Source organism: Adiantum capillus-veneris, chromosome 6 (genome assembly GCF_014529385.1).
Source record: "Adiantum capillus-veneris isolate H3 chromosome 6, ASM1452938v2, whole genome shotgun sequence".
Taxonomy (NCBI): Eukaryota; Viridiplantae; Streptophyta; class Polypodiopsida; order Polypodiales; family Pteridaceae; genus Adiantum; species Adiantum capillus-veneris.
This window is the reverse complement of record NC_140936.1, coordinates 35,099,168-35,230,512: the sequence shown is the minus strand read 5'-3', so window position 1 is coordinate 35,230,512 and position 131,345 is coordinate 35,099,168. Positions and strand designations below refer to the sequence as shown.

At 44.4% G+C, this 131,345-nt stretch overlaps 1 protein-coding gene across 1 annotated transcript; it reads right to left on the bottom strand.

The window, feature by feature from the left end:
• Positions 1–13,687: 13,687 nt before the first annotated feature.
• Positions 13,688–126,912, bottom strand: LOC147455343 (Peroxisomal membrane 22 kDa (Mpv17/PMP22) family protein). The gene is made up of 3 exons (XM_086514146.1): positions 126,583–126,912; positions 126,330–126,430; positions 13,688–14,233 (listed from the first exon to the last, which is right to left on the bottom strand). The coding sequence occupies exons 1-3, from the start codon at positions 126,736–126,738 to the stop codon at positions 13,831–13,833; spliced, it is 660 nt and encodes a 219-aa protein (XP_086370272.1). The 5' UTR covers positions 126,739–126,912; the 3' UTR covers positions 13,688–13,830.
• Positions 126,913–131,345: the final 4,433 nt, after the last annotated feature.

The following is a 131,345-nucleotide window of genomic DNA, read 5'->3' as shown; positions in this document are numbered from 1 at the left end:
CATTGAAATTTCCAACTACAATCTACAATGTCTTTAAGAAACTGTGATATCCATCACTTCTTCAAGATCTGCGTTCAATGCTTCCTCAAGCATATCCACCGTTTCTTGAATATCTGCCTCATGACTTGGTCTTGCCTCCTCAGGCAGAGGAGAGAGAGGACCATATCGCGCTTCGTATCTGGCAAGTTTTTTGGATAAAACAACTACTTTTTCTTCTTTGGCTGCCACTTTCTCTTGTAGCGAGAGAAAGCTCTCTCCTTCGCTGGCTAGTGTAGCCCCCTGAGACACGATATTAACATTTTTTTCATGCTCTTCTGGTAGGAACACCACTGGCCTCTTTTTTGCAAGTTGATCTGCCTCCCCACAATACGCTTGTGCCCTTTCTTTAGCTTTTCCAAGTCCGACACTAATGTTGAAAGGACGGTCTGTCCAAAAGACGCACTTCTTCATTATATCTTGCACGAAGACTTGATAGATGAAGTACATGGCAACTTGATTATTATTAGGTAGACTACGCTCCTTTTGGATGAAGCATAGAAGCAACACACGCATGAGCCTTTTGTGTTGAAAATTTGAGCTTTTCAATGGTGTCATTGCCTTGGCACGACCTAACCTCCTGAAAAGTACATCTTTCACAAAAAAGGAGGGATAGCACTTGCGTACGTCCTCCAATTTCATTGGTTCACCCTCCAATTTAATTCAAAAAACATGAAATTTCAAGACAATGGACATGAGACAAGACAAAATTGTTCCATTGCAAAGTATAGAAACATTTTCAAATGACAAGTTATGATTTCAATCATTGGATGGCCTCAAGCCTGCACTATCTAGGAGCATGCAACCAACACGCTTAATGCCTTGTAACATGCTGAGGAAATCATGTGAGGACTTGCGCTGGGTGGGATTGGGAGATACACAAGTGCGCAAGACTTCTTGAAAGCGTCTAAGGAAAGAGATATAGTTAGTGTCATCATCCTTAGGTAAATATTTAAGGAGTTCTTGAATGAAATTACAAAGGGAGTAGATATCTTGGCTGCGCATGTAGACTGGAGGATTTGTGGATATACAATTACTTCCATGAACATCATTGTGAGTGATGTTATTTGCGTGCAAAAAGATGAAGGTTTGGATCAATCCATGAATGATAGGCCATATATTCTACTTGACGGCTTCAACAGTCCCCTCGACGTCTTTAAAACCCTTGCTCATGGCCACATTTTTCCCCTCCTTTTGGAGTCTCTCTAGCCAGTGGTCGAGGTTTCCACCATTCCACATTGTGAAGATGAGGGTGGGAGCTTGCATGGCGTGTCTTGCCAATCCCAGAGTAGCAATGATTCCACTATGAGTGATATTCATAATTGTGGCCTCATGCAGTGCTATGTCATTGGCACTCTTCTGGCCATCACCCTTGACTAGCTTGCCAGTGTAAAATCCATCTGTGAAGGTCTCATGATTGACTTTCACCTTCGTGACCATGCCGTATCTACCTTCTCCAATTCTTGCAATTTGTGGAAATTCAATGCAAGCCATGCGCATGATGACAAGGTTGCATGGGTCTAAACTTCCCATGTTGGGCGGCATTGGGACATTGCTAGAGATTGGTACTTCCGAAGCGGAGGCACTTCGGGTACATTGTTGGGCTCTTCTACGCGCGGTCTCTTTCCCTGTTGCTTAGGACCTCTACTTCCTTCATGCGGTCCATGAAGCCAGACTTCCCTTTAATTTGCTTGTCAAGGGTTTCTGCAACTCTGCAAACTTGCCCTATGATTCGATTCACGTCGTGGGACAACTGACCACCTGTAAGGACTTCAATCCCACTGAAGCACTACGAAATTTTGCAACTAGTGCTGCATATGTAGCACTACATAACTCATCCAAAAATGATTTGTACGAGGACCCTTGCAAGACTTCCTAGAGGCGATCACTTTGTAATCCATAAAGATGAGTGCATAAAAAATCCTCGACATTTTTCCGCTCAACTTTTGTTATCTTTCCTATAGTACCCATGATGTGTGTAGAAGCTAAAACTAAGAAACAAAAAAACCATAACTTCTCATCAGTATAAGTAACATGTAATGCAACACATTCTAGTCATTCTTTGCAACCTATATACGCAACACAACCATGAAGCAATCACCCTAAACCCTAAACCACAGGTCCACATGAATGTAATTTATGCTCAACATACACAAGAATGTCCACATGATTATGCATGACGTAAATTATGATTTTTCATATCATAAAAAAATATGTTATGATTTTTCGAATCAAAAACCTCGCATGTATGAGGTGCTATCAATAGGAATGTGACGAAGTCATACAAATACACATTATTTTACAAATCACAAAGAACAACGTGAAACGTGGTGCCACGTGTGCATCCCTCTCATAGTAAGGATCTAAGCAAATCCTAAGCACCAAACGCAGGGATTTTATTCCCATTGTAAGAGCAAAGGATAAACATTCGATCCAGACGCCGAGAACGATCACACTTTACAAATCAGTAGCTCATCAGATAATGGTTTTTTCCCACAAATCTTGTCTGAGAGAAACTTCTCTCGTTGTAAGAACTGAAGATCGTGACGCGGGGAGTAGTTTAAAGATTATACTTTTCTCATTATACAGATCTACAATGAAGATCTACGAATCATGGGGTCCATGAATACGTATATTGGAAAGTGTATAGCTTAATGACTCACTAGATAAAAAATTTATTTGCACAGATAGTGTCTAGGAGTAAACTGTAACTTCTTCCATTGTAAGAACCAAGGCTGAGACGCGGGAAGAAGTATGTTTTTTTGTAAGCTGACATTTCATTGGAGCTTATTTTACCAAAAGCATCGTACAAAGTAAGAGTGTTGTGAGACATATCAAACAAATACACATGCTATCTAATGGTCTCCTAAAACACAGTACAAAGTATGAGTGCCGACAAGCATATCAAAACAATGTACGGTGTTATCTAAACTCCTAGAACATTGACTCAAGTAAGAGTGCTGCAAAGCATATCAAAACAAGAGTCAATGTTTTCTTTTTTTTTTCTAGATTTCTATGGGAGTAAGATATAAAATCAGACAACCCATAGTAATTTCTATACCCTAAATTTTAAATTGTTATGTGACTAAGAAGGCCCGAAGGCATATCAGAGACACATGCAATTATATAGTCATGTGAAAATACAATTTAAATTATTTTTTATAAAAATACAAACGTGAAGAGAAAAGATGCTCACCAATACGCAAGGCTGGCCTGCTTGAAAACCGGTTGCAAGGGAGAGAGAGAGAGAGAGAGAGAGAGAGAGAGAGAGAGAGAGAGAGAGAGAGAGAGAGCGAGAGAGAGAGAGAGAGATCTCGATAAAAAATGTATCGAAGAATGACGTTTTTCTTTTAATGGACTACCGTATCACTCGATAATCTTTCGATTGATATCGATATTGAACGATACAGTGTCGATCGATATTGTTTCGATCGAAAGGCTATAGATCGATATGCTATTGATCGAAATAATAAAAATTATTCAAAAATACCACGTATTATATGACAATACACGAATAATGACGATTTATTCGGTATAAATTGCATTATTTGATCGAATAAATGCAACCTTTCTGATTGGTTGAAATCCCTAAGAGTTGTCTTTGACCTCCTTGTTTTTTTCATTTTCCTTCTATAATTTACTAGCAAGTTTTAAGCAATCTTTAAGGAGATGACCTTGTTTTAGACAATGAAAACAGGCATTGGGTAGGTTCCTTTACACCACCTTTTGAGCATGCACAGTCTATCCTTGTTGGTCTTTGATGAGCATAGTATCTCTTAACAGATTATCAATATCAACTTCAATGAGAAGTTGTGGGTCCCATTTGGGATTGATTCCGTTTAGGGTCGGAACCTTTATGCCATTTGAAAACTTGTTTTTGAGTGTTTCTCAGTAGCCATTGACCTCTACTAATTACTTTGCAGAGCACTACCAAAGTCTTCAAAGAAAAATAAATAATAATTGTTAGGTAGGTAATGCACCTGAGAGGGGAGGATATTTATAGATTCCCACTCTTGAGCTATATACTACTTTAGAACTTCAATAGGTGGGCAGATACCATGACAAAGACCAATGAAAAATCTCTCTTGCAACTATTTGAACCATTGGGTCAATTTTGCAGTGTTCACCACTATTTCTCCATTTGTTGCTTCATGTTCATCACCATTGTGAGAGGAACCCTCTACATTAGTTGGTTCTTTTCATGCATAGTTTTGGTCATCTACTACTTCGGGAGATGTTGAGACATTATAAACATTGGGAGATTGGGCCTTATTGTTAATGGCCTCTTGGGCATTTTCACTTTTTAGCCAGACATTTGAGACAATAGAAAAAGAGCCATAATGAGGGACAGTACTGAGATTTACCTGTTGATGAGGGAGTTGGTGGCCCATTATGGGAGTTGGTGCTTCCCTTTCTATCACCATGTTAGGTCCACGTGAGTAGAAGAGTTTTTGCTAAAGATGTTGATGCATAAAGGCTATAGGGTTGGAAGAGGGGCATGCTTGAAGCACTTGACATACGATAGAGATGGTTGCCCTCCAGGTCTGATATGACGAGGATCTCCTCCAATGGGATGAAACTAATGGAACCCCTTTTAAGGGGAACTTGGGGAAGATAAAAAAAGTATTCATAGAGTTAGGATCCATGCCCATTGATAAGGGAATCTTGTAGTTCCATCCCTCAACAATACCACCCCCCCCCCCCCCCCCCCCCCCGCTCCCCCAGTGGGGAAGGGTAATAGAGGGGGCAGGATAGAGTAATCCTTGGGTGAATGACGTATGAGGGAGCATAGGGCACGATGTAGTATGCATGAAAAGTTAAAGCAGGTTTACAGTGCACAAGGAGTCCCCGGGCTACTCCATCTTCCTCCACACACAAATTTTTTGGCACACCTACTCCTTGTTTATAATTCCCTTCTTGATGAAATTAACTTAAGAAATTTTTAAGCCTTTTCACATCAAACCATGTGATGCACCCAATTAAACCATGCATAGTGCACACCTATGGCAGCCATTGATTGACAAGTGGTGCCAAACTATCTACATGTGCCCTCTATGAGAAAGAGAGAGAGAGAGAGAGAGAGAGAGAGAGAGAGAGAGAGAGAGAGAGAGAGTGAGAGGGTAAGAGTGAAATTGGAGAGTGTGTGTGTAAGAGAGGGGAAGAGTGAAATTGAGGATCAAGATGGATCTCTCTCTCTCTCTCTTGATCCTCAATTTCACTCTTCCCCTCTCTTACACACACACTCTCCAATTTCACTCTTACCCTCTCACACTCTCTCTCTCTCTCTCTCTCTCTCTCTCTCTCTCTCTCTCTCTCTCTCTCTCTCTCTCTCTCTCTCTCTCTCTCTCTCTCTCTCTCTCTCTCTCTCTCTCTCTCTCTCTCTCTCTCTCTCATAGATTGTCTCTTTCTCTCTAACCTCTCAAATGAATTGAGTTGATTCAAATGTGTCTCTAACTCTTTATCCTATCTCTCTCTTTTGTACTCACGTAGAGACTCCCTCTCCCTCTCAAACCTCTCGGATGAATTTAGTTCAATCTAAATAAATTCTAAAGCATACTAAAACCCACAGAGCTCAAATCTCTCATATGATTTGGATGAGTGCTCACTTTTTTCACATTTTTATGATATTTGGCCTATTATCTCATCATTTGTGAGATAAAATACTCTTGCAATGAAGGTATCCCCATCACCTGATTTTTGGCTCATGGGAGGTAAAATTGTTTTTGTGCTAGTGTTGGATTCGATCTCTTCTAGGCCTTGAAACCTAGATCAATTAAAGAACTTTAAAAACCTCCTTGTCTTGATATTGGGTTGATACCTCACTAGCCTTTTTGAAACAGTATCTTCTTTTCAAAACTCTATTTTGAGCTCTCTAGTGATTTGGTTTCTTGTTTGTTTATGATTATTTTGCCAAATAAGGGCATCGTTTTCTCCATTCTTTTAGAGACAAAAAATGGAGGGGTTCTCATTGATGTCATAGATTACCTATAGAATACATCATCCAAAAGGTTGTACATCAATTTATACAGCCTCCGACCTAACCAACTACAAAAGATGCACCTGTTTGCTTTTCTGGATGGCAAGAAGGTTTATGTTCACATTGGATTCGAGTTTCCTTGAATAAAAAAAAATGAAGTAGATAACAGACCCATATCATTATGATTTAACCAATGAATCATATTACATGAGACAATATGTTGTTTCAAGACTGCTCTAAGCCAAATGATCTAGAGCAAGAGACCTCACTTGGTAAGATACTTGATCAATTTGAAATTTTTCTATCTATTCCACTCAAAAGGGTTCAACAAAGAGAGAAAAAACAAGCAAATGTTTTTTCAATAAACAAACATAATTGATCAAAAAGGTGTCACGATTGTTTCATCAGCAAATTTCAAATCCAACATTAGTTGGGCATCTAATTTATATCAACCCTAGAAGGATCTCCAATATTATTATTATTTAATGCATTCTTTTGAGTCTCATGCATCCTCCTCGTGAGGTTTGGATGGCCATTGAAACCTCCACCCTAGTAACACCTCCGCATAAGATTTCCACGTCCATCTAGTCCTCAAGAGTAGGGTGCATTAGATTAGGATGGTTGTCCAAATATCAACCCTAACAACCTCTCCAATGCTACTATATGTGCAATGTTCTATCCATCCCCTTACAAAGGTGTGTTTTCTCAACCTTAGCATACTCTAAAATACTAGTAAATGTACACTCTTCTATGCAATGGTCTTGCAAATGTGCCCTTATTTTGGTTTCTTCTCTTGAAATTTGGATGAGCGTCCAAATCGCATGCCCCCCCATGGTAATCTCAACCCTAGCGACCTCGAAAATAATACTTTATGTGCACTCATATGTGCAATGATCTTGACAATGCACTTTTTTTCACACTTTCTCTTGAGATATGGACAGTCATCTCTCTATTGGATGAGATTTTGAGGATCATCCTCCCAAACTCCACCCCAAACTAGATCCATGCTTGAACATGAGATTGATACGGTTGTCCAAATCTCATAACTTGTTACTAGAAGATATAGGACTCTTAACATCTCTAACTAATACATAAACATAAGAGATGAGATTTGGAAAACGTTCCAAATTTCTTCAGCTCCAAACTAGGTTTGGACAATTTTCCAAATCTCAAAGCAAGCTTGCAAGCACTTTTCTCATGGGTTTGCTACAACTTGATATCAAAATCTACTTTTGTTAATTTTATCTATAGGTGTTGCACCAATTGTAGTCAATTGTCTAGTTCTCAAATCCAATTTTGAATATGGAAACATTGGTCAATGTTGTTGAAATCTTAATATCCCTAATAAATGTAGAGGCCTAGCGGATGATATCTAGACAATTGTCCAAATTTAAACCCCAAACTAGATACATACTTGAACATGGTTTTTAGATGGTTTGTCAAGATTGCATATGTTTTTCACTCATCGATTTAGGATTCTTTACATCCCTAGAAACTACAAAAGCCTACGGGATGAGATTTGTACAACCGTTCAAATCTCAATATCACTAAATACATTCTTGAAAATGAGATGTTGACGGTTTTCTGAGGGGCTTGTTACCCATAGATTGAGCACTTTGAACATCTCCAACACAAACGAAAACCTAGGAGGTGATTTTGGACAATGGTCCAAATCTCAAAGGCAAAGTAAATTTGGGTAACCATCCAAACCTCAAATGAAAGCTTCAAAGATCACCTTTCTCTTGGGTTTTTTGCAATCTATGGGTTTTGCACCAATTGTGGTCCATTGTCTATCTCTAAAATTCAATTTCAAAACCAAGACCCTTGATCATTGTTAATGACATCTTAATATCCATTACAATTACACAAACATAGGAGATGAGATTTGGAAAATCTTCCAAATATTAACGTCAAAATGAATCCATGTTTGAGTATAATTTGTCAATTCAAACAAACATCATAGAATTTTCATTCATATATTATGGATGCAAGGAAACCGGATATTAAAATGGATCCATGCTTGAACAAAAGATTTAGATGGTTGTTCAAATCTCATTGACTTTTCACTCAAAGATTTAGAACTCTTACCATCTCTAAACAAAATACAAAAACCTAGGGGATCATGAGATTTTGATCCCAAATTGGATTTGGACAATGGCCCAAATCTCAAACCTAGGTTTGAAAACCTTCTTTCCCATAGGGTTGTCGCAACTAAACTACTAGATTCCACTACATATGGAGAGAGGCTTGTCCTTTGTATCTGGTGAACTGTAGCATGTCAAAGTAGCCAAGCTAGGCATATCTTGCAATCAGCCTGTTGAGACGATATTAAAACAACCCAAAGTTTTCTTGCCATAGACCTGTTGGGTGAGTGAACGTGTTTCAAGAGACAAAATTTTGGACAAAAAGCACATGAAGAACTAGAACTTTATGTGATTTTGTAAGGGCACACATTTGACATCAACCCACTCCAAGAGAGGCGACATCCTAGAGATGATGTCCATCTAGAACTTTTCATGTTGGCATCTGTATTTGGAATCTGCCTGCTATTTTGTAAATCTTATAAGTAGCAGCACTCAAAGAGATAATCCAATGAGCTTGCTGATATGTGAAAGTATTTTATAAAGCCACATGCCTTCATGTTTCAAGGATAAGTGGTGATTTCATTTGCAATAAGGCTCTCTCTGCACATATGGTTAAAATAGTCCACAACCTCCTCGTCAAATCCATGTTGGGCATATCTTGCAATCAAGGTGCAAGCATAGGTGATTGCATTTGGAGAAAGGCCTTCCCTTTGGATCTGGCTAAAATAGCTAAGATCTTTCTTGTGACGGTCATGTTGGGCATATCCTACAATGAACATGTTGCAGGTGATGATATTCTAGAGAGGATGCCCATAAGTACTTTTTGTGCTTTCGTGATAGTCTCACATTTGGCATACATTTCAACCAATGCATCACCAAGCATGATATCTTAGCCAACATCCCCCAACCAACAATCACCGTGTTAATTTTCTCACCCACGTCAATGGCTTGCGTAAGATGGCTTGTGTAAGATGACTGGCCTTCAAGGTGCAAGCATAGGTGAATGTCATTGGCAAAAGGCATTCCGTTTGCATCTAGGGAAAATAGCGTAGATCTTCCTTGCCTCAACGATGTTGAGACAAATGGTGCAATCAATAACCTAGATCTTCCTTGCCTCAACGATGTTGAGACAAATGGTGCAATCAATAACCTAGATCTTCCTTGCCTCAACGATGTTGAGACAAATGGTGCAATCAATGTGTTTCAGCTGATAAAATTTGGAGAAGTGCCATCAAGAACTTTTCATGGTTTTGTGAGCAAAACATATTTGACATACATATTGACCAAAGCACCCCCAAGCACGATATCTATCTCCAAGAACCCCTGAATACACAAGAACATAGGCCCTACTCTTGATGGGAAACCACAACATGTGTCTCCAACAACCCTTGATGAGCAAAATCACCGTGAATTATGTCACGTGTGTGAAGGTTTACATAAGTCTAGATATCTTCAAGGTGTAAGAATAGGTAATTTCTTGTGGAGAAATGCCTTCCCTTCGCATCTGGCTAAAACAGCCAAGAGAAACCTTGGCTACAACTATGTTTGGGCATATCCTATTGACAACCCATTGTAGACAATGCACTGCAAGAAAAGACATCCTGAAGATGATGCCCATCAAGTACATTTTATGCTTTTGTAAGGGGACCACATTTGGCCTACAAAATAATTCATAGCAATGTCTAGCATAAAAGATATCTCCAAAAGCCCCCGAGTACGCAAGACCACAAGTCTACTCTTGATAGACATATCCTGCTCGCATGCATATACTCCAAACATGGATATCCTGAAAAGAAAGCTCATCAATGACATAATTAAATTATTGAACTATCTTAAAGTTAATGGACCTACCCTTGATGAACATATCTTGTGTTCATGCATACGAAGAGTCCATCTATAGAGATACATGACATCCAAAGCATTGCCAAGCACAATGTTTGTCACAACAGCCCTTGACTAGTAGTCTCATCGTGACTTTCTCACACCAACGTCATGCAAAATGCAAATTACCTTGAAAAAGGCAAGCATAAGCACCCACATGTTGATTGCTTCTCATCTGCATGCATTTGAAGAGTTTGTCTATCAACATACATGTTGATGGAAGCACTAAACAAGCTTAAACTTGTTGGGCCTACCCTTGATGAATGTATCTTGTAATCATGCATTCAAAGAGTCTGGCTATTGACATACATGATGTCCAAAGCATTGCGAAGCATGACATTTGTCTCAATAGCCCTTGATTAGTAGTCTCATGGTGACTTTCTCACACCAGCATCATGAAAAATGCCAATTACCTGAAAATCACAAGCATGAGTACACCACATGTCCATTGCTTTGCATTTGCATGCATTCGAAGAGTTTTCCTATCGACATACATGTTGTCCAAATCATTGCCAAGCATGACGTTTATCTCAACAACCCTTTACTAGTACTCTCATCATGACTTGCTCACAATAGCATCATGCAAAATGCCAATTACCTTGACAAACACAACCATGTCAATCGCTTCACATGTGATCTATATAACCAAGAACATCTTGGCCCTACCCTCGTTAGCTTGCATTATGACGAATATATCTTGCAAAGAGTACAAAGTAGTGCATTCCAAGCTCGGTCACATCTGATAAAAAAAATTTAGAGTTGCCTTGTGTCAAACCCATGTTGGGCATACGCTGCAATTAATGCACTCCAAGGGATGACATCCCCAAGAGGAAGCCAATAAAAAACTTCCGCATTCTTGTGATGGACATAGAGATTGATCAAAGCACCACCAAGCACAAATCCTTCTTCAACAACCCCGACTAGAAAGCTCATCATAAATTCTCACCCCATGTGAGATTGCTCTCTCTTAAGAAGTTGTTGCGCCTACATAAGCTACTCAAAGTCCACTATTCAGTATACAAGATTCACTAACTAACCTCAGAGAGAGAGAGAGAGAGAGAGAGAGAGAGAGAGAGAGAGAGAGAGAGAGAGAGAGAGAGAGATGCTAACCTACAAAACAATTTGTTGATGAGAGGAGGGTTGAGAGATAAAAAGTTGTTCGAAAACAAGCCAACGTTGCTGCTTAGAGAGTTGAGAAGCGATAATAAAGCTATGTGATGTTGAGAAGCTGATTCAAGGCGAGCGATAAATAAAGCTTCGTGATATTTCCATTTGAAAAGTTGTGCCACGTGAATGAATGCGCTACCAGATTTTCAAACACGATTAGCTAGGGTAAAGGAGCTAATTTAGAGATAGTTTGTAAACAAGATGATCATTTTTACTATTCTTGGGGGTGATTTTGCAAATCTAATCATTTTGAATATTTAGGCATTGCAACAAAACCCTCATGAAAAGGCGAATCAGATGATACCAAGATTGATATTTTTATATATTTTTTCGCTGCTCCATATGGGAAAATTCAATTTTTAGGTTTTTTGATGCATTAGAAACACTCAAGGCCTAGTTTTAGTACACTTTTCAACAAATCACAACAAGACACATAAGCAAGATTCTAAGAATATGCCAATTTTTTTGTCACTAAATTGGGAGTGGGTCCGTTCCTGACTTGGGGTTCAAATTTTTTTTTCTCTTGGGTTTCACTTTGGGGGGGCGGGAAATGTGTTCTCAAGAAGAGTTTTTTTACTTATTTTTGTTAAGGACGAAAAACAAGGGGTGTGCAATGTCAAGACAAGGGTCTTCTGGGAGACAAAAGGAGGAGAGGTGACAAGAAAAGGGTTATAGATAGGCTTAAAGCAATGTATTGGGCCATGGTGTGATGAGGGAGAGGAGCCCTTATCACTCACTACATATCACACACTAACAATCTGCTATGTGTGCCCAATTGGCAATTTATGTTGACGTTTTCTACTAGAAAATTGGTGATTACTATTTTGATTAGAAAATCAATCACCACGATTAGTTTAGGAATCCGAGAGTTACTGCTATCCCATTTTTTACTAGTGTTTCAACTGTTTGCATTTTGGATAGTTGGGGTGGTCTTGTAATTAGCCTAAAAACCTTTGAACTACCACTTTGAAATAGAGGCAGTGTCTCAAAATGCGTAGTAACACTTCTTTCACAATCGCTTACTATGAAGTTTTGTTGATTGCAATAGGCAAAACTATCTTAACATTTTCGAAGTGAGAAAACTGTGTTTATGAAATACATGCAAGATTTTGGGTTCTTTCTCTTGAATGTTTTTTCCTACAAGAATATCTAAGACCATCTTATAGAGCAGTCAACCTTAGTGAGGTCCTCTTAATACATGTAGAGTATGCATTTCTTCCATTGGAGAATTTACAACATTCAATATTGTCCCCAAAGAGTTGGTCTAACAGTAAGGCTTTGGCCACTCAACCTAGGGTTGTGGGTTCAAATCCCCCAATTGGTCACCTCTAGAGGGGAGACACTAGTGCCCACCTGATGTTCACGTTGCTAGGGCTCTTGCCCTTGGATGCTCGAGTGCATCCGCTCCTGGGTGGGTCACCCGACAAGGAGGTTCCTAGCTAGTTGCTACAAGTTCTCTTCGTCATTCCCAACACATGGTGCATCAATTAGGTGGCCATGGTGATGCCTATGCGTAGCTCTTGCCCATGGTACGTTGCCCTTGCCCGACCATGTTTCATGGCTAACATTTGGAAGAAATAAGCACCTCTCCCTGGGGGCCCTTTGGTGTGTCCAAAAGAAAAAAGCATTCAAAAGTTACTCTACAAGGTATAGATTTCTTACACGATGAATCGGTGTTAAAAGTATAAACTTCGATAATAAACAAGTTTTATGTTTTCTTTCGTAACATCGAAAACAAAGAGTTCCAGATTTAACTTTGACCATCCAATTTTGCCTCACTTCTACATAGCTACCTTCCCACCTAGGTTTATTATTGGGTAATCTTGTAGCAATCTTCAGGGTTAAATTTGTCCCGCCCTTGCTAAACGCTTCATCTAAGTTCTTTGATTAGCTCATCAACGAGGGTGAAAGATTAAGCTTGCCACTCATTGAGTTTATAACAATTTTAAGAACAATGATACGAGCCCATTATGAGCCTCATAGTTGAGCATCAATATCAAAAACTTGCAAATCCATGTTGTTAACCATAATATAGATTGGGTTGGGTTGGGTGACTAGGTTTGTATATACTGGTACTTTAGCACCGTCTTTACTCTGTTTGAACTCTAAATCGAGCATCAGTAGCCCTGAAGCTCAGGTTGTGCTTCCCTTGAAAGGATCTATAATCCAACTACCAAACGTGTGCCTTCTGTGGCACTCTAGATTTTTCACCAATTCAACAATTAACAATTGGTGGTACAGGCTTCAAACTACACCTCTTTCTCCATTTGATGATAAAAACAAAAGATGTCCATACATGTACAGAAGTGTCTACAAATGGCATAACTTGATGAACCATACTTCCAAACAATTCTTTCTTTTGGAAGGGCAAGTACTGCTTGTTGTTTCACATGGATTGTATTATCCTCAAGACCATCTGCACAAGGCGGCCTCTCTCTCTCTCTCTCTCTCTCTCTCTCTCTCTCTCTCTCTCTGCCCCACAAATGACTACTGCGTGTTGAAGATGCTCACAATCGAATGATACACAATGTTATACTCAAAATTAGAAGCGAAAACTCATTTGCCTTGCAAAAATAATTCCCTCACAAAATTTGCAAAGCTTCATAGATTTGTTGACATGTTTGAAGCAACTATTTTTTGTATGTTACCCAGACAGTAAGCGCTAGTCCAATAGAAGGAGATAAATTAACCTTTTCCATCTTTCCCTCCTATGATCAAAGATGACAACCAGGCTTTCCAAGGTGCATCATCTTGATGCTTGAACCAGGAAAGAAATGCACTGTCCAGAATGCAAAAAGCATTTACATAAAGCAATTGATGTTCGACAGGGATAAAGCGGAAATTGACAACTTGTACAATAGGCCACATTGATCCCTCCAGAATAAATGCGGGAAGAAAATCCCTCTTCAAGTCTTCCTTCAGTTTCTGGAGAGTGCCCCCAGATGCAAGGCTCATGTAGGAAAAAAACGAAAGCAAATGGATGGGCCCAAAAATCAATCCATCAGCCAATACCTTTGCGGCAATAAACTTCGCCGACTTGGGCTGCAATCTCAATCTGTGCTTCACCACGTGGTCAAGACCTTCGTACCTGTCAAAATTAAACTTCAAAATTTGAATGAAAGATGAGCTAAACACGCAAGCCTGGCGGCCCAACCATGAACATAGCAGTATATTTATACTTGTCAATATGTCTGATCTAATTCCTCCTTTTTAAAATGAATCCAAGAACAAGCCCAATTTCTTTCACTTTCAAAGAAGTTGTAAACACAAGGTGGTAGTCATCCACAAGGCACTAGCTCCGTCATGCAAAGATAAGACTAAATACTATGACATAGCAAAGCCTTAAGTCCTCAATATGAAATGTTTATTAATCCAATTTTGACACTCTCTTGCATAAATGGTTTGTACACGCGTTTTGACAGATGTTGTACACTGATGTGGGCATCTGGCATGACGTGCATGTGGTTCTAGGTTAGCGGAATCAACGAGCCATTTCCCGCGTTGATCCGATTCTCGGGTGGGCAAGTGTGTGACACTTTGCCCTATCTAGCCCTTAGTTGATTTATCATCCCAAATTCTGTCCTATAGAGGGAGCACTCAGCCTAGCATTTCATCATCACATTCCTAGCGCTAGAATCAGGAGCATCTCAGCCCACCGTTTTGCTCCCATCAGCCCTTGCATTTTTGGCAGTAATCAGCCAGCATTAGCAGATTTCAGCCCTAGCCCCATCGTTTCTGCAGATCAGCCTCAGGTTTTCAGATTTCAGCCCATCCCCCTCCCGGAACCAGCTCGGATCTGGCCTCGCGAGTCTTCCCCGTTGCAGTCTAGTACTTCGGCAGCCCATTGAGCCTCCCCTCGGTCATTCCCTCGCCGGCATCGAGTGCTCCGTTGTTGTCCATCACCAACATCATTGAGATCTGCATTTTCAGCCCTACTTTACGCGAGAGATCTGCTACGTTTCACGTTTCTCGTCTGTGTTTTTGCAGCCAGATTTGAGCCCTTCATTCCTCTCACATCTGGAGTGCAATTCAGCCCCAGATCTACCCCTTGGTGGCCATCCGCACTCCCACATCGAGAAGGATCCAAAGGTGCATCAAATCAGCCCCAAAGGTGCCTCGTCTTGAGGAATTACATTGGTGCCGTTTTTCACCCTTAGGTGGTCTTGAGACAAGAAGAGTACTGATCATAGTTATTATGGATAAGGCAGCGGAATAGGGTGAATTGGGTGATGAACTTGTCTGCAACCGCAAGGAAACCACTTCTCCATACCGGGCAGCGAATAGATCTCGTATCTATCGCAATAAATATGCTCGTCGTCAAGGTCCTAGCGTATACCGCCCATCGAACTAGTTATTCTTGTTTCAAAGCATCCAAAGCCTCGGGCTTCTTGTAGTAAGGAGTCTCGTTGTTGAGGCGTCAAACGAGGCCTTTGCGGTTGACTTTACCGGTCCCACCAAAGAGCAGGCAGAGCAAATCGGCCACTCCCACCCTTAGTTCATCACACATCGGGCGCTCTCCCGTCTTCACCGCTCTGTCTTACAAGGCATAAGCCATAAGAACCCAAGCCATGGCATTCATGGATTCAACAAAATACTTGCAGTTTCTCCTCGATGAGCTTCGCGACATTCTTTCGTGCCATCCTCAACAGAATCTTCCGATATTACAAAGTTTTCAATAGTTTTTAATTACATGTTACCCCTTCTGATGCCCCAGGTAATACCTCCTCCTTCGGCACTAGCAAGTATGAGAGCTTCCAACCGGCAACCTTCCCAGCCGTTTGTTCCGACCGGGGGAGTCTTCAGGAATATGGTGCAGCCATCTGACCCTAACCATGTGCAACTACCTTTGCCACCGTCGTTGCCTCTACCTCCCCCACCACCACTATCACCAGGCTACAATGGTTGGAGCTCATATGGATCCCCTTATTATCCGTACTTGGGATATGCGCCCAACCAGCCGAAAAATTTCAAGGATGGTGGCACGACAGTCAACTGTTTCACTCTTTCCGGGGTGAAAGATCGAAAGAAAGCATTGCAGTTCGTACAACAATTTGACTACATCTATGCTTTGGGAAACTATACAGAAGAATCCAAGATTTCTCAAGCAACATGATTTCTTAAAGATAATTTGATGCAACGGTGGAGTTTAATCGCAACACAACCGCATGCTCCAAGGACATGGCAAGCTTTCAAGACAGTCTTTGCATGCATTTATATGACTTCTCTCTTTGAAGTCCCGATTTTGGTAGTGGGGCAACTTGAAAATGCTTGCCACCGAAACCATGCACGATTATAACCAAAGATTTCTCGACGTGGAGCTTCCGGTGTCCTTCTTTAGGTTCTTCCTTTGGGGGCCCAATGAGAGCGATACACCATTGGACTACCATCACCATTGCAGGAATATTGTCTCTTCGAACAAGTCTCCACCATGCAAGAGCTTATGGACCATGCTGCGGTAGACTACAAACTGATGAAGGGAAAGCCAGAGTTTTGCACAAAAGAACCTCCGGCCACTAACCACAACTCTCGGCAACAACGAACAAATTCTCAAAAGCACACGCCTAAAGCTCTGATACCACTGTCAAAAGACGAGCACCACGTGCCAACCGAAAAGAACAGACTAAACAGACTTTTAGCACTTCAATAACAATTGAACTGAAAGACAGAGAGAGCACACATGACACGGAGTGGCGTTCAACCCCGGAGAGAGTACTCGCCCCAAACCTTGGCGCCCCTTTCGATATTTCGTTATATTACATGAACTTGGTACAATGCAAGTACTCACGCTCTGCACCCTCACCCAGAAGTGTGTCAGAGAACATCTCGTCCAAAAAGCATGAGCCCAAAAAGCTGCCAGCACGTTTTGTGGAAGTTCGTACAGCCTGCTACGTCATCAGCACAAAACACGAGTGCCACGTCATCAACAATTTCACAGGGAATTGAGTGTGTGAGTGGTCTTGCTTTAGTTTAATGTCTTTATGTCACTTGGGCCCCATCGAACGGGGTCCCATAAGTTGGTAGGAACTCTTGTTTAAAAATAGGCCACTCGGCAAGACTTTATAAGTTGATAAAACTACTTCTTCTGTTTCTTTTACTTCTCCACTTAAGAGTTGAGGCTCCTCCGCCAAGATCTGCACGTGGGCTTCGATCTTCAGTGGCTTGACACGTCAGCAGTTTGTGAACAACCCCCTTCTTGAAAGAAAGTAATCGCCACGATTACCATATACCTGCAAAACAACTCAAGTTAGCTCAAAAAAATTCAAACGTTATTCCAAGGGACGTTCCGTGGAACAATCACTTTTCTCAATCCAAATCGGAGCTCTTGATATCATGGGTCGTTGATTTCCCAGAAGTATCTCATCCAATAAGGAGTCTCATTCCAGATCGGAACTCTTGATATCTTGGGTCGTTGACTTCCGAGAAATATCTCATCCAATAAGAAATATTCAGTGGTTGATACATCACAATGCAACACAAAGGCTCGCGTATGCATGTTACAAGACATAGAAACATAAAGCCGCCGATGAACACTCCCCCTGCAAATAATCATCTTTGTCCGGGTCATGAGTTGTTCAACGACTCCCTCATCACTCCTCCTGCAAGTAACCTAAAAAGGTTCATGCCATGAGATATAGAGGCCTTTTACAACCAAATGGCCCCCCAACCGCAGCGTGCGTCGTTTGGAGGTGCTGAGAGTAACCACTGCTCAGACTTCTTAATACACCCCCGGTAAAGAACCATTCAAGTCAGGGCCATGACTAAAAACAACACTTTTCAAACATTCAATACTCTCCACGCAAATAACCACAAGGGTCCGGGCCATGAGTATGAGGAAGTATTCTCAAATATCATGTCTTATTACTCCACCCGGGAGTAAAATCACTAATCATTGAAACCAATATTAATACTAGAGTCCAACAATTTAGATCGGCACCAATACAGGTTTAAAATAGATACCATCCATTTCAAACAAATTTCAAATACTTTCTCAAATAGAGTTCAAAAGTATAACCAGACAATTCATTCAAGTTTTTCTTCAGACATTCGAACTTTGAGGACAACTGGCTTGTCATTCTGCATCACGGTAATTGTAGGTTCTGGATTTGGATTGTCACGTAATTCTTGTAATGCCAAGGCATGCACAAGAGAACGTCACAGTTGCCCAACTTCATAATGTGAAAATCGCCTCTTTCGCCATATCCTTGGATGGTTGTTACTGGAAGAGCACCAATGAGAGGTACCACCTTCTGGGTCTGACCAGTGGCTAACTCGGCTTCGATTTCACCACCCTGTGGATCATAATCAAAGTCCATCTGCTTCACGAATTCCTGATGGATGAAGTTTTCGGTAGCTCTTGGGTCAAAGAAACTTACGGCTTTCTATCCGTTGAATTTGCCATATGCTCGACACAATTAATTTGTACTTTCAAGCAGAGTAACTGGGAACGGGCGGAACGGAGCCCCTCGTTCCTGGAACGTGTTCCCACCCCCCTTTGGCAACCGAAACGGAAACGGAACTGGAACGGTGTTCCGCTCCAGGTCAAAACCGGAAGGCGAGGCGGAACGGGGTATGGAATGGGTGCGGAACGTGCATTCAAAAAAAAACAACCGTTTTCAGATTTTTGAAAACTCTCGCCGTTTGGGCCTTGGATGCCTTGTGAAATTTGAACATTTGAGGAGAGGGGGAGGGCTCTAGCCTCTCCTATTTAAAGCCTTATGGGCAAGCTCAATCTCACCCCTCCCTCAAGGCTTAAGCTCATCTCTCAAGCCTCATTGTCATCCCTCCGTCCGGTATCAAGCTCCCAACCTCAAGCTCTCTCCTTCTCCCTTGGGCCTCAAGGCTTTAAGCCTCAAGGCTCAAGCTTGAAAGTTGAAGCTCCATCTCTCTCTCTCCATCTCTCCCTCAAGGCTAACTCTTGTAATTTGAAGCTCCATCTCTCCCTCTTCCCTCAAGCCTCAAGGCTCTCTCCCTCTACCTTGGGCCTCAAGGCTTTAAGCCTCAACGCTCAAGGCTCAAGCTTCATTTCTTCCTTTCTCTCCCTCTTCCCCTCTTTCGCTCAAGGCTCGATTGACGGTTTGACCACCTCTCTCTCTCTCTCTCTCTCTCTCTCTCTCTCTCTCTCTCCCTCCTCGACTCTCATCACTTATGGCCCAAGCTTCCGCATCAAGTGAACGTGTGCCCTCGGGTGCAAAGAAGAAGAAGGATGAAGCTTCATGGTTGGACGAAGTGCATTCACGAGTGTTGGGAAAGTCCGACGGTGCACGTGCATGGAAGTGCAAACTATGTGGCTTTGAACGGCAATCCAGCACAACCAAAGTCCGTGCTCACCTCCTTAAGCTAGAGGGACAACAAGTAACAATATGCAAGGCGATCAATGAGCAATTTTTGAAGCATTTGAAGCCAAGGATGCCACCATCAAAGCCAACAAAGAAGAGAAAGAAGCGGCAAGGCCTAAGAGTCCCGCAATCGACCCCAATGACTTGATTTTTCCCTCTTCTACACCTTCTTCATCGGTTGGTAGTGATAGTAATGCGGCAACGACGAAGACAACGGCGACAACATTTCGATCGGCATTTTCAATGCCTAATACTAATCCGGTCTCCACTCCCAAATCTCATCAACGCACCCTACATACTACTTGGGATCCAAAAAGGAAGAAGGATGTGGATGCAAGTGTTGCCCGCATTTTCTATCATGATCACGTTCCCTTCATAAAGGCTCGGTAAGACTTACTATCATTTTCTCACAATTAATCATCTCGATTCTCATTCTCATTTGAATAGTAAATCCTAATACCTGTTGTGTGCAATGTGTAGGTTGGAGTACTTCAAGACCATGTGCGTGAGGATTGGAGAGTATGGGACACGCTATGTGCCACCCTCTTCGAGGCCCTCCGCACTACTCTACTCGACAGAGAGAAGGCCGTTGTGGAGATGGCAACCCTCAACATGAAGAGGCAATGGACGAAGTATGGCGTGACCCTCATTGCGGATGGATGGAGCGACACTAGAAGGAGGTCCATTCATGGCATTGTTGCCTATTCCAAAGGGGAAATTCATTTTTGCCCACTTCCATGGCGCCACAAAAACAGGAAAATCAACAGATGTCCTTGCAGGAGAGTGGGCCTCCGCCATAGAGACCATTAGGACAGATCTTGTGATAGGGCTAGTCATTGACGAGGAGGCATCAAACAGGGCAGCCGAAGCTATTTTGGAAGGCGCTTATCCTCAAATCACGGTGTCCGTTTGCATGGCACATTGCCTTAACAACCTCTTGAAGGATTTCAGCAAACTACCTTGGATAGAGCCTCTCATTGCATCCACGTCCAAAGTGGTTGCTTTCATCAACAACCACAACATACTTCGAGCCGAGTTCTTGAAGCGGTCGGGGAGCAAAGCGCTTCTAAAGTATTATGAGACCCACTTTGCCTACAACTATCTTATGGTAAGCCGCTTTGTAGAGTGTCAAAAGTGCAGTGCGGCACCTCTTCATCAGTACAAAGTTTGATGAGACTTCCCATGCGAGTACCGCAGGGATCATTTGTACAAGGAAGGTAGAGGATCCTGAGTTCTGGGAGTCCCTAAAGACTATTGACAAAATGTGAAACCGGTGATCCGCTTGCTTAGAGTGATGGATGGCATGCAACCTTGCATTGGCAAGGTCTATGAAGCAATGGATTGCATGGTCGAGGTGCTTGAAGATCTTGAGAAGGACCCAAATAGGCTTGAAGAAATCAAATACCTTTGCAGTAGCAGGTGAAATGCCTTTAGTTCACCTCTTCATGGTGCAGCTTTTGTGTTGGACCCAGAGTTCCGAGGTGTAGGACGAGCATGATTTGGAGGTGAACACACATTGGAACACCATCTTGAAGAAGCTTCACCCTGATCGGGACATGCAGCGCAAAATCAAGGATCAACTTGCATTTTACAAGGATATGTGAGAATCATTTGGGACAACCGATGCCCAAATTGATCGCACCAAGATCTCCTCCGTCTTGTGGTGGCAAGAAAATGGTTTAGAAGGTCCCGATCTTTAGCAACTTGTCGTCCGCATTCTCAGCCAAGCGGTTAGCTCCTCTTGCTTGGAGCAATTGTGGAGTGTATATAGCCACATTGCATCTAGAAAATGAAACCGACTTGGAGTGAAGAAAGCAAACGACCTTGGTTTTGTCTGTGCAAACTTAAGAATGCTTTGTAAGTCAACATCCAAAGTGACAAATCCTTTTCAACAATGGGAGATGGAGGTAGAGGCAGAGTTCTTAGAGAGGCAGGAGGATCTACGCATGAGGATGAGCCTATACAGGAGGATTGGGATGATATTCATGACGTCGAGGACACGAGTACAGATTGGGAGGTGGGATGCTCTTCTGTCCCTACCCAGAGGTGAACATCAGGCATGAGTCGTGACTCATTGCTCATTGGTTTTTTATATTTGTTTCCTTTGTGGCCGCTGGCTTTGCCCCCTTTTCGTATTGTACTACCACATGAGTGATTGAGTCTTCACATGTCACCTAGTGCCTCTTACAATTGTTATTTAGCACTCTATTCTCTACATGTCTTTTTGTAGCGCCTTGGCTGGCCTTGTAAGCCATCTTTATAATCTATCATCTTTTTGCTCCAAGCTTTTGTGTGGAGTCTGGACTCTATTCAACTTTGAGTTAATGTTCTTTCTATGAAGAATCGAGATGCTTTTGTAAAGGATATGTGTAGTGCATAATCGCATGTAAGCCTTAAGACTGAAGAATCATTGCAAAGCATGCCTAAATAGAATTCTACTTGGACTAATGGGTGTGTGTGGCTCTCTACTAACATAAAGGTTAAATCCAACCTAATTTAAGCATATTTTAAGCTTACCGTTCCGGCCCCTGTTTCCGTTCCGCTTCTAACTTTGCTTTCAAGGCGTATGCCATAGTTGTTATGTACTAGTCCAATGGTGGGTCTAGCTCTCTTAGCAGGAGGTGGTCCTGGAGTTTTGTCGACCGTCGGTATGGGCATCGGCTCTGCTGGTTTGTCAGTCGTTGGGGGCAACCAAAATAGTTATGTCCTGTTTGAAAGCATCCAAAGCATCGGCCTTCTTGTAGTAAGGGGTCTCGTTGTTGAGGTGTCAAACAAGGCCTTTGCGGTTGACTTTCACGAGACTCTCAAGAATTTGTTCATTGTTGCCGAGAGTTGTGGTTAGTGGCCGGAGGTTCTTCTGTGGTAAACTATAGCTTTCGCTTCATCAATTTGTAGCCGACCGCGGCATGGTCTATAAGCTCTTGCATGGTGGAGACTTGCTTGAAGAGACAATATTCCTGCGATGGTGATGGTAGTCCAATGGTGTATCGCTTGCATTGGGCCTCCAAGGGAACGAACTTAAAGGACACCGGAAGGTACACGTCGAGAAACCTGTGATTATAGTCGTCAATGGTTTTGGTGGCAAGCATTTTCAAGTTGCCCCACTCTACCAAATTCCGGACTTCAAAGAGAGAAGTCATATAACTGCGTGCAAAGACTGTCTTGAAACCTTGCCAAGTCCTTGGAGCATGCGCTTGTGTCCCGATTGAACTCCACCACTACATCGCATTATCTTTAAGAATTCTGGCTGCTCGAGAAATCAGAGGGGGCGATCAGCCCCCCCAGGACTACCAGAGCAAGAGACCCTCCAATACAACATAATCAGATGTGTGTCTGTGGGTGCCCTTCCTGGCCCCATACATAGATGACCAAAGGGAGGTAGTGCAATGCCAGGAAAAAAACTCCACGACCCAACAAGAAAAAATAGGAATATAGAGGGCGCCCGGACAAGGTGGGCGGCCGGCCCAAAAGTGGGCGGTCGGACAGTGGAGCCTATATGTATATGCAAGCATGGGTGGCCAGCCAGGAGGCACACTAGCCGTGCATGTATGCCCTAGACCTGACTGAAGCAGCACAGTGGTGTAAATCTAACACACCCTCTCAGCACCAGATGCTAAACGAACCACATAAAGCCGGAGATGTGAGGTAAATGATGAAGATGTCTGTTGCCATGTCCACTAAAGGACAATACTCCGTGAGTGTAGCAACAGTCTGGGGTGTACCAACCTCCCAGAGATCTCCATGGTAAAGTGTCGTCACGACTCACGAGCAATGTAGCAAACTGTCGTACTCTGCCCATGGAGTGTGAAGGTACTGCATGAAGGTCCCCAACTAAGTGTGAACTCCTTGTCGTAAAAGAAGTGTCAGTAGACTTTCAAGTGCCCTGATGGGGAAGCCCAAGAACCGTATGAGAATGACCGAAAGCCTTTCAATGCATGAACCTGTAACCCAAAGTGGCTAGGTGGCTATGCGGCCACAATCTGCGCCATAAACGTCCTCCGAAAGAAGGAAAGCTAGACTAAACAGTCTGCATTGTAGAAGCTACCGTAAGCTGCAGCACTCACCGGGAGACCGCACGGACCACCACTGCATGGTGTCCTATCAGTAGGTAGGGTAATACAAGATGAGGGGAAAGCCAGACTCAACAGTTTGCATTGTGAAGGGCCTTTGAGAAGAGGTGAGGTCGGACCAAGCTGTCTGCATCGTAATCATCCTGTAGTAGTAGGGAAGCCAGACTGAGCAGTCTGAGATGTGAAGTAAAATGGCCAGACCAAGATGTCTGCGTCGTCTTGCCTGTATCTCCTGCCTTCAATCTTGCGGAGTCACCCAAAACATAATCCACACCAACAACGCCACCAATCCGCAACTCGGTGTGGCTCTCGATGTGAATGAGCTGGGAGTGGCCTACTGCCCAGGTCGGGGGATAAGTCTTCCATAAAGTTACGGAGGGTGAGTGTAAGTAACTCTGAAGGTAACAATCCGAATGATTAAGAGTGTAGAAGAGCAATTGCACTACCATCCAAGCCAAGCTCCAGGTGACTCCGGATATAGTCGGGTAATGATATCTGGTCTCCCGCATCTCGCGGGTAAACTCTCCAAGAGAGTCCAAAGCACTTAAGTCCCACTCCAGTCTATAGATCCAAGCAATAAACCTGTCCAAGAAGAGGTCCTGATCCTCTCCCTAAGTCCATGTAGATGTCCTGTCTAAGCAAGTGATCTGACGTGTCGAGGTCAAGTGGTAAGTATCCGTCCACCCAAGATGGTGGTGTCTTCTCTAAGAATGTCCAAATCCCATATGCCATGAGCATGGTCATATCTCGTGTGAACTTCTCTGATGAGTGCATAGGTGTGTCCATAGCAAACCACAAGTCACCACCCCCTCTGGAGTGCGCAACCGCCGAATGATGGCTGGAATGAAAAGAATCGTATGCCCGTAGATGATCAAGCCAATGTAAAAGCAACGTCCTTCATGAAAAACACAGGCCAAGAGGCTGCTGTCCTCCCAAAAACGCAACTACAAATTGATGAAAATGCTGCTGTTCAGCGATTTTCAGCGTGCTCGTATGTTCTCGGCATGGTCTGGAGCGGTGCAGAGTGCACAGCTGTCAGAGGGCTGAAAACAGAGAGAAAACAGCAGGCATTTACAGCTGAAAACTGTAGCAGATGAGGAGGATTCTCGCCGGCAATGCACCGGATGCAAAACCAGGAAGAAAGGCAAGATCTAATGGGGTAAGGCTAGCGCTGCCCCCCTCTTGCAAAAAATCCTGCACCGCTGTCCAAAACGAAGGCATTTCAGCCCAAAACGTAGATTTGCCAAAAACGCAGATCTGGCTGTAAACGTAGGCAGATGGGAAGGGTTTTCCGGCGACGAAATTGCCCAAAAAGGCCAGTGCTGGCAGCCTGATGCAAAAACGCAAGCAGCCCAGCAAAAAACGCAGATCTTGCAAAAAACGCTTGCTGATGTGATCCCTTGGGAGGAGAACCTCTGCAGAAGCGCCTGGTCCATGTGGCATGGAGAGCCTGAAGCGGTGATAGCATGTGAGAGTGCGCGTGCGTAGAGAGAGAGAGAGAGAGAGAGAGAGAGAGAGAGAGAGAGAGACGCTGATGTAGGGAAGAGGGGTCGATCAGTCCCCCCATGACTACCAAAGCAAGAGACCCTGCAATACAACGTATCAGATGTGTGTCTGAGGATGCCCCCCTAGCCCCATATATAGGTGCCCAAAGGGAGGTAGGGCAATGCCAGGAAAAAACCCCAACGACCCAACAAGAAAAAATAGGAATATAGAGGGCGCCGGACAAGGTGGGCGGCCGCACAGTGGAACCTATATGCATATGCAAGCATGGATAGCCAGCCCGGAGGCACACTAGTCGTACACATGTATACCCTACACCTCGGTGAAGCAGCAGAGTGGTGTAAATCTAAGAGCCTGGTGACTAGTGGTGGCGGTGGGGGAGGTGGGGGCAACAACAATAGCAAAGGCGCTTGCACAGGGTCAAGGTCAAATGGCTGCACCATATTCCTGAAGACTCCCCCGATCAAAACAGACGGCTAGGAAGGTTGCCAGTTGGAAGCTCTCGTACTTTCTAGTGTCGGAGGAGGAGGTATTACCTGGGGCATCAGAGGGGGTAACATGTAATTCAAAAACCGTTGAAAACTTTGCAGCATCGGAAGATTTTGTTGACAAAAGAATGTCGCGAAGCTCGTCGAGGAGAAACTGCAAGTATTCTATTCAATCCATGAATGCCACGTCTTGGGTTTCGTTATGGCTTATGCCCTGTAAGACAAAGCGGTGAAGATGAGAGAGTGCCCGATGCGCGATGAAGCAAGGGTGGGAGTGGCCAATTTGCTCTATCTGCTCTTCGGTGGGACCGGTATGCACACGCCCGAAGCTCTAATACCACTGTCACAAGACGAGCACCACGTGCCAATGGAAAAAAAACAAACTAAACAAACTTTTAGCGCTTCAATAACAACTGAACTGAAAGAGAGAGAAAGCACACGCAACACGGAGTGGCGGAATTCCACCCCAGAGACTACTGGCCCCAAACCTTGGTGCCCCTTTCAGTATTTCTTTATATTTGAACTTGGCACAATGTCGGTACTCACCCTCTGCACCTTCACCCAAAGTGTGTTAGAGAATGAGCCCTCTACACATATTTAAAGGCCCTTGGCCTATGAAAAGCAGATACATGAAAAGCTTCAAACTCAAAAACATCTGGTCCAAAAAGCTTGAGCCCAAAAAGCTGCCAGCGTATTTTGCGAAAATCAGTACAACCTGCCACAACATTAGCGTAAAGCACGGGCATTAGTACAACTACCACATCATCAGCAATTTCCAAAGAAATTGAGAGTGTGAGTGGTCTTGCTTTATTTTAATTCCTTTACATCACTTGGGTCCCATCGAACGAGGTCCCATAAGTTGGTGGGAACTCTTCTTTAAAAATAGGCCACTGGACAAGACTTTGTAAGTTGGTAAAACTTCTTCTGCTACTTTTACTTCTCCACTTAGGCCAAGATTTGCAGGTTGGCTTCGTTCTTCAATGGCTTGACACGTCAACGTTCCCCCTTCTTGAAAAAAGTAATTGTCCGTGATTACTGTATATCTGCAAAACAACTCAAGTAAGCTCATAAATTTCCGAGGGTTATTTCGAGGGACATTCTGAGGGACAATCATTTTTCTCGATCCAAATTGGATCTCTTGATATCTTGGGTCATTGATTTCCCAAAAATATCTCACTCCAATAGGGAGTCTCATTCTAGATCAGAACTCTTGATATCCTGGGTCGTTGACTTCCCAGAAATATCTCATCCAATAAGGAATATTCAATGGTTGACACATCACAATGCAACACAAATGCTCACATATGCATGTTACAAGACATAAATACGTAAAGCCGCCGATGAACACTCCCCCCGCAAATAACCACCTTGGTCCGAGCCATCAGCTATTCAACGACTCCCTCATCACTTCTCCCGCAAATAACCTTAAAAGGTCCGGGCCATGGGATATAGAGGTGTTTTACAACCAAACGTCCCCTAGAGCGTCGCTTGGAGGTACTGAGAGTAACCACTACTCAGACTTCTGAATACTCCCCCCGTGAATAATCATCCAGATCCGGACCATGAGTAAAAACAACACTTTTTAAACATTCAATACTCCCCCGGCAAATAAACCATGAGTATGAGCAAGTATTCATGTCTCACTACTCCACCCAGGAGTAAAATCACCAATCATTGAAACCAGTATTAAAACTAGAGTCCAGTTCAAATCCGCACCAATACACGTCTCAAACATATATCATTCATTTCAAACAAATTTCAAATAGTACTTAATCAAACAGAGTTCAAAAGTATTAAAACAACCACATAATTCATTCACGTTTTTGTTCAGACAATTGAACTTTGAGGAGGCTGGCTTGTCATTCTGCATCACAGTAATTGTATGGTTCCGGATTTGGATTGTCACGTCATTCTTGTCATGCCAAGGCATGCCCAAGAGAACGTCACAGTTGCCCAACCTCATAATGTGAAAATCGGCTTTTCCGTGATATCCTTGGATGGTCACTGGAAGAGCACCAATGAGAGATACCACCTTCTGGGTCTGATCGGTGGCTAACTTGGCTTTGATTTCGTCACCTTGTGGATCATAATCAAAGTCTATGTACTTTAGGAATTCTAGATAGATAAAGTTTTCGGTAGCTCCTGGGTCAAAGAGAATTAGGGCTTCAAACCGTTGACTTTGCCATATGCTCGACACAATTAATTTGTACTTTCAAGGCGTATGCCATAGATGTCATGTACTAGTCCAACGGCGGGTCTAGCTCTCTTAGCTAGAGGTGGTTCTGGGGTTCTGTCGACCGTTCATGTCCTCTTTGAAAGCATCTAAAGTATCTGCCTTCTTGTAGTAAGGTGTCTCATTGTTGAGGAGTCAAACGAGGCCTTTGCGGTTGACTTTCACGAGACTCTCGAGAATTTGTTCGTTGTTGCCAAGAGTTGTGGTTAGTGGTTAGAGGTTCTTCTGTGGTAAACTCTAGCTTTCCCTTCATCAATTTGTAGCTTGGTCCATAAGCTCTTGCACGGTGGAGACTTGCTCGAAGAGACAATATTCCTACAATGGTGATGGTAGTCCAATGGTGTATCGCTCGCATTGGGCCTCCAAGGGAACGAACCTAAAGGACACCGAAAGGTACACGTCGAGAAACCTTTGGTTATAGTCGTCCATGGTTTCGGTGGCAAGCATTTTCAATTGCCTCACTCTACCAAAATCCGGACTTCAAAGAGAGAAGTCATATAACTGCGTACAAAGACTGTCTTGAAAGCTTGCCAGGTCCTTGGAGCATGCGGTTGTGACGTGATTGAGCTCCACCAATGCATCACATTATCTTTAAGAATCTTGTTGCTCGAGAAATCTTGGATTCTTCTGTACAATTTCCCAAAGCATAGATGTTGTCAAAGTGTTGTAGGATCTACAATGCTTTCCTTCGATATTTCACCCCGGAAAAAGTGAAAAATTTGATTTTCGCACCGCCATCCTTGAAATCTTTCGGTTGGTTAGGCATGTATCCCCGGTATGGATAATAAGGGGATCCATATGGGCTCCAATCATTGTAGCGTGGTGGCAGTGGTGGTGGGGGGTTTTTGCCCTATTTTCTTATCGTGGGGCTAGACGTGTGGGTCAGGCAGCTTTGTTGGAGACCTGCTTGAGAGAGGGTAGGAACACCTTGTGCGTTTTGTGCTTAGCACTTAGGGTGCTTCTCTTGGGGCAGCCCTAGCATGAGGGAGTGGGACCAGCGTTTTGAGCAACCTACCGTTTCCAACACCCTTGCGACCTCCCTCTGGCATGGGCTATCCAGCAGCACCAAGTCCACAACATCATCCAAGTGGCTGTCACATGTATATCTAACCCTATGTGCAAGTGGACAAGTTGTAACTCCTTCTAGGGTTTAAGACAGACTAGGAAGCATTCTGGCACCTTTGTGAGCCTGTTCGCAAGACGCGCATGTCCATGCACTTTAGTTAGTTGCATACCCTCTAATTGCATATGATCACCACCGGTGTTTGCTAGGTGTAGGCATTGGGCAGTGTTCTCATTATAGAACTTTAGCATTAGTATCTCGCCTAGGTGGTTATTAGCATATGAAGCACCTCTTATTAATGATGTCATTGTTATTAGTAAGTGACCCACGTATTAGAAGTCGTGGGGTCTTCCTCAACCTAGTGCTCGACCCCACTCTGCAAACCTATAAAGGAGGGCCTAGGGTTCTCCCTTCAATCATCAATCAGTTCCCCATAAGCGGTCAGCGCCCTCGACACCAACAGCACTGTCGTGGATTGATCTCAGTGGATGGTGTCAGTGAGGTGGTTATACGACACCGAAAGCTTTTTGTGGTAAAGAAGATATTTCATTATACTTTCTTTGGATTGAACGGATCTTTGAAGTGAAAGAAACTTTGGACTGAAGGGAACTCTTTCTCCTTGACAGGAGAGAACTACCCTAGGCTAGGAAGCCACCTCACCTTGAATTGAAGGAAGCTAAGCTATTTAGTATCCTTTGGACTTAAGGAAGCTGGAAAGAAAGCTCTCCTTGAGTCCTTTGGACTGAAGAAAGCTGGCAAGAAAGCTTTCCTTTGGACTAAAGGGAGATACTTTTCTTTGGACTGAAGGGAGATCCTGATGTCTTATCATGTTATTTTGGATTGAATGAAGCTCTTTCATTGATGTCTTATTATGCTTATTTGGACGGAAGGGAGCGTCTTTATTGATGTCGTCTTATCATGTTAATTTGGACGCAAGGGATTGATATCTTATCGTGTTAATTTAGACGGAAGGGAGCTGCTCTCTTCTCTCTTGTTAGACTAAAGGAAACGCTACTCTTTATCCCATACCACAGGAAGCATCCTGCCCTTCCTCTGTGGTCCTTCTCTCAAGAAGTTGCTACTTGCAGATAATGAATTGTCTGGGGCAATGCCCTCGGACGGTTTAACCTTGTCACATGAGATATCATAATTTTGTGAGCGGCAAAGCCACTGCCCGTCTTGCCTTACCTGCAGGAAGGAGTGGGCCAATTTCATTTCATTGAGGGAGATCTGCTCAGCGACAAGCCAACTGTGATTGCTGGTTCTCACCTTTTCAACAGCACGGCACAATTCTACCCACCTTGGCAAACTGCAGCTTAAAGTAGCTTCTTCGCATTACACGCAGCATTCCTTCAGTGGTCTCATGCTGGCGAATCAATTACTTGCATCTGGGCCCTTGTCCGGCACAATCCCGCACACATTGGATTGGGTGATTTGAAGTTTCTCATCTGGTTAGATGCTAGTGGCAATTAGCTAGAGGGCAGCATTTCGTTGGAGCCGGCCATGGTAGGAATACGGCTGGAGGTTATAGAGAGATTCATTAACCCTAAATTAGCATTTTTCTTCCCCATCAACATCTCCCAGAGCCATTGGCGTTTTCAGACAGCAGCCCATCAGCGCCAGCGCTTTCCCATTATAGATCAACCTTGGTGTTTCCACTGCATATCAGCCTTGGCGTTTTCCCTCAGCATCAAATGCATCCTAACGTTAGCAGATTTCAGCAATCAGAACCTCAGCCAGCCCAGCATTTTTCAGCCATAATCCTCAGCATCAAAGTTATTGGTTCTCAGCCTCTGCATACCCAGATCAGCCCCGGGGGATTGCCGATCTGAACCAGATCCCATAGGGTTTTCAGATTTCACCCCATAGCCTCATTGCAGTTGCAAATCCAAGTCAGGTCCCATAGCGTTTCAGATGTCAGCCCTTAGCCTCTCCGTACCATCAAGTCTAGGCATTCAATACATGATCCCGTCAACATCTCACCATCTAGATCCATTGTATCATCATTTCTGCAATCTAAAGCAAAAACCACTCTAGCAATAGAGTGGGGGGCCCTTGGAGGGGGGTTTGGACCCTATCTAGTGACACTCACTCTCTCTCTCTCTCTCTCTCTCTCTCTCTCTCTCTCTCACATAAAACCTTCACTCACAGTATCATTCTCTCTTCTCTCTCTCTCTGTCTATTGCACATCTCTCATTAAAGTAAAGAAACCTTGTGTACATACCAAGCACTCATCATGAGCTATCACCATCAACCAATTCCGCTGCACATAACAGTGGCATTCCCATAGTTATCCTTTCCCCACAGCAGCCCACACATGGGCAACCTGTTGCAGAGGCAGAGCACAAGTGCTGGCCTAGGAGAACAGAGAATCTATGAGGTCCCGTACCGAGTAGCCTTGAGGCATGTATGCTCTCTCTCCAGATCCATCTTTCTTCCAGGAGGAGCTGCAGTTTGCCTTGTTTCCAATTAGTCTTGAGTTGTTGCTGATGTTGAGGCCGAGTTAGAGGTCTCGTGTGCACAAGCAAATGGTAGTAGTAGTTGTGTGTACAAAGGGTCTCAATCGAGGACATGTCACATCTATGTTGCACTACCCTTGTACACTTGTATATGCAATTTGTCATCAACATCAAAAGCCTTTTCCAAATATCTCTCTCTCTCTCTCTCTCTCTCTCTCTCTCTCTCTCTCTCTCTCTCTCTCTCATGTCATCCCCAACCTCACCTATGGCAACAAGCAAACTCAAATATATGCTTCACTCCAAACGAATTTCCATCATTGAATTGGAAATGAAAGCATGGAGAAAAGAGATGGAAGATTGGAGGAACGCGAAGACCGTTTTCCTCCGAGAAAATGAAGAAAAGGAGAAGAGGTGGAAGGACGAGAAGGATCATCTTCTCAACAAGATCGCCACGTTGGAGAATAGCATTTTGGACCTCCACAAAGAAGTGTTGGAAACACGGTCAAAAAATGGGCTTGAAGAGGGGGAATTTCAGCCCTCTTTGAGGGAAGAAATTGACAACATCAATGAGGAGAAGAAGTCATGGGCCGCGGTCATATCCGAAACGCAAAAGAAAGTAGAGGAGGCCGAAAAATGGATTGAGGTTGCCAAGAAAGGGAAAGGTAAGGAAGCTCCTTGTACACCCACTCTTATCAACATGACCCTCGAAGAGGAACAAAGAAGGAGGGTGCGGGCTCTACATGTGAGGGTAACCGGCCTCAAGGACATAAACAATGTGGAAAAAGAGGTCACAAGCCTCACATCAATGATGGGGGTGGAGAAGCCTTCACACACAAAGGCATGGAGAGTGGGCAAGAAGAGTGAGGGCCCCGGAGAATCTTCAAAGGAAAGAGCTCTCATACTACGCTTCCCTTCATTGGAAGAGAAGAAGGAATTCTTGAGGAAGAGACCTACTCTCAAGAAGACAGGTATTTTCTTAGGCGATGACCTCACTCTCTCACAACTTGCGCATATGAGAGAAGTAATGCCCGAGATTCAAGCGGCAAGGGAGAAGGGGAAGATGGCCTTTTACAGAGATGGTCGGGTGGTGATTGTAGAGCGGCGCTCTACATGACGGTGCGAGACCTATGGGACCACATTGAGGATGGCGACTTGGAATTGTAATGGGTCTATGAGGTTGGATGTTGGTGCCTTTGAGGACAGTTTCAGAGACAAGGACATTGTTTTCTTTTCAGAGACTCACCAGGCCCCTGGCCAACTGTTGCCACATGTGGTGGGATACAAATGGGAGACAGCCCACAGAACAGTCACGAGATCTGAGCATGGGAGTAGAGGTTCAGGAGGAGTAGCGGTGTTGTTTAGGGAGGAGCTACAGCCACTACTACATATTGTACGGAGAGATGATCAGGCTAGATACATGTGGGTGAGGCTGAGAGCTGACACAGGTCGATTTCTATATATTGCTATATGTTACTTCCCCCCCCCAGTACGTCAGTATATGCTGTATCCAGAGGGCAGTCGCCTTTCTCAATTCTAGATGATGATATATGGGAGTTTTCTAGGGATGGTGATATCATCCTCCTAGGAGACTTCAATGCTCGAACGGGCAACTGTCAGACAGTCTTCTACGACACTTCAGATGAGATGCTTAGAGAGTTGGATGTGGGTGAGCTGGGGTTTGACAGATGCTCACATGACAGAGGGCAGACTGAGTATGGGAGATACCTCACGGAGATGACGACTACACATGGGCTAGCCATACTTAATGGCTTACAGCGGTTTCCTCGAGCAGCAGGCTTCACATGCTTTCCACACAGACATGGGGCCAGTACAGTGGACTATGTTATGACACAGCCGAGCTTTATTCCTTGTATTCAGGATTTCACAGTGGGAGCCAGACCAGTGGGCGTAGTAGTGGATCATGCTCTCTTGACACTGTCCGTATCTTTTCAGTTTAGTACAGCCCAGAAATCAGGAGGCAGGTCACACACCCGTTATACATTTACACCAGAGACTGACTCAGTTTATACAGAGGCGATCTGGGATCGTCTATGCACAGTTGCTCCAGGCCTCTCAGTAGAGGAGTGCACTACTTTACTGACTGAGACACTACATGATGCAGCATCAGAGGCATTTTACTGACTGAGACACTACATGATGCAGCATCAGAGGCATACCCACACACTCAACCGGATCGGAGGCGACATTCTGGGAGCATGCCCCAGAATAGTTGGTATGATGAGGAGTGCAGAGAGATGAGAGCCCAGCTTCAGAGGGATCTTCATTTAGGAGTCATCACCTACAAACAGTCGCGGATTGCTTTCCGGCGCCTTGTGCGAAAGAAGAAACGAGCTTACCTGGCCCAGATGGAGCGAGACTTGTATCAGTTGTTCTTGAGTAGAGACTCAGGCGAGGCATGGCGACTCTTCCATGAGCACTCCCCTCCCCCAGTGATTACTTCTCCTGATGTGTGGGGCCAGTATGCGACATCGTTATATACGGTTCCTGGGCAGGATCCCCTTCCAGATCCTACAGAGCCATGTCCACCTACGAGCACCTTCTTTACCACTGAGATGGTAAAGAGAGCCATTGACAGGATGAGGACCAGGAGGGCTTACGATCATGACGGTCTAGTAGCGGAGCACTTTATACATGCTAGGGATATGCTGATGGAGGTTCTTGCAGTGTTGTTCAATCGTGCCATGTGTGAGGGATTACCTGAGACTTGGAGGTTGTCTACTATTGTGCCTATATTCAAGGCAGGTGATCCTACAGAGCCTGGAAATTACCGCACTATTATGGTTGGACACACACTGGCACGATTGTATGCATCCATTATTGAGCAGCAGTTGAGTAACTGGGCAGAGGGTGAGGGTGTACGGGCAAAGGGACAGGCAGGTTTCAGGAGGGGTTTCTCCACTCTTGACCATATTCTGACACTCAGAGCTATCATTGAGGAGGGCAGGTCACATGGGAGACGGATTTATTGTAGCTTTGTGGATTTCCGCAAAGCATTTGACATGGTACCGAGAGCTCGACTGATGCGCAGACTGCAGGAGATGGGGGTGCCCACAGTGTTGATTTGGGGGATTATGGCTTTATACAGATCAGTGATGGGACATGTACGCACCCCAGAGGGGATATCTGACTTAGTTCACTCCACTATCGGGGTGAAACAGGGTTGCCCATTGTCTCCTACTCTATTTGGTATGTATGTTGATGAGGTGTCTGATTACATTGACAGAGAGGGTGATAGAGGTGCCCAGCTGGCAGGGACGTGGATCCCATTGTTGTTATATGCTGATGATATTGTCTTGATCTCTGACTCACCAGAGGGTATGCAGCGACAGTTGGATGCATTACACAGTTTTGCAGAGGATAGTGGATTGTCTGTAAACCTTGGTAAAACCAAGGTCATGGTGTTTAACACCACACCGCAGTGGATCAGGAGATCGGCACCGACCTTCACGTATGGTCAAGAGATTGTGGAGTATACAGATGCATACACTTACCTTGGGATAGTCTTCACTGGGCCGAGGTTTTCTTTGGGGAGAGCAGCAGAGACTAGACTGACCAGAGCTTATGCGGCCTTGGGAGACTTGGAGAGGATGTGTTCGAAGGTTCAGTTCCAGGAACCTCGGACAAAGTTATGGCTCTTTGATACTTTAGTAGCCTCAGCTATGATGTATGGGGTACAGGTATGGGGACCTTCTGTAGGCCAGGATGGTTGGAGACGTATGGAGAGGCCCTTGGTATCTATGATCTCCCGATTGATTAGAGCCAAGGCCTCCGTACCTCACGCGATCATTCGAGCAGAGCTAGCTGCCCCCCCCATGGAGATTGAGGCGCTTACCAGATCAGTGTCCTTTGTGCACAGCCTATGGGATACTACTAGAGACAGATATGCTAGACTGGCCCTTGAGTCTTCCAGACAGTTAGCTCTACAAGGGGACACTTCATGCTGGTATGCACAGATGACTTCATGGTTTCAGACGCATGGCTTCACCATGGACAGGTTGCCCCCTTTCCAGTATTCTCTTCAGGCACCCTCGCTGTCTCTTACACGGGTGGAGATCACTAGACTCATTCGTCAGGACCTGACCCAGCTCGACACCAGGAGGACATGGATAGAGCCGCCTCAGGAGTTGAGCACGAAGATGGCTTTCTATAGAGAGCATCTTCTCCACCTCACAGGAGATGGGTTTGTGATTCGACCCAGCTACATGGACACACATATGTCTCATGGTTTGCGTTGTGCCATTGGTCAGATACGCACATCCTCACATCAGCTCGAGATTGAGACTGGTAGATTCAGAGGGATACCAGCAGACAGCAGGATATGCCGATTATGCCAGAGAGAGCCAGAGACAGAGTTGCACTACATATGTCATTGCACAGTGTTCTATGAATACGGGGGCGTTTCCACTGCTTATTCAGAGAGGGTTTTGGTCCTCTATCTAGGGTCATGAGTTATGAGGATCAGAGATGTCTTGGACTATATCTACTTGAGTTACACAGGTATAGAGACACTTTACTGGGGAGAGCTAGAGAGAGGCAGTCCCAGAGACACATTACAGATTTCTTTTCACTAGATATGGGACAGCTAGAGGAGCAGCCACCACTGCAGAGCTCGTCCCACACTCATTCGACCACTACTGGCACTCTCATCGACCGAGCATTGGAGCTACAGAGATACAGACGACCGCGACTGAGGAGAGGAGCTACACAGCATCGACGGAGACTACAACAGAAGATTCGAGCCATACTCTCTCGACATCCAGAGTGCAGATGAGGATGGATCCTCACCATTTCTTCCATCTTTGTTTCACACACTGTTACATCCAGTTTACTGGGTACCTATTGTATCAGCTGCTACACCCACGTAGTTTTAGATTGTAGTAGTAGTAGTAGTATTTTGTTCCACTTCTAGTTCTTTTCTAGTTCTTTTGTACCCAGACATGGTATTAGATTCACTATTTTGTAACTGATTGGTCTCATAGGTCATTTTGGCCTTTTGAAGACGTTAATATAACATTTCATTTCATTTCATTTCATTTCTCTCTCTCTCTCTCTCTCTCTCTCTCTCTCTCTCTCTCTCTCTCTCTCTCTCTCTCTCTCAAATGTCCTGTCTCTTTCTACCTTGGTGATCCTCTTCTCCACAAGCGCCTTGTATATGTATGTGGCATTGCAAGTATTCTATAGTAGAGGATTCTATCGGAGACCAGGCAGATTGGAGTCAAGGTGTCCACTAGATCGGAGGCCAATCCATGTCTTCATTGCATCTTCCACTACCTATTCTATCACCAGCACCCTATTGAGCTTGTTCACATGTCTTGCATAGCTCTGTTTTCCTCTAGCATTTTTCAAAACAACCGATCGCCCCTCCGTTTTAGCAGCTTTCTCAATTCCAAATTGCAACCCAATCTCCAGTCTTTGACAGTGCTCTGGCAGCCCATCATCGGCCTCTACTCCCATGCCCTATCTCCCCAAGCTCGGCCTCCATCTACTACCCATTATCCGCTCCATCATCTGCTGCATTTTCAGCCTGGTTTGCCGCAACGGATTTGCTGAATTTTACATCTCAAAGCTACGTTTTGACAGGCAATATTTAGCCCTTGATTCCTCTCAGCTAATCAGCCCCAAATCTACCCCTTTGTGGCCATCGGCAACCCACATCAAGTATGATCTCGTTGGTGCATCAAATTAACCTTAAAGGAGCTTCATTTTGAAGAGTTACTGTGGCTACATCATGCATTCAAGTTACATTGAGTCTTGCATTGAGGTATTGCATCGTGTACATTCCATTTACACGATCTAAAATAAATAACACATCAATAACGGTGTACGGGACCATGGAGAGGGTTATGTCACGTTTGACCAAAAGGTGCTTCTGCCAGGGCTGTAGCTCTCAAGGGGTGCGACCCATCATCGCCAAGAGGTGCGAGGCAGGAAGCTCTAGCGCATGGAAGAGAGGAACGCAAGGGGTGCATCCCTTCAGAGAGGTGCATGCCAGGAGTGCAGCCGGTATGCCATAGCACCCATCTCTTTCTTCTGTCTTCTGCTTGACTTTATGTATACGTAGAAGAGAAGATTACCTCATGCAGGATTGTATATTGTCCATCGTTCTTTTGCTTCCATGCAACTCCGGGAAGCGAAGGGAGAGGGTAGCGGCGAGGGTGAGAGGCTCACAACCTTCCCGTCTCAAGAAAAAATTTGCTCTGATACCACTGTAAGGATTCTAGGTACTGATCCTTTATTAAGTACTTAAACTCATGATTAAGACTTAAGAAACTGAACTGAACTCAAAGAAATACTGAAAAGACTCTGTGTTTGATTGATTGATTGAAAGTGTAATACAAGGGCTCCTTATATAGGAGACGAAGAGACACAAATGAAAAGACACATCTCTTGGTGAAGAGACATGACTTTAGATATAAAGACATATCCTTTCAGCGAAGAGCTGCAACCATTGGGCGAAGAGTCGCACCCGTAGAGTGAAGGGGTGTGACCAGTCGTCGAAGGAGTGTGGCTTTTGGCCAAGAGGCATGTCTCTTGGGCGAAATGGTGTGACCCTCCAAGCGCAGGGGTCCTCCTTGGCATGGCACTTCGCGTATCTGCATCAATGAGTAAGTATTGGAATGTAGTTAAGTCACAAACGTTACATATCTCTCGTACACAGACGAGATTCCCGACGCAGTTTTGCCGACGTACCCGCTCCCGACACTCAAGGTAATCCTTATTTCCGATACTCCAGAGCCCGAACAATTGGCCGCACCAACACCAGAGGTGATTATTATTCCGGACTCTCCAAAACCCGTTCCAGAACCCACCTCTGCAGCTGTTCCCGCGCCACAGGCCGTGCCGGTCCAGCAGGAATATTTACTTTACGTCACCCACCGCCACGAGACACAGTTCCAGACTTGGGTGGTGTGCCATATTTCTCTCACCTACGAGTCTCAGCACCTTCAGCATTACGAGTTTATACTTGGGCGCTACCCCCATCTTGCCTACTCACTAGCAGAGTGCAGAGTGGACGTTGTCAACAATATTATATTCCTCCAGCCCTTGGTACGTGTTCATAGCGAGTTACGCATTCTGGAGTACACACCTCTGTCGCCCGCTCCTCTCGAGGATTCGGACTTCGATTCCGACTTCCTAGCAGAGCTTGGCGAATCGTCAGAAACAGCTTCTCCTGTCTACATGCCCCACACTTCTCCAGCTTCTCCTCGATACTCTCTCTGAGGTAGAACCATGTCAACGTCCCAAGCAGAAGAAGATGGCCAGCAAGCACCGATGCTTGCTCTCCTCAAGGAACAAATGGAAGCCTTACAACAGACTTTTACAACGACTTGCTTCCCTCAACACTCGTTTGGAGCAGATGCAGCAGACACACACTTCTTCTCGAGCAAACCCTTCTGCTGTTACACCCTCTTCTTCAGAAGCTTCAGTGGACGCACACGAAGACGAACCAGATCCTACAGCAGAGGTACACAATAATGAATTGCAGCTTCTTTATAAACATTTTAATGCCACACAAAAAAAGAAGCTCGATGTTAAGCTGCCAGAACCATACAATGGTCGCCGCGATAAGCGCTGCTAGACCAATGGATATGTAAGGTGGAGGTCTACCTGTCCAATACAGACTTGGTGGAAAGTAAGAAATTGCATTAGCTAGTTCATTATTGAAAGATACAGCATTCCTGTGGTGGCAACGTAGAGTTGCTGACGGTAAACGCACTCCTTCATAGGACAAATTCCGGCGCTCCATTCGCAAAGCATTTGAACCTGCGAATGCGGACTTTCATGTCCGGTCTGCTCTCTGCCGCCTAAACCAAACAGGTTCCTTGGCCGCTATATCACAGAGTTCCAAAGGCTAACTCTGGAGATAGAGACCCTCAGTTCCTCGGATAAACTACACAGTTTTATCGATAGACTAGAACCCAACCTGAAGGATGATGTGCAAAAGTTTAACCCAACTACACTGGATGCTGCCATTGCTTATGTCGAACGGCTTGGAGACAATCGCCGTCCAACACGGACCTCATTTATGGGCAATCGGTCTTCAACCAGTGGCCGCTTTTCTCAACGTGGTCACCTAAGCAACTCTAATCCTAATCAACGCTCACTACAGCAACCTCAGTCTTCTGGACAACAATTTTCTAGACAGCAGCCTTTCCGGCCTCGGTTCTCTAGACAAGCAACAACTTCATATAACAGTTTCTCTTCCAGCAATAACAATCGGAATCGAGGACAGTTTCGGTCCGACCGCTGACGTAATGCCGTCGTAATGGTTCAGTAGAGCAACAAGCCTCTTCATCGCTCCCTCTACCTCTCAGTCCAACAGCACAGGATTGTGCACAATTTGTGGTGGATCATACACGTGGTATGCGTGTCCGAAGCGTCCAAACCCTTCAAATATACGGCAAAATTCAAATATGGAGTCGTGTACAGATTCATAATACTGTCCACCTCCTATAAAGGACAAAGGCAAACAAGCAGTTCGATCGATTAGAGTATCCAAAGTGGTTAGCGCCTTAATGCTAAATGCCCACAATCGCACCTCAGTTCCTATTGATCTTTCTAACTAGGTGCTCAGTCTTCTTGGTTTCATTGGTCAACATCCAATCATTGTGCTCGTAGATAGTGGATGTTCCACAAATTTTGTCAGCACTTCTTAGTCAGCAAGCTTCACCTACCAACCCAACAAAGTTTGGAATTTGCAGATGGTTCATTTTTTAACTCCAACAGGAAACTTCAACAGTTACAATTTCAAATTCAGGATTACCAGGATCAGTAAAGCTTTGCAGTAATACCCTTATCGCACTACGACATAATTCTTGGTCAATCTTGGCTATATCAATATGATCCTGTCATCAGTTTCAGAGATCATTTCATTCAGCTTTATCATGATCATCGAGAAGTGGAACTTCGTGGTCTTTTTAATGCAAAGCCTATCACCTTGGTCTCGGCTTTACAAGTTAAGCGTTTGGTTCGCAAGCGTGATTGTGCAACAGCCTTGGTTATGTTGCGAGAAAAAGAAGCAAAAACGGAAGAAACCTCAAAATCCTCAACATCACCCACTACTTACTTGCACCAGCCCTTCTTTAAACCATTCGTGGACTTATTTCCTGATAAGCTCCCAACTACATTACCTCCTCGTCGTCCTGTGGATTATACAATCGATTTGATTCCCGAACAACCTCCTCCAGTTCGAGCTCCTTATCGCGTTTCATATTCAGAATCTCAAGAAATTCAGCGACAATTGAAAGATTTATTGGATAAAGGGCATATCCGTCCCAGCAAAAGTCCTTTTGGCGCTCCAGTCTTATTGGTAAAAAAGAAGGATGGCTCTATGCGTCGATGAACTCTTTGATCAACTATTGGGTTCAAGGGTCTATTCCGAGATCGAACTGAAGTCAGGTTATCATCAGATTCGCATTAGAATTGGCGATAAATACAAAACAACTTTTCGGACAAAGTATGGTCATTATGAATTTTTGGTCATTCCTTTTGGGTTAACCAATGTCCCAGCAACCTTCATGACCTTGATGAATGAAATTTTTGGCCCTTATTTGAATAAATTTGTGATCGTGTACCTCGACGACATCCTTGTCTTCAGTAAAACCATGGCAGATCACAAAGAACACTTGCAAATTGCCTTTGAGACATTACGTACAAATGTGTTGTACATCAACAAGAAGAAAAGCGAGTTTTTCAAGAATCACGTGGAATACCTTGGACATGTGATTTCTGCTACAGGGATTGCTGTGGATCCAAAGAAGATTAAAGTCATTGTTGACTGGCCTTTACTCTCACTATTACAGATGTGCGATCTTTCTTGGGTCTTGCTAATTTTTATCACACCAAAGTCCATAAGTTCTTAGATATTGCTTCTCCTTTAATGGAATTGACAAAGAAGGATAAGCTACATTGGACTCCTGAAGCAAAAAAGTCTTTCAATGAACTCAAGCATGCTTTGACAACAACACCTGTCTTAGCAATTGCAGATCCTACTCAACCATTTGACGTGATGACCGATGCTTCTGATCAAGCATCAGGTGGTGTTCTCATGCAAAATGATCATGTCATTGCTTTTGACAGTCGAAAATTTTCAGCAATACAAATGCGATGCCCATTATATAATAAGGAATTTTTGGCTATCGTACATGCTTACGGCACTTGGAAACATTACCTTCTTGGTGCACATTCAGTGGTTAAAACAGATCATCAATCTTTAACGTATATTTTTACTCAACCAGTGATGAATCCTCGTCAAGGAAGATGGGTTGAATTTTTGACAAATTTTCACACGGTGATTCAGTATATGCCTGGTCTACAAAATGTGGTAGCAGATGCTTTGAGCCGCATGCCTCAAGCAACCAATTTTGCCATAACAAATGTGCAGATGGAAATGCTTGCGTGTTTCAAGAATGAATATTTGACAGAGAAAGACTTTGGAGATGTTTTTCGAGCCCTCAAATCTCTAAGTCCCACTCCGTCAGAGATTAATATGTTTGCAGCATATACAATAGTGGATGAGTTACTCTACTACATGGATCGTATTTGTGTTCCACACAAAGGATCTTTGAGGAAGATTTTGATACAGGAACATGATGAAGTACCTTTTGTTGCACATCCTGGAATTAACAAAACATATCGGCTTTTGTCAGCAACATATTTTTGGCCGCAGATGCAAGCAGATGTTATCAAGTTTGTGAAAACTTGTCACTCATGTCAAATCATGAAAGCTTCTCGACATTTACCTCAAGGTTTACTTCAACCTTCACTCGTGCCTAACGAAAGATGGGAAAGTATCAACATGGATTTTATTACCACTTTGCCTCGATCCCCTAAAGGCAATGCTCAAATTCTTGTGGTAGTTGATCGATTTTCCAAAATGGCGCATTTTATACCTTGCAAGAAAACAGTTTCTGCTCCGGATGCTGCAACACTGTTCGTACAACATATTTTCAGATTGCATGAATTACCAAAATCCATCATATCCGATAGAGATCCAAAGTTTACAGGACATTTTTGGACATTACTATTCAAGTTTCTTGGCACCAATCTATTGTTCAGTTCAGCCTACCATCCTCAAACAGATGGTCAAACAGAACGAGTGAACCAAATTTTAGAGGAGATGCTTCGACATTACATTCAAACTCGATTAGCATCTTGGGAGGATTATTTGCCACTTGTGGAGTTTGCTTATAATAACTCTCCTCATTCGGTAACTAGAATGACACCATTTCAAGGAGCATATGGACATACTCCTCTTGTGCCTACGAACTTTGTTCTTCAACACAAAGTAGCGTTAGCAGAAAATCTCAACTGGTTGAACATTGATTGTCCATAAATGAGGTCTGTGTTGGACGGCGATTGTCTCCAAGCCGTTCGACATAAGCAATGGCAGTATTCAGTGTAGTTGGGTTAAACTTTTGCACATCATCCTTCAGGTTGGGTTCTAGTCCGTCGATAAAACTGTGTAGTTTATCCGAGGAACTGAGGGTCTCTATCTGCAGAGTTAGCCTTTGGAACTCTGTGATATAGGCGGCCAAGGAACCTGTTTGGTTCAGGCGACGGAGAGCACATCGGACATGAAAGTCCGCATTCGCAGGTTCAAGTGCTTTGCGAATGGAGCGCCGGAATTTGTCCCATGAAGGGGTGCGTTTACCGTCAGCAACTCTACGTTGCCACCACAGGAATGCTGTATTTTCAATAACAAACTGGCTAATGCAACTTTCTTACTTTCCACCAAGTCCGTATTGGACAGGTAGACCTCCATCTTAAATATCCATTGGTCTAGCACGCGCTTATCGCGGCGACCATTGTATGGTTCTGGCAGCTTAACATCGAGCTTCTTTTTCTGTGCGGAATTAAAATTTTTATAAAGAAGCTGTAATTCATTATTGTCTACCTCTGTTGTAGGATCTGGTTCGTCTTCGTGTGCGTCCACTAAAGCTTTTGAAGAAGAGGGTGTAGCAACAGAAGGGTTTGCTCGAGAAGAAGTGTGTGTCTGCTGCATCTGCTCCAAACGAGTGTTGAGGAAAGCAAGACTTGTTGTAAAAGTCTGTTGTAAGGCTTCCATTTGTTCCTTGAGGAGAGCAAGCATCGGTGCTTGCTAGCCATCTTCTTTTGCTTGGGACGTTGGCATGGTTCTACCTCAGAGAGAGTATCGAGGAGAAGTCGGAGAAGCATGGGGCATGTAAACAGGAGACGCTGTTTCTGACGATTCACCAAGCTCTGCTAGGAAGTCGGAATCGAAGTCCGAATCCTCGAGATCCTCGATCTCTTCCACTGGAGATGTATCTGTTGGAGCGGGCGACAGAGGTGTGTACTCCGAAATGCGTAACTCGCTATGAACACGTATCAGAGGCTGGAGGGATATAATATTGTTGACAACGTCCACTCAGCACTCTGTTAGTCAGTAGGCAAGATGGGGGTAGCGCCCAGGTATAAACTCGTAATGCTGAAGGTGCTGAGAGTCGCAGGTGAGAGAAATATGCCACACCACCCAAGTCTGGAACTGTGTCTCGTGGCGATGGGTGACGTAAAGTAAATATTCCTGCTCGATCGGCATGGCCTGTGGCGCGGGAACACGTGCAGGGACGGGTTCTGGAGAGTCCGGAATAATAATCACCTCTGGTGCTGGTGCGGGTGCGGCCAATTGTTCGGGCTCTGGAGTATCGGAAATAAGAATTACCTCGAGTATTTGGGGCGGGTACGCCAACAAAATTGCGTCGGGAATCTCGTCTATGTACGAGAGATAAGGCACTGGAATCCAGAATTGATCGCCATCCATCGCGTGCGTGAAGGCGATGCAAGAAAATTGCCAGGGAAACCACCACGCGGGAGAGAGAGTGGAGTCTGGAATCATTAATTGCGCCATCAAATGCATACGCTGTCTGGCCTTTGGTTTACTTTTTTAAATGTTAAGGCCTTTGCATACTAGGAGTTAAATTGGTCCTAGCCCAAATTTAAAGTGGCCAGCCAATTTATTAAAGGCTGTAAAATTGGACCATCAGCGTAAAAATGAAATAGTTGGCTGCGCAATAAGATGTCGAAACGCTCAAGAGAGGCATCGCCAGCGCATGTGACCAAGAGTGCTTCTGCTAGGGATGTAGCTCGCAAGGGGTGCGACCCATCATCGCCAAGGGGTGCGAGACAGCAAGCTCTAGCGCATGGAAGAGAGGAACGCAAGGGGTGCATCCCTTCAGAGAGGTGCATGCCAGAGTGCAACCGGTATGCCATAGCACACATCTCTTTCTTCTGTCTTCTGCTTGACTTTATGTCTACGTAGAAGAGAAGATTACCTCATGTTGGATTGTATATTGTCCATCGTTCTTTTGCTTCCATACAACTCCGGGAAGCGAAGGGAGAGGGTAGCGGCGAGGGTCAGAGGCTCACAACCTTGGGTCCTGGGAAAAAAATTGCTCTAATACCACTGTAAGGATTCTAGGTACTAATCCTTTATTAAGTACTTAAACTCATGATTAAGACTTAAGAAATTGAACTGAACTCAAAGAAATACTCAGAAGGCTCTGTTTGATTGATTGATTGAGAGTGTGATACAAGGGCTCCTTATGTAGGAGACGAAGAGACACAAATGAAAAGACACATCTCTTGGTGAAGAGACATGACTTTAGATATAAAGACACGTCCTTTCGACGAAGAGCTGCAACCATTGGGCGAAGAGTTGCACCCGTAGAGCGAAGGGGTGTGACCAGTGGTCGAAGGAGTGTGGCTTTTGGCGAAGAGGCACGTCTCTTAGGCAAAGGGGTGTGACCATCCAAGCGCAGGGGTCCTCCTTGGCATAGCACTTCACGTATCTGCATCAATGAGTAAGTATTGTAATGTAGTTAAGTCAGAAACATGCCACCATGGAGAGGGTTGGTTAAGTATTGTAATGTAATTAAGTCACAAACGTGACACCATGGAGAGGGTTGGTTGAGACCCCATCGGTGCGTCTCTCTCTCTCTCTCTCTCTCTCTCTCTCTCTCTCTCTCTCTCTCTCTCTCTCACATCTAAAGGAACCATCAATAAAGCAAAGTTACATCCATTAATGCAAGGAAAGAACAAAGGATTGTGGAAGTGTAAAAGCTCGATTCTACCTATTTTCTCAATTCTACTGCATGTGACATCGTCGCTTCGTTCCGGTCCAAATCAAGAAGTATGAAGTCTACCAGCATGTGCATGTATGACCCGGTGTGTCTTTGCAAGTACACTTTGTGTAAGATCGATCAACACACTTGGCACTAGAGGTTTCACTCAATTGAAACAGTTTGAAGTAGTTTTTAGATGAGTTATTAATCCCATCAGTCAAGGATTTCTCCAAATCTATAGAAATAGAGGTAGTGGCCTCTCATTTGTACAAGTCAAAGTGGTAGTATGTAAGGATTCTAGTTACTAATCCTTAATTAAGTACTTAAACTCATAATTAAGACTTCAGAAACTTGACCTTGACTCAGAGACAAGACTCAAAAGACTCTGTGTTTAATTCATTCATTCATTGAAATGTGTTACAAGGGACGTTTTTATATAGAAACTAAAGAGACACGATGAAGAGACATGACCATAGGTCAAGAGATATGACTCTAGGCCAATAGTCGTGTCCTTCTGTTGTAGAGTCATGACCCTTCGCGTAAAGATGCATCCATTCGTTGAATAGGCATGGCTATTCGTCCAACAGGTGCGACTCTTGGACGAAGGAACGCATCCTTTGGAGAATCGAGGGTCTCGGATCTGGTGCGTCTTCGTATTTGCAAAAGGATAAGCAAGAAGGTAATACCAAGACAAAGAATACATCACAATGGTGACATTCCCTCCCATTTTAAATTAACCTTGAATTCAAATGAAAGTCATCCGCTTGTCAAAGAACTCTTGAAGAAAGTTAGGGTACTGCTGCATGTCTTCATCCATTTGCCGAGTGGAACCTGACTCATCAAGATCCATCCACTTAACAAGAAATTCTCTTGTGATCTTTCGCCTTGTCTCTTTTTGACAAACATCAAGAATCTTCTCTAGAACAGGAATAATGTGTTCATCTTCAATTTCTGGCACATAAGAAGATAAGTCTGGAATAGGCGAATCTCCTTGTATGTATTGTTTGAGCCAAGAAATGTGAAATGTTGGATAAAGTTTTCTCCATGAGAGTGGAAGTTCCAACTTGTAACTGACAACTAAATACATCTTGCTTATCTTGAAAGGTCCATAGAAGCGAGGTCGCAACTTTGGAAAGACCGATTTCACAATTTTGTAGCGAAAAGGGACTACATATAACAAGATCAAATCTCCTTCTTGGAAATCTGCATGTCGTTGATGCTCATTGGCTTGCTTTTGGTATTTTTGTTGGACATGAACCAGCTTGTCACGTACTTGATAAAGTGCATTTTGAATTTCTTGAACCAACTGATTTGCTAGAGCTACTTTGTGTTGAAAAAAAAAATTGTAGGTACAAGAGGAGTATGCCCATAAGCTGCTTGGAATGGAGTCATGCTAGTCGCTGAATGGGTTGATTTATTGTATGCAAACTCTACAAGTGGCAAATATTCTTCCCATGACCCCAATTGAATTTGTATGTAATGTCGAAGCATTTGATTCACTCTTTCTGTCTCACCATCAGTTTGAGGATGCTACATTGAGCTAAATAACAAATTTCTTCCAAAATTTGATTCACTCTTTCTGTCTCACCATTAGTTTGAGGATGCTACATTGAGCTAAATAACAAATTTGTACCAAGAGATTTGAAGAGAGATGTCCAAAAATGTCCTATGAATTTTAGATCTCTATCTAAAACAATAGACTTTGGCAACCCGTGTATTCTGAAAATGCGTTGCACAAACAATGTCGCTACGTTTGGGGCAAAAGCAACCTTCTTGAAAGGAATGAAATGTGCCATCTTTGAAAACCGATCAACCACTACGAGAATCTGTGCATTGCCTTTTTGAGAACTAGACAAAGTAGTGACAAAATCCATGCTGATACCTCCCATCTTTCTTGAGGTGCAAGTAAAGGTTGAAGTAAACCTTGAGGAAGTTGTCGAGAAGCCTTCATTGTTTGACAGGAATAACAAGCTTTAACAAACTTGATAACATCTTGTTGCATCTGCGGCCAAAAATATGTTGCTTATGTCTTGTTGATGCCAGGGTGAGCAGCAAAAGCGACTTCATGATGCTCTTGGATCAAAAATCTTCCGCAATAGTAGAGTTCTTACCGACAGAACCCCGAATAGCATCGGGGTTTTAATTTTTCAGCATCAAGACTCCACAGTAGAAGTCCCGAACCTCGCAGATCTCACCTTCCTGTATAGCAGATCCTTGCCGCACGGTCAGATCAACGAGCGTTTACAGATTGAGCCCAGAAAACACAGATTTCAGCATCTGCGTTTTCAGCGTGTCATCGTCGCATCGTCGCCATCGACATCGTCATCAACATAGAGTCAGAATTCAGTAGATAAAGATTTGCAGATTTCAACCCGTCTCGTCATCGTCCTCATCATCGTCAACATCGTCGGCAAGTCCAAAGCATTGTAGAGTTTTGTGCAATCAATAGTAGACCACTCTCACCATAGAGAGTGGGGCCTTCGGAGGAGGGTTTTGACAACATTCTGGTGTCGTATTCTTCTCTCTCTCTCTCTCAGTCTCAGCACCTTCATTCACAGTATTCACCACTTTGTTTGTGTCCATTGCACTCTCTCACTAAAGGAACGGAAGGCTCTCCCTTCCGTAAGTAAAAGGAACCCTTAAGCACAGTTCGGAGCACTCATCTTGAGCAAAGTTCAACATTCACTTCCGTTGCACCTTACATTGGTATCAGAGCTTTGGCAATGTTCTGTATCACTCAAGGAAAGAACCACAAGAAAAAAATTTTGCTTGTTGTGGTCGCACGTAACCCAAGTCCTCTTGGGCGTGTCAATTCCTCATCGTGTTTTTGAAGAGTGACAGGAAATCCAAGAAAGGAGGGCTTGTCCAGCCTCCCCTTGATTCTCTTTTCACTCATTGACGGCCGGCCAATCGACGTGAGGTGGGAAAAAGCAACCTTGGTGTGAGCGCAAGGCCGCCAAGGGGTGCGCCCGCGGAAAAGAGAAGAGCTCCGGTGAAGAGAAGATCCTTCTCTGACACAGATTGCAAGCGAAAGAAGAACCTCAAGAACCCAAGAACCAAGAACCACAGGAACCCAAGTTTTTCTGACCCTCCCCCTTCCCCATCTACGCCAAGGATTACACCAAATCCTATGGAGGCTTTGGTCAAATCGATGATAGACATGATGTTACACCAAGAAGCGCGACGCGAGACCTTGGAGAGTGACCGCCTAGAAAGACAGGACTCCATGGAACGGGACCGCCACGAAAGACAGGCATCCTTGGATCGCGAGCATGAGCGAGCGAGCTTGGCGGCCGAGGAACAAAAAGAAAGACAGGCAGTTATTGAGCGTGAGCATGAGCAAGCGCGCTTGGCGTCCAAAGCAAGAAAACAAGCGGCCGAAGAAAGACAGGCAGCTATTGAGCGTGAGCGTGAGCAAGTGCGCTTGGCGGCTAAAGCAAGAAAGGAGGCGGCCGAAGAAAGACGAGCGGCCTTGGAGGCCGAGCGTGAGATACAAAGAGACCTACGTATGCAAGAGTTGGTTCGACAGGTTCTCACCTCGAAGTCCGAGCCGGCCAAAGATGTTGGTAGTTCATCAAGAGGCGCAAGCCGAGATTCGGACTCCAACAACCCCGTCACAGAGAAGATCACGTTTAGTAAGTATGATGGTAAGATGGATGCTACGCTTATTCATTCTTGGTTGCATCAATTTAATGCTTATTTTGCGACAACTAAGAAGACAGGAAATAGCAAGGTTTTGACGGTAGCTATGTACCTTGCCGGTGATGCCATTAATTGGTACCACGCATGGCAAGAAGCACAGTTGACCGCGCACCTAGAGGAAGCCGAGGAAGGCACGCCCCTTTCCTTCAATTGGGCCGACTTCCAAGACAAGCTCAAGGCGCGGTTTATGCCACCACAATACCTAGCGCAGTTGAGAGACGATTGGCGCAGTCTCAAGGAAATTGGTATGCCAATTATTGTTTTCTCTAATCGTGTTTTGCAGCTCGACACCCAATTACGCAAATCAGATGAAGAGTGCAAGGAGGCTTTCATTTTCGGGTCGGACGACTATATCAGGTTTGATGTCGAAGTCCTCGACCCAATCGATCTCAACAAGGCGGTAGCCATTGCTCTCGCACAAGAGATGAAGCACAACAAGGGAAAGCCTAAGAAAAACAAGACTTCCACAAGTACCTCTCAGACTTCTCAGAACCCTCGGAATGATAAGAACGGTAAGAATGGTAAGAACGGTCACTCTTCTGACCAATCTTCCAATAGTCTCTCATAAAAGAACTCTCTAAATGAACCTAAGGGTAAAGCTAACACAATTGCTAAACCTAAGCTCACTCCAAATGAAAAGACAGAACAAGGAATTTTAGGAGGATACATCACAACAGAAGAACAAAGCATTTATTCTAAGGAAGGTCGTTGTTTTCATTGTCACATCAAGGGTCGCATAAAAAGAACATGTCCTAAGCTTGAATCTAATGAAACTAAAGAACCCACAAGAACCCACTTCCTCTGTCAATGCAATAAATGAGAACACGAGTGTGGCCCAAGTCTCTCATGATCCTCCCATTGATGACTCTCTCATTGAGTGTTATGGTCATGTGAAGGGTCAAAGTGTTGTCATATTGTTTGACCCAGGCAATATGCATGATTTGATTAGTGACTCTCTTGTGGAAAGCTCGCTTGGAGGTTCGCAAGACATCTCCTTTCGATGTGTCAGGCTTCTCTCCCGGTATGGACTCTCTCATCCCGCAAGAGTGCCTTGATGTTTTGTTCACTGTTCAACAAGTGTCCTTCCGTAGAAAATTTGTAGTCTCTCCTCTTTCAGGATGTGATATGCTTTTGGGCATTCGATGGTTTCGTGAGCATAACCCTCTCATTGTTTGGGCGGAAAATACTTTCACTTCCAATGCCAAGAGTGACTCTCCCATTGTCATTCATGGGGAGCAAGTTGTTCATTCTCCATCTCTCATTTCTAATATGCAAGCAAAGATTGAAAAGAATCAGCAGAAGGGGACTCTCTCAATCTCTTTGTTTCCAAAGCACGACACACATGATTTGCATGATAATGATAAGCATGATGATTTGCATGATCAAGATGTGATTATTCACAAGCATAATGATTTGCATGATCAAGATGTGATTCTTCACGAGCATGATGATTTGTAGGATAAAGATGTGATTGTTCACAAGGATGATGGTTTAGTTGCTACTTTGTCTAGTGAAGCTAACCTCATTGCAGATTCGATCGATCACGAAGAACCGATCTTGGCTCCCAAGAACCCCCACAGGAAGTATTATGTGTGCGCATGATTAGTCAGCACGCATTGTTCAAGTGTTCATTCGTGATGCTTTCTTGTATCTTAGTCACCGTCCTTATGTAATCCGGCATGACATATTGCACGATGAACACGATTCACTCATGAATGAGCACGGATGTATACAGATGACTCATGAACAGATGAAATGTTTGCACTCAAGGAGTTCACATTCCATGTCTCTTCCTTGGCATGACACAATATCCGAAAGAGCCAAGGTTGCATCCGTACGTACGTACTATACGGATCTGTACGGTACAACCGTATGGTACGAATTTTTACGTATAGGTAGGTACTGTACAGAAAATTTTTACCTTGTTAAAAAAATCGACTGCCTGGCGAAAAATCGACTCACAGGTCAGACAGCGCTAAGAGTTTGTAGATAAGGGGACACTTACCTTAGGGGTCTCAAACATAAAAAATCAGCGATTGATAAAAATCTCTCAGTGAGTCAGCCTTGCGTGCGTTTTGCAGACATCTACGCATTGCGTTTCAAATTTATCAATTCAGAGCTCTCGAGTCTCAACTTCTGCAGACTCCAGAGTTTGTGCCCACTCTCTCCAAGGTATTCCTCTTCCCTCTCTCATGTTCTCTCGCGTGACTCTGCGTTCTTCTCGCGAGAGACTCCGTTCTACCAAGTTTCCAGTGCTCACGAGTCTTTCCGTCCTCGAGCGACGCGACTTTTTGAATCTCATGAGTTTATGTTTTATGTACATTGCACAAGCTTCATCATGCCGCGCCAGAGCAACGCTAACTGGTCACTCCACACAAACATTGTCCAAATTGTCAACACTCCTTCGCAGAAGAGACAGGCACGCGTCAATGGCAGTACAAGTATTGTGGATTGATACGCACAAGCACGATCACCCGCGTCATCAGGCATCTGACAGGCAAAGAATGCACCAACAATTGTGGTCCTTGCCCAAATATATCACAGCAATTGAGAGACGAATTGATTGCAGAGCATTATCCAGAAGGGGCTCCTTCAGGATCTTCTGTGAGAGGGAGTCAAAGTACACAGGATGTATTACATGATGCTTTAGTGGGGGAGTTGTCTGATACAGGTGCCGACGAAGGAGTGGATGCTGGTGGTTCTGGTTCAGGACAACCCTCAAGCTCTAGGAAGAGAGCACGTGTATCTGAGGATGCGGAGGATGTATTGCCTACTGCTACAAGTGAGGGACGCCCCCCAACAAGTCCAAGACAAACCACCATACCTTCTGCATCTCAGCCCAATCTTGGGTAAAGGAGCAACAGAGGGTTGCAGAGATGGAAATAGCTCGTACTCTCATTGAATGCAACATTTCATTCAATGTATTGAGGACAGATCAGTGGAAGAGGATGGTGCGAGCCATTTCACAGGTTGGTCCGACAGAAGGGTGGAGTGGTTTGCATTATACGAAGATGCGGACCACTATGCTAGTTGAGCAAAAAGCCTTGATAGACAAGGCATTGGTCCCAGTGAAAGCAGGGTGGCAGCAGTTTGGATGCACGATTATCTCTGATGGTTGGAGTGACATCCGTAGGCGTCACATAATCAACATCCTTGTGTCCTCTTGCTTGGGTACTTACTTCTTGCGTGCAGTAGATGCTGGAAAGGCTGGAGAAAAGATTACAGGGGAGTTCATATTCTAGCATATACGCCAAGCAATTCTTGATGTTGGAAAAGATAATGTTGTACAGGTTGTGACGGATAATGCTAGCAATTGCAAGGCTATGGGAGAGATGGTCGAGAGAGAGTTCAAGCGTATTGTGTGGACTCCATGTGCATCACACTGTCTTGATTTGTTGATGGAGGACATTGGCAAGTTGCCTTGGATGCAGCCCATTGTTGCAGATGCAACAAAGATCACCACATTCTTTCGAAAGAAGCACCAGGCGCTTGCCATCTTCAGGAGTCATAGCACATTAGACATGGTGAGTCCTTCGAAGACCAGATTTTCTTATATGTATCTAGTCTTGCAGCGGCTCTTCAAGCTTAGGGATCCACTGCTTCAGACAGTAGTTGATCCAAAGGGGAGAAATATGCACAATTCCCAGGACGAGCGTACAAAGTATTTACAGAGAAAGGTACTTGATGAGTCTTTTTGGGCAGAGGTGTCTCATAGTGGCTTTCCAGCCTGTATATGTTCTTCTACGTCTCACGGATATGGAGGGCTCTACCTTGGGGTTGGTCTTTCATCTTTTTCAGCAGATGAAGGACCACATCACCAAATGCACGAAGTTATCTGAGGAGCGGTGAGCGTACTTATCTTTTTGAGACTTGTTTTTTGCTTTTTCAAGTATACTCTTGCATTATTTAGATTTCAATCCTCTTCATCTGCGAATCGCATCACTTAATACTGAATTCTCTTGTTGCTTGCACAATCATCATTGCAGCCGAGCTGACATTTTAGGCATTGTAGAGACACGGTGGACGTTTATGTGTCGTCCTATTCATGGGATGGCAACATTGCTCCATCCTCTCTACAAGAAGCCTGAATTGTACACTGACATTGCCTTGTCCAAGCTACATTCAGATTATGTGGGCATTATGTTTGATGAGGAGGACCAGCTTCTTATTGATGCCGAGTTCTGTAGCTTCATGAATAACCTTGGGTCCTTCTCAAGAGCGGTTGCATTGAGAAAGGAGATTACAAAGGTTCCTCTCACATGGTGGCAGACTCATGGCAGGACAGGACTACCTAACCTTGCTCGTCTCGCTCTTCGAATTCTTGTGCGGAGTTTTCACGCTTTGGGGACCCCAAATCAGGTATGTCAAAAATTAGTCGTTTTTAATGCTAACTTTGTGGTGACTCATGACGTTTGTCAGTCTTGGGTCCAGACTCAAGTTATCTAACTTGCTCCTTTTTATCAAAAAATAGGTGGATCCTACGACCTTGAAGATGGTGGCAGATCCTACTACAGAGGAGATTAACACCCAGATTAGAGATGAGCAGGACATCCTTCGAGAGCTCCATAAAGAGCTCGAGAGTGTGGATCGACGTGTCACCAGGTCTCGTGCCCGAGCACTTACTATTCCACTACAGCCAGGTACTCAAGATCCTCCTACTACCCGGCGGGAGCTCATTCGCAAGGGGAAGCTCCCTATTCGCACTCATCGCAAGCGTGCAAATGAGGCCGTGCGTCTCATTGAGACTCAGAGTTCAGAGCAGGTTGCGGCAAATGATGAGGATGTGGAGCTACTTCAGCTTGATCCTCCAATGGTTACAGTTGCAGAGCCAAATTATGATGATGAGGGCAATGTCTTGACAGATGGAGACATGCCCGATTCAACATCATCGTCATCTGCATCTGATGATGACTTTTGAGCAGTGATTTAGGGTGGTTTTGATGGATTTTGACTCGTGACTTTTGACAGTAGATGCATTTTGCTGTGTTCCCATTTCTCTGTCTTTTTGATGGTAGAGTCTAGAACGTTCGCTCTCTATGATGTATCCATCTTTGTATGACTCTTGATGTTTTGAGTATTTTGATTTTGGAATCTAGAATCTGGTATCATGTATGTACTATGTTGAAGTTTCAAGTTTTAACTTCTCGCAATCGTGACTTATGTTTAGTGCTATTGAGATTAAACTAAGTGATGTATTCTAAGAGTTAAGTACGGATAATATTTGAAGCAGTATGATTTATCTAATGGACATTGAAGCAGTATCTAATGGATGTTTCTATGTCTAGACTCTATGTGGTTACTAGTATGTATAGGCTGAAAAAGACTGAAGCCACTATTCTTTTTGTTGTTACAAATGTTACGTATTGGTCCCGTACCTTAAAGGCCGATCCGTACAGAAGTACGTACCTTACGTATTGATTACGTACCGTACACTACGTACCTTTCCACCTTGGAAAGAGCACAAGAAGGATTGAGCATCAAGCATCGGCATTTCCATTGTGATTTGCCATAGTTGATAGATTTAGATCAGAAAAACAAGTTTCGATTCCATTGTTTGCATGTGTTTGATGAACGGTTTGGCACTCCGTCTATATGTTCATTTACATTGCATCCACGGTCTTTTAGGAAGACTAGAATTTTTCCAGTCACTTTACATGGAATGGGTATGTTCATGTTTTTGTGTTGAAAGTGGTTTTAGGAATTTTCATCCTCGGAGATTCTTCAAGAAGGTAGACGCATGACTATCAACGAAGTTGAAGCATTGAAGAAGCCACAGATGACTTTGTGTCGCTTTCGGTGCGGCCCAAAGAAGCAAGCATTGCAGACCTTTATGAAGTTCAAGTATCACATGACCCACGCATCAGAGTGGGCCGGCGAAGAGTCCTTTCCAGGATTCCAGACGCTGTTGGAAATCTCCCTCGATGCCATACAATTCGGTACCAGTACCTCACTTTGAAAAGGAAGGGATGTCACGTGTACATCTAACCCTATGTGTACGTGGACAAGCTACTTCATGACATGAGTTCAGTTCAGTTAGATTAGGAAGTGACCTAGCACTTTTTTGAGTCTGTTCACAGACCGTGCATATCCAGACACATAGATTAGATGCATATTCTTTGGTTACACACAGCATGATCATCATCAGATTACCATCAGAACCCATCAAGAGCATTTTTACAATGCATAGATCTATTTTCCCTATTTTAGCCAATTTTCAGTTATTATTTTTAAGTGACATTTGTTGTCAACTAGGTAGGGCAATTTTGATAAGCAAGTATATAAGAAACCTAGCACTAGCACTTTTTGGCAGAAGAGATAGCGGGAACACTTTGTTCAACACGCACCTTCTCAGCAAGACCCCAACAAGACACCTAGCATTTTTGCAACAGATGACCCCTAGCGTTTTCGGCATCAACACAGCTAGCGTTTTTCAGCAAGACCAGCCCTGGCATTAGCAGATACAACAGATCCATAGCGTTTTTGCATCAGGTACCAGATCAGCCCTAGCGTTTTTGGAGCAACACAAGCCCAGCGTTTTGCAGTTCCTTCGCGACAGAACCCCCAATAGCATTAGCGTTTTCAGTTTTCAGCATCAAGACTCTACACTAGAAGTCCCGAACCTCACAAATCTCCCTTTCCGTAGCAGATCCTCGCCGCACGGTCAGATCAACGAGCGTTTACAGATTCAGCCCGGAAAACACACATTTCAGCATCTGCGTTTTCAACGCGTCATCATTGCCATGGACATGGTCATCGACATAGAGTCAAAATTCAGCAGATAAAGATTTGCAGATTTCAGCCATTAGCATTTTCAGACTTCAGCCCGTCTCGTCGTCGTCCTCATCGTCGGCAAGTCCAAAGCATTATAGAGTTTTGTGCAATCAATAGTAGACCGCGCTCGCCATAGAGAGTGGGGCCTTCGGAGGAGGGTTTTAACAACATTTTGGAGTCGTATTCTTCTCTCTCTATCTCTCAGTCTCACCACCTTCATTCACAATGTTCACCACTTTGTTTGTGTCCATTGCACTCTCTCACTAAAGGAACGGAAGGCTCTCCCTTCCGTAAGTAAAAGGAACCCTTGACCACAATTCAAAGTACTCATCTTGAGCAAAGTTCAACATACACTTCCTGTCACGTGACACATCCCAACCCTATGTGTCCGTGGACAAGACTACACCACAGCAGGGTTCAGTCAGTTTAGATTAGCAGTGATCTGGCACTTTTGTTAGTCTATTCGTAGACCGTGCATGCCCAGTCACTGAGTGTAGATGCATATCCTCCGGTTGCACACAGCATGATCATCAGTATTCCCTTCAGAATCCATCAGATTCAGGCAGGGGAATTTTCTGGTGCATTTAGCCTATTTTCCTATTTTTTGTTAATTTCACTTATTATTTTTAAGTGACTTTCCAACAAAAGTAGGTAGGGCAATTTTGCTAAGTTAATATATAAGCAAACCCAAGTTAGCACTTTCTGGCAGAAGAGGCAGTAGGAGCTTCCCGCTCAACAGGCAACTTCTCAGCAGTATCCCCCCCTCAACACCCCCAGCAGATTACCATCGCCATCCTCACCCCATCCTTGGCGTTTTCTCCCACAGCAACCCACCGCCAGCAAGTGACCGTCCCTGGAGTTTTTCACGCGGCCACAAACCTCAGCCCTTAGCGTTTTTACTAACGCCATCCATGCTGAGTTTTCCAGCGTTTTCAGCCATGTACTAACGCTAGGCATCTGTTGCAGATCAGCGTTTTTCTAGCACCATCAACCAGCGTTTTTCAGCCATATGAAAACGCAGTTTCAGCAGTGACAAAACGCAGAAATTCAGCAGTTCGAAACAGTCATTTTCAGCCTATAGCAAGGTAGCAGATTCAATCCCCATTGGTTGCAAAAGATCCTCAAGTTTAGCCTCGAAAAGCCAAAACAGCCATTTTCAGCTACTAAAATAGTCCCGAAAATCAGCAGTTAGAAGACCACAGATTTCAACCATCAAGTCGTCGTCGTCATTGACATAGCCCAAGTTGCATCAGTCCATTGCATACGCTTTGTACACCTTTGTGCAATCAAAGTAGACCACTCTCACCGACGAGAGTGGGGCCTTCGGAGGAGGGTTTTACAACCTCTCGGTGTCGTATCTCTTCTCTCTTCTTCTCTCGGTCTCATTCACTTGCACGCACAATATCCACTCACTTTGTTCGTGATCATAGCACTCTCCATAAGACGGAAGGCTCTCTCCTTCCCTAAGAACTAAAAGGAACCTTGAGCACTAATCTTGAGAAAATACAACATTCATTATGTTGCACCTAACATTGGTATCAGAGCTTTGGCAGTGTTCTGTATCACTCAAGGAAAGAACCACAAGAATTCTTTTGCTTGTTGCGGGGCAGTCTGTTGAATTGCAAACAACACATCAAGGCATTCCTCGGTGATGGAGAGCGTCCATACCAGGATGAAAGCTAGAGACCTCGATAGGAGATCTCGGACTAACTTCGAGGCGGGCTCTCTCAACAAGAGAGGAACTGGTCACATCATGCATACTGCCTGGATCAAACAATATGACAAAACGATGCCCCAACGTACGACCATAACATTTAATGAGAGAATCATCAATGGGAGGGTCCTGATAAACTTTGGGCACAATAGTGTTATCATTCATTGCATTGACCGATGTAGTGGGTGCTGTGGGTTCTTTAGATTCATTCGATTCAAGCTTAGGACATGTTCCTTTTATGTGACCCTTAATGTAACAATGAAAACAACGACCTTTCTTATGATAAGTGCTTTGTTCTTCCGACGGAATTTTATCCCCCTACAATTCCTTGTGCTACCTTTTCATATGGAGTAAGCTTAGGTTTAGCAATTGTGTTAGCCTTACCCTTAGATTCATTGGAAGAATTCTTTGATGAGATATTGTTGGAAGATTGGTTAGAAGAGTTATCATTCTTACCATCTTACCGTTCTGAGGGTTCTGAGAAGTCTGCTAGGTACTTGTGGAAGTCTTGTTCTCCTTAAGCTTTCCCTTGTTGTGCTTCATCTCCTGTGCGAGAGCAATCGCTACCGCCTTGTTGAGATCGATTGGATCGAGTACCTCGACATCGTACTTGATATACTTGTCCAATCCAAAGAGAAAAGCCTCTTTGCACTCATCATCCGACATGCGTAGTTGGATACCTAGCTGCAAAACACGATTAGAAAAAGACATAACCGGCATACCATTTTGCTTGAGAGAGCACCAATTGTCCTTCAATCGTGCAAGGTACTGAGGTGGCATAAACCGCGCCTTGAGCTTGTCTTGGAAATCAGCCCAACTAAAAGAAGGGCATGAAATCATCGGCTGCCTCTAGGTGCGCGGCTAGCTGTGCCTCTTGCCATGCGTGGTACCAATTAATGGCATCACCGGCAAGGTACATAGCTTCCGTCAAAACTTTGCTATTTCCTGTCTTCTTAGTTGTCGCAAATTAGGCATTAAATTGATGCAACCAAGAATGAATAACTGTAGCATCCATCTTACCGTCATACTTACTGAAAGTCAACTTTTCTGTGACTGGATGGTTGGAATCCGCGTCGTGGCTTGCGCCACTTGATGCACTCCCACGATCTTTGGGTGGTTCGGTCTTCGAGGCTAGGACTTGGGCAAGCAATTCTTGAGTGCGTAGCTCCCTTTGAGCTTCACGCTCGGCCTCCAAGGCCGCGGCTCGTGCTGCCGCTTCCTCCTTCCTTAGTTCTTTTCTTTCTTTTTTTGCATCACGCTCGCGTTCGAAAGCAAGGCGCTTGTCTTCTTGTTGTGTGGCAAGTCTGGTGTTTCTTTCGTCGCGCTCGCGGTCCTTGGCTACTTGCTCACGGGCCTTAGCTTCTTGTTCACGGTCCTTAGCTGCTTGTTCTTCGGCAAGTCTTGCAATTCTTTCGTCGCGTTCACGGTCCCTAGCTTCTTGTTGTTCTGCTTTGCTTGCGAGTTGTGCCAATGCAACTCGATTCGTTTCTTCTTGTTGTGCCATCATGTCCAACATCGACTTGACCATCATCTCCATAGGAGTGAGTGCAACTCGTGGCGTAGATGGCGAAGGGGGAGGGTCGAAAAAGTCTCCTGGTGGGGAAAAATTTTCGCCGCCTCTCTCATGCTCATCACCTGTGTGCGAAGTATCCATTCCGCTTCGGGTGACGACCATGCACTATGATCTTTGGTTCTTAAGTTCACGAGGAACTTGGGTTCTTGAGGGTCTTGGTTCTTGGGTTCTTGAGGGTCTTGAGGTTCTTGAGGTGTTCTTTCGCTTGCAAATCGCATTGAAGGATCTTCTCTTCACCCGAGTTCTACTCCTTTCTGCGGACGCACCCCTTGGCGGCCTTGCGCTCACACCAAGGTTGCTTTTTCCCACCTCACGTCGATTGGCCGGCCGCTAAGTGCACGGTCCGCTCTTAATGAGTGAAAAGAGACACAAGGGGAGGCTGGACAAGCCTTCACTAGAAGATTTGTTGTTTCTCCTCTCTCAGGATGTGATATGATTTTGGGCATTCGATGGTTTCGTGAGACTAACGCTCTCATTGATTTTGAGGCTAACACTTTAACTCTCAATGCCAAAAGTGATTCTTCTACTATCTTTCATGGAGAGGACATTGCTAATTCTCCATCTCTCATTGCTAATATGCAAGACAAGGTTGCAAGGATTCGGGATAAGGAGATTCTCTCAATCGCTTTTTCTCCACAGCATGATACACAGGATTTTCATGATTATGAGAAGCATGATGATGACAAGCATGATGATTTGCATGATGATTTGGATGACAATGACAAGCATGATGATTTGCATGATCAAGATGTGATTTCTCACAAGCATGATGAGTTGCATAAAGATGATGTGATTGTTTACAAGGATGATGTGTTAGTGGATGCTTTTACTAGCGAAGCTAACCTCGTTGCAGATTCGATCAATCACGAAGGATCGATCTTGGCTCTCGAGCCTAGGTCCACAGAACCCTCACAGGAAGTATTGTGTGTTCGCATGATTGAGACGCTCGCATTGTTCGAGTGTTTTATTCGTGACGGTTTCCTGTATTTTATTCAACATCGTTATGTAATCCCTTTTCCTAGGCATGACATACTGTATGTTGAGCACGTTTCTCTCATGGATGAGCACGAATGTATGCGGATTTTTTGTGAAAAGCTGGAAAGTATGTACGTCAGGAAGTCACATTCCATGTCTCTTCCTTGGCATGACACAGTTTCCGAAAGAGCACATGAAAGTATGAGCACCAAGCATGGGCATTTCCATTGTGATTTGCCACAGTTGATTGATTTCGATCAAACAGACAAGATTCGATCTCATTGTTTGCATGTGTTTGATGAACGGGTTGTCATTCCGTCTCTATGTTCATCTACATTGCATGCACAGTCTTTAGAGAAGACAATTTTTTTTTCCTTCAATTCACATAGAATGGGTATGTTCATGGTTTTGTGTTGGAGATGGTTTCAGGAATTTTCAGCCATGGAGATTCTTGAAGACGAAAGAAGCAGGATACTCGACGAAGTTGAAGCATCAAAGGAGCCACAGAAGACTTTGAGTCGCTTTCGGCACGGCCCAAAGAAGCAAGCGTTGCAGACCTTTATGAAGTTCAAGTACCACACGACCCACACATCCGAGTGGGCCGGCGACGAGTCCCTTCCAGGATTTCGGATGATTTTTGGCGATCTCCCTCGACGCCATACAATTGGGTACCAGTATCTCACTTTGAAAAGGAGGGGATGTCACGTGACACATCCCAACCCTATGTGTCCGTGGACAAGACTACACCACAGCAGGGTTCAGTTAGTTTAGATTAGCAGTGATCTGGCACTTTTGTTAGTCTATTCGTAGACCGTGCATGCCCAGTCACTCAGTGTAGTTGCATATCCTCCGGTTGCACACAGCACGATCATCAGTATTCCCTTCAGAATCCATCAGATTCAGGCAGGGGAATTTTCTGGTGCATTTAGCCTATTTTCCTATTTTTTGTTAATTTCACTTATTATTTTTAAGTGACTTTCCAACAAAAGTAGGTAGGGCAATTTTGCTAAGTTAATATATAAGCAAACCCAAGTTAGCACTTTCTGGCAGAAGAGGCAGTAGGAGCTTCCCGCTCAACAGGCAACTTCTCAGCAGTATCCCCCCCTCAACACCCCCAGCAGATTACCATCGCCATCCTCACCCCATCCTTGGCGTTTTCTCCCACAGCAACCCACCGCCAGCAAGTGACCGTCCCTGGAGTTTTTCACGCGGCCACAAACCTCAGCCCTTAGCGTTTTTACTAACGCCATCCATGCTGAGTTTTCCAGCGTTTTCAGCCATGTACTAACGCTAGGCATCTGTTGCAGATCAGCGTTTTTCTAGCACCATCAACCAGCGTTTTTCAGCCATATGAAAACGCAGTTTCAGCAGTGACAAAACGCAGAAATTCAGCAGTTCGAAACAGTCATTTTCAGCCTATAGCAAGGTAGCAGATTCAATCCCCATTGGTTGCAAAAGATCCTCAAGTTTAGCCTCGAAAAGCCAAAACAGCCATTTTCAGCTACTAAAATAGTCCCGAAAATCAGCAGTTAGAAGACCACAGATTTCAACCATCAAGTCGTCGTCGTCATTGACATAGCCCAAGTTGCATCAGTCCATTGCATACGCTTTGTACACCTTTGTGCAATCAAAGTAGACCACTCTCACCGACGAGAGTGGGGCCTTCGGAGGAGGGTTTTACAACCTCTCGATGTCGTATCTCTTCTCTCTCCTTCTCTCGGTTTCATTCACTTGCACGCACAATATCCACTCACTTTGTTCGTGATCATAGCACTCTCCATAAGACGGAAGGCTCTCTCCTTCCCTAAGAACTAAAAGGAACCTTGAGCAATAAAGATCACTAATCTTGAGAAAATACAACATTCATTCCGCTGCACCTTACACTTCTGCTGCACCTTACAATGCTTCAGAGCTTAGAACAACTGTTCTACTTCATCAGACCATTGAAACTTATCTTGCTTGGTCAACTCAGTCAAAGGAGAAGCAATATCTGAGAACTTGTGCACCTTGGTGTGATAAAAATTGACAAGTCCCAAAAAAGAACGCACATCTGAGATAGTGAGTGGTAAAGGCCAATCCACAATGACGTGTATCTTCTTGGGATCTACTCAACACCATTAGCAGAAATAATATGACCAAGGTATTCCCCCTGATTCTTGAAAAAAATCACTTTTCTTTTTGTTGATGTAGAGCACATTGGCTCGCAAAATTTGGAAGACAATCTTCAAGTGTTCTTTGTCATCAACCATCGTTCGATTGAAAACAAGAATATCATCCAAATATACGATCACAAAGTTGTCCAAGTAAGGACCGAAGATTTCGTTCGTCAATGTCATGAAAGAGGCCGGGGCATTGGTTAACCCGAATGGTAAGGCCAAGGATTCATAGTGACGATACTTTGTGCGAAAAGCTGTCTTGTACTTGTCACCGCGAATGCGAATTTGGTGATACCCTGACTTCAGATCGATTTTGGAGTAGATCTTTGCACCCAACAACTAATCAAATAACTCGTCGATGCAAGGCAAGGGAAACTCGTCTTTGATTGTCAACTTATTCAAAGCACGATAGTCGATGCAAAGACGCATTGTCACGTGACACATCTAACCCTATGTGTCCGTGGACAAGCTACAGCATGACCAAGGTTCGGTTCAGTCAAGTCAGTCTAGAATAGGAAGTGATCTGGCACTTTTGCGAGTCTGTTCGCAAACCGTGCATGGCCAGTCACTTAGATTAGATGCATATCCTCCGGTTGCACACAGCATGATCATAAGCATTCCCACCAGAATCCATCAAGGGAATTTTCCAGTGCATTAAACCTATTTTCCCTATTTTTGACATTTTTCACTTATTATTTTTAAGTGACTTTTGTTGGGAACTTGGTAGGGAAATTTTGCTAAGTTTGCACATATAGAAACCTAGCGCTAGCACTTTCTGGCAGAAGAGGCAGCAGGAGCACCTTGCTCAACAGGCACCTTCTCAGCAGGACCCCCCAACATGGTCTAGCGTTTTTGCAACACAGCATCAAAGCTAGCGTTTTTGCAATACAAATCAGCCTTGGCGTTTTTGCATTGCAGAGCAGCTTCAGCATTAGCAGACACAGCAGAACCACTTCACGACAGCAGATCATCCCTAGCCTTAGTAGATTTCCCCCAGCAACAGAATTCAGCCCTAGCATTTTTGGAGCAACAGGACATCAGCGCTTTGCAGTTCCATCGCGACAGAACCAGCCCATAGACCAGCATTTTCAGTTTTCAGCAGTCAACACCCGCAGAAGAAGTCCCAAACCTCGCAGATCTCACCTTCCCGCAGCAGATCCTCGTCGCACGGTCAGATCCAACGAAGTTTGCAGATTCAGCCCGGAAAACGCAGAATTCAGCATCTTCGTTTTTAGCGCGTCGTCATCAACATCTTCACCGACATAGAGTCGGAATTCAGCAGATACAGATTTGCAGATTTCAGCCCTTAGCATTTTCAGATCTCAGCCTGTCTCGTCGTCGTCCTCATCGTCGTCGACATCGTCGGCAAGTCCAAGCATTGTAGAGATTTGTGCAATCATAAGTAAACCGCTCTCGCCATAGAGAGTGGGGCCTTCAAAGGAGGGTTTGACAACATTTTGGTGTCGTATTCTTCTCTCTATCTCGCAGTCTCAGCACCTTCATTCACAATGTCATTCACTTTGTTTGTGATCATTTGCACTCTCTCACTAAAGGAACGGAAGGCTCTCCCTTCCATAAGTAAAAGGAACCCTTGAGCACAGTTCGTAGCACTCATCTTGAGCAAAGTTCAACATTCACTTCCGCTGCACCTTACACGCATAGACCCATCCTTATTCTTGACCAATAGACAAGAGCTCCAAAGGGACTTTTGCTTGGGCGAATATGACCTTCATCTAGCAAATCTTCTAGCTGCCGCTATATCTCTTGAGATTCTCAATATGAAACTCGATAAGGTGCTCGAATTGGTGGAGGTTGGCCAAGGATCAAATCAATTGGATGATCCACCGAACGCCGAGGGGGCAAAGTAGTTGGTAGCTCATCGGGAAATAAGTCCAATTGTGGTTGAAAGAAGGGTTGTTGCAAATAAGCGAGGGTTGACAAGGATTTAAAGTTCTTTTCACAATAGTTACCCGCAACGGGAACCCGGGGGGGGGGGGGGGGGGGTGTTCGGAACGAGACGGAGGAGGGGGTGCCCGGAATAGGAACGGGGTCGAAACGGTCGACTAAAGTAAGGCTTGAATTACCTCCATTCTGCTTAGTCCCAAATCAACTCCTAAACAACCCCAACACTGCCCCCAAACCTGCCCTCAAGCTCCCCCAAACAGTCCTAAATCTGCCCCCAAATGCCTACTTTTTCCTATTCCGCCATTCCGCGTCACATTCCGCTTCCCCCCCCCCCCTTCGGAACACCATTCCGTTACACCCTGTTCAAGAACGGTGTTCCGTTCCCAACTCCATTTCGGGAACGGGACTCATCCGATACGCCGTTTCAGAACGTTTGGGTTGTGTTCCACCCGTTCCCTGTTACACTACTTTTCAAACGTCTTAGATTGTTCTTCACATGACTCTTTGGTACTGGGTTCGACATCTCGCAACATGATTAAGGCAGTAGCACAATCACGTTCTCCAACCAAGCGTTCGACTTGTAAAGCAGAGATCAATGTGATGCATTTGGTATTGAAGAGACCACGAAGCCTCACTTCCTGCTGCTTGTGAAAGAGCCGAATAGAGTGATCTCTCAAACTGATGATGGGATCATACTAAAATAACCAAAATTCGCCAAGGATCAAGTCGTAATGTGACAAGGGCATAACTGAAAAACCAAGTTGATCCTGGTAATCCTGAAACTGAGAATCCAGCTTTTCAATCCTTTTGTTGCACTCGAGAAGGGAACCATCAGCAAGTTCTACTTGATAAGCCGCCTCACTAGGTTGTGTTTAAAGGCGAAGTTTATTAACCAAGGATGTGCTGACGTAATTAGTGGAACATCCATTATCCACAAGAACATTGATTGGATGCTTGCCAACAAAGCCAAGAAGACTAAGGACTTGATTCGAAAGGTCCACTGGGACAGCAAGATGATTTCAAGCATTTAGCATCAAGGCACTCACCACCTTAGAAACTCGAACACAACGTGCTGCGTGCTTGCCTTTATCTGGAACAGGAGGTTAGTTGTGGGCACGTTATGAAATTGTGGTCTCCATGTGGGAATTCTGGCGAGGATTGGAAGGGTTTGGCTTCTCGGGGCACTCATACCACCTATGTGGTCCATTGCAGATTGTGCATAATCCAAGACGGTTGGAGTGGAAGGTTGAAGGAGTTGATGAAGAGGCTTGCTACCTAGAAGAAGTATCCTGCCGAAATTCACGGCGACCATTCCATCTATGATTGGGATGATTTCGTCATCGATTTTGAGTCCTTCCAAAAGATGAGGCTCGGGAAGTGGCTACTTGTCCAGAAGACTGTGGTTGGTAGGAGTTTTGTCCAACGGAATATTGTCCCGAAGATTGAGATACAGAGAAATTGGCCACCTCGTCCTTTCTGATTACGCTGTGAAGAGCCGGCATAATTGGAAGACCGGTCGCCCGAAAGAGAATTTCTATATGGGCATCGATTATCTCCAAGACGCTCGACATAAGCAATTGCTGCATCTACTGTGGCAGGGTTAAATTTGTGGACATCATCTTGCAAGAAGGCTCAAGTCCGTCAACAAAGCTATGTAGTTTATCGGAGCGGTTGAGGGTCTCTATCTCAAGAGTCAGTTTTTGAAACTCCGAGATATACGCGGCCAAGGAGCCAGTTTGGCTCAAGCGACGGAGAGAAGACCGAGCGTAAAAATCAGCGTTTGCAAGCTCAAAAGCCTTGCAAAGGACGCACCGGAATTTTTTCCATGTAGCGGTTATCTTGCTATCTTTAACCCGTCGACGCCACCAAAGGAATGTTGTATCCTTTAGCAGGGAACTTGCCAAAGCAACCTTTTTACTTTCAATGAGATCTGTGTTCGCGAAATAAACATCCACCTTGAAAGGACAATGGTGGAACACGCGCTTATAGCGGCGACCGTTGTATGGCTCTTCTAACTTTGCATCAATTTTCTTTTTCTGTTCCGGAGCAAGCAAAGCCTCCGAAACCAGAGGTAGACAATCCAGAATTAAATTATCTTTTTAAAATGATAAACAAAAAAGTAAAATTGATGCAAAGTTACCCGAGCCATACAACGGTCGCCGCGATAAGCGCGTACTCGACCATTGGCTTTTCAAGATGGATGTTTATTTCGCGAACACATATCTCATTGAAAGTAAAAAGGTTGCTTTGGCAAGTTCCCTACAAAAGGATACAGCATTCCTTAAGTGGCGCCGACAGGTTAAAGATGGCAAGATAACCGCTACATGAAAAAAATTCCGGCACGTCCTTTGCAAAGCTTTTGAGCCTGCAAACGCAGATTTTCACGCCCGGTCTTTTCTCCGTCACACCTGGGCCAAACTGGCTCCTTGGCCGCGTATATCTCAGAGTTTCAAAGACAGACTCTTGAGATACAGACCCTCAGCCGCTCCGACCTTCCCTGCGAGGTGATGTCCACAAATTTAATCCTGCCACACTAAATGTTGCAATTGCTTATGTCGAGCGTCTTGGCGATAATCGGCGCCCGTACAAAAAATCCCTTTCGAGCGACCGGTCTTCCAATCTTCACAGCGTAATCACAAAGGATGAGGTGGCCAAAACAAGCGTTCTTTCTCCGGATCTCAATCTTCGGGACAATATTCCGTTGGACAAAACTCCTTCCGACCACAATCTTCTGGACAAGTAGCCACTTCCCGAGCCTCATCTTCTGGAAGACTCAAAATCGACGACGAAATCATCCCAATTACAAACAGAATGGTCGCCGTGAATTTCGGCAGGATACTTCTTCTGGGCAACAAGCCTCTTCACCGGCTCCTTCAACCTCCCACTCCAACCGTCCTAGATTATGCACAATCGGCAATGGACCACACAGGTGGTACGAGTGCCCCAAGAAGCCAAACCCTTCTAATCCTCGTCAGAATCTCCACATAGAGACCACAATTTCATAACCTGCCCACAACTAACCTCCTGTTCCAGGTAAAGGCAAGCAAGCAGCACGTTGAATTCGAGTTTCTAAGGTGGTGAGTACCTTGATGCTAAATGCTCGAAATCATCTTGCTGTCCCAGTGGACCTTCCGAATCACGTCTTTAGTATTCTTGGCTTTGTTGGCAAGCATCCAATCAATGTTCTTGTGGATAGTGGATGTTCACTAATTTCGTCAGCAGATCCTTGGTTGATAAACTTCGCCTTCAAACACAACCTAGTGAGGCGGCTTATCAAGTAGAACTGCTGATGGTTCCTTTCTCGAGTGCAATAAAAGGATTGAAAAGTTGGATTCTAGTTACTAATCCTTAATTAAGTACTTAAACTCATGCTTAAGACTTTAAAAACTTGAACTTGACTCGGAGACAAGACTCAGAAGACTCTGTGTTTGATTCATTCATTCATTGATTGAAATGTGTTACAAGGGCGTTCTTATACAGAAACTAAAGAGACGATGAAAAGACATGACCATAGGTCAAGAGACATGACTCTTAGGCCAATAGTCGTGTCCTTCTGCTTTAGAGTTGTGACCCTTCAACGTAAAGGTGCAGCCATTCGCTGACGAGGCATGGCTATTCGTCAAACAGGTGCGACTTTTGGGCGAAGGGACGCATCCTTTGGAGAATCGGGGGTCTCGTATCTGGTGCGTTTCACTGTGCCTTGTTGCCTGAAGGAGTGTAAGGTGGCCAGCGAACAACATGCGTAGAAAGCCAGGTAATGCCCTTTCACATGAATGGGTACGAGCACTGAAGCACGAAAGGGTGCAACCCAATGAAAGGGTGCACGGCTTCTCCGGGTACGTCACACACTCACATCTGTAGTTTGTCTGTTATTGACGTGATTGAAACACAAGGATTCATATTACCTTATATGAGTATGCATATGCGCACCACCTTCCTTCAGCCTCCATGCAACTCCGAGAAGAGGGGGGAGAGGGTAGTGGCGAGGATGAGAGACTCACAAACTTCGCTTAATTAAATACTTAACTCATGATTAAGACTTAAGAAACTTGAACTTGACTCAGAGACAAGACTCAGAAGACACTGACTATGTTTGATTCATCCATTCATTGATTGAAATGTATTACAAGGGAGTTCTTATATAGAAACTGAAGAGACACGATAAAAAGACATGGTGATAGGTCAAGAGACATGACTCTAAGCCAATAGTCGTGTCCTTCTGCTGTAGAGTCGTGACCCTTCGTCGTAAAGGTGCAGCCATTCGCTGAAGAGGCATGGCTAATCGCCGAACAGGTGCGACTCTTGAGCGAAGGGACGTATCCTTTGGAGAATCGGAGGTCTCGGATCTGGTGCGTCTTCGTATCTGCAAAAGAATCAAGCAAGAAGGTAATACCAAGACAAATAATACGTCACAATCGTGACATAGTAGAAGATTCTCGCCAGTAATTAGCCATCAACCTACCGCCTATCCTCCTTCCTATCCAAGCGTTTTTGCATCAAATCATAGCAACCCCTAAGCTTGGCATTTTTGGCCCTCAAGTGCAATTGGGAGTGCAATCTACAGCAAGAGTTTCTCGAACCTGTTCGCAACTCATTTGTCACAAAAAATCAGCCATGGAGGAGGTTCATACCAGCATGTTCAAAGGTCTCAATCAGTCAGTGCCCCTCTTTTGCCTTGTAGATCGTCAGGGAAGGTCTCTCTCTCTCTCTCTCTCTCTCTCTCTCTCTCTCTCTCTCTCTCTCTCTCTCTACGCTTCCACATTGTGGACTTTCACATGGTATCAAAGCCTTGGTGGAGCAAGGCGGCTCGTTGAGGAGGAGGAGTTGCTTTGGGCTTGCTTCCGAGAAAGGCGCCGGCAAATAACATTTTTCAAAGCTTTGCAGCATCGGGCCATCGGCGTTTTGGAGAACCGGTACCGTGAGGGAAGGCTCTCTAGGAGCGTTTTGATATGCAGCCGACAACGCTCGGTTCATCAGCGTTTTGAGAAGCTGTCGAAGAATTGCATATTGAGATGCCCTCTATTTGCCTACGCTTTGGAGCCCTCAGCCTGCAGGTGCGTTTTGAAATGCTCTCAACAGAGGCACTGGCGGAGACATCCTAGCAGTCAAGAGCTTGCATTTTTAGAGGGCGTTTTGAAATGCTTCTTGGCCACGTTGGAGCAACCTTTTGAGATGCAAAAAAAAGCAACGGCCTTTAGCAACCAACGACGAGGAGAATGTATTAAGCTCCATGAAGAGCTGCATTTTAGAAAGCCGGTGTAAAAACCTTCAAGGAATGGTGGTTTCTCCTTATGGTTTAAATGGCACTTTGAAATACAAAGGCTCAAAGAGAGTATGTTTCCTTGCTTGCTCGAGAGGCAACGCAAAGATACCGGCTCCGCATCAACAGTGGAAAAAGTGAACCAACACCGACCATCAGCTCTGGAAAGCGGATCGACCAACCATCCAGTTAGCGGCCTATGCACAAGTAAAGTTCTGAAGGAAACCGACAATTGTTTGGATCGAGATTGTGAAGCCAAAAGAAAATGCACAAGTTCGCTAGAGGAAAAAGGCAAAGGCAAGCTTGACAAGGACACAGTACCAGTACTCAATTAGTTACCTTGGTACCCACGAGGTCCGACAACACTTGTTATAAATGTGACATGACGCATTGTTTAGCTCGGGTGTCACGTGACACATCCAACCCTATGTGTCTGTGGACAAGCTACAGCACGACAAGGGTTCAGTTAGTCCTGTCAGTCTAGATTAGCAAGTGTTCTGGCACTTTTGTGAGTCTGTTCGCAGACCGTGCATGCCCAGGCACTTAGTGTAGATGCATATCCTCCGGTTGCACACAGCATGATCATAAGCATTCCCATTAGAATCCTTCAGGAGAATTTTCCAGTGCATTTAACCTATTTTTTCTATTTTTTTCATTTTTCACTTATTAATTTGAGTGACTTTTGTTGGAAAGTAGGTAGGGAAAATTGAGTAAGTTTGTATATAAGCAAACCTAGGCTAACGCTAATTGGCAGAAAGGGAACGAGAACACAAGCCACAGGCAGCAGGTTCCCCCCCCTCTCTCTCAAGCAAGATCCCCCCTTGGTGGCGTTCTTCCTCCAACCAAGAACCTCAGCAACTAGCGTTTTTTATCAAGGTCATCCTCGCCAAGACCTCCCAGCATCTGGCGTTTTTCATCCACAGCACCATCGTCACAGTTCCCCCTTTGCTGGCGTTTTTCAATAGGACCCTCATCGCCCTAGACTCCCAGACTCTAGCATTTTCAGCATCGCCACAGCCTCAGGATTTCAGCCATTAAGAACCAGCCACATCAGCGTTTTTATGAGCAAAATTTTCAGCAGTTTGACAACCTACACCAGCAATTTCAGCCCGGCAGAATTCAGCCCCAAACCAGCGTTTTTGGTCCTAGCAGAATTCAGCCCATTAGCGTTTTTGGGACAGCAGGGAAGTTGCATCAGTTTTCAGCCTTAGCGTCGGTCTCGTCATTCCCGTCATCGACCTCGACATAGCCTAGACTTGCATCAGTTTTCAGTCATCCACCTGTACGAGTTTGTGCAATCAATAGTAGACCACTCTCGCCAACGAGTGGAGCCTTCGGAGGAGGGTTTTACAACGTCTCTGGTGTCCTATTCTCTTCTCTCTCTCTCTCTCAGTCTCATACACTTTCACGCACAGTGTCCATTCACTTTGTTTGTGTTCATTGCACTCTCTCATTAAGAACGGAAGGCTCTCCCTTCCATAAGAATAAAAGGAACCTTGAGCACAGATCGGAGCACTCATCTTGAGCAAAGTTCAAACATTCTCTCCGCTGCACCTTACATTGGTATCAGAGCTTTGGTAGTAATCTGAATCACTCAAGGAAAGAACCACAAGAACCAAAGATTTTTTTTTGCTTGTTGCGGTCGCACGAACCCAAGTTCACTTGGGCGTGTCGATTCCAAATCGTGTTTTGAAGAGTGACAGGAATCTGTCACAAAGTGATGACGTGGCTACGGACAACAGAAACCCTAATTTCTGCCAGAAACCCTAAAATTTTTGCAAAGCCTAATTTTTGCCAAAAACCCTAATTTCCGGAAATCGCGGAGGCTATTTTAACATTTTAAAAAAAAAAACATTTGGAAAATGATGAGCGACGCAAATTTTGCTTTTTCTCTACAATATGAGAAAGAGAGAGAGAATGCTTTTGCTCTCAAGTTTTGACTCTCTGTGAGAGAGAGAGAGAGCAATTGCTTTTGATTTGAATCTTTTGGGGCTTTGCTTTTGGGCATCCCTTGTAACCTTTAAATTAGTGGTGAGGGCCTCACTTCTCAGAGCATCTGGACGCAGAGTCTGAGAGTGAAACCCTAGCCACTCTCTTGTACTTGATCTGATTAATATAAAAAGAAATACCGAAAGGGGCGCCAATCTTTGGGGCCAATATCTCTAGGCACGGAACTCCGCCAGGCCAGTGTACATCTATTGTGATCTGTGACTTGTTTTGAAGTGGTTATTTGGTGTTGTCACGGTTGATTCTTGACTTGGAGTGTCCAAGTCTGTTTTAGTGGTATCAGAGCACGGCCGATTTCTCTTCTACGGGAAATCCGATCCCCGAAAATTTTTTCCGCGGCACCTATGGCTTCAGGCAATGATCAGTCGACTCCCTCTGCTTCTAGAGATGCGGGCTGGGATCACAACGAAGATCAGACAGAGAGTATGGCCCGTCTCGACCTACTCAGGCGGAGCAAAGAGAGATGGAGCGTCGTCAATTGATTGGCGATGCAACAAAGATGATGCTCAATTTTGCCAAGGACCCGAAGATGGCAAAATATATGAACCAGACCTCTTTGGAAGAGGTACAGATGGAGTGGCAGAGAACCACAACACCACTCCCAAAACCCGCTCTCAAGAAACCTTCTGCCTCCAAGAAATATACGGAGAAGGAACTAGAGAACGTGGTTGATGCACGGATTGCTCAGCTTTTCGACGTGCAAAAGAAAGGCAAAAAAAAGCACGGCAAAAAGCAGAAGAAAGGCACTGACTTCCCGAGATATTTGGGTCGTCGGTCGACATTTGACAAGGCAAAGAAACAAAAGAAGCGTGTTCGATTTGAAGGAGTACCCAGTTCTTCTTCTTCTTCTTCTTCTTCTTCTTCTTCTTATAGTTCTTCTAGCTCTTCAGATTCGAGCGAAGAAGATAGAAAAAGTAAAAAGCGAAGCAAGAAACAAAGCTTCGGAAAGGGCAACAAGAAGGCTACATCTCGCCGAGAGACTGACAGTTCTACTGAGGACTTGTCTACAGACAACTTAGATTCTGATCATGGAAACTTTTATGCGAACAAGAAGAATTTTTACAAAGCCAACCAATATGACTTTCTCGAAGATGAAAGCAAGAAAGTCCGAGAGTTTAAGGAAGGTGGCCACTCGATCAAGTTTGATACTTTTTCAAGATACTCAGATGCTTCGAAGGCTTTGTCTTTTACACAGCAATTTGACATCGCTTTCGCGGGAGGACGCTATTCAGAGCACTACAAGATTCGGAGAGCTACCTCTTACTTTAAGAGGAATGCTCGTACTTGGTGGTCCACGCTTCTTTTAAACAAGCCTGCGCCAGTTAAATGGCTGAAATTTAAAAAAGCTTTTTATTTCTTCTTGGTTGACGCAACAATATGAACGAGATATACGAGCTGCTTGGAACCATCTTCGGATGACCAAGAAAGATACAATCAATGCTTATTGTGAAAGATTCTGGAGCTCTTTTCTACCCGCCTCTTCATTCAAGAAGATCTCATTCAGAGAACAGATTGAGCGGTTTACCTTGGGTCTACCTACAGAGATCCGAGATCACTGCTTGGAACAGAAGCCAGCTTCTATTTAGGAGTTGATGAGTCATGCGAAGCGGGGCTTTGCCATTCACTCTGACAGTTTGACCTACCCCACAAATAAGGCCATGACACAACGAGCCGAACAGACTTCTGGGCTTGAAAGTAGAAAGAAAAAGAGCAACCCAGAGAAAAAGGATGCACGACCCAAGCTTACTCCTGAGGAGAGAGCTCGCTTCATCAGAGAGGGGAAGTGCTTTGGATGCAGGGAACATGGACATATCTCTGTGAAGTGTCCTAAAAAGGCACAGAAAGAACAAAATGATAAAGACGACGACAGGTCTGAGAGTTCGAGAGCAGCTGAGGAATGTGGCAGAAAAGGCAGCTAGAAATGCAGAACTGGTACCACATGGCGTGGGACCTACACTGAATCTAATGAATGAAAGTACAAAGTTTGCCACTTTTGGGGCAAAGTGAAGGATCAGGAAGCTCTTTTGAAGGAGCCAAGGCCAACTTCTTTTCACTTGGAATTGGCGGCTCGATTTGGAATTATGCCCGACAAACTGACGCCACAGGCAGAGGTAGTTCGACTGGCACCCGGATGGGATGTTGCCATTACACTGAGCATTGGCAAACTTTGTTTGCAATGACAGGGGTGTTCAGGGCACGCGAGTGACGTTCTACTCGGGATCCCTTGGTACCACAAGAACTACGCCGTGGTTGACTACCGGACCGAGAAAGCGACTTTGATAAATGAAGGGCTTAGAGATTGTACTTGATGAACTTCAGTTTCTTACTCATTCTTTTGGGAGAGAACTGAACGCTGGATAAAGGTTGAATATGTTTTGACCTGATCAAATGAATGCCAAGATTTTTCTCCACACTCATGCCGATTGCTTTTCAGAGGGCCTGAAGATCAAACCATTGATCTGATACCTGGAAGCACGCAACCGAATCGGCCACCTTACCGTGTGAGCCGAGTACAGAATGAAAAGATTATGAACCCAGTGAAAGACCTCTTGGAAAAGAGTCTTGTCCAGCCTAGTACTTCATCGTATTGCTCTCCAGTGTTGTTGGTTTTGAAGAAAGACGGATCTTGGAGAATGTGCATCGATTATAGCACTCTCAACGAAATCACCATCACAAACAGATTTCCGATTCCTAGGATCGATGATATACTCGACAGCTTACAGGGATCCTCGTGCTTTAGCAGGATTGACTTGAAGAGTGGATATCATCAGATCAGGATAGCGCCAGGAGATGTCTACAAGACAGCTTTTCGAACGACTTTTGGGTTATTTGAGTTTTTGGTGATGCCTTTTGGCTTAACCAATGCTCCTGCTACATTTAACCCAATGATGGACAGGATTTTTCGAGAGTACAGGCTATTTGTTGGCACTTTCTTTGACGACATCATTGTTTTCTCCAAGAATGAGGCAGAACAAAGAGATCATCTGCTTCAAGTCTTTCAGGCATTACGAGATCACACGTTAGTGATTAATGCAAAGAAAAGTGAATTTTTCCTACCAGAGATACACTCTTTGGGACACATCGTGTCAGCAGGAGTGCAAATGGACCCGGCCAAGATAGAGACTATCCGTGATTGGCCCGATTTGAGGAATGTCCATGAAGTTAGAAGCTTCTTGGGACTGTGTTTGTACTATAGGCGGTTCATACGAAAGTTTGCAGAGGTTGCTTCCCCTTTGCATACCTTGACACAGAAAGGAGTATCTTTTCTATGAAGACCCACAGAGGTGACTGCCTTTCGGACATTGAAAGAGAAATTGACTACGGGACCTATTTTGACTTTGCCGGACTTGCAAAAGTCATTTAAAGTATATTGTGATGCTTGTGGTCGTAGTCTAGGTACGGTCTTGATACAAGAAGGCCATGTCATTGCTTACGAGAGCCAATTGTTCTCTAGGCCAGAGATGACAGCACAGATATATGAGAAAGAGCTTTCGGCAGTGATCCATGCTCTTACTCAGTGGCGGCACTACCTACTCGAAGAGAATTTTACTGTCTTTACAGACCATCAGAGTTTGCGCTACTTCTTGTCACAGAAGCAGCTTTCGGAAAAGTAGATGCAGTGAGCGAACATCTTGTCACAGTTTCACTTCCAGATTGTCCATGTGCAGGGACAGAAGAATGTGGTGGCAGATGCTTTGTCTCGAAAACCGTTGGTTCTGGCTATTTCCGCGATACATCATAGGAGCTTCGAGGATATGGTCGATCAGTATGCCACAAATACAGATTTTGCAGATATTTTCACACGGATACGGGATGGGGAGACAGTAGCTGGATACTCCCTTCGGGAAGGCTACTTGATGAAAAAGACTATGTTGTGCGTTACACAGCCGTTGAGGGAAAAGGTTATGATTGAATGTCATTGTCCACCTTTTACGGGTCACCGCGACATTGCTATCACCATGAAAGGGGTAGAGAGATACTTCTTTTGGCCATGACTCAAAAAGGACGTGGAAGAGTTGTGCGCAGTATGCTAGAAGGTCAAGTTTGACAGGCATAAGGCACAGGGATTGTTACACCCTTTACCCATACCTACCCACCCCTGCGAAAATATTGAAATGGATTTCATTTTTTTGATCTCCCGAGAACACAGAATGATCACGATGATTTTCCGATTACATGGCCGTCTGAGACGATTGTCTCCGACAGAGACCCCAGATTTATGAGTTTGTTTTGGAAGGCAATTTGGGAGAACATTGGCACGCGGTTGCAATTCTTGTCATCGTTCCACTTGCAGACTGACGGGCAATTTGAGATTACCAATTCAGTGATTTTAGATTTATTGAAGTCTTATATCTCAGATCAGAAGACTCAATGGGAAAGATATTTACCTTTGGTGGAATTTGCCTACAATAACACGATACACTCTTCGACGGGGAAGACGCCATGTGAGATTGTTGAAAGTGCTGCGAAGGTTCCATCCTTCCTGAGCATGAAAGATTAGATATTTGAAGCGGATGAATATTCACGAGATTTGGATACGGCTATTGCCAAGGTTCGCGAGACTTTGTTGGAGTCTCAAGAACGACAGAAAAAGGCAGCGGATCGCTAGTGTCGCGACTTGAAATTGAAGAAGGATGATTGGGTGCTCTTACTTTTAAGAAGGCACGCCTAAGAAAGAAAAAGGGAAAGGAGAGGCTTTTTCCAAAGCTTAATATGCGATACTACGGACCTTTCCAAATAACTAAAAAGATAAATGATGTCTCCTTCCAATTGAAACTGCCAGATACTTGGAGGATTCACAATGCATTGCATGTGAGTCTCTTGAAACTTGTTAAGGGTGATGTGCTTGATGATGGGGAGCCTGATGAGCAACCTGAAGTGGAAGAAAACGAGGAGATCCTTGTTCCTGAACAGATTTTGACACATAACGATACGAAGAAAGGTAAAGTCCGAAGGAGGTTCTTGGTTAAGATCAAGAACTTTCCTGCATTTGATGCGAAGTGGATGGAGGAGGAGGACCTACCAGATACTCCTCAGATTGTGAAACTTTACCTCGATGTTTTGGTTTAGCATAGTCTACTCCAAACGAAACCGAGAATTCAGCTTGGCCGGAGATCTAGTGCAGTGGGATGCACAAGAGGGGAGTCACTCCGCTCCTTTGTCAACAGATGCCTCGATTTTGATACTAAAGTCACTGATGTCTCTTTGAGCTTCAGGGATACTGAGAGCTGACAGTATTCTGTTGGACGACTTTATGAAATGGAATTCCTAATTATGATACTGATTTGTTCTTGACTTCTTTTGAGTGCAGGAACTGATAGCCGAAATGACTGCAGCATTTTGGTCTGATTGATCTCGAATAGACATGGTTGCAATAGGGGTTAGTCAATCGGACATCGTTGAGGTCCCGATTGGACCTAGATGTGATTGCTAGCTACATTGCCGATAAATCATGGTCTAAGATCCGAATGAATGTTGAATGTCATGTGATGTCCTGTGAAGTCTGGTGATGTCCTGTGATGTCGTTTGATGTGACTGTCGATTTTGTACATGTGCTAGATGTGTGTTCCTAGTACGTAGGTACTAACAGTCAGTGTCTGCTAAGACGGTTTATGGCTTTTGTCGGTTTTGCAGGCGTAATCGCGGTCGATTACAATGCTTTCAAGAGGGGGGTATGTCACAAAGTGATGACGTGGCTACGGACAGCAGAAACCCTAAAATTCCTGCAAACCCTAATTTCCGGAAATCGCGGAGACTATTAAAAAAAAAAAAATTTGAAAAATGATGAGCGACGCAAATTTTGCTTTTTCTCTACAATATGAGAAAGAGAGAGAGAATGCTTTTGCTTTCAAGTTTTGACTCTCTGTGAGAGAGAGAGAGAGAGAGAGCAATTGCTTTTGATTTGAAGCTTTTGGGGCTTTGCTTTTGGGCATCCCTTGTAACCTTTAAATTAGTGGTGAGGGCCTCACTTCTCAAAGCATCTGGACGCAGAGTCTGAAAGTGAAACCCTACACTCTCTTGTACTTGATCTGATTAATATAAAAAGAAATATCGAAAGGGGTGCCAGTCTTTGGGGCCAATATCTCTAGGCACGGAACTCCGTCGGGCCAGTGTACATCTATTGTGATCTGTGACTTGTTTTGAAGTGGTTATTTGGTGCTGTCGCGGTTGATTCTTGACTTGGAGTGTCCAAGTCTGTTACAGAATCCCAGGAAAGAAGGGCTTGTCCAACCTCCCCTTGTGCCTCTTTTCACTCATTGAGAGCGGACCGTGCACTTAGCGGCCGGCTAATCGACGTGAGGTGGGAAAAAGCAACCTTGGTGTGAGCGCAAGCCCGCAAAGGGGTTCGCCCGCGGAAAAGAGCAGAACTCGGATGAAGAGAAGATCCTTCTCTAACACAGATTGCAAGCAAAAGAAGAACCTCAAGACCCTCAAGAACCGAAGAACCCAAGACCCACAAGAACCCAAGTTCCTCGTGAACTTAAGAACCCACAACTTCAGTGCATGGTCATCACCAGAAGCGGAATCGATACCGGGCAGGAGAGTGATGGGCAAGAAAGTAGTGAAGAAGAATTTCAGCAACAAGGAGGTTTTCCTGACCCTCCCCCTTCGCCATCTACGCCAGGAATTGGTCCAAACCCCCCATGGAAGCTTTGGTTAAGACAATGATGGACATGATGGCAAAGCAAGAGGCGACTCGCATTGCCGCTGAGGAACAGAAAGAAAAAAAAGCAGCAAGAAAGGCCAACTTGGAGCAAGCTCGCTTGGCGACCGACGCAAGAAGGGAAGCGGCCAAAGAAAGAAAAGCTACTATAGAGCGTGAGCTTGTGCAAGCGTGCTTGGCGGCCGACGCAAGAAGGAAAGCGGCCGAAGAAAGATGGACTACTTTGGAGTTGGAATGTAAGGTACAGCGGAATGAATGTTTGCGCTTTGCTCAAGATGAGTTCTCCGAACTGTGCTCAAGGTTCCTTTTGTTCTTATGGAAGGGAGAGCCTTCCGTTCTTAATGAGAGAATGCTATGATCACAAACAAAGTGAATGGACACTGTGCGTGCAAGTGTATGAGACTCAGAGACAGAGAGAGAGAAGAGAGATATGACACCAGAGACGACGTAAAACCCTCCTCCGAAGGCGCCACTCTCGTCGGCGAGAGTCTACTATTGATTGCACAAAGTGGTACAATGATGATGCATGGAAACTGATGCAACTGGGGACTATGCCGGTGACGACGACAGGAATGGCGACGACGACTCAAGGGCTGAAATCTGCGGTCTTCTATCTGCTGTCCATAAAAACGCTATGGCTGAAAATCTGAGACTGTTTCGGGACTGCTGAAAACGCTGTTTTGGCTGCGTTTTTGAAGGCTGAAATGACGATCTTCTGCAATGTCTTAAGGCTGAATCTGTTGCTGTTCCTAAGGCTGAAAACGCTGGTACACATTCGGCTGAAAATGAAAACGCTGAACTTGACTTGTAGCGTTAGTGAAAACGCTATACCTGTGGGAATGTTGGCGATGAAGACATGCTGAAAAACGCCAACTTGGGGGAGGTAATGATGATGACCAAAAACGCTAGGCTGATGGGAGAGGGCTCGCCAAGGGAAGCTTGGGGAGGTCTTGCTGAGAGAGAGGAGTACCTTCTGCCTGGGGGCCTATTGTGCTCCTTGCTCATCTGCCCAAGAGTGCTAGCTTTGGTTTGCTTATATATTTTCTTACGCAATTTTCCCTACCTACTTTTGTTGGAAAGTCACTTAAAAATAATAAGTGAAAAATGTCAAAAATAGGCTAAATGCACTGGAAAAATCCCCTAACTGATTCTAATGGATTCTGATGGAAATACTGATGATCATGCTGTGTGCAACCAGAGGATATGCATCTATACCAAGTGATTGGGCATGCACGGTCTACGAATAGACTCACAAAAGTGCCAGATCACTTCTAATCTAGACTGATTGGATTGACTGAACCCTGATCATGCTCTAGCTTGTCCACAGACACATAGGGCTGGATGTGTCACGTGACATCCCTTCCTTTTCAAAGTGAGGTACTGGTACCAAACTGTATGGCGTCCAGAGAGATCGCCAATACCATCCGGAATCCTGGAAGGGACTCTTCGCCGGCCCACTTTGATGTGTGGGTCGTACGGTACTTGAACTTCATAAAGGTCTGCAACGCTTGCTTCTTTGGGCCGCGCCGAAAGCGACACAAAGTCTTTTGTGGCTCCTTCAATGCTTCAACTATGTCGAGAGTCATGCTTCTTTCTTCTTCAAGAATCTCCATGGCTGAAAATTCCTGAAACCATTTCCAACAGAAAACCATGTACATACCTATTTCATGTAAAGTGAGTGGCAAAAATCTTGTCTTCGCTAAAGATTGTGTATGCAATGTAGATGAACATAGATACGGAGTGACAACCCGTTCATCAAACACGTGTAAACAATGAGATCGAATCTCTCTTAACATCTAGAACAATTAACTGTGGCAAAACACAATGGAAATGCCCACGCTTGGTGCTCATACTTTCATGTGCTTGTTCGAAAACTGTGTCATACCAAGGAAGAGACATGGAATGTGACTTCCTTACATACATACTTCTCTACTTTTCATGAAAAATCCGCATACATTCGTGCTCATCCATGAGAGAAACGTACTCAACATACAATATGTCATGCCTAGGAAAAGGGATCACATAAAGATGCTGACTAAAATACAGGAAACGATCACGAATGAAACATTCGAACAATGCGTGCGTATCGATCATGCGAACACATAATACTTCCTGTGAGGGTTCTTTGGACCTAGGCTCGAGAGCCAAGATCGGTTCTTCTTGAGTGATAGAATCGTCCTGTGGAGGTTCTTTGGACCTCGACTCAGAAGCCAAGATCGGTTCTTCGTGACTGATTGAATCTACAACGAGGTTAGCTTCGCTAGAATAAGCATCCACTAACACATCATCCTTGTGAACAATCACATCTTCTTCATGCAACTCATCATGCTTGTGAGAAATCACATCTGATCATGCAAATCATCATGCTTGTCATTGTCATCCAAATCATTATGCAAATCATTGGCATCCAAATCATCATGCTTATCATTGTCATTCAAATCATCATGCAAGTCATTGTCAATCAAATCATCATCATGCTTCACACAATCATGCAAATCTTGTGTATCATGCTTTGGAAAAGAAGAGACTGAGAGAGTCTCCTTTTCTCGAATCTCTTGCATCGATGCCTGCACTTGAGAAAAAAGTCGCAAGAACTCTTGCATGCGTCGCTCGATCTGTTCTTGTCTTGCCTTTCTTTCTGCTTCTCTTTCTGCTTTGTCTTTTGCGTGTCCATGTTTCATTTCTGTCATTCTTGCTGCATTTCTTGCTTCGCGTTCTAAATTCTGTTCCAGAAACAATTGCTCCAAAGTCTCCATAGGAATTAGTGCAATCCTTGACGTAGACGGGGAATGGTCAAAAAAAACCTCCTGGTGGGGAAAATTCTTCTTCGCCTCTCTCATGCTCATCACCTCCAAGCGAAGTATCCATTCCGCTTCGAGTGATGACCATTCTGAAGTCCTGGGTTCTTGTGGTCTTGGGTTCTTAAGTTCACGAGGAGCTTGGGTTCTTGGGTTCTTGAGGTTCTTAAGGTTTTCTTTTGCTTGCTAACTGTGTTTGAGAAGGATCTTCTCTTCACCCAAGTTCTACTCTTTTCCGCGGGCGCACCCCTTGGCGGCCTTGCGCTCACACCAAGGTTTCTTTTTCCCACCTCACGTCGATTGGCCGGCCGCTAAGTGCACGGTCCGCTCTCAATGAGTGAAAAGAGACACAAGGCTAGGCTGGACAAGCCCTTCTTTCCTGGGATTCCTGTCACTCTTCAAAAACACGATTGGAATCGACATGCCCAAGCGAACTTGGGTTCGTGCGACCGCAACAAGCAAAAAAAAATTCTTGTGATTCTTGTGGTTCTTTCCTTGAGTGATACAGAACACTGCCAAAGCTCTAATACCAATGTAAGGTACAGCGGAATGAATGTTTGCGCTTTGCTCAAGATGAGTGCTCCGAACTGTGCTCAAGGTTCTTTTTGTTCTTATGGAAGGGAGAGCCTATACCGTGTTTTGCAGCTCAATTACGCAAATCAGATGATGAGCGCAAAGAGGCTTTCCTTTTTGGGTTAGACGTGACACATCCAACCCTGTGTGTCCGTGGATAAGCTACAGCACGATAAGGGTTCGGTCAGTCCCGTCAGTCTAGATTAGCAAGCGTTCTGGCACTTTTGTGAGTCTGTTCGCAGACCGTGCATGCCCAGGCACTTAGTGTAGATGCATATCCTCCGGTTGCACACAGCATGATCATAAGCATTCCCATCAAAATCCTTCAAGAGAATTTTCCAGTGCATTTAACTTATTTTCCCTATTTTTGACATTTTTCACTTATTAATTTAAGTGACTTTTGTTGGAAAGTAGGTACGGCAAATTGAGTAAGTTTGTATATAAGCAAACCTATGCTAACACTAATTGGCAGAAGAGGAAGGAGAACACAAGCCACAGGCAGTAGGTTCCCCCCCTCTCTCTCAAGCAAGAGCCCCCCTTGGTGGCGTTCTTCCTCCAACCAAGAACCTCAGCATCTAGCGTTTTTTATCAAGGTCCTCCTCGCCAAGACCTCCCAGCATCTAACGTTTTTCATCCACAGCACCATCGCCACAGTTCCCCCTTTGCTGGCGTTTTTCAGCAGGACCCTCATGGCCCTAGACTCCCAGACACTAGCATTTTCAGCATCGCCACAGCCTCAGGATTTCAGCCATTAAGAACCAGCCACATCAGCATTTTTATGAGCAAAATTTTCAGCGGTTTGACAACCTAAACCAGCGATTTCAGCCCGGCAGAATTCAGCCCCAAACCAGCGTTTTTGGTCCCAGCAGAATTCAGCCCATTAGCGTTTTTGGGACAGCAGGGAAGTTGCATCAGTTTTCAGCCTTAGCGTCGGTCTCGTCATTCCCGTCATCGACCTCGACATAGCCTAAACTTGCATCAGTTTTCAGTCATCCACTTGTACAAGTTTGTGCAATCAATAGTAGACCACTCTCGCCAACGAGTGGAGCCTTCGAAGGAGGGTTTTACAACGTCTCTGGTGTCGTATTCTCTTCTCTCTCTCTCTCAATCTCATACACTTTCACGCACAGTGTCCATTCACTTTGTTTGTGTTCATTGCACTCTCTCATTAAAAACGGAAGGCTCTCCCTTCCATAAGAATAAAAGGAACCTTGAGCACAGATCGGAGCAATCATCTTGAGCAAAGTTCAAACATTCTCTCTGTTGCACCTTACATCGGGAGTTTGAAGCCAAAGACAAAAGCATCAACTCTCACGAAGACAAAGACAAAGGCAAGCTGGACACAGATAACGGTAATAAAGATTTGTAATAGGAGATCGGCATGGCACGCGTGGTGGTGAGCACAGTGGCCACGGCACCAGATTTCTACTCAGAGTGCAATTGCCGCCACTAGCTTCAGCCAGAGAGAGGCTTGTGAGTGGCAGAGAGGGGCAAACAGTGCTCCCTATAATTAATTTGGACCCTTGTGTTGGAGTTCAAGTTATCGGTGTTTGAACTGTGGGTCGGAGTTCAAGGCACATGCATCTAGCAGGGAACCAATCAGATGTATCTAAAACAGTATGAATGAGTGCACCATTTTATTGTTGTTGGCCGGATTATGGACACGATGCGTTCCGCAGTTCATTATCTTGGAAGTATTTTCGAACGTGATGTGTTCACATGTCATGTGCACATCTAACTTCAGGTCAGTGTTCAGGTCAGCTTAGAAAGTGTTCTTGCACCTTTGTGAGTCTGCTCGCAGGCCGTGCATGTCCATAAAGTAGTTGCATATCCTCTGGTTGCACACAGCATGATCATCAGCATGAAAGTCAGTAGCCATCAAGAGCATTTTACAGTGCACAGAACCCATTTTCCCTATTTTAGCCATTTTTCGCTTATTATTAATAAGTGACTTTGTTGGGAAACTGGGTAGGGCAAATAGGCTAAGCTAATATATAAGGAAACTAGCGCTAGCACTTCCTCGCAAAAGAGGCAACAGAGTTCCAACAACTGGCGGTGCACCTTCTCAGCAAGACCTGGCACGACAACCTACCATTTTTCAGCCAACAAGACAACCTAGCGTTATTCACCAACAGATCAGCCCTGGCGTTTTGCAGATTGAAGATCAGCCCTGGCGTTAGCAGATCACAAAATTCAGCCTAGCGTTTTTGCAATTGCAGATCATCATCAGCGTCTTGCACATTCCCGATGACGGAACGAGCTATAGCAACAACGCTTCCATTTTCAGCAGGTAGACTCCGCATAGCAGCCCCAAACCTCGCAAATCTCACCTTCCCACGGCAGGTCCTCGCGGCACGGTCAGATCAGCCAACGTTTTCAGTTTCACCCTGCTGTTCGCAGATTTCAGCATCTGCGTTTTCAGCGCATAGTCGTTACGTCGTCGTCCTTGCCGTCCTCGCCGACATAGAGTCAAATTTCAGCAGATAGCAGATTTGCAGATTTCAACCCCTAGTGTTTTCAGATTTCAGCATGTCTCGTCGCCATCATCTTGTCGTCGACATCGTCCGCAAGTCCATTGCATCTAGACCATTGTACCAGATTTGTGCAATCAATAGCATAGACCTCTCACCATAAAGAGTGGGGCCCTTGGAGGAGGGTTTGACAACATTCTGGTGTCGTATTCTCTTCTCTCTCTATCTCTCAGTCTCAGTACCTTCATTCACTTTGTTTGTGATCATTTGCACTCTCTCACTAAAGGAACGGAAGGCTCTACCTTCCGTAAGTAAAAGGAACCCTTGAGCACAGTTCGGAGCACTCATCTTTAGCAGAGTTCCACATTCATTTCCGTTGCACCTTACATTGGTATCAAAGCTTTGGCAGTGAACCACAGAATTTTTTTTGCTTGTTGTGGTCACACGTAGCGTGTCGATTCCTAATCGTGTTTTTTAAGAGTGACACGAAACCCAAGAAAGAAGGGCTTGTCCGGCCTCCCCTTGTTCCTCTTTTCACTCATTGAGAGCAGACCGTGCACTTAGCGGCCGGCCAATCGACGTGAGGTGGGAAAAAGCAACCTTGATGTGAGCGCAAGGCTGCCAAGGGGTGCGTCCGCAGGAAAGAGTAGAGCTCGGGTAAGAGAAAAGCCTTCTCTAACACAGATTGCAAGCTAAAGAAAGACCTCAAGAACTCAAGACCCTCAAGAACTCAAGAACCTCAAGAACCCAAGAACCACAAGAACCTAAGTTACTCGTGAGCTTAAGTACCCAAGATCTTAGTATATGGTCATCACCTAAAGCGGAATGGATACTTTCCGTGAAGGTGATGAGCATGGAGGTGGCGAAGAAGAATTTTCCCCACCAGGAGGTTTTTCCGACCCTCCCCCCTCCCCATCTACGCCAAGGGTTGCACCAAATCCTATGGAGGCTTTGATCAAGACGATGATGGACATGATGCTACGACAAGAGGCGCAACACGCCGCCTTGGATCGCGAGCGCGAAGAAAGAACGGCAGCCTTGGAGCGTGAGTATGAGCAAGCACGCTTGGCGGCCGAAGAAAGAACGATAGCCTTGGAGCGCGAGCAAGCGCGCTTGATGGCCAACCTTGGATCGCGCGCGTGAGCAAGCGCGCTTGGCGACCGAGGAAAGAAAGGCAGAATTGGATCGCGAGCGCAAAGAAAGACGGTTAGCCTTGGAGCGTGAACACGAGCGCGAGCAAGCACGCTTGGCGGCCAAAGACAGAAGGGTAGCCTTGGAGCGTGAGCGTGAGCATGAGCAAGCGCGTTTGGTGGCCGAAGACAAACGAGCGGCCTTGGAGTTAGAGCGTGAGGCGCAAAGAGACCAGCGCATGCAAGAGTTGGTCCTACAGGTCCTTACCTCGAAGCCCAGCCGGTCAAAGATGTTCGTAGTTAATCAAGTAGCACAAGCAAAGATTCGGACTCCAACAACCCCGTCATTGAGAAGTTGACGTTCAGTAAGTATGACGATAAAGGTGGATGCTACTATTATTCATTCTTGGTTGCATCAATTTAAAGAAGACAAGAAATAGCAAGGTTTTTGACGGCAACCATGTACCTTGCCGGTGATGCCATTAACTGGTACCACGCATCGAGAGAGCCACAGTTGACCGCGCACCTAGAGGATGCCGAAGAAGGCGCGCCCCTTTCCTTCAATTGGGCGGACTTCCGAGACAAGCTCAAGGCGCAGTTTATGCCACCACAGTATCTAGCACGGTTGAAAGACAATTGGCGCAGTCTCAAGCACAATGGTATGCCAGTTATGTCTTTCTCTAATCGTGTTTTGCAGCTCGGCACCCAATTACGCAAATCGGATGATGAGAGCAAGGTGCCACAAACTGCTAACGTGTCAAAGCCTAAAGAATGCAGCCAACTTACAGATGCCGGCCAAGGGGCCTAAACCCTAAGAAGAACAAGTAACAAAGAAGAAGTCCTACCAACTTATGGAGACCCCGTCCGATGGGGCCCCAGTGACATAAAGGGATTAAAAGCAGGACTCACACACACCCACGCAAAGCTGATGACGTGGCAGTTGTACGGCAAATTTCCGAAAATTGCTCTAGCATGATGACGTGGCAGGCTGTACGGATTTCCACATTTTGCGTTGGCTGATGACGTGGCAGACTGTACGGATTTCCGTAAATTACGCTAACAGCTTTTGCCATTGCTTTTGGGACCAAAAGCTTTTGAGTTTTGAAGGCTTTTCACTGTAAGTGCTTTTCAGGCCAAGGGCCTTTAAATATGAGGTTAGGGCTCATTCTCTAGCATGCTTCCTGGAGAAGGTGCAGAGTTTGGAGTACCGGCTTGTACTGTGTTGATGCAACATAAAGAAATACCGAAAGGGGCGCCAAGGTTTGGGGCCAATACTCTCTGGGGTGAAATTCCGCCACTCCGTGTCGCGTGTGGTCTCTCTCTCAGTTCAGTTGTTATTGAAGTGCTAAAAGTCTGTTTCAGTCTGTTCTTTTCTATTGGCACGTGGTACACGTCTTGTGACACAAGGAGGCATTCCTTTATGGATTGGATGAGTATATCAAGTATGATGAAACCGGCCCATAGGGCGGTAGACGTTGGCTTTCACCCGAAATTCTTTACTTTAGACCCACACACAGAGCACTTTGCAAAGGTAACCTGTAACGAGGATTAACACCTAAGTACACACACGGCTCGGAAGCTAGAATGCTCCGAGCACACACCGACAACCTATAGGCCCCAAAATTGGCGCCCCTTTCGGTATTTCTTTGTTCTTTAACAGAGGGAATAAAACCTGTGATCTCCTACAAGCTGCCCCGCATAATCTAGGCTAAGAAACACCTGTTCTGGCCCGACTTCGGCAGCATAACTGTACTAGGACGCTTCACAGTCAATATCTCCACGCAATAGGTGACTTTCCCGACGCATACGGACACTTTGCAAAACCTGGCGAGAATATGCAGCACGCTGAATTCTCTGTTTTCTGCCCCGAAAATGCACCAGTTCACCTGTACAGCGGTCCCCTCGCGTCCCCGAACCTCTTGGGGGTATTAGGGTCCGTTTAGGGCCGAAACCCTAAACCTGCAAAAATACACAACAGGCTGTAATTCCCTGTTTTGGGCTCCGTTTCGGGTGCCGGTCGCATCTGTAGCACAACCTCGAGCTCCCGCACCTATAGGGCTACCTACCCTTTGAATCAGACGAGATTTCTGGCATGAAACCTCTCTGAATTCACCTGTACCTGCGGGGGATTAGCCGCTAGCTAATCCAGTACCTATGGAAGAGGCTCTTGCCTCGGCAATCGCGCATGAACCCACATAATTGTACATTGGTCAAATGAAAATCCCACTAGCGGGGCATAACATACCACTCGTAGGGGAGAGAGAGGGCAGTGCGTAGCGTGCAGGGCATCACTCCTGGCACCGTACTGTACATAAGAGGGAAAGGAAGCACTCCATAGCTCTTAACCTGTGACAAAATGCAAAGAGAGCCTCCTCCCAGCTTAAATTTCAGCGCCCATTTTTCTACAAGAGGAATGTCCATGAGAAAATGACACTTGGCGCATTTACAAGCATTTTCCCGTTTCGGGTTCGCCGCTTAAAAATACCTCAACCGACGCGTCAGTTGACTTCGCGGCAAAGTTATAAAATGTTCCCCTAGTCATACCGAAGGTAATGATGCGAACACATTTCTTGGCCCAGAATAGGAGTTCCCTAAATTTTAGGAGATTCTTCCGTTGGGCTCCCACTGGTCTTCTGACCATCTATCCTCATTGGGACCGCATCCAAAAATGCAATGTGGCCCAACTATCGGATACTTTCAATTGGTAGTCACACCTTGACTTTAGGCCTTTATTGAGTTCATTTCCTAGTATCCACCAACTTGCTAAGTGCGACGGGGGGACCTATATGATCTTGCTCTGAGCCTAGACATCCTCTTACCATACGAATTCCAGTGCCGACCACTACCCATCTGCGGGTGAAACTACCATTCACATTGGCCATGCAATGTTCGATCGTTTGCTACTTCAAGAAGAGGGTCTCAAAAATAAAACAAAACCCCTTGGAAAGAAACCAACAACTAAACTTAGCAGTTGCCACGTCCTCGTGACATAGTTAACACTTGCCACGTCCCCGTGACATACCCCCCTCTTGAAATCGCAAACGTCCTCAATTGCATACCATAAATACACGCCACTGATGATCTTGTGCTATTAACACTCTTTTATCATCGCATGTATCCGCAAGAAAGGTCATAACATATAGATACAAATGACTTAATGAGGCCTTCATACTTTTGTCATTTCCATCTATTACACTAAATTCATACGTACATTTGATGTACTAGCTCTATCATTAGCCCTCCTTTGCACACGTTGGGTTGGGGAATAAGTAGGCTGTAACCCAAAGGCTTCAAGGTAAAGCTGCAATACATTTGGTGACTTTGACAGTTCATGCTCTTCCATCCACTTTGCATCCATAGGCGGATAGTTCTTGAACTTCACCAAATAACGTCTTGCAACTTGTCCTTTAACTTTTATGTCCTTATGTGCCAAAACTTGCTCAGGTACCAAGATCTCATCAAGTTCCTCAAGATCCTCATCTGGTATATCTTCTGGCACATCACCACGAAGGGTCTTAGAAGACTCACGTGAAACGCATTATGAATCTTCCATGCATCAGGCAATTTCAGCCTGTAAGCCACATCGTTGATCTTGTCAAGCACTTCAAAAGGCCCATAGTAACGCATGCTGAGCTTAGGAAACAGCCGTTCCTTGCCCTTCATCTTCTTTAACCTTGCCTTTTTGTACCTTAACAGAACCCAATCACCAATCACCTGGTGATAACAGCAATTCACGACGGTGACGATCAACAGCCTTTTTTTGCTTTGCCTGAGTCTTCTCCAAGGCAACTTTAATCTTCTTATACATCTCATCCATGTCCTCAACGTATCGATCTGCCTCAAAGATCTTGTCCTTTGTATGCAAAATGGGAGGAACCTTTTTGCCGCCTTCAATAATCTCAAAAGGTGCTTTGCCAGTAGACGAAGGCACCGTATTATTGTACGCATACTCAAGCATAGGCAAATACTGTTCCCACTTGCCCTTATTATCTGACACGTAACATTTCAGCAGATCTAAGACAGTAGAATTAGCCTCTTCTGACTGTCCATCAATTTGTGGATGAAACGAAGACGAGAACTTGAGCGTAGTGCCAATGTTCTCAAACAATCCTCTCTAGAACAAACTGGTCATGCGAGGATCACGATCACTGATTATCGATTGTGGCATACCATGGTACTTAAACACATTGTACATGAACAAGCGTGCTATCTGATCAGATTTTATCTTCTTCCTGACAGGGATAAAATGGGCCTGCTTGCTGAACCTGCAGATAATGGTCCATATACCATCACTCCATGTTGGCGTCCTTGGAAGAACGTCCCAACAAACTGTTGATGCGAGCGAAAAATCCGGTCCATCATTCTATTGAACGTGGCAGGAGCATTTGTTAGCCCAAATGGCATCACTAGAAACTCATAAAGACCAAATGTCGTTCTAAACGCAGTCTTGTGCACATCCTCTGGCCTTATACGAATCTGATGATACCCACTCTTAAGGTCTATCCTGTTGAAAATTACAGCACCCTCTAAACGATCGAGAATATCATCAATTCTAGGAATAGGGAACCTATTCTTGATGGTATTCTTATTCAACGCACGGTAATCAATACACATGCGCCATGAGCCATCCTTCTTCTGCACTAGGAGCACTGGGGAGCAAAAGGGTAAAGAACTAAGCTGAATCAGCCCCTTCTCTAATAACTCCTCAACCTGGCCCATAATCTCTTTCTGCTGCGCCGCACTAACCCTGTAGGGAGGTCTACTTGGTGGGCTACACCCTGACACCAAATCTATCCCATGGTCCTCAAGTCTCTTTGGCGGCAATTGCGATGATAATGAATCAGAAAAACAGTCACTAAACTTTTGCAAAAATGCTGACCTTTCTTTATCTAACACGGATAAATTTGACTGGTCACTATCTGAGACATCACGTGCAAAAATCAAGTACACAGAAAGATATTCTTTCTTACAGAAGTGATAGCAGAAGCAGATACAATAGGGACTGACTCTCCTTTAAGCTTTACATCCAAGATGTAAGTTTTGCCCCTATGCTACTTTTTGTTGTAGGCATCCAAGACTCCATGCACTCGGAACATCCACGGGATCCCCAACAAGGCGTCACAACCTTCCAGCGGCATGATGTAAAACTCTTCAGTGTCCACATACGACTGAATATGCAGACGCAGTTTTCCAATGATGGGAGTAACACACTCTGAGTGGCCAGGACATGCCAACCCTGCCTTTGCTGTGTACCCCATCTCTTCAGCTCTGATGCCCAGTTTCATAGCTAACTCTGGTGAGATAAAGTTGGCTTTGGCACCTGGATCAAAGAAGATGAGTGCCGTCTGATCCCTAACTTTACCCCATGCTCTGCATAACTCACAGGCATCTGTGCTGGGCCTGTCACCCACCATGTCAGGCACTAAACCTGCCGTGGGTTTAGGCTTCTTGCCTTTCTAGTCTTCTTTATCCTCTGAGTCAACTGGTCTTTTCCTTTGGACAATTGATAGAAAAGTGACCAGGTTGCTCGCATATAAAGCATTTGTTCTCAGCCATTAGGACCTTCTTTTCCTCGAGCGACTTGCACACAAAAGGCTTCCTTTTCTGTTTCTTTGCCTGCGCTCCAGAAGTCCCGGCTGAATCCTTGTCTTTGGTGGCCTTTTCTAACCCTTGTGACGCATCAGGAGCCGTTTTCACAAAAAGCTTCTTCGCTGAATTTTTCTTTTGCTGCCCTCCTTTGTCACTGCTCGGAAATCCACTATCCTCTCCTTTCAACAAGGCAAGACCAATATTCGTAACTTCCATAAGCTGAGCAAGGGTAGCCACTCTATTCTTTGTACAATAATCGCGAAGCCCTTTAGGCATCCCACAACAGTACTTCTCTATCTGCTCTGTCAATGGCACAAATCTGTAGGAGGTCACTGAGAGTAACGCTTTACAAAACCTCCTATTGTACTCCAGCAAACTCTTGCACGAAGCTGAAGTAAGCTGGTGCCAATCTATCATGACGTCGGCTTCAAATTCATTTGACAGCCAAGCAAATGCAAACATTTGCTTGAAGTAAACCCAAGTGGCGCGTGCCTGTCCTTGCATTAACAATGTCATCCACCATGTAAGCGCATTGTCCTTTAAGAAAGTGGCAGCTTTCCTGACCTTCGAGGCCTCTGTAAAATTCCCTCCCGCATAAGCTGTATCAAACTGCTGGAGGAAAGTGAGGGCCTTTGTCTTATCCTCGAAACCACTGAAGGTACTGAACTTTACCGCTGCACCACCTTCTTTGTAAGCCTTCGGCTTCTCTAGTGCCCCCAAGTTGTCATACGGAATGGTCTGCAACATGGGCACTGTAGTAGGCATGATCGGCACATCTTGGCCATTTACATTTTGCGTCAGAGGTGAGATATCTGGCTGCTGTCCAGAAAAACCAGCCATGCCAAAATGACCCTGTGGCACCCCAAACTGGCCTTGGTTGCAGTGGAAACCTTGCTGCATGCCGATACTACCATACATGGGTTTGGCATGATGCCTTGCATACCCCCGAATATTGTTCCTGGCATGTACGGCTGACTTCCAGGTGCATAACCAACCATATTTTGGAACACTGATCCACCCCCGAAATACCCAGGATGTACCGTGGGTGGTGGAAAAACTGAGTGCATTGCCTGGTATCCAGCTCCCTGTCCATTCAAGACAGCATGCTGGCTCTGAAAGGTGGCGGGCTGAACTGGCATAACCTGTGGAATAGGCGTTCTAGCCACCTGTTCAAGCACGGGAGGAACCTGCTTTGGAGCCCCCGACTCCGCAACATGCGAGTGTTCCCATTCCTCCTGCGCCACATGAAGTACCTGGGCTTGAGCATCAACAAGCTCCGTACGCGGTGTAGGTTGCCTATTTTGCTGTTGCACTGGTGGCGCTTGCAAGAACTCCATAAACCTCGGATTCTGCACCAGCTGCGAAAAGACATTCACCGCAGCAACTAACTGAGTCTTGAACGCATCATCCTCAAGTTGCCCAGTCATAAAGCCCTGTACTACTGGAGGGGCATTCACGTTGACAGGAGGTACAGACTGACGTGGCCGTGAGCTCTCGCCAATCTCAAAAACCATAGGAATCTCCTGCATGTCCTTTGAGGAGGAACCCTCTTCCATAATTCCCTTCCCCTTGTCGGCCATAGTGTAATCCCCGCGTTTCTGCACTTTATGTCTTTACCCAAAACAATCCAGGCTCACTCTTTAAGGAAAAAGTGATTAATGTCCGGGCAACGGAACCATGAAACAGGCCCGTAAGGCGGTAGACATTGGTTTTCACCCGAAATTCTTTACTTTAGACCCACACACAGAGCACTTTGCAAAGGTAACCTGTACCGAGGATTAACACCTAAGTACACACACGGCTAGGAAGCTAGAATGCTCCGAGCAGACACCGACAACCTGTAGGCCCCAAAATTGGCGCCCCTTTCAGTATTTCTTTATTCTTTAACAAAGGGAATAAAACCTGTGATCTCCTACAAGCTGCCCCGCACAATCTAGGCTAAGAAACACCTGTTCTGGCCTGATTTCGGCAACATAACTGTACTAGGACGCTTCACAGTCAGTATCCCCACACAATAGGTGACTTTCCCGACGCATACGGACACTTTGCAAAACCTGGCGAGAATCTGCAGCACGCTGAATTCTCTGTTTTCTGCCCCGAAAATGCGCCAATTCACCTATACAGTGGTCCCCTCGCGTCCCCGAACCTCCTGGGGGTATTAGGGTCCGTTTAGGGCCGAAACCCTAAACCTGCAAAAATACACAGCAGGCTGTAATTCCCTGTTTTGGGCTCCGTTTCGCGTGCCGGTCGCATCTGTAGCACAACCTCGAGCTCCCGCACCTGTAGGGCTACCTACCCTTTGAATCGGACGAGATTTCTGGCGTGAAACTGTTGGGGTATAAAGCCCAATGTGGTCGCCCAGGTAAGTGGGCGGGCCGCCAGGTATGTACACATATTCTTTTGTTAAAACCTAATAAGAACTCACTATCCTCTACACATTACAGTAGAGCGAGTTCACCATATCGTCGTGCTCTTCTTCTCGCACTCTCTCTCGCGTCGCACTTCCGCTCGTACTCCTTCAACTGGTATCAGAGCTCAGATCGAGGCTCGGGGCAGCACTGCAGGAGGCTAGAGTCACCAACTCAGATTGGAGTGAAATTCGACAGGCGAAGACACGGCCCCAAATCTCGTGGGAAATCCCGAAGGGCTTGGTGTTGTCAAAATTTCATTCTGAGGTCATCTCGGCCACCGTTCAGCTTCGACAAAGGTCTACGCAGGCCATTTTCGACTACGTGGTCACAGCGGGTGCAGATCCGACCCTGCAAATATGGGGTTTTCGGCCTACAACTGCAGGTGCTGAGGATATCGACACTCCCAGAGTGTTGATTTGTGGCTGTCTACACATCGAAGGACGGCTCACAGTTCTTGCAGGCGTGTCGTATGGTCTACACATCGAAGGACGGCTCACAGTTCTTGCAGGCGTGTCACATACGACACAGGCGCATCTACACACAGACTGTCACGGGAACCGAATAATAGAGATAGACAGCAAAACAGAGGAAGAAATCTTTGTATTGATAGTGTTTGATACAACAGAGGAGCAATTGAATATATATATGGGCGCACTCCGTTGTACGGAGCTCGAACCTCCCGACCACCCCCGAGCTTCAATTCGCTTGCATGCAGCGTCTCACTCGCACTCGCACTCGCACTCGCAGAAGAGAGAATGGTGAATCCCCCCAAAACGCACCACCCGTCCTTCTATTCTCCTCCAAAAGCCTACGACCTCTTAAAATAGCCGCTTTTCTATTTTTGGCGTTCGGTCGACTCGACTTGCGCGCCAATATACCTGCGAGAACAAGGTAAAAAAACGTGATCGCGAAGCGATCCATAGAGGTTAGTTTTTTTTTTAAGTCCACAATTTTTCAGCTGTCTTCAACTGAACATAGCTCCCAAACGGAGCCAAAACAGCCCAAGTCCGTCTCATACAATCTTGTTGCCCTCGCTGCGCTCTTCGACGGCTATGTGATGGAAAATTTCCATAGCCTGCTCTGATTTGCTGAAAATCAACCTGCAAAACAGCATTTTCTACAAAAACGATGCAAAAACAGCAAATCCAACTTTTTTCTTAATCTTTGGCCTTCAACGAGCATCAAAACATCAAAATCTCTAAAGACTCAAAGAACCAAAGTTGTTCCTTATAACGCAGGCTTCAATCGCTTCATACATCACTTTTTCAAAATCCCACGTTAACGCCTTCAAAAATGCCCCAGAAAGTGCCTTCTGGATCAAAAAATTTTATCGGACGAAAACAATCCACACATCCTTCTATACAATGGACTAACTTTAAAATGACAAAAACTTCCTAGAAAACAAAATTTATTACTAAAACGCCTCGAAATCAAGTCTTGTTACAATCTCCCCTTTTCAAAATTAACTCTGTCCTCAGAGTTGGAAGGAGGGAAATTCGCTTTGCAAAACACTAAGATCAACCCAAGATGCATCCTCTACTGGATAGTTCTGCCACTTAACCAAAACTTCCACAATGTCTCTATTTCTCAAATGTTTGACACGCCTATCTAGCACTAAATCTGGTTCTACTGTCAATGTTCCGTCATCTTTCAACTAAGAGTTGTCCTGTAAAACATGGTGCACGTTAGGAACATACTTTTTCAATAAACTCACATGAAATACAGGATGCACTTTGACATGAGAAGGCAATTCCAATTTGTAAGCTAATGAACCAATGCGCTTCAAAATTTTAAATGGCCCAGCAAATCGTGGAGACAATCGCTTATCCTTCCCAAGAATTAAATGAGACTTCTCGGGAATAACTTTTAAGAAAACCATATCCCCAGTTTCATACTCCACAACCCGATGTTTCTTGTCATAATACAATTTATGTCTCTTTTGGGCTTCTCTAATATTCCCCCTGATTTTGGCCAACTCGTTATCCATCTTTTCAAGCATCTCACGTGGCAGTTCTACCTTATTCCTTGAGCTAAGAAAATTTATAGGTGTGGGACAGTTATAGCCATACATTGCTTCAAACGGGGTCATCCTAATAGATGAATGATATGAACTGTTGTATGCAAATTCAACCAAAGGCAAATATTCATTCCAATTAGATTGGTTTTCATTGACATACATTCGTAACATATCTTCTCAAATACGATTCACTCTCTCCGTTTCCCCATCGGTTTGAGGATGAAAAGCAGTAGACATGCGTAACTGGGTACCTATAGAGTCAAAAGTCGCTCTCCAGAAATGTGAAGTGAACTTAGAATCTCTGTCAGACACTATGCTCTTGGGCATGCCATGCAAACGAAATATCTCTTTCACAAACAAGCGTGCAATGGTCAAAGCAGTATCAGTTATTTTCACGGGAAAGAAGTGAGCCTATTTTGTGAGTCTATCTACTACCACAAAGATCGAGTCATACCCTCCACGAGTAGTAGGAAGTCTAATAATAAAGTCCATGGATATAGACTCCCACTTCTGTAAAGGAATGTCTAAGGGTTGAAGGTCACCAGGCATCCTCTTATGTTCAATTTTAACTTGTTGACATTGAAAGCATTCACGCACATAATTCTTAACATCCAATTTCATACGTGGCCAAAAGAATGAAGTTTTAATCTTTTCATATGTCTTACTCAATCCAGGATGACCAGAAAAAGGTGAGTTATGACACTCATGCAGAATTTGACTCTTAAAAGCAGAATTTGCAGGAATACACAAGCGGTCATAATAATACAGATTTCCCTTATACAAGTGATATCTGTTCTCATACATCTCACCAATATTCTCACGCAAGGATTTTCAAAATAGGCATGTAAAAAGAATCGCTTTCAACTTCGGCATGTATCTCATCAACCAAATTGGATCGCACAACAGTCAACAAATTACACATGGGCCTACGACTCAATGCATCTGCAACTTTATTTTCTTTCCCACACAAATACTTCAAGTCAAAATCATACTCAACCAACAATTCAATCCATCTCCTTTGTCTGTTGTTTAACAATGGCTGCGTGAAAATATACTTCAAACTTTGATGATCAGTACGCAATTCAAATTTGACACCAAGCAAAAGATGACGCCAATGTTTCAATGCATGAACAACAGCAAGCAATTCTAGATCATGTGTTGCATAGTTCAATTCATGTCGTCTTAATTTCCTAGACTCATATGCAACCACTCTTCCTTCTTGTGTCAAAACACACCCTAGTTGTTCACCAGTAGCATCACATGACACAACAAATGGTTTGCCCATCTCAGGAACTTTCAAAACACAATTTTCTGCTATTTTAGCCTTCAAGGTCTCAAAAGCAGTCTCACAAGTAGAAGTCCACACAAAACCCTTGTCTTTCTTGGTCAATTCGGTCAAAGGACTTGCTATCTTAGAGAAATCTTTAATGTGTGCTCTCTCATATTGTGCTAGACCCATAAAGCTTCTCACATCCCTTAATGACTTTGGTGTTGGCCACTCCACAATAGTCTTAACTTTGTCAAGGTCAATGTGAATCCCCTCTTTAGAAATCACTCTTCCCAAGTACACAATCTGATCCTTTGCAAAAGTACACTTACTTGCTTTGGCATACAATTTATGTTCACGCAAAACCTCAAATGTTTTCTTCAAGTGCAATGCATGATCTTCTTCATTCTTAGAATACACAAAAATATCATCCAAGAATACCAGAATGAAGTCATCAAGATACGGGTGAAAAATATTATTCATTAAGCACATGAAAGTTGCTGGTGCATTAGTCAAACCAAAAGCAAGAACTGTAAATTCATAATGCCCATAACGTGTACGAAAAGCAGTCTTTGGAATGTCCTCGACCTTAATGCGGATTTGATGGTAGCCAGAACGAAGATCAACCTTTGAAAATATTGTGGCACCACTCAAATGGCTAAGCAATTCATCTATGTGAGGAAGAGGATATTTGTTCTTAATGGTCTGTTTGTTTAACCCCCTGTAGTCAATGCATAACCTATATGTACCATCCTTTTTCTTTTGGAATAACACAGGACTGCCACAAGGAGATACACTAGGTTTAATAAAACCCTTTTTCAAAAGGTCATCAAGTTGTATCTTGAGCTCTTTAAGCTCATCAATATTGAACCTATATGGAGCCCTTGAATAAGGTGTTTCTCCTGGATATAGATCTATGGCGTGGTCTACCGCTCTAGGCGGAGGCATACCAGGAAGATCGTTCGGGAACACATCCTTAAATTCATGTAAGAGATCCTCTACAAATTCTGGATTTTCCCCTTTCTGTTTATTCCCAAAATCCTCTTTAATCTCGTTAGCAAACACAAGAAACGTCTCACATCCTTGTCTCACCCCCCTCAAAAGTTTCATGGCAGAAATCAAAAGTGATTTAGTATTTCTCTCCTCAGCTTTAATCGCATGACCATCTCTGTTTTTAAAAACCAACTCACACCTCTCACAATCAATCAATGCATGGTTCGCAGCCAACCAATCCATTCCCAAAATTACATCCCGTTCACCCATGCTAATAACATAAAATTCTCCCGAATGTTTCTCTTTGTTCAGCAAAAAAGGTAAGTTTTGAATATGACCCTGTGTATAATGTTTCTTCCCATTGGCCAATTCTACAGGTCTCCTAATCTGAGAATCAGAATTCAATTTCAAAGTCTGCGCAAGCTTGTTAGACATAAAACAATGCGTACTACCCGAATCAATGAGAAAATTCACAATTTCAGTTCCTATCTTACCCCGAATTCTTATAACGGATGCCCTTAAATGATGGACAGACGTTGTCATGCATTTCATAGGAATTTCAGAGCACTTACCTTCCTCGCTCGCTTCCTCAATCGTGGTGTCCATCGCATTCATATTGGCTTCCATTCGTGCAAGAACAGCCTCATCGATCTCCTTATTTGGGCATTCGAACGTCTTGTGACCTTGCTCACCGCAACGAAAACATAACCCAAATCTCCTTGCTCATTCTAGAAAAGCAGGATCATGTTGCCACCGCAGCGGTTGTCGTCTTCTTTGATTCTGATTTGCATCATTTTGACCCAAATTTTGATTGCGGTTGTTTACAGTATTCTGTCCCAAATTTTGATTGCGGTTGTTTACAGCATTCTGATTTGTACTCTGATTTCGATTGAAATTCTGATTCTGGTTTGAAAAATTATTGGGTGGTCTTCTCTGATTATTTGTAAAATTCCTTCGGGGAAACTCAGTGTTTGTCTGAAAAGGCCTATTCTGCATTCTATGCCCGATAGGTATAATTCTGCTTGGAGTAGGGTTGCGGCTCTCATACTTCACCTTCTTCTCATAATTTTCGGCCTTCGCAATAGCATCCAAAAAATCGGTAGCCACTGCACCCTTTACTTGATAATACAGATCTTTACGCAGTCCTTCGATAAATTTGTTTGTCAACGCCTCTCCTTCTACTTCCGGTGCATACTTGTGAAGTCGCAAAAACTTCTCCTTATACTCATGTACAGTAAGACTTGGCTCGTCCTCAGGTTGCTGCTGAAACTTGTAAAACTCCATCTTTTTATCCATCTCATAGTGTGGAGAACAGTACCTTTTATACGCTTGCATTTTAAATTCCTCCCAAGTGATTGGAGTAACCTTTGTTCGCTGTTTAAGGTATGCTTTCCACCAGAGCTTTGCGGTTTGTCGAAGATGAACAACTGCAACCTTTGCTTTTGCCTCTTCAGAGAACTTCTTCAATGCAAAATAATCTTCTAACTCTTCAATCCATGCTTCGAGATCTTCACCAGTTTTCTCGATGCCATTAAACTCGTTAATCTTTGCCTTCTTGAAGACTTGCTGCAAAGCTGCCCTTTCAGAATCTTCATCTGCATCTTCTTCATCACGTTCCCTTCTTCGTCCTCTCCTTTCCTTAGTTTCCGCTTCGCCGTCATTCCACTCTCTTTCGTGTGGACGACCGCGACGTCCATCACCACCGTTCCCATCATCATCATCTCCATCATCACCACCATCTCCACCGCCCGGTGCCCTAGCGCCCACTCGTTGATTATTGTTTCCTGGTGGAATAGCATGGTTTCCGCCTTCCTGTTCACCATTAATTTCCACATAGATATCAGGGTCTCGTGTTGCTTTGCCTCGCAGAGCCTCAGCACGCTCCCGATTTGAAATTTCCAGATCCTCTCGTAGTCGTCGAATCAGGTATTCTTGCTCCTTTATCTTCTTCTCGTATCCGTCCATGTCCAGAATCAACCGCTTGCTCTGATACCAATTGTCACGGGAACCGAATAATAGAGATAGACAGCAAAACAGAGGAAGAAATCTTTGTATTGATAGTGTTTGATACAACAGAGGAGCAATTGAATATATATATGGACGCACTCCGTTGTACGGAGCTCGAACCTCCCGACCACCCCCGAGCTTCAATTCGCTTGCATGCAGCGTCTCACTCGCACTCGCACTCACACTCACACTCGCACTCGCAGAAGAGAGAATGGTGAATCCCCCCAAAACGCACCACCCGTCCTTCTATTCTCCTCCAAAAGCCTGCGACCTCTTAAAATAGCCGCTTTTCTATTTTTGGCGTTCGGTCGACTCGACTTGCGCGCCAATATACCTACGAGAACAAGGTAAAAAAACGTGATCGCGAAGCGATCCGTAGAGGTTAGTTTTTTTTTTAAGTCCACAATTTTTCAGCTGTCTTCAACTGAACATAACTCCCAAACGGAGCCAAAACAGCCCAAGTCCGTCTCATACAATCTTGTTGCCCTCGCTACGCTCTTCGACGGCTATGTGATGGAAAATTTCCATAGCCTGCTCCGATTTGCTGAAAATCAACCTGCAAAACAGCATTTTCTACAAAAACGATGCAAAAACAGCAAATCCAACTTTTTTCTTAATCTTTGGCCTTCAACGAACATCAAAACATCAAAATCTCTAAAGACTCAAAGAACCAAAGTTGTTCCTTATAACGCAGGCTTCAATCGCTTCATACATCACTTTTTCAAAATCCCACGTTAACGCCTTCAAAAATGCCCCAGAAAGTGCCTTCCGGATCAAAAAATTTTATCGGACGAAAACAATCCACACATCCTTCTACACAGTGGACTAACTTTAAAATGACAAAAACTTCCTAGAAAACAAAATTTATTACTAAAACACCTCGAAATCAAGTCTTGTTACACAGACTGTAGGCGACATCCACTAGTTCATCAGGTAGCTTGTGTTTGCTGCTTGATATTCCAGATTTCATCCTGACATTGCAGGTACTTCCACATGGGATGTATTGTTAGAGATGATGTATGTCTGTTGAGGGTTTGCTGGCTGTGAGTCACGCAGCAAACAACCGCCGCAGCGGTTACAGCATACAGTGGGAAATTTGTGGATGTATGACTTTGTGGGAAGTCTATGTACTGTCAGATTTACTGCAGGCTTTGTTGAGGGTCGAGTGAGGTTTTATTGAGCTGGGGGATTCTCGAAAGTTGAGATCCTTTCGGTGATACAGGTCTTGGAGCGATCCCTCGAGCACCCTTAGATAGGCAGCTAGGATGTATTGACTGTGAGTTAGACAGTTGGGATTGCATCTTTGCTTTACTGCCGTTGAGGCATTGTCGCAGTCTATGCTTATAGGACAGTGAGAGACAGTACAGGTGCAGGACAGGTTTACCCGCAGCTTACAGTGTCAGAGAGACTGTTTTTTGAGCTGGTTTTTGGTCTGTTTTTAGTACACCAGAGCCATTTTACAAAGGAGACTCTGCCGAAATTTATGCAGAATCTGAAGCTTTCTTGGTTCATTTGACAGGTTGATATTGGTTCAAAGGTCAGTTTACAGGGGAAACTCTGCCAAATTTTTCCCAGGAAAGTAAACCACTGTGAAGCGTAGCTATGGCTGGATCACAGGACACTGCTCTTTACAATATCAAGAAGCTGGATGGAACCAATTTCCCATTGTGGAAGAAGCAGATTTGGCACGTGTTGGGACAAAAGAAGCGGATAAAACCTATAAAGCTCAAGGGGATAAAACCAGAAGATATGGACGAAGATGAATGGAGCGAAATGGATGAATTGGCACTTTCTACCATTATGCTGACTTTGGCAGAAAGCGTTTACTTCAATGTAGCAGACGAGATGTCGGCTTATCAAGCATGGTTAAAGCTGAGTGATCTTTATGAGAAGCAGAGTGCAGCTTCACAGGTATACTGGCTTAAGAAGCTTGTTGACTTGAAGATGAAAGAAGGGACACCTATGTCCAATCATCTGAATGAATTCAACACAATCTATAGTCAGTTGTCAGCTCAAGGTGTCAAGTTTGATGAACCTGTTAGAGCTATGTTCCTGTTGATCACATTGCCGGAAAGTTGGGACACTTTTCGCACAGCTTTGAGTAATTCTGCACCTCCAGATGGTTTGAACATAGCAGGTGTAGAAGGAAGTCTGCTTATTGAAGAAACCAATAGAAAGACAATGGACAAAGGCAAAGGAACAGCCTTAGTTGTCAGGGGAAGGACCAAAGAAAAGTACAAAGGTGAAAAGAGGAATCAGTCTCGTAGCAAGTCCCGCAGTGCTAAAGGCAAGAGTGACATAGAATGCTACCATTGTGGCAAGAAGGGTCACATGAAAAGAGACTGCAGAGAATGGAAAGCAGAAAAAGGCAAAGAGAAAGCTGAAGACCATGGTGAGAAGAACAAGTCCTCAGTGAAGATTCAAGAAATAAATGTGACAAACACTGTTGCAGAGGATGACAGTCTAGTGTCAGGAGACATCTACTTCTTGAAGAATACAATGGACTCAGCTCTTCTTACAGCATCTGATGGAAATGCACTGAGTGACTGGATTATAGACTCAGGGGCATCACTTCATGTGTCTCCAAACAAGGAGTGGTTTACCTCTTATGTGACCACTAAAGATTATGTTCGGCTAGGCAATGGGCAGACATGTGAGATCTTAGGTGTTGGAGATGTTCAATTGAAGTTTCAGAATGGCTCTTCTTTCACGCTAAAGAATGTGAGACATGTTCCCGCAATTACAAAGAGCTTGATCAGCACAGGTTTACTTGATGATGCTGGCTACGTCACCACTTTTGGACAGAACATGTGGAAGATATCCAAGGGTTCTATGACAGTAGCACATGGAGTAAAGTCTAGAGGACTTTACATGATTTATGTATCAAATGTCTCTAAAAATGTAATCAATGTAACCGAGCAGCCGAACGTTTCTTTGTGGCATAGCCGGTTAGGACATATGTCCAAGAAGGGAATGGAAATCTTGGAAATCTTGTCTTGTTCTGGTTATTTGCCTGGCTTTTCATTTAATGATTTTGAATTCTGTGAACATTGTCTGTATGGTAAGCAAACACAGCAGCCACATAAGCATAGAAGCAGTAGAAGAGATACACAGTTGGCACTTATTCATAGTGATTTGTGTGGACCTATGCCTAACCTATCTCTAGGGGGAGCTTCTTACTTTATGACATTTATAGATGATTACTCGAGGAAAGTATGGGTTTACTTTCTCAAGCATAAGGATGAAGCGTTTAGTGTTTTCAAAACGTTTGTGACACTTGTGGAGAATCAGAGTGGCAAGAAGCTTAAATACTTACGCACTGACAATGGTGGAGAATATGTTTCAAAGGCCTTTCAGGACTTTTGTGAGTCAAAACGTATAAAACGTGAACTTACTGCTCCTTACAATCCTCCTCAAAATGGTGTTGCTGAGAGGATGAATAGGACCATACAAGAGAAGGTCAGAAGTATGTTGTCTAATGCACAGCTGCCAAATGGGTTTTGGGCTGAAGCTGTATCAACAGCTGTCCATCTTGTAAATAGATCTCCTAGCAAGGTTTTGCAGAAGGATTCAGTGCCAGAGATGGTATGGTCAGGCAAAATGCCCTCATACAAGCATCTCAAAGTCTTTGGCTGTGAGGCATATACTCAAGTTCCAAAGGAATTTAGGAACAAACTTGAGCCAAAGAGTAGAAAGTGCATCTTTTTAGGCTATGGTAATTCTGGTGAGATGGGGTACAGACTTTGGGATCCCGAATCCAGAAAGGTTGTCCGCAGCAATGATGTTCACTTTAATGAATCCAAATATCATTCTAAACCAGAGAGGGTTGAGGAGATTAGAAGAGTTGTCTTCCAAGAAGATGGACCTGCACGTGCAAGACAAAATGTCAGGGCTCAAGAGGAGCAAGGACAGGATAGAGTGGAACCACAGGTTGTGGCTGAGCCTGAGCCACCTATTGTACGTAGATCTGGACGTGTCACGCGACCTCCTGATAGGTTTGTTCCATCTATGAACTATGTCATGTTGGCTGATTGCAATGAGCCTTCATGTTACAAGGAAGCAGTGCAAATGAAGGACTCCGGGAATTGGCAATTGGCCATGCAGTCAGAGATGACAGCTCTGCATAAAAACAAGACATGGAAGCTAGTTAAATTACCACAGGGCAAAAAGGCTCTACCTTGTAAATGGGTTTACAGGTATAAGATCACCGCTCATGATAGTCAGCCAAAGTACAAAGCAAGGCTTGTTGCCAAGGGCTTTAAGCAAGAACAAGGCATTGACTTTGATGAAGTCTTCTCTCCGGTGGTCAAAATGACTACATTGAGATGCTTTCTTGCATTGGTTGCCATATTAGATTTGGTGTTGCACCAAATGGATGTCAAGACAGCGTTCTTGCATGGTGATTTAGATGTGGAAATTTATATGCAGCAGCCATAAGGGTTTGTTGAGAAAGGCAAGGAAGATTGGGTATGCCAGTTGTTAAAGAGTCTTTATGGCTTAAAACAATCACCGAGGGCATGGTACCATAAATTCCACAAGTTTATGCTTTCTCAAGGCTACAAACGGAGTGAGTTCGATCACTGTCTATATACAAAGAAGGTTAAGGATGGTAGTCGGTTGATCCTTATTTTGTATGTGGATGACATGTTGATTGCTGGCAAGCACTTCGAAGAAATTTCAGCTTTGAAGTCAAAGATGGCAAAATCATTTGACATGAAAGACATGGGTGAGGCAAGTCATATACTTGGTATGCGCATTGAGAGAGACAGATCAAAGAAGTTGATTTGGTTATCTCAAACAGAGTATATTGACAAGGTTTTGCACGTTTCAATATGGAGAAGGGAAAGGCATTGAGTGTTCCATTGCCACCATATGTGAAACTTAGCAAACAAGATTGTCCTGTGTCTAAGGAAGACCAGGCTGAAATGGATAAGATTCCATATGCGTCTGCAGTGGGTAGTTTGATGTATGCAATGATTGCTACTCGCCCAGACATTGCATTTGCAGTGGGAGTAGTAAGTCGATACATGTCAAACCCAGGCAAGAAACATTGGGAGGCAGTGAAAGGAATATTGAGATACCTGAAAGCTGCAAAGAGTATGCGTATATGCTATGGGAGTCAAGAGCTGAGTGTAAAGGGTTTTACAGACTCAGATTATGCAGGTGACTTAGACAACCGAAGGTCTACGTCAGGGTATGTCTTTACATTGGCTGGTGGAGCAGTATCATGGCGTTCTAGATTACAAGATTGTGTTACTCAGTCTACTACAGAGGCTGAATATGTTGCAGCATCAAAGGCATGCAAAGAATCAATTTGGCTTAATCGACTAGTAACAGATTTGGGAATCAAAGAAGAGATACCTGTGTTATATTGTGATAGTCAAAGTGCTATACAATTGGCTCGCAATCCAATTTATCACTCAAAGACAAAGCATGTGGATGTGAAGTATCATTTCATCAGGGAAATGCTCGAGGATAAGCAACTTCAGCTTGTCAAAGTTCACACCACAGAAAATCCTGCTGATCTACTTACAAAAGGACTTCCCTCAGAGAGCTTTGCACATTTTCGCAAGCAGTTAGATGTAGGGTAGTACATCACTTCTCTACATCTCTTGTATATTAGCTTGTATAGTAGCTTCTCTCACACTTAAAGTACCACATTGGACTTTAAGTGGGAGGTTGTTGGGGTATAAAGCCCAATGTAGTCGCCCAGGTAAGTGGGCGGGCCGCCAGGTATGTACACATATTCTTTTGTTAAAACCTAATAAGAACTCACTATGCTCTACACATTACAGTAGAGCAAGTTCACCATATCGTCGTGCTCTTCTTCTCGCACTCTCTCTCGCGTCGCACTTCCGCTCGTACTCCTTCAGAAACCTATCTGAATTCACCTGTACCTGCGGGGGATTAGTTGCTAGCTAATCCAGTACCTATGCAAGAGGCTCTTGCCTCGGCAATCGCGCATGAACCCACATAACTGTACATTGGTCAAATGAAAAGCCCACTAGTGGGGCATAACATACTGCTCGTAGGGGAGAGAGAGGGCAGTGCGTAGCGTGCAGGGCATCACTCCTGGCACCGTACTGTACATAAGAGGGAAAGGAAGCACTCCATAGCTCTTAACCTGAGACAAAATGCAAAGAGAGCCTTCTACCAGCTTAAATTTCAGCGCCCATTTTTCTGCAAGAGAAAAGTCCATGAGAAAATGACACTTGACGCATTTACAAGCATTTTCCCGTTTCGGGTTCGCCGCTTAAAAATATCTCAACCGACGCGTCAATTGACTTCGCGGCAAAGTTATAAAATGTTCCCCTAGTCATACCGAAGGTAATGATGCGAACACATTTCTCAGCCCAAAATAGCAGTTCCCTAAATTTTAAGAGATGCTTCCGTTGGGCTCCCACTGGTCTTCTGACCATCTATCCTCATTGGGACCGCATCCAAAAATGCAATGTGGCCCAACTATCGGATACTTTCAGTTGGTAGTCACACCTTGACTTTAGGCCTTTATTGAGTTCACTTCCTAGTATCCACCAACTTGCTAAGTGCGACGGGGGGACCTATATGATCTTGCTCTGAGCCTAGACATCCTCTTACCATACGAATTCCAGTGCCGACCACTACCCATCTGCGGGTGAAACTACCGTTCACATTGGCTATGCAATGTCCGACCGTTTGCTACTTCAATAAGAGGGTCTCAAAAATAAAACAAAACCCCTTGGAAAGAAACCAACAACTAAAGTTAGCAGTTGCCACGTCCTCGTGACATAGTTAACAGTTGCCACGTCCCCGTGACATATGATGTCGAGGTACTCGATCGAATCGATCTCAACAACGCGGTAGCGATTGCTCTCGCACAGGAGATAAAGCACAATAAGAGAAAGCCCAAGGAGAACAAGTCTTCTTAAAGTACCTCTCAAACTCCTCAAAACGGTAAGAACGATAAGAATGGTAAGAATGGTAACTCTTCTAACCAATCTTCCACTGGTCTTTCGGAAAAGAAAACTCAAAATGAATCTAAGGGTAAAGCTAACACACTTGCTAAACCTAAGCTCACCCCATATGAAAAAGTTGCACAAGGAATCATGGGAGGATACATCACGTCAGAAAACAAGTCGTTTATTCCAAGGAAGGTCGATGTTATCACTATCACGTCAAGGGTCGTATAAATAAAACATGTCCTAATATTGAATCTAACGAATCTAAGAACCCACATCCTTGGTTAATTCCATAAATGAGAACACTCCTGTGTCCCAAGTTTCTCCCGATCCTCTCATTGATGAGTCTCTCATGAAGTGTTGTAAGATGCAGCGGAATGAATGTTGAACTTTGCTCAAGATGAGTGCTCCGAACTGTGCTCAAGGTTCCTTTTACTTACGGAAGGGAGAGCCTTCCGTTCCTTTAGTGAGAGAGTGCAATGGACACAAACAAAGTGAATGGACGCTATGCGTGAAGGTGCATGAGACTGAGAGATAGAGAAGAGAATACGACACCGGAAAGTTGTCAAACCCTCCTCATCATGCACGGTCTGCGAACAGACTCACAAAAGTGCCAGATCATGTTGCTAAATTGGCTTTATCTGACAGAAAAATAATTCTAAATGAATTATTGGATTTATAAGTGAGAGGGTTTTCTCGCTTGGAACATCAAGGAAAAATAATTCTAAATGAATTATTGGAATTTTAAGTGTGAGGGTTTTTCTCACTGGAGACATCCGAGTACGGAGTATTCCTAGTGCGTCATTCAAAGTAATGACAGGAGCACTATGAAAGGGAATATCTGTAAGGCCACCACGAACGGGTGCTTCTGATGCGTCACATCGGAAAGAAGTATCCGACCATCCGGGAACGGACATCTCTCATGCGTCATAGGATGGGTGACATAGAGCATCGCGAAGGAGATTGTACCGTAAGTTCGGTAGGAAAGGACTAGGTGATGGGTATTCCTGATGCGTCACAAGGTGGGTGACGGGTGCATCGGAAAGGGGATATCCATAGTCGAGAGGAAATTCCGAACTGTGTTAGAATTGTGCACAAGGAAAAAGCAAGCACTTGAATGAAGATGGGTTCAGAGGAAACTTCGAGGAAAAACAGATGCTTTCTGAGAAAGCGGGATTGCTTTTCGGGAAAGCAGATGCTTTCCCGCGAGGAAGTCAATGTCTGCATTGCAACTGTGCGTGTGATTGCATCCAGGGACGCATGGGAAGTGTTGTGAAAGCATTGTTTTTAACTTATAAGGTTTTATTGAGTTTTTGGACAGATTCAGACTATTTTTAAAATATGACGGCCGCCCATTTAATAAGTGGCCAGCCATCTGATAAATAAGGCCACAGATCAGCCAGCGTTTTCTCTCTCTCTTTTTCTGACAGAACAGCGAAAAAAAAAAATGAAAAAAACCGCCGCGATCTCTACGCGAGCAGCTATTCGTGCCCGTGGCTAGGAACTATAAAAGCATCACATGCCCTCACTCAGAGGGAGGATCAGTTTTTTGCAAGAAGGAGATGCTGCTGCAGAGTTCACCCGCAAAGAAGACGTTTGCCGATGATGCCCGTATTGTCCCAACTGTACCCGATGTCGCCAAGACCCAATGCGCGAGTTCCCTCGCGAAGAAGTGCCTACGGAGCATGTTTCCATCGCGACAAGCTGCTGTTTTTCTCAGTTTTCAGCCCATAAACGTCGTAGACGGGGCTGATTTACGAAAAGGAACCCAAGAACACACCTCTTTTGTGTGTAGGATTGGAAGAGAGGATTTTCTATGTAAAGATCTCTTCCGGGGAATTGCTTTTTCGAGAACCGAGTTGCGTTACGAGCGTCGAGACTTTGAAGGTACGATTTTCATGTTATGATCTTTAAGTATTTGATTGCAGGTGTACTTCCTCTTCGTGAGGGAGTAGGAGCAGAGGAAGGCATGAGCCTCTGCAAGAGAAAAGTGCTCTGAGGAACTAGAGCCAGATCAACCCAAGGGTTTCGTACCCAAGTTTGGGAAGCAAATCCACGGATCGAAGAGAGGTAGACTCTCGAGATGTGATCCGGAAGTTGAAATTCCCAAGGGAAGGACTTCGTGTCCAGGAAAGCGGAGTTAATCTGCAGGAAAAGGACTCTAGAAACAGAGTTAGAAAAGAGTTGCAGGGATGTCATGCCCTGAGTCTGGAAGGTGAGATCCAGAGACGAGAACCTTGGTTCTCAAGGATTTGGAATAAGGAACGGAAGTTCCTTGGAATAGGGTTTTGCCCTAGGAATCGGAAGCTGAGGCTTCCGAGAACCATCAAGTCTTATTCTAGAACGAACGTGGTAATACGTTCGGTTCAAGTGCTTGTATAGACTTCTCCTCAGTAATAAAGATACTATTACGAGGGGGGGACCAACCCATCTTCTGTTCCCAGTACTGTGTCGATCTTCTCACTCTCTATCTCTATCTCTATCCATTTCTCTCTATATCCTATGGCTTCAGTAATAAGTGATAAATTCTATTTATCCGAATGTATTTTATATTGTTATGCGCTCCCGTTTGTGACAGTGGTATCAGAGCATGGTCTCCTCTCTTTCTCTGTAAAGGAGGACGACTCAGGGAAGATACGGGAAGAAGCCATGACAAGCCAAGAGAGAAGTAAGTAGGCGGAAACCTAAGTCCTGCAAGAAAAGCTCGCAGAGTTGGGAAATTTTTTTTCTCTCTGCAAGAAGTCGACAGAAGACTTGGGATTCTTTGAGAAGGCGACAAGAGCATGATGCTCAAGAACGTAGAGAATCCAAGGAGCGGAATTCTCAAGATCGTTCAGAACCCAGAAGATATCCATGAACATCAATCCAGAACCATAGCCAAGAAATCCGATCATCTCGGGAAGGGTATGAAGGTCTTTAGACCTAGAAACACTTCCAGTCAAGTTTGGTACTTTTGACGGAAGGGGAGATGCCCCGAAAGCTACCGCTTTGATTCGACAAGTTTGAAGTTGCCTTTGCAGGCGGCAATTTCTGAAAAGCGTTGAAGGTGAGACATGTGACCAAACACCTCAAGGGGATTGCAAGTACTTGGTGGTATACCAAAGCTCTGCAAGAAACTTACAACAAGACTTGGATTCAATTCAAGGCTGAATTTTCGGACAAAATTTTTTTCCTCTACACTTTGAGGAAGGCATCTAAGAAGATTGGGATCGGTTTGCCCAATAGGAACACGAGCGAGTCAAAGCAAGCAGTGGTTCACTCTTGCCAAGGTAGCTCCATTCTTGATCCTCTCTAAGGAAGGAAAGATGAACAAATTTAACGAGACTTTTGCCCAAATTTTGTAAACCCATCTGCAAAATACTTTGCAGTAGATGGTGGAGACAGCAATACAAGCTAAAAGTGTACACCTCAGTGTATATAGAATCTAATCCCCACAGTGGGACGGGAACCATTGAACACAGAAACAACGAACTTTTGTTACCTCTCCTCGAAGGATATGTTGCTATCTGGAGAAAGTTTGGGGTAAGGGAATTAAATCCAACTCCTGAGTTTTTTGAAAGGAAGACTCTCAAACTTTAAGTAAGAGGGTAGGTCTTTGATCAAAGTTAAATCTTTGAGGAACCCATAAACTGCGTATTGCTTTTATGCACGAGATATGTATGTGTCTAACCAGGACTGATCACTCTCGAGTGTTTATGAGAGTAGAATTGAATTGAAACATTGCTTTATGCAATGAATTGGTTTGCTCAACCATCCGGAAGGTCAACTATTGATTTCGTATCCGGTAGTTCACCAACAAATTACCTGCTATTGCGGGTAGGACGGCAAAAAGGAAGGAACCATTCCAAGACTTCAACCAAGAAAAGCTTTCACTAAGCTTGAGTACCTTATGAATCAACACCCCCTACCCGGTAAGGGAAGATATGATAGTGCTTTTCACACAAGTGAATGAACACTCTCTTTAGGACGGAAGGAACAAGCGACGACTATGGCCTGTGCTCGAGGAATCCAAGGATTGAAATCCTAGATTATTTGATGAGCGGGTTTTGCTCTAAGGTCGAGCCAAGGGATCGTCAAGTTGAGCGTCTTCGCTCTAAGGATCTTACGAAGGGAAGGTAATTTCCCAGGTTCACCGAAACTCTAACACAGCTTAAGAATTATGTACACTTTTGAGTACATGGATAACACACGAAGATGCAGACCTATGCCTAGAACTCGACGACAGTTTGTTATACTCTCTTGAGCGCCTTTTTGCGCGCAAGGATATTCAGACACGAGAATCTCTATTTGAGATGTGTTCGGTAGAAGGAATTTGAGTTTCTCTACGAAGAAGAGGTTTTCTGATGATCGTTGATCATTGAGTACGCTATGTACTTTTACCATTACAGAAGCAACTTTTGGTTACGGTATATGTTTCTCCATGAGCAGGTCAAGTAGCATTTACACGTTGCTGGAATAAATTCGAACTATTATGTTCGTAAGAGTAAAATTCGCCAACCGTTTTAAAAATGGTGAGAATTACCTTAACCACATATGGGAGAACATCATTGAGATCTAAAGCGTGTTCGCCCTTAAGTGGGCCGAGTTTGAACTTATGTTCACAGAATGATATGGCTAGAATTTTATTGCCGAAGATTTTGCGAGGAGTCTTAGATGCTTGCAAGGATGGCCTCTGCAAGGAAGAGACGCTAATGGGCGTCAGGAAAACACTGCTGGTGATAATAACTTACAAGAGGAAAAGATTGAAAGGAAGTGCCGGCGTGCACAAAGAATCTTCGGATTGGAACCGTCCGCCTCAATGAGCGACGGCCCGAAACAAGAACCTTCTTTAAGGTGATCGCAAACTTTGTTTGTGAAAGAAAGACGTCGAGCTTAATGCTCTATGACTTGAGCATTCCCTATGTGGGAGCACACAAGAGGTTTAATACCCTCTAGACTAACAGCGCAGGATTATGCGCAAGGACAGATACCTAGATTGATTTCTAGGAGGATTATTCTTCTCGGATTGAGAAGGTGGATTTGAGTTAACAGACTCTCGAATGAGGAAACGTTCGATCTGTTGGAAAGACACGAATCATGAGTTCTTCCACGGCTCGTAAGTTTGATGATTGGTGAAGGATATCCTCGAGGTACTAGAGGAAGGACATGAACCGGTAAGCTAAGTATTGAATTATTAAATTTTTGACTAATTTTATTTTTAAGTTCACTTTTGAGAAGGACTAGCTCAACTCATCATTGAGCAAGATTTGGAATCTTTCCGTTTTCTCCCCGGCAATTCAGTTGGACCTCTACAGTTGAGGACAACTGTTTATAAGTCAGAGGGATATTGCTAAATTGCCTTTATCTGACAGAAAAATAATTCTAAATGAATTATTGGATTTATAAGTGAGAGGGTTTTCTCACTTGGAACACCAAGGAAAAATAATTCTAAATGAATTATTGGAATTTTAAGTGAGAGGGTTTTTCTCACTGGAGACATCCGAGTACGGAGTATTCCTAGTGCGTCATTCAAAGTAATGACAGGAGCACTGTGAAAGGGAATATCTGTAAGGCCACCACGAACGGGTGCTTCTGATGCGTCACATCGGAAAGAAGTATCCGACCATCCGGGAACGGACATCTCTCATGCGTCATAGGATGGGTGACATAGAGCATCGCGAAGGAGATTGTACCGCAAGTTCGGTAGGAAAGGACTAGGTGATGGGTATTCCTGATGCGTCACAAGGTGGGTGACGGGTGCATCGGAAAGGGGATATCCATAGTCGAGAGGAAATTCCGAACTGTGTTAGAATTGTGCACAAGGAAAAAGCAAGCACTTGAATGAAGATGGGTTCAGAGGAAACTTTGAGGAAAAACAGATGCTTTCTGAGAAAGCGGGATTGCTTTTCGGGAAAGCAGATGCTTTCCCGCGAGGAAGTCAATGTCTGCATTGCAACTGTGCGTGTGATTGCATCCAGGGTGTAACTAAGTCAGACTTTGTAAATATTTAATTTATTTACGAGAAAAGAATTATCTAATTAGTTGTGTGCACACCAGAATAGACCTAGCAGTTCTAAGGCCTCAGGTGAGCCTAAATGCGGGCTAGAACACCTCAGAGGGACCTTAGCAGAAATTACCCTGAAGCCCTAGTGATTGGGAAATCGGGTCTTCAGAAAGGGGTAAGCAGTAGCCTCAGATTTTAGGCTCAGGAAAAATACGCGCGTCAGTACAAGCACATGAATGAGATGGGGTCCTTAGAACAGTGACCCTAAGGCTAATAAAGCTAATAAAGACTTAGGATAAGTTTCGCTAAATTAAATTTAACGGTCCGTGCCCGGGCGGGCGGCCGGACAAGTGTGAACAGGTAAAGGCGGTGCAGTGCCGGTGCGGCATTGCGCCGACAGACCTTTGGTGTTCTCATAAAAGAATCATTGGTAGCAGTTGTTAGTTAGTTGCACATTTTCAATTAATGAGCTAGAAGTTTTTAAAGTCAAAAGTTGAAGGGTTTTTAAGTTTTTAAAGTAAGTGTGCCAAGTGGCACACTTACCAATGCAAACTAACTCTCTCTCACTCTCACTCTCACCCTCTCTCTCTTCCTAGCGCCCCCTCTCCCTGATGGCTATTTAGGAGCCCCCCCTCCCCCATTTTTCGGGGCTGGCAGTGCACCTACCCCACCTAATGTGAGCGTGCTCTACGCGGTGGAGCCCTCCATTGAAGCTTGAGAGCAGCCCCTTGCGACATATGTGGTAGCCTTGTGCTCCCATTGTCAAGAACAAGGGATCTCACAGTCATAGACACCTTCTTGTCAAGTTTCATCGCGAGAAGCTGCCGTAGACGCTCTCTTAGTAGAGTGCGGCTGCTGTAATTCTCTGTTTTCAGCTCCTAATCACCTCGATTAGGGCTGTTTTCAGCAAATCAGCCATAGAAATTCTCTTCTCTTTCCTTATCCTAAGTCTACACCAAGTTTGGCGCGATTCCATCGCGAAGAAGACCTCTGTTTCGGCGTAGGGGTGTGCACAGGTAAGAATTTCAGGTTATGTACAGAAAATTACAGCAAGCATGTGCGTGTGCATTTTGCTTGTTTTCTCTTTTGTGTTCGATGCATGAATGAATGAGCATTAAGGCAATACATAACGGAAGATGGACTCTCCTCTGTGAGAGCTTCCGATGAGCTGTTTTGGAAGATAGACTCTCTTTTCGAGAGCTTCCAACCAGTCTCGCAGAAGATGGGAAATCCCCTAAGCAGAAAGAAAGTGGAAACACTTTCTCAGTCAGTAGTCAGAACAGAACAGAAGAAAGAATAGAGGACGGGCGTATGCCCCGTTCTTGTGCTTGTAAAGATTCTCCCTTAGTAATAAAGATATTCTCTTTATGGGGGGGGGGACCAGCCCATCTTCTGGTCCCCAATGAAGTGTCAAGTTTTCTCGCTCCCTCTAATTCTCTTGAGTATTTGAAGTGCAATTAAACGTCAGTTTACGCTTCCGTATTTTTGTGACAGTGGTATCAGAGCAAGGTCCTCTCTCTCTTCCTGAAGGGATTGACGACTCTTGGCAGACTGCAGAAATGGGAGGACGCGAGATAGAGTTATGTCTCCTTCAACAGCAGGTGGAAGAGTTGCAGAAAGCTCTCTCCCATCCAGAAGTTCAAACGATTCTCCATACTCTTGAAAAAGGGAAGGAGAAAATGCCGATGGGGTCGGGAGAAATTCCGCACAACCCAAAGGCGCCACAACCAAGAAAAGATTCTTTGATTGGAACTTCCCGCATGCACGAGAGGCAGAAGAAATCTCCAGAACGTCATGTGCGGTTTAATCCAAAAGTTCAAGAGCAGGATCCCCCTCATTCCCCTCAATTCTCTTTCATGAAGGATCTGGAAGACATAGTTTCTCCGGAAGACATGTTTCTCGACGATCCGTCGCAGCAAGAAGTACATTCAAGGGAAAGGACTCCTGTTCCCAAGGAGTCTAAGCATAGAAAGAAGGAGCACGATAAGAAGAAGCAGCACAAGCAGAAAACATTCAAGTCGGGAGATAGAGATGTGAAATTCGACACCTACAATGGACGGCGTGATAATGACAAGGCTTTGGCTTTCATCCGCCAATTTGAAGTTGCATTTGCTAAAGGGAATTTTAAAGAAAGATCCAAGCTTCGCCATGTTAGTTTGTACCTGAAAGGCACCGCCAGCAATTGGTGGTTAACCCTTATCCTGGAAGATCGCAAACCCCAAGATTTGACCGCTTTCAAGAAGGAGTTCTACGCACAGTTCCTTCCTCCAAACTATGAGGAAGAGGTAAAGAAAGAATGGGATCGACTTTCACAGTCAGAGAACGAAACTGTTCCACGCTATGTGGATAGGTTTTGGGACGTTCTCTTGAAAGTCACTCCATTCAAGAAGATTGACGATTCGGAGAAGATGCGCAAGTTTGAAGCAGGTTTGCATGAAGCCTTGCAAAAGGCTATGAAGCTTTACCCTCGAGGTAACTTGCAGATACTTATGGAATCAGCCCGCATAGCTGATGGAATACATGACAAGGGTACTCCAAGGAAGATGGAGCAAAGCACTTACCATGCCAAGCAGAAGGCTCTCCATGAGCAACCTACCTCTTCTACTTCTTCTCAAAAGAAGAAAAGAACCGCCTCCGAAGCAGAAGCAAAGCCAAATCAGCCCAAGAAAGGGAGATATCTCTCTCCTGCTGAGTTGCGAACATACATTAGTGAAGGAAGATGCTTCAAGTGCGGACAAGTTGGTCATATGAAGGGTGACTGTCCTACCAAACCTCCACAACCACCCTCCTCCAATGCAGTCCCAGATGTACAGGGAAATACAACCAAGGATGGAAAAGAAAGAGCTCTTCTCAAAGCATGGGGTAGTATCAACAACCAACGGGCTCTTATTTTGTTTGACCCTGGTAGTACAGACAACTTCATCTCTACCCAGCTAGCTGACGACCTGAACTTGCAGCCCAATCGTTTTGGAGTCTCTATTCAAGCGCAATCAGCTTTCAAAGGGCAGAACTCAAACTCTACTCCAATCATAGGGAAGTTGAATCTAAAGGTCGACGACTACAAGGATCAAGAGTCTTTCTTACTAGCTTCACTTGAAGGATGCGATGTTATCTTGGGAATGCCTTGGCACTACAAGATGCATCCCATTCCTGACTATGTTCAGAAAACCTTATCTTTTGCTCACAAAAGAAAGGAGTATCTTGTACTTGCACATGCAGGTGATTGGCGTATTCCTATCGCCAACCACATTGCCATCAAGAAAGAAATGAAAAAGTGTGTTTTAGCGTACTTGATTTTTGCAAGAGAGAGATGTGTCTGTTTCACAACTTTCTTCCTCTTTAGAACAAAAACGACTTAAGTTAATAGAAAGATATAAAGATTGTTTTGCAGATGAACTTCCAAATGAACTCCCACCTTCGCGACCTGAGGATCATACCATTGATTTGATCCCAGGAAGTTCTCCTCCAAATCAGCCCCCTTATCGAGTTAGTCTAATGCAGCAAGAGGAAATTCTCAAGCAGGTTAACGAACTTTTGGAGAAGGGCTTAATAAGGCCTAGTACTTCTCCATATTGTTCACCTGTCTTGCTAGTACAGAAAAAGGATGGCACATTCCGCATGTGCATAGACTATAGATCTCTAAACAAGATCACAATCAAGAATCGATTTCCAATCCCTCGGATTGACGACATTCTTGACAAGTTACAAGGAGCAAGTGTCTTTAGTCGTATAGACTTGAAGAGCGGTTATCATCAAATCCGCATAGCTCCTCAGGATGTGCATAAGACTTCATTTAGAACAACCTTCGGGTTGTATGAATTCTTAGTGATGCCTTTTGGACTCACTAATGCACCAGCTACATTCAACAGAATGATGGATAGAATCTTCCACTCATATAGAAGTTTTACAGGCGTTTTCTTTGATGACGTCTTAATCTTCTCAGAGACGGAAGACGAACACTATAAGCATCTCGCCTTAGTGTTTGAAGAATTACGCAAACACAAATTATTTGTGAATGCTAAGAAGAGTGAGTTCTTTTTAAAAGAAATCCACTATTTGGGCCATATAGTATCTCACAACCAGGTGAGAATGGACCCTGAAAAGATTCAAGCAGTTGTAGAATGGCCTACGCCAACTACAGTACATGATGTACGAAGTTTCCTTGGCCTCTGTTCTTATTATCGGCGTTTCATTCGAGCTTTTGCCGCGATAGCAGGTCCCCTCCATGACCTGACAAAGAAGCGGATTCCATTCCATTGGGGGTCTGGACAAAAACAAGCTTTCGAAAAGCTTAAGTATCTACTCAGTCACGGACCCGTTCTTACCGTCCCTGTTCTTCGCAAACCTTTCGAGGTAAACTGCGATGCATCTGGAGATTGTGTAGGAGCAGTTTTGAACCAAGAGGGTCACGCGATAGCCTATGAAAGTCGGCGCCTTAAAGATGCAGAGTTGCATGCCTCCATATACGAAAAAGAGCTAATGGCAGTAATTCATGCTCTTTCCATTTGGAAACACTATCTATTAGGAGCTGATTTTATTATCAAGACAGATCATCAAAGTCTTCGCTACTTTCTCACACAGAGAAAGTTATCAGAAAAGCAGATGAGATGGGCCAACTTTCTTTCAATGTTTCATTTTCAGATTTTACACACTTCTGGAACAAAGAATGCAGTTGCAGATGCTCTCTCCAGGCGTCCAAAGATCAATGCACTAACAACAATTTATCATGAGGAACTAGAATCTCTCAGCGAGATCTATCCTCAAGATCCAGACTTCGCCACAATTTGGGCAGATCTTCAAGCTGGTCACTCAAAGCCACCATATTCTATCAGGGATAATACACTCTATCGTCAACAAGCAATATGCATAGCTCAGCCTTTACGACAAAAGGTGATGGATGAAGCACATAATTCTCCTTATGCCGGGCATCGGGGAATTGCTTCCACCACTAGTGCCCTCGAAAGGTATTTCTTTTGGCCAACACTCCGTGCGGACATTGAAAAACATCTACGTGAGTGTTTAGTATGCCAAAAAGTGAAATATGATAGACATAAAGTTTATGGCAAACTTCAGCCGCTCCCTGTGCCTAACACGCCATGGGAAAGTATTGCCATGGATTTTATTACGGATCTTCCTAGATCCAAGAATGGAAATGATGCAATCCGGACTATAGTAGACAGGTTCAGTAAGCAAGCACATTTTCTTCCAGTAAAAAAGACGATCAAAGCTGATCACATGGCTAGAATATTTCTAGCTCAGATTTTTAAACTCCATGGATTGCCAAAGACTATTGTCAGCGATAGAGATCCCCGCATGACTAGTCTATTTTGGCAAGCATTGTTTGAAAACTTGGGAACTAAGCTTGATTTTTCATCAGCTTATCATCCTCAAACAGATGGTCAAAGCGAAATCGCTAATGCCACTGTTTTAGATCTCCTCAAGTGCTATGTTTCGGAACGACAATCCGAATGGGAACAGTACTTACCAATAGTTGAGTTTGCGTATAATAATACCATACATTCCTCAACTGGTAAAGCCCCCTTCGAAATTATTTACGGGAAGCCACTCTTACTTCCTATTATGGTGACCAAAGAAAACATCTTCGCCGCAGATGAATTTGTGCGCAATATTGATATCGCCCATCAACAAGTAAAGCAAGCAATTCTTCGTACTCAAGAGCAACAGAAGAGAAAAGCAGACAAGCACAAAAGGAATCTCAATCTTGAAAAAGGACAATATGTCTTGCTTCGGTTTGAGAAAGCTAGATTGAAAAAGCGGGTCGGCAAAGGGAAAGTTGTCAAACTTTCCCATAGATTCTGCGGCCCTTTCAAAATTACAGATAAAGTCAATGATGTGACTTTCAGATTGGATTTGCCTTCTCACTGGCGCATCCACAATGCTTTTCATGTCAGTCTCCTCCGACCATATGTTGGACCTCCTCCAGTGGCGCCAGTACAAGAAGATCCTCCAGAAGTCGAAGAGACTGAGGAAATCCTTCAACCTGAACAGATAATACACCACTCGGAGAGACAACTCAAGTCGGGGAGTCTACATCGAAAGTGTTTAGTCAAGTTCAAAAATTACACTCCTTTAGATGCAAAGTGGATGACTGAGTCCGATCTCAAGGACTACCCTGACATCTTGCACAGTTATGTTGACGCTCTACAGTTGAGGTCAACTGTTTAGAACCAAGAGGGATGTAACTAAGTCAGACTTTGTAAGTAATTAATTTATTTACGAGAAAAGAATTATCTAATTAGTTGTGTGCACACCAGAATAGACCTAGCAGTTCTAAGGCCTCAGGTGAGCCTAAATGCGGGTTAGAACACCTCAAAGGGACCTTAGCAGAAATTACCCTGAAGCCCTAGTGATTGGGAAATCGGGTCTTCAGAAAGGGGTAAGCAGTAGCCTCAGATTTTAGGCTCAGGAAAAATACGCGCGTCAGTACAAGCACATGAATGAGATGGGGTCCTTAGAACAGTGACCCTAAGGCTAATAAAGCTAATAAAGCCTTAGGGTAAGTTTCGCTAAATTAAATTTAACGGTCCGTGCCCGGGCGGGCGGCCGGACAAGTGTGAACAGGTAAAGGCGGTGCAGTGCCGGTGCGGCATTGCGCCGACAGACCTTTGGTGTTCTCATAAAAGAATCATTGGTAGCAGTTGTTAGTTAGTTGCACATTTTCAATTAATGAGCTAGAAGTTTTTAAAGTCAAAAGTTGAAGGGTTTTTAAGTTTTTAAAGTAAGTGTGCCAAGTGGCACACTTACCAATGCAAACTAACTCTCTCTCACTCTCACTCTCACCCTCTCTCTCTTCCTAGCGCCCCCTCTCCCTGATGGCTATTTAGGAGCCCCCCCCCCCCCCCATTTTTCGGGGCTGGCAGTGCACCTACCCCACCTAATGTGAGCGTGCTCTACGCGGTGGAGCCCTCCATTGAAGCTTGAGAGCAGCCCCTTGCGACATATGTGGTAGCCTTGTGCTCCCATTGTCAAGAACAAGGGATCTCATAGTCATAGACACCTTCTTGTCAAGTTTCATCGCGAGAAGCTGCCGTAGACGCTCTCTTAGTAGAGTGCGGCTGCTGTAATTCTCTGTTTTCAGCTCCTAATCACCTCGATTAGGGCTGTTTTCAGCAAATCAGCCATAGAAATTCTCTTCTCTTTCCTTATCCTAAGTCTACACCAAGTTTGGCGCGATTCCATCGCGAAGAAGACCTCTGTTTCGGCGTAGGGGTGTGCACAGGTAAGAATTTCAGGTTATGTACAGAAAATTACAGCAAGCATGTGCGTGTGCATTTTGCTTGTTTTCTCTTTTGTGTTCGATGCATGAATGAATGAGCATTAAGGCAATACATAACGGAAGATGGACTCTCCTCTGTGAGAGCTTCCGATGAGCTGTTTTGGAAGATAGACTCTCTTTTCGAGAGCTTCCAACCAGTCTCGCAGAAGATGGGAAATCCCCTAAGCAGAAAGAAAGTGGAAACACTTTCTCAGTCAGTAGTCAGAACAGAACAGAAGAAAGAATAGAGGACGGGCGTATACCCCGTTCTTGTGCTTGTAAAGATTCTCCCTTAGTAATAAAGATATTCTCTTTATGGGGGGGGGGACCAGCCCATCTTCTGGTCCCCAATGAAGTGTCAAGTTTTCTCGCTCCCTCTAATTCTCTTGAGTATTTGAAGTGCAATTAAACGTCAGTTTACGCTTCCGTATTTTTGTGACACAGGGACGCCTGGGAAGTGTTGTGAAAGCATTGTTTTTAACTTATAAGGTTTTATTGAGTTTTTGGACAGATTCAGACTATTTTTAAAATATGACGGCCGCCCATTTAATAAGTGGCCAGCCATCTGATAAATAAGGCCACAGATCAGCCAGCGTTTTCTCTCTCTTTTTCTGATAGAACAGCGAAAAAAAAAAAAGAAAAAAACCGCCGCGATCTCTACGCGAGCAGCTATTCGTGCCCGTGGCTAGGAACTATAAAAGCATCACATGCCCTCACTCAGAGGGAGGATCAGTTTTTTGCAAGAAGGAGATGCTGCTGCAGAGTTCACCCGCTAAGAAGACGTTTGCCGGTGATGCCCGTGATTGTCCCAACTGTACCCGATGTCGCCAAGACCCAATGCGCGAGTTCCCTCGCGAAGAAGTGCCTACGGAGCATGTTTCCATCGCGACAAGCTGCTGTTTTTCTCAGTTTTTAGCCCATAAACGTCGTAGACGGTGCTGATTTACGAGAAGGAACCCAAGAACACACCTCTTTTGTGTGTAGGATTGGAAGAGAGGATTTTCTATGTAAAGATCTCTTCCGGGGAATTGCTTTTTCGAGAACCGAGTTGCGTTACGAGCGTCGAGACTTTGAAGGTACGATTTTCATGTTATGATCTTTAAGTATTTGATTACAGGTGTACTTCCTCTTCGTGAGGGAGTAGGAGCAGAGTAAGGCATGAGCCTCTGCAAGAGAAAAGTGCTCTGAGGAACTAGAGCCAGATCAGCCCAAGGGTTTCGTACCCAAGTTTGGGAAGCAAATCCACGGATCGAAGAGAGGTAGACTCTCGAGATGTGATCCGGAAGTTGAAATTCCCAAGGGAAGGACTTCGTGTCCAGGAAAGCGGAGTTAATCTGCAGGAAAAGGACTCTAGAAACAGAGTTAGAAAAGAGTTGCAGGGATGTCATGCCCTGAGTCTGGAAGGTGAGATCCAGAGGCAAGAACCTTGGTTCTCAAGGATTTGGAATAAGGAACGGAAGTTCCTTGGAATAGGGTTTTGCCCTAGGAATCGGAAGCTGAGGCTTCCGGGAACCATCAAGTCTTATTCTAGAACGAACGTGGTAATACGTTCTGTTCAAGTGCTTGTATAGACTTCTCCTCAGCAATAAAGATACTATTACGGGGGGGGACCAGCCCATCTTGTGGTCCCGAGTACTGTGTCGATCTTCTCACTCTCTATCTCTATCTCTATCCATTTCTCTCTATATCCTATGGCTTCAGTAATAAGTGATAAATTCTATTTATCCGAATGTATTTTATATTGTTATGCGCTCCCGTTTGTGACAGATCACTTCCTATTCTAGACTGACTTGAGTGAACGGAACCCTGGTCATGCTGTAGCTTGTCCACGGACACATAGGGTTGGATGTGTCACGTGACAAGTGTTATGGTCATGTGAATGGTCAACACATGGTGGTCTTGTTTGATTATGGTAGTATGCATGATATGATTGGTGATACTCTTGTCGAAAGAGTCCGCTTGGAGGTTAGCAAGACATCTCCTCTCGAGGTGTCGGGCTTCGCTCCCGGTATGGACTCTCTCATTACAAGAGAGTGCCTTGATGTGTTGTTTACTCTTCAACAAGCGTCCTTCCACAGAAAATTTATAGTGTCTCCTCTTTCAGGATGTGATATGATTCTCGGCATTCGATGGTTTCGTGAGCATGACCCTCTCATTGATTAGGCAGACAATACTCTCACTTTCGATGCCAACAGTGACTCTCCCATTGTCATTCGTGGGGAGGCAATTGTTCATTCTTAATGTGCAACGAAGCTTGAAAAGAAAAAGGAGAAGGAGACTCTCTCAGTCTTTTCTTCTCCAAAGCATGACACACATGATTTGCATGATAAAGATGTGTTTATTCACAAGGATGATGATTTGCATGATAAAGATGTAATTGTTCACAAGGATAATGGTTTGGTTGATAATTTTTCTCCTGAAGCTAACCTCAATGTTCCCTTTCCACAGGCATGCCATATTGTACAATGCACATGATTCACTCATGAATGAACACGGATGTATGCGCATCACTATTGAAAGGAAGAAATGTTTGCATTTAAAGAATTCACATTCCATGTCTCTTCCTTGGCATGACATGGTCTCAGAAAGAGCACAAGAAAGATTTACCATCAAGCATCGGCATTTTCATTGTGATTTGCCACAGTTGATAGATTTAGATCAGAAAGTCAAGTTTCGATCCCATTTTTTGCGTGTGTTTAGTGAACGTCTTGGCACTCCATCATTTTGTTCATCTACATTGCATGCACAGTCCTTTCGGAAGAACAGTCTTTTTCCAGTCACTCTACATGGAATGGGTATGTTCACGATTTTGTGTTGGCAGTGGTTTCAGAAATTTTCCTCCTCGGAGATTCTTGAAGAAGGTGGACCTACGTCCATAGCTGAAGTTGAAGCATTGAAGCAGCCACAGATCCCTTTGTGTCACTTTCGGCACGGCCAAAAGAAGCAAGCATTGCAGACCTTTATGAAGTTCAAGTATCGCACGACCCACACATCAAAGTGGGCCGACGAAGAGTCCTTCCCAAGATTCCAGACGCTGTTGACGATCTCCCTCGACGCCATACAAATCGGTACCAATACCTCACTTTAAAAAGGAGGGGATGTCGCGTGAATATCTAACCCTATGTGCATGTGGACAAGCTACTTCAGGTCCAGGGTTCAGGTCAACTTAAGAAGTGTTATGGCACCTTTGTGAGTCTGTTCGCAAGCCATGCATGTCCAGGCACTTAGTAGTTGCATATCCTCTGGTTGCACACAGCATGATCATCAACATGACAGTAAGTAGCCATCGTGAGCATTTTACAGTGCACAGAACCCATTTTCCCTATTTTAGCCATTTTTCACTTATTATTAATAAGTGACTTTGTTGGGAAACTGTGTAGGGCAAATTGACTAAGCTAATATATAAGGAAACTAGCGCTAGCACTTTCTGGCAGAAGGACAGCAAAGTTCAGCAACTGGCAGTGCACTTCTTAGCAAGACCCAGCACCAGTACCTCACTTTAAAAAGGAGGGGATGTCACGTACACATCGAACCCTATGTGCATGTGGACAAGCTACTTCAGGTCCAGGGTTCAAGTCAACTTAAGAAGTGTTCTGGCACCTTTGTGAGTCTGTTCGCAAGCCATGCATGTCCAGGCACTTAGTAGTTGCATATCCTCTGGTTGCACACGACATGATCATCAACATGATAGTCAGTAGCCATCATGAGCATTTTAGAGTGCACAAAACACATTTTCCCTATTTTAGCCATTTTTCACTTATTATTAATAAGTGACTTTGTTGGGAAACTGGGTAGGGCAAATTGGCTAAGCTAATATATAAGGAAACTAGCGCTAGCACTTTTTGGGAGAAGGACAGCAAAGTTCCAGCAATTGGCAATGCACCTTCTCAGCAAGACCCGACACGACAACCTACCGTTTTTCAGCCAACAAGACAACCTGGCGTTTTTCACCAACAGATCAGCCCTAGGTTTTTGCAATTGCTGATCATCATCAGCGTTTTGCACATTCCCGACGACAGAACCAGCCATAGCATCAGCGCTTCCAGTTTTCAGTTGTTGTTAGACTCCGCACACCAGCCCCAAAGCAGATCTCACCTTCCCGCAGCAAGTCCTCGTCGCACAGTAAGATCAGCCTGCGTTTTCAGTTTCAATCCGCTGTTCGTAGATTTCAGCATTTGCGTTTTCAACGCATCATCGTCGCGTCGTCGTCATCGCAGTCCTCGTCGACGTAGAGTCAGAATTCAGCAGATTTGCAGATTTCAGCCCCTAGCGTTTCAGATTTCAGCCCGTCTCATCGCCGTCATCATTGTCGTCGACATCGTCGACAAGTCCATTGCATCTAGATCATTGTATCAAATTTGTGCAATCAATAGCATAGACCTCTCTCGCCATAGAGAGTGGGGCCCTTGGAGGAGGGTTTGACAACATTCTAGTGTCGTATTCTCTTCTTCTCACTAAAGGAACGGAAGGCTCTACCTTCCATAAGTAAAAGGAACCCTTGAGCACATTTCGGAGCACTCATCTTGAGCAAAGTTCAACATTCACTTCCACTGCACCTTACATCACAGTTCACAAATAGGGATTCCTGGACATGGTGTGGTCTGCAGTTCAATTTTGTAAAAGGCAACCCATGCTGTCACAAGACAGGCACCACGTGCCAATAGAAAAGAACAGACTGAACAGACTTTTAACACTTCAATAACAATAGAACTGAGAGAGAGAGAGAGAGAGAGAGAGAGACAACACGCGACACGGAGTGGCGGAATTCCACCCCAGAGAGTATTGGCCCCAAATTCTGGCGCCCCTTTCGGTATTTCTTTATATTGCATCAACAAAGTACAAGCCGGTACTCCAGACTTTGCACCTTCTCCCGGAAGCATGCCAGAGAATGAGCCCTTAGAACATATTTAAAGGCCCTAGGCCCCAAAGCAGTTTACATGAAAAGCCTTCGAACTCAAAAGCTTCTCATCCAAAAGCAATGCCAAAAAGCTACCAACGTAAATCACAGAAATCCGTACAGCAGTCAACGCAAAAAGCGGAAATCCGTCCAACCTGCCACGTCATCATGTCAGCGTAATTTTTGAAAATCTGCCACATCATTAGTTTGCGCAAGTCTTTTGTGTGTGTGTGTGAGAGTCCAACTTTATTTGAATTCTTTATTTCACTTGGGGCCCCATTGAACGGGGTCCCCATAAGTTGGTAGGACTTCTTCTTCTGTTACTTGTTCTTCTTAGGGTTTAGGTCCCTTGGCCGACATCTACAAGTTGGCTTTATTCTTCAGGGCTTCGACACATCAGCAGTTTGTGACATCTCCCCTCTCGAAAATTTTCGAGGATCATTCCGAGGGACATTCCAAGGGACAATCAGTTTCCTCTTTTTGTTAAGGAGTTAGCTTCTCCTTTCGACTCTTTTGATCAAGGAGTTAGCTTCTCCTTTCGTCCAGATCGGAACTCTTGATATTCCGGCGTAGTAAAATTAGCATCACACCCAGACCATACTGATCTTCCACAAGTGTCTTGATGCACTAAAATTACATACCCAGGCAATCTCATCCATGGCTCCAACCATTGTAGCCTGGTGGCGGTGGTGGTGGTGGAGGTGGGGGCAAAGGTGGTGGCAAAGGCGGTTGCACTCGATCAGGGTCAGATGGCTGCACCATATTCCTGAAAACTCCCACGATAGGAAAAGACGGCTGAGAAGTTTGCCAATTGGAAGCTCTCATACTTTCTAATGCCGGAGAAGGAGGTACCACCTGGGGCATCAGAGGGGGTAACATGTAGTTCAAAAATTGTTGAAAACTTTGCAGCATCGGAAGATTCTACTGAGGATGCAAAGAATGTCGTGGAGTTCGTTGAGCAAAAACTGCAAATATTCTGTTGAATCCATGAATTCCAAGTCTTGGGTTCTTTATGGCTTATGCCCTATAAGACAGAGCAATGAAGACGGGAGCATGCCCGAGGCGCGATGAAGTAAGGGTGGGAGTGGCTAGTAAGTCCGGGGTCGGAGGCCGAAGATCCCTCGGACTGCACAATCAAACAAGAGGTAGTAATCCAAGCTGCGGCAAAAAGAACCTGATTTACAACCAAAGCTGCACAATCAAACAAGAGGAAGTAATCCAAGCTGTGGCAAAAAGAACCTGATTTACAACCAAAGCTGTGCCAGTCAAAGACAAATGCATAGAATACCAATGGCAAAGCTTCCTCTTGATAGACTACAAGACTAACTCAACTTGCTACATAAATGCCCCCCATGAAAGCCAAAATATAGGTGGAATGATCTCACACTCTGAAAACGAAAGTATCTGCGAGTCTGGCCTCACGTTAGCCAAGTGAAGTGACCCCACACTCTTCACTGACAGTCCTCAACTCCCACCAAGAAAACAAAGCACACAATTGAGGAGTCCAGCCTCGCAAGTAAATGGACATGGCCTCAGCAAAGAATAGGAATAAACACGGGGCAAACAAGCAGCCCTTACAGATAGAGTCAGACAGATAAAACCGTCACCAATATGAGTGAAAGCTCTAGAGGCAGATCGATAGAGAGCCACCACTTTGCTAACAGCTCTCTAAGAAACCCCAATCTACCCTATTATGTGCCTTCTCAAAGTCGAGAAGCATAATACTGTCGTCCCACTACCAACCCCCCTTAAACCAGAAAACAAACCCCAATGTTGTGCAGATGCTAATCGAGACTGATCTAACGTACTAATAGAATCAAAAACTAAGAGCATTTTACAGCATAGGCACGCACCAAAGATGGCCGACTGGTCCGACAAATGCAAATCCAAATGAGCTGCAGAGGGCTACTCTTCTCCAATCTGGTCCTTTCTGTCTTTGCTCTGTACAAGTCTCCTGCCAATAAGATAATCTGATAAATAAGATAAGTAGGCTAAAGGGGGGCGTGTAGTGTAAGAGTGTCTTGTAGAGATGCGTGTTTCATGCAATGTATGTGACATGATAGAGAGAGAGAAGGATGTTGTTGGGGGGGTGGGGGGGACACACACAGCAGCAGAAGACCGGGCCTCGAGGGCCAAGTCGAGAGACTGGGCCGCGCAATCACCAATGGCCCAAAGAATGCTGGAGGTGATCATTTGGGTGCGAATAGGCTTCTTGGCAAGCTGAAGTTGATACCAACCCCATGCCCTCTGCATAGCCGCCATGATATCTGTGTTGAGAAACTGCAAGAAACGTGAGTTGAGCAAAGGCTGATGATGTAGAGAGAAGAGAGATCATGGCAAGACTCAGCGTCTCGAGGAACCAGCCTTCCCCCGGAAGAAACACTCCAAAATGGGCTCTGGAAGAGTTGTAAAATGCACACTTCCTTCACCCATTTGTTGGCACCGACTGCTTCCAAGTAGTGATATAGAGGTGGTGCCTATCAAAATTGTGTACATATATTTTTTAGGCACCACTAGTTTAAAATAGCATATCTTTCTCTCTCTCTCTCTAAGCTTACTAGTTTACTAGCATATCTATTTTTTAGGCTTACTAGTTTAAAATAGCATATCTCTCTCTCTCTCTCTCTCTCTCTCTCTCTCAAAGCAGCGTTCTGAAAACTTTTCCAATCATCGACCTCTGCTCAACCTCCCTCTGCAAAGCATAGGCCACCAGCACCTCTTTGAGCTTCCTCTCAGCCTATGCACGGGGTACTCTTTGAAGCCGTGCCCAACCAGCTTGCCCTCCCTCTCTCTCTCTCTCTCTCTCTCTCTCTCTCTCTCTCTCTCTCTCTCACACACACACACACACACACACACAACAAGCAGTGCCTCCGTCTGCGCGTAAGTGTCGGCCTTGTTCACATAGCAGGTGGAACAAAAAATGGCTATATTTTCTTCTACCGTCTATTGTGAACATGGGGAGGCGGTTGAACAAAGAGTGAAAGGAAAATTTTAATAAATTGCATCAATAAACCATAGTTGAAGGAAAAAGAAAATGGCGACGTCAAGCCTGTCAGATCATGTGGAGGGTGGAAGTCGTTTGGACGGGGGGGGGGGGGGGGGGGGGGTTTCAAAATTCAAAAGACATTTTTGTTTCCTGTATTTTCTTCTACCGTCCATTGTGAACCTGGGGCGGCAGAACAACAAAGAGTGAAAGGAAGCAAAGTTTAATGCATTGCATCAATAAACCATAGTTGAAGGAAAAAGAAAATGGCCACGTCAAGCCTGTCAAATGACGTAGAGGATGGAAGTCATTTGGACGAGGGGGTCGAAATTCACAAGGCATTTTTGTTTCATGTCTTGGCAGTCGAAATGAGGTTTCATCGCCGAGCACTATGAACAGGTGCTCTAACATGCGTCTAAGTTGCATTTATACATCCGTATAACAAAAAATGTATGTATAATTCGATATTATACACTTTATATCCGTATTGTATGTGTATATCCAAATAAAATATATTTTGATCGGAATATATTTCGATCGAAATATATTTTACTTTATAAAAAAAAGGTGCCGCGACAGTTTGTTTGAACTGCCGCGCGACAGTGATGCATGTGATAGAGACACACACACACACACATAGAGAAAGAGAGAGAGAAAGTAGTCCGGTAATCACTTCTATTTCTTTTTTTTCTTTTTTTCTAGACTTTGTATTTGCTAGCATTGTTGTTGTGGAGCATTGCTCAAATCTCAGTGTTAGTTTGCAGGTTAGTGCGCTCTCTTTGGCTCTGTTGACCCCCGTATCACACTGCAAAGAGAGAGAGAGAGAGAGTCTAGACACCTGTCCTTGGCTGTGTTGATCCTCGTGACACACTACAAGAGGGGTTTAGACTTTAGACGCTTCATCCTTGACTGCTGCTGACCTCCATGTCGCATTGTAGGGAGTAGCTTAGGATGTTCAATTAGATTTCCCATCTCTGGTTGTTGACCACCGAGTTGCACTGTAGGGAGGGGTTAGCTATCTTACATCTTTTGTTCATGGTTGCTGCTGACCACTGCGTCGCACTGCAGGAACATTGGGTTTAATAGATTCTTCGTCTCTGCCTATTTGCTGACCACCATGTCCCACTATAAGGATTGGGTTTTTAAGTCTTTCGTTCTTGGTTGTTGTTGACCGTCGCATCGCACTGCATGAAGATTGGATTTAATAGATTCCTTATCTTTGGTTGTTGTTGACGACCATGTTGCACTGCAAGGCAGGGTTTAGGGTTTTAAATCCTTTGTTCTTGGTTGTTACTGACCATCGCTTCGTACTGCATGAAGATTGGATTAAATAGATTCCTTGTCTCTGGTTGTTGCTGACCACCGCGTCGCACTGCAGGGAGAGGTTAGGTATTTTAAATCCTCGTTCTTGGCTATTGTTGACCATCGCGTCGCATTGCAGGAAGATTGGATTGAATAGATTCCACGTCTCTAGTTGTTTCTGATCATTGCGTCGCACTGTAGGGAGGGGTTAGATATTTTAAATCATTCGTTCATGGTTGTTGCTAACCACCGCGTCGCACTGCAAGTTGATTAGATCTAATAAATCCCTCGTATCTAACTATTGCTGACCACCGTGTCGCACTGCAAGGAGGGGCTAGGTATTTTAAATCCTTCATCCCTGACTGGTGTGCTGACTACCACGTCGAACTGCAGGGAAATTGGTTTTAATAAAAACTTTGTCTCTGGCTATAGCTGACCACAGCGTCGCGCTGCAGGGAGGGGTTATGTATTTTTAGATCTTTCATTGCTGATTGTTGTTATTGTTCATGAATTTTTTTAATATTTACAATTATATAAGTCAAAGTTATATCTATTCTAGATCTACCTTAATTTTATTTGCTTCATGCATTTTCAGGCTTCAATCATGGTAGAGACAAAGTTATAGCGTTAGCATCGCAAAATCATTTGTGATACTCTAATTTTATCTCTCTATGGAGCTTCAGACGATCATTTGCATTAGGCATTTGATCCACTTCAGGCAAAGTTGGATGATTTTGTGATTGAACTTGTGGAGCAGTTCTGGATATAGCTGTGCAGTGCATTCACTGTTTCATTTGGCCCAGCTCTACGTACTAATGGAGTTATGCACAACACATTAAAAAAATTATTGGGCCAAGTCACTAGAAGCTTTGAGAGTATGGTTAATTTAGAAATCAAAGCCAAACTTGGAATCAGAGAGTGAATGCAGCTTGTATCACAGCTACATTCAAAATTGAAGAGCAAGGATAAGGCCGAAGGCTCTTTTAAACGTCCCTAGGATAGAAGAGGATGTGCCTCCTCCTTCAGGTGTTGAGCCTTAGTTGTACACCTGGATGATACTACATGTCTTGCTATCCTACACTTACTTGGGGACCATTCTTTCACCTGCAAGCACCCCAATTAGGTGAAGGACGTTTTGCAAATGTTAAACAAGTTTTAGTGGCCCATCCCCTCTTCAAAGATCCTATCTATGTGGCAAAGATCTACAAGGACTAGATAAGAAGCAAGCCGACTTTACAAACAGTGCTAGAGGAAGCAACAGCTACTATTGTCCAGCACTGTGGCATGGTATTGCCCCCTGCTCTTGTTCGTTATGGCAAAAGGCCCATGATGATCTTCAAGATTTGGAATGGAGGTCACCTTGAGCAGTGGATTCAGGCCTTTCATCATGATGGAAGCAAGCCTGCAATCAGAGAGTTTTAGCGAACATCTAGGACTATACAACAATTCATAGACAACATTTTGCCGATCTGCAACGCTCTTTTGCAGATGATGAAATTCGTGCATAGTCACAATTTCATTCACACACTAGAAATATTCTACTACATTTTGGCGAGCAAGGAGTGTATGCTAGGATCGTGGACTGAGGACAAAGTACACCATCGAACACTTTGGCAACATTTTTCAAGCTCTGGAATCTCAACCCTCAAACTAGAGTTGATTTCGAATGAGATTTTCCATGGACTGTCCCTGAAAAAATCAGCACCAATCCTCCTCCTTTCACCAAAGCATCTGATATATATAGTCTATCATATATTCTTAAGCACTTGGTTGCGTGTATTCCAGAGCCCTTTGAGGTTCCCAAGCGCAAATGTTTGTGAAATGTAAACAAACATCTTGCTAGTGGAAAATTTCCCAAACCCTTAAATAGACCTAAAATATGAAATTTAAGCCTTTGTTTGAATGGAGCCCATAATGTTGGCTATCATGTTGTAACGGATTCTAACTTGAGGTATGTTGATGATTAGACTAGTAACAATATTTTTTGCCATTGATGGTGTGCAATGCGTAGTGTTATTTCAGACTAGATATTTAATCGTATTTTCATTTAAGTCTTTAAAGTTCTTCAAGTTAGGGTTTTAAAGTATTTCAAGTTGGATCGCCAAAATCCTTTAAACCATCTCTCTTTTTTTAAGCGCATATAGACTTCACTTATATAAAGTTTATTGTTTTGCATTTCAAATATGGAAGATATTGCTCTCGACCAGAATGCACAACAGGTTGATGATCCTTTGCTTAATCACGCATTGGCACAATAAATTTACAAAGAGGAAGAAATCTAGGTGGCTCAAGGAGATCTTAGCGCTTTGGCTGCATCCCAAGAGGACGAATTGAATTTTCAAGGGGAGCCCTTGAATTACAGGCAATGCAGCCAGCTCTGCCCCAAATCATTTCGTACGTAATACATTGTTTTGAGTCAGTGAAAATGCTAAGGCATCTTCTCCCTTAAAAGTTTCAGATTTGCAACACACTATACTCGCGAGAAATATGCTTTCAAGATTTATCCAAATAATAGATTGCCACCAAATAATAATCAAGTGGCAATTTACTTTGTGCAACGTACAATGCTATTGCTATTATGTAT

Coding starts and splice junctions, on each gene's coding strand:
- LOC147455343 (XM_086514146.1), bottom strand. CDS start 126,738: ATGGCGGCTATGCAGAGGGCATGGGGTTGGTATCAACTTCAGCTTGCC. Junction 126,431..126,582: donor AGGCCCGGTCTTCTGCTGCT/GTGTGTGTCCCC, acceptor TCTTATTGGCAG/GAGACTTGTACAGAGCAAAG. Junction 14,234..126,329: donor GGACCAGTCGGCCATCTTTG/GTGCGTGCCTAT, acceptor TAATTTTGACAG/GTACGAAGGTCTTGACCACG.